At 44.5% G+C, this 105,351-nt stretch overlaps 1 protein-coding gene across 1 annotated transcript; it reads left to right on the top strand.

Annotated features, from left to right (window-relative positions):
• Positions 1 to 40,236: 40,236 nt before the first annotated feature.
• On the top strand, positions 40,237 to 91,408 carry LOC115082467 (EF-hand domain-containing family member B-like; the record flags this gene model as incomplete). The annotated part of the gene is made up of 5 exons (XM_029586695.1): positions 40,237 to 40,298; positions 40,396 to 40,550; positions 57,316 to 57,523; positions 74,668 to 74,871; positions 91,227 to 91,408. Coding segments are annotated over exons 3-5 (462 nt in total), but the record flags the coding sequence as incomplete, so codon positions are not given.
• Between the last annotated feature and the right edge of the window lie 13,943 nt (positions 91,409 to 105,351).

The raw sequence follows: 105,351 nt of genomic DNA, 5'->3' as shown, positions 1-105,351 counted from the left end.
GAAGATAAGCAGGGTCAAAACTACGAACCGGAGTCAAGGCAGGAAACAGGCAAGCGGAGTCAGGCAAACCGTGGTCAAGGCAGGTAGTAGGCAGGCGGAGTCAGGCAATCCATGGTCAAGGCAGGTAAAGGCAAGCGGAGTCAGGTAATCCGTGGTCAAGGCAGGTAGCAGGCAAGCGGAGTCAGGCAGAGCGGAGTCAGGCAGGTAACAGGCAATCCAGGAACGCAACTTAGAACTACCGGAAGTAGTGAACCTCGTTGCAAGGCAAAGAAGAAAAGGGACTGCAGGCTTAAATAGCCCTGCAGCGTCTGACGTCAGAGAAGGGAGGAGCCGGGTTTTCCCGCGCTGGTCCCTTTAAAACCGGAGGTCAGCCGCGGCGCGCGCGCCTGGGGGCGGGGCTGGCCGTGTGAGAGCACGCCAGCGGCAGCGTGGGAGCCAGCGCATGGCGCCCGAAGGCCCTGCAGGCCCGCGGAGGACCGAAACGGCTGGGGGAAGCGGCGGCCGGGTCCTGAGGCCGCGGAACGCAGCAGCTCCCCGGGACCAGGGAAGAAGGTAAGGTCTCGGGCGCCACCGTGGCGACCGAGACCGCAACAGCTAGTCAGTTAAGGAGGATCTCATGGTTTACAGTGTCGAATGCCGCTGATAGATCGAGGAGTATGAGAAGGCACGGTTGTTTTTTCTCTAGGTTGAAAAGAATGTTGTCTGTCAGAGAATTAAAAGGGATTCGGTGCTTCTGGATTTACGGAAGCCAAATTGCGTTGTGGCTAGAATGTTGTTGTCGTCTAAGAATTCGGAGTTGATGATTTACAATTCTTTCAAGAATCTTAGCTATGAAAGGGAGATTTGCTATTGGCGAAAGTTAGCTAGGTTATCCGGAGAGAGATTTGGCTTTTTTAGAAGTGGTTTCAGGATGGCGAGTTTGAGTGAGGTTGGCACTAGGCCCTGGATGAGTGAGCATTGATGATTTGAGCGATTGGCTTAGCAATAACTTTGGCACTTGCTATGAGAAGATTTGGAATTGAATCAAGAGGGTGGGAAGCAGGTTTAAGTTTCTTTAGTATGTTTTCAATCTCTAAGAGGATGCTGGTTCGAAGGCTTCCAGGCTTGAGGCATGTGATGGCTTGTTTTGATAGAAGGTGTTGGGGGGAAGGATTTTTATGATTCCGAAGAGGGATCAGGAGGTTGGCTATTTTTTCTTTGAAGAAGATGGCAAGTTCCTCGGCTTTGTTTGCGGCTTTTTCATCCGGAATGACGGTTGTGGGCGGTTTTGTGAGGGATGAGACCAGGGAGAAAAGGGCTTTTGGGTCGTACATGAAGTGATGGATTTTTCGGGAGTAAAATCTCTTTTTGTCTGGAGAATGGAGATCCTATTGGTGCATGCTGGTTTTGAAGGCTGAGATGTTCGCAGACGTAGGGTTTTTTCGCCAGATGTGTTCTTTGTTTCTGAGTTCCCGCTTTAAGTTTCTGAGGTCTGGGGTAAACCATGGCTTTTCTTTTCTTTATTGGAGTTGATGGTTTTGGATACTAGAGGGCATGTCAGATCTGCAACTTTATTTGTTATAGATGTCCAGGAAGCGATGGCTGAGTCGCGTCCGTTATGTTAATGTGTTTAAGTTCCTCAGATAGATTTGTGATGAGGGTTCCTGGTTGCATAGTTTTCTGAAATGAATCGCTGTTTTCTGTGAGTTGTAGTGCTAGGATAGTGGCAGGCTAAAGAGGTTTTTGATTAACTTGTTGATCAGACCATGGGATTGGCAAGCAGACTATGGAAGAAGAGAGGGTGAGGCCTTGATTGATAAAGATTAGGTCTAATGTGTGGCCTGCTTTGTGGGTAGGTTCGTTTATTAGCTGTTGAAAGCCCCATGAGGTTGAGAGTGTTGATGAGGATATCACAGTGGAGGAACGGGCTGGATTAGCATCCACGTGGAGATTGAAATCTCCGAGCAGTAAGGCCAGCCGAGTCTTGTGTTGATGTGCCTAGCAATACTTTCTATTAGATGAGACAGGGTCTGAGTTGAGATGGCCTGGGGGTGCGTAAATGAGGCCTAATTGCAGGTGAGGGGATTTGAAGACAGCAAACTCGAGAGAGGGGGAAGAGTTGGTTGTGTGGAGGGATAATCCAAGAATTTTTTTAGAGGCTAATAGCAGGCCACCTCCTCTTTTTTTTGGTCTAGGATCGAGAAGATATCAAATGATTGGAGAGGAAGTTGGTTGAGCAGGACTGAATCTTCTGGTTTTAGCCAAGATTCAGTGATGGCACATAAATCTGGCTGCTCATCAACGAGATAGTCATAGAGTAGATGTGATTTTTTTTCGTTAGGGATTGAGCATTCAGTAGAGTTACTGAGAATAAGGTAAGGCCAAGAAGTTGGTTTATTGGAGAGAGCATAATGGGTAAGAGTCTTTTTTGTCGAGTTTGTATATCCAAAGGTGTGACTTGTTTAATTGATGCATATCTCCTGCTTTTGTATATGATTGGAATAGCGTTGTGTCCCATTGTTGTTGAAAGAATAGGTAGACTTGGAAGGGGGGTGGCAAGTAAAAGAGAGAGATAAGAGGATGTCCTGAGTCTAAGAATCAGATAGTTAGAGAGAAGTGGTTCAGCAGAAAGGCTTCTGTGTGGAAAGGATCAAGTGCTTTTGTGGCAGTAAGGAGTGGCGTAACGTGGCAGTCCCCTTTGTTGTGGTAGTGAACCTGCCCTCCACTAAGATCAGACTTACACAGCTAAATTTAAATCCTGCCTCCAGAACATCCCTGCACCGCCTATTTATCTAGGTTGCTTTTAGCCCCGAACTTAGCCAGACAAATCTTTTTCAAATATTGATCTGTAGGTGTCCAGATTAATTGTTTTATGTGGATAATAATGGGCACACTGAAGTGCACTCCAACATAGTGGTTACCTGTCCTGACATCAGGTCTGTAACCTAGTTTGGCAGTGTGCAAAACAAACAGAAGCAAATGATCCACTGTTGAACACTGGTAGGTAATTTGAAACTCTATTAATGTTCTTATAAGGCCTCATTGAGGATCTTACAAGATTTTATATGATTTTGACCTTCTAAAAAACATTTGGTGCTCTTAAATTGCTTTAGAAACTTCAACTGGTCATTGTGCTTATCTCCTCTACAAGTGGAAATTCAAAAACAATCTAAAGTGTGATTGTGGCCACCCAAATCAAATACTGGATTATACTCACAAATAACTATAGTCTGCATCCACTCAGAGACTAGAGTGTATAAACCATGCTAAAACTGAATCTATCCAATGGCTTACTGATTTTACCCTCAGCATTTGATCTATGCATACTTGCTATATACCAGAAGAAGTAGCAACAATAATATAATGTAAATGCAAATGGACTGAAAATCTTAGCAGAAAATAAAAAACTGATAAGAGTGTGGCTTATGTTGAGGTTATAAGTAAAGGAAGTTCTTGCATAGCTGGGACCCCATTTATGGAGTGGACTATTCAGTGGATCAAGGTCTCATGTAAATTTCCAATGAATCAGATTATAAGAGGAGAAACTGATATGGGAGGTAGATTTATTATTCCACAGTGTTAAATTCCATGTTATAGACTATCAGGCCTACATGGCCAAATGCCAATTCAGTTTGTGGAAATGTATAAGAAAAATGACAGAGCTTATTTCTCAAAATAACATTAGAAATTTGTCTCCCAAATCCATGATGAAATGACATGTTAGAAGCATCAGATTCAGGCAGCCTGTTATGGTTAATAACTGGACAAATGCTTGTAGACATACATGACTGCAGGTATCTTGTTGTTTTTTTTAATTTATTTAGTATTTTTATATACCGACATTCATCTCAATTGAGATATCACATCGGTTTACATTCAGGTACTGTAGGTATTTCTCTATCCCCAGAGGGCTTACAATTTGTACCTGAGGCAATGTAGGGTAAAGTGACTTGCCCAAGGGCACAGGAGTGACAGCGGGACTTGAACCGTGGTCTCCTGGTTCATAGTCCACTGCTCTAACCACTGCAGGTATCTGACTAAAGTCCAGGGGTGCCTGCACAAGCTGCACTGGTGAGAGGATAATTAGATGGAGTTTGTATCTCTCACTAAGTCTTGCTGAGTACCTTCACGTGGTGACCCTGTTGAATTTGGTGCAGCTATAGGCCACGGTGAATATGTTCATGGACCCACTGCAGCAGTAGACAGATCACAGAAGCTAATGAAAAAAGTTAAGAGGATTACCTAGGGTTAAGTGGATCCCTGAAGATAAAAAGGAGATCAAGTACTGGTACTTTTATGCCAGAAACCCTGTATTTAAAATTAGAGTGTCTGCAAAGAGAGACCGCCAAAACTGGAAGAAAGAGAAAACATTTCAAAGAAAAGTTGCAAAAGGTAACTGTTGGAAACTTAAGATCATTATTGGGTGACCAAAGAAAATGTGGCAAAAAAAATACAGAAATAGTCCCAATTGTATTGGTTGCCACTGGTCTGATTAAGATGAATTTCCAAGTGCATTTTGATATGTTGCTTATATTACATAGCATGGACTGTCGCCACCATGTGGCCCAGCAATAGCATCTTGTGTGCAGAGGTCTGGTGAGATTGCCCCCGCCAGGGACACCAGATTTAGTGCCTGGTCCTGGGACAAAAACACACTGGCTCGGTAAGAATCAAACCTGGCCCCCAATGAAGTCCAGCTGTAGGGATGGAACCAGTTGGGGCTTTGGATAGTTGATCAGAAACCCCACAGTCTCCAAAATTCAGATGGAGGATTGGAGAGACTGCAAGGCCCCAGGCCTGGTGTCGTTCTTGATGAGCCAGTCATCCAGGTAGGGAAAGACCTGCACCCACTGCATTCTGAAGTAAGTACTTACCACTGCTAGGCACTTTGTGAAAACGTGGAGTGCGGACGCTAGGCCGAAGGACAGTACCCGATACTGGAAGTGTTCATCTCCCACCAAGAATCGGAAATATATCTAGTGGTTGGGAGAGATGGCAATGTGAGCGTAGGCATCCTTTAAGTCAAGGGAGCAAAGCCAGTCTCCCTTCCTTAGGAGAAGGACCAGGACCCCCAGCGAAACCATTTTGAACTGTTCCTTTGCAAGGAATCTGTTCAAAGCCCTCAGGTCCAGGATGGGACGGAGGCCTCCTATTTTCTTGGGAATCAGAAAATAGCTGGAGCAGAACCTGGTGCCTCGTTGACTTAGAGGTACAGGTTTGATAAGGGCGGAGAGCTCTACTCGCAGTATTTGCTGGTTCGCCAAAAATCCCTATGAGGGGCATGGAGAGGGTTTCGGGGGGGATCTTGTGGAAGTTCAGTCTGTGTCCCTGATGAACGATGGATAGGACCCACTGGTTCGAAGTGATTGCCTGCCAGCGGTCTGCAAAGAACTGCAGGCAGCCTCCACTAGGAGGGTCATTCATCGCAGGAGCAGGCTGCTGGCCTAAACTCCCTCCCAACCAGTCAAAACCCTGTGGCAGAGGTATGCTGCAGAGCTGGCTGTGGTCGAGGGATGCGTGGCTGTTGCATGCGTGTCCTAGGCGTAGCATGCTGAGACCTGAGCTCTACCCTCTGGAGCAGTGGTTCTCAACCTTTTTCCCATCGTGACACACCGGACAGGCCACGCTCACATGTGGCCACTGCTCATTACAATTCATGGCGGAAATAAAAAGTAAAGGTCCAGTAATTACTTTTATTGTTTTAAAATGACACAAGGAAAAGATACATATTCTGTGTGAACAGAAATTGCATAAATAGTAAACATCCCACACCAAAACAGCACCAATTTCTAGCACTTAAACAGTAACCACCTTACCTAAGAAAAGGCAACACTGAAATATTACACCAGGCCTTAAGACACCAATACATCTCCTATTATTAAAACGGACCAAGTCAGGCTGCTATAGAGCCCTACACAGAAACTACATGCCAGCAGAAAACCTCACCTGAGTCACATATGCTGACCCTCACCTAACAAAGAATAAAGAGACCAAAACGCATAACTAGAAGCATGCAGAAAAAATTGAATTGGAAACTGCAAAGAGCCAGAGTCTCTGTATGCAGTGTAATACAGGAAAAAAGAAACATCACCCATCCTTATAAAACAATCAAGAAATATAAAATCAGTAGCAGTAAAACCATACTAACAAAAAGAACAGATTATTTCAAAACAACTGATGAGTGGAATATCCAATAATTAAAAACTCATTAAAAAATTTCTAGATACCAATAAAATATTTCAAATTCCCTGTACATACCAGGATCATTCCAGACGGTGGGTTATGTTCCATGTCCAGCAGATGGAGTCAGAACACAAAATTCCCAGGGGAGGACCCATATAACCACACCTCCCCTGTAACAGCTCTCAGTAATGTTCTGACTCCAGCAGATGTGAGCAGGGGACTTGTGGTTCCCAGCTTGTTAGCTTAGGGCTACCTCCTCAGGGGGATCAAGTTTAAAAAAAAAAAAAAAAATAGGAAGTTTTAAATTTACAGTTTTGGTCACTTTGCTAAGGCTCCTCTTACAGCAGGGGGAGAGCTCTCCACTGGTGCTGGCTCATCGCTCTCTAGCCTGGTGACTTGCTGACAGGCTGTTGCCTGTTTTCTTTCTTTCTTTTCTCATTTTCCTCACTGAGGGCTCAGTTGGGGTAATTGTATTTTTGTTTCATCTTCTTTTTCAGCAGAAGACTGCAATTTTTTGGACTCCGTTCGGCTCTCTGAGGTGAAAGTCGGTAGCGCTGGCCTCTCCCTCCTGACCCAGGATTTCCCCCCCTCCCTTTTGGGTAGCGACCGACGTCCCGACCTGTGGCCCCGCGAAGCACCATTCCCCGGGGCCGCCTGCTGTCGGGAGGGTAATTCCCCGTCAGTTCTTCTTTAGGTTGGTGGGGGACCGCGGCAAGCGTCCGTTGCCGGGTCGGCGCTCATTTTAGGCGCGAGCCACCTGTAGAGCCTCCCCCCCCCCCTCTCGCCTTGCGGCGATGCAGTCCGCGGTGCCTTGTGAGGGCTCCGACAGGGCCGGATTATTTTCTGAAGAGGGTCTGTGCTCAGGCTGTTTCCCCGAGGGGGAATGTGCGCCAGCTACTAGCAAGGACATTCGAGCTGCAGACCGCGTGGGAAGGAAGTGCCAGGACCCGCTCCCTCTCAACCCGGGAACGGCGCACATTTTGTTGCAAGATTCTGATGCCGCGCTTTCTGAGGAGAACACGGATAATCCGTTCCCCACTTCTAGGCCCGTTTTAGACCCTTACTCCGAGTCTAATCCTGGTAGGCAGAGGGGGATCCCCGGGGGGTAACCCCTCAGGATGCCAGGCCTTTTCCCCTGAATTCATAGTCCTGATGCACAGGGCTTTTCTTCAGAGCAGAGACAGGGGGAGCGGGGACATCCCGTGGCCCTACCGGGACACCATCGATAGTACAGACTTCGTCAGGGGAAGGACAATCCCAGGACCCTGACGTGGATGACCCCACCTTAGCGGCCCAGGTGGAGGGCGACGACCCTAGGGTCCTCCGCATCTTCTAAGCGGCGGAGTTAGATGACCTCATTCCCTACATCCTCCAGGAAATGGATATTGATCCCCCTCCGGAACCGGTGGGGCCTGACCCGGCTCTCAAGAAGGGGGACCGGCTCCTTTGCCTTCACAATTGGTCGGCTGATGCCTCTTCCAAGACACGTTTGGGGTCCCTTCCTTTTAAGGGTAGGTATTTTTTTGGTGAAGACTTGGATCAGATCATCAAGTCCCTTAATGAGAACGCGGTGCACAAGTTGCCCGAAGATGGACCCCGTTCGTCAAGATCATATAATTACTCCAGAAACTGTTATCGTAACCAGCGGAGAGCGCGTCCTCAAAGGCAACAGCCACCTCGGGCTCCCTCTTCTCGTTCGCACTCCTGGAACCGGCCCTTTCATGGGCGCCACCAGGGTAAGGAAGCGCAGGGTGCTGGTACATCCGCTAAATCTACCCAATGATGCCAGACGGACCCGCAAGGTGGTCCCTCAACTGGGGGGGTCGCCTTGCTCTCTTCTACGAAGAGTGGGTCCAAATCACGTCGGATCAATGGGTTCTGGATATTCTAAGACACGGTTACGCCTTGGATTTTGTTTGCGCTCCTCGGGACCAGTTCCTGTTTTCCCCTTGCGGGTCCTTATTCAAACAAGGAGCCGTGCGGCAGACCCTCGATCATCTCCTTCAATTGGGGGCCATAGTGCCGGTGCCAGCCGCCGAACTGGGCCGGGGGCATTATTCAATCTACTTTGTGGTTCCCAAGAAGGAAGGTACTTTTCGTCCTATCCTGGATCTCAAGCAGGTCAACCGGTCCCTCAGAGTCCCTCGTTTCCGCATAGAGACACTCCGTTCAGTGTTAGCTGCAGTTCATCCGGGAGAATTCTTGGCTTCGTTGGATCTCATGGAGGCGTATCTCCACATTCCAATTTGTCAAGCTCATCAGCGTTACCTACGCTTCAAAATTTTGGGTCAACACTTCCAATTTTGCGCTCTTCCCTTTGGCCTGGCCACAGCTCCACGGGTTTTCACGAAGATCATGGTGGTAGTAGCAGCAACCTTGCGCAAGGAAGGCATCCTTGTGCATCCTTACCTAGACGATTGGCTCATCCATGCAAAGTCACGAGCACAGTGTATCCTTGCAGTCGACAGAGTGGTACAACTTCTCCAATCTCTGGGATGGATTGTCAACTTCACCAGAGCTATGCGAGTCAAGCAGTGGGCCCTAAAATCCCAGTGGGTTCAAGCTTGTCAGCCAATGTCCAGCATTGTTCATGTTACCACACAGCTCCGACTATCGTTGGCCTGGTGGATGCAACACTCCAATCTAACTCAAGGCCTTCCATTTCAGGCTATAGAACCTCAAATTACCTTGACAACAGATGCCTCCAACCTAGAGTGGGGTGCTCTTGTCGGTGACCTGCAGACTCAGGGAACCTGGTCTCCAGAGGAAGCCAAACACCAGATAAATTTCATGGAGCTTCGGGCAATCAGATATGCCCTCAGAGTTCTTCAGGATTGTCTCTCAAACAAGACCATCCTGATTCAAACCGACAATCAGGTGGCCATGTGGTACATCAGAAAGCAAGGGGGAATGGGCTCCTACCTCAGGAAGTTGCACAGATATGGGCGTGGGCCTTTTCCCACTCGATGTACCTCACTGCCACCTACTTGCTGGGTGTGGACAATGTGTTGGCGGACAAGTTGAGCCGCACTTTTTTTCCACACGAGTGGTCTCTCAACCCCCCAGTAGTGGATTCAATATTCCAATGCTGGGGTTACCCTCACATAGACCTCTTTGCATCAGTCCACAACCGCAAAGTGGAAAACTTCTGCTACCTCACTCGCAGTCACCACGCTCAACAGTGAGACACTTTCACCCTCTCGTGTGCCAGCGGTCTCCTCTATGCATACCCTCCACTTCCACTCATATCAAAGACTCTCGTGAAGTTACGGAAAGTCAAGGGCGTAATGATTCTGATAGCCCCTCACTGGCCACGCTAGGTGTGGTTTCTGTTATGGTTAAGCGGTGTTTGGATGGATTCTTGGTACTGAGGCAGATGACCACGGTCACGGGGAGGAGCCCTGTGAGGCACCGCAGTACTGGGTTAAACCCAGACGCACAAACACAGAGTTAGTTCTTTTATTTAAACAGCTTGACGTGTACCACCAGAGGTGGCAATAGTGAGGTAGTCTGGATGTAGCAGTCTCAGGACCCTCGAAAGAGGGGACCCTTCTCACCCCCATTGGTATAGGGGAATTCCGGTGTAGGTTTCCCAGTAAGGCAGCGTGGATGAAATAGACTGAGAGTTAGATTACTCACTAGATGGTTGCTGTTGGTATGCGATTCCACCAGGTTGAAGAAGTTGGTAGCGGCACCGAGCTAGGGAGAGCAGACCCTCGAGGAGCGGGTACCTGATCCCTGTAAGGCACCTGAAATAAAGCAGAGGGCTCCCGAGGAGCGGGTACCCAAGTTAGCAATACCCCGAAGGGCAGAGAGAGAGCTTCCAGTGGCAGTACGGAAGCGGCAGAGTAGCTTAGACCAGCCGAGACCAATCCTTTGCTAACTCAACGAGCTAGCAACTTAGTACAGGCTATATACCTGGATGGCGTGACGTCAGTAGAGGGGAACGCCCCCGAGGTTCGCACCAATGCTGGAATAAAGACATGGGTGGCATGTGCGCGTGAACCCTAGTAGGCCCCTGGGAGGAGCATGGCGGGAGGCAGCACCATAGCCATTCCAGAGATGCCAGAGAGGTTGGCTTGTAAAAGCACACTCTGTTAGGGCCATGGCGACATCAGTAGCACACCTCTGTTTGGTGCCGCTTGCTGATATTTGTGAGGCTGCTACTTGGCGTTCTCTCCATACCTTCGCAGCCCATTATTGCTTAGATAAGGCTGGCACATAGGATTCCATCTTTGGCCAGTCTGTTCTACGCAACTTGTTTTCTGTTTAACTTCCCAACATCCTTCCACCGACCCGTTCAGGATGCCCTCCTACCAAATTTCCACCCCTGTTGTTGTGCCTGTGCACGTCTTGAGTACATTTGGTGCATTGCTCGGGCATCCTCAGCTTGGTATTCACCCATATGTGAGGACTACCATACTGCTTGTCCTGTGAGAAAGAAGAGTTGCTTACCTGTAACAGGACAGCAGGATGGTAGTCCTCAAGAAACCCACCCGCCACCCCGCGGAGTTGGGTTTGTTTACGTTTTCTTATTTTATTTTTCGCATGTACTTTTTACTATAAGACGAGACTGAAGGGAGACCTCTGCGGGATGCAGGGTCAGTGCATTGCTGGGCATGCCCAGTAGGTGCCAGTCAAAGTTCTAGAAACTTTGACAAAAGTGTTCCGTGATTGGGCTCCTTCCTGATGATGTCACCCATATGTGAGGAGTAACATCCTGCTGTCCTGTGAGAACACCTGTTACAGGTAAGCAATTCTGCTTATCCAACACACATTACAATAGGCCTAATACCATATTGGTTCCATGTGTCCTTTTTGCATCACAGTAAATATATTATACATATTGTTGTGTTATTTTTACCTCAGAATGTACTTATTCATGTAAAATCTGTTATCGTAAATGCATAAATTTTAACTGTGTATGGAGAGGTGTGTTTATGTGTGTGTGAGGGGGGCGCAAGGTTCTAAGGTTCACCTAGGGTGCCTAATACCCTTGCACCGGCCTGAGTGAAGCAATCTCTCACCCTGGGCCCTCTAGACCTGCAAATATATAAATGCAGAAATCTTCTAAATTGAACTTTAATTCTCTGGTGGTCTAACAAGCATCCTTCTTGAAAGATCTTCCCTACTCTAGTAATTCCTGCTTCCAACTATGGTTAAACTACAAAACTTCTTTAGAAACTAGGTCTACAATATATAAATAATCCATATAATTTTAAATTATTTTGCCGAGCAATCTCAAACCTCATCACAAAGCTTCTTCATTGACATGACCAACAGAAACGAGGATAGCAGTATAGGATCCATGCTATTGATCAAAGTAGTTTAATTCCTTCTGGCTTTTAGATGACAATTTTCAAAAGCTATTTACTGTGTAAATGGCTATTTACCTGTATGAAAGGACTTTTTAAGAATTGTCTGACGTGTATGTGGGGAAAAGTACACACATTGTGCTGCAGTGCGCAAACTGTTACTTGCATATTCATGGGTTGGAAGTGCATCATTTTAGTTGACATGGTATGCTACATTTCAGAGGGTGATCTAGTTTAAGATTCAGATACATTAGTTTTATTAATTTGATTGTGTTGACATCACATTGATAAGAAACAGCCACGTTTCCTTTTCCAGCTGGAGATGTACGCTGCTTTTCTCCTCTGTAGAGGTTCATATAAGTGAAATTAGGCATGTTATCACAACCTAAATTCAGGTATCAAGGATCTAATGGAAAAGGTATGACTCAAGGATGCTGGGTTTTATTTTTTGCTCCATTACTCTGATGTAGCAAAGGTACCTTTTCATTATAGGTGAAAAAAAAAACAGGAAGTATGACTGGTCGAACTGCAAAACAGATACATTTGGAAAGCCTACACCATGTTTCTATGACGGAAGACTTACATCAAAAACCTTACATTGGCTTCCTGATGAACAATTGTAAGTTTGAATGGCTATCAATTTTATTATGTTTGTAGTGGTTAAATTTGTTTTGCACCTTGGTTCAGTGATACTTTCAACATATTGGGCCTGATTTATGAAAGGCCTTTTCCCATAAACAAAGAAAAGGAAAAAACAATTCAGAAATCAGACCCAGCATTCATTTTCATAGTCATGATTGATGCTGTTGGGATTAGTTTACCTTGTTCTGTGAAGTCCTAGTTGCTTTCATGAGTGGTAATGAATACTAATGCAAATATAGGGCTCTTTTCCTCCCCAACCTCAGGGCCTCTCCTTTGTCCTTCTCTTTTAATCTCAAGTGCTCCTCATCCTCTGTTACTACTAACACTCATAATAATACAACACAAAATGAATTTTAGTAAAGAAATACACAAATCAGAACACATTTCTTCAACAGTATTAATTTATTACACATGAAAAACTTGCCCAAATCACTTAGATGTGCAGTGGCTCATCCTTACTTTTGCAGAGGTAAAGTCTTAAATTATTTTAGAGAAATGTAACTTCCATGAAATTTCTCATTCATTTCAAATTACAGTCAGGCTGTTCAGAGAATCTTGTAACATTGTTGAATGTAAATAACTCTTCAGTAACGTTAAACATAAGCAGGGTAATGACTACAGCTGCACATGCTCAGTAGGGCATGTTTAAAAGTTCTAGAATCCTTGGGATCAAAGTTCCGTGCAGTTAGTGTAGCTGGGTTTAAAAAAAGGATCTTTAACAGCACAACAAACTCCTCAGCATAGGAAATTCATTCCTGGCAAACCACAATAGTTCATCACTAACAAGATCAGTCACTTACTCAGTTCTTGCACATGAAATAAATAATGAGATTTCCAATGGCAGGCATTTCTTTTTGGTAGTTTCCCTTTAATTCTTTTCAGGGGTTTTCTGAAAACAAACTAAGCCTTAAGCCTAGTAGAGTTTTACATTTATTTTCTCCATGGAAAATTGAGTCTCCCCTGGTTTATGCACTATGGAGTCAAAACAGACAAACAGCTACATGCCAAAAGCAAACATTAAAGAAAAGACAAAATGGATACAATACTCCCTACAAGTCTCACCCTTTATACCAATTGATGTCTCTGCTGATAAAGACTTAAAGGCACAAACCCACTATACAAACTTTCAGACCTATCTGTGGTATAGCATTTGTACATGTAAATGGATGCTCAGAGATTAATGCTAGCATTTTATAAACTGCAGTGGGAGCTGCACAATTTATAAAATAACATGTATTTAAGTACATGTGTATGTGCAAGAAAACACATACCTTTTCTACAAATTTTATAAATGTATGCAGAAAATAATTGTGTGTGACTAAATGCCTAGAATTAAATGCAGAGGCAGGTATTTTATAAAGTATGCATGAGTACTTGTAATCACAAGTTCACCGTTACCTTCACCAGTTCACTCAGTCCTCCTCCAGTTCATCTAGATCCTCTAGCACTTCACCTTGAATCCCCACTAGGTTTCCCAGATCTCTCACTTAAATTGCCAGAGGATGTGGTTAAGGCAGTTAGCGTAACTGGGTTTAAAAAAGGTTTGAACAAATTCCTGGAGGAGAAATCCATAAACTGATATTGATCAAGTTGACTTAGGGAATAGCCACTACTTATTACTGACATTAGTAGCATGGGATTTATTTATTGTTTGGGTACTTACCAGGTACTTGTAACCTGGGCTGGCCACTGTTAGAAACAGGATACTGGGCTTTTATGGCAATTTCTTATTTTCTTACAATCAAACAATATGTTGCTCCTTGTTCATTACTATACAAAGAAATCTTGACCATCATAATAAGCACTGCCAGTGAATCACCTTCTTTGCTTTATATTTAATCATAGGTCACAAAATGTCAAATTTCTTCTAGATGGACTCTATAACAGGGTACCATCAAGCTAGGGCGAAATAACATAGTACATAATTTCATCTTTGTGAGACTTTCCTCAATCCAGATGAAGTTAAATCTTCATTGAGGTGTACTGTGCTGTTTGTACGTCTCACTCTGCTTTAAAATCTGGCCCCTAAACCACCACCAACACCTTACCTCGAGCTATTAGCTGCCACTCCTATAGACATATAAATAGTTGCATACTATAAAAGCCTTCCCAAATGCGTTCTCTCTCTCTCTTTCTCCTCCACGCCCTCTTCCCTCTCCCTCTTTCTCCTCCACTCCCTCTTCCCTCTCCCCTCCCAAGCCCAGAAATGGTCGAAATGCAATTCGAAAATATTAGCGCGAATTGCGTTACGGCAATTTCGGTCATGTCGCACAGCTTAATGTCAGGAAAAAGGTGTAGTTATTTCCAGTGTTAAAACTGTGCGATAGCGCCTCTCATTTTCATAAATCCCGCCCAAACTCCTCCTAATGCCACCCTTTCCCAAATTTGCCTTTGCGCCATGTGCTAGTACTCTTATTGCATGCGTTAATGCCATAATGCATTTTAATGAATGACCCTATAAATCAGGATATAATATTCAAAACATATAAATCAATCATAACTGAGTATATAATAAGTATATAATAGCATCATAGATAAACTGCCTGTTTTATACGCTCATTCAGACCAGAAGAGGGTTACAATATTCAAATCATATATCCAATGTTGCTCAGCCCATAGTAAATGTGTAATGACATCCCCACCTTGTCTCATTTGTTGAAGTACAAAGAAACGAAGTTCAATCACTGCATGTTTCTTTTCCTGGCAGTGTTGAATTTTGCTGCAGTGTTGAATTTTGCTGCAGTGTTGAATTTTGCTGCAGTGTTCTATAATGTGAATTTTAATTTTACACAAAGTTTTACCTACATACATTAGATCACAGGGGCATCAATCACATAATCTACAGAGATGGTCTCACAAGAAGTGGATGATCTCAAAATAAATCATCTCTTCGATACAGGATGTTGAAAATCAGAAAGTTGTAAAGATAAAATGCACACGGAACAATGAGAAACGGGTCGATGTCTAGATTGATCAGGAGGAGCCGACAACATCTGTAGATGAAAACACAGAAGATGCCGACCAATCCCAAATATTTTGGGGATATTCATTTAAAAGAAAAAATAAGCAGATGTTCCAAACAGCAAAACTATATAACAAAGGTCAATGTTTTTTTAAACAATTTCCACAACATGTTCACCTTGATTGAAATATGAGAGGACACATATCAAAGGTGACATGTCATCTGAAACCTTAGTGGACAGCACTAATTCACGATCAATGTATAGAGTACTTTTGTAAGCCTAACAAATAACTGCAAAAATGAAATAAAGTAAAAAGTGATTCCCTCAACAAAAACAAGAGTTTTGCCTACCAGCGAATATGTTTTGTTTCCTCTTTGTTTTTTGGTAAAGTCAACCCTTAGGGTCTGATTTTAAAAAGCATTTACACGCTTAAAATTGGGTTTTGCTGGAATTTTAATAGTCCTCGCAAGTGCGTGCATATTATTTAAATTAAGTCTAGCGCGCGTAAGTGTGCTCCTAATTTTAAGCGGTTTTATTTATTTATTTGTTTTGTTTTTTTATATACCGACCTTCCTGTAAAAAATTACAAATCAGACCAGTTTACAATGAACAAAAACTATGCATAAGAGCGTTACATGGAACATTGCGAGAGAACAAAAAATTAAATAGGAAACCGGGGCTACGAACTTGCCCATTTAACGAAACAATACTCTACATAGTAAAAACATGAATAAAATAAATAGTTACATCCGAACAGACATTGATCAGTACTTAATATTCTGAAGTTAACGGAATCAAGGTAAGATAATTACTTAATAAATCTGTTTAAAAGTTTTTAAAAAGATATTTACAAATTTTTAAAATTCGGCTGGTCTAGGATATGGCTGGAGGGTAAGCTGGATGGTGAGCAGAGTTATGATTCTGGGAATGATGGATTTGCAAGGAAATGTTATTAGCGTATCTTTCCATAGGACTTGGCTTTTAAACGTGTGTATAAATGGCTTTTTAAAATTGCTGCGATAGTATGTTACATTTACACATGTAACTTCTTTAAATTATCTCCTTGGGTAGGGAATGCCATATGTGTGACTGGCTGATTTGCTTGTCGTCGGAGAAAGAAAAATTGTTTGCCTATAAACAAGTATTCTTTGAAGAGGGCAGCTCACAAACTCCCATTTTTCCTTGGTGGTAGTTCTCTCATTTTCTCAGCATTACTAACTGAAGCTGAAGCAGCTGCAGGGCCATTGATGTATAGGAAACTCCTGTACATGCTCAGAAAAGTCTTTTACTCTTTTCTGGAAAGCTTTAGGCGTCCATTCATTGGGGCCACATGCAGCTGCATGAGCTATTTGTATAATTGATGATTTTTCCCTCTTCAGATAACACCTGTTACTCCCAATTTAGCATGGAAAGAGATGATTAGACAGCACTCCAATCTTCTTTAAAAATCTGTTATTAAAATTCCATCTTTTAGTTGCTCCCTTTAGAGGGTGTGATCCCATGAAAAGGTTTCGGGTCACTCTCTTCATTTCTTGTGTTGGTGAGTGGGTATCTCTTTCTTTGGGTTGGTCTTTGCACCAGAAGAGTATATCAAATGCAAGGCAGCACATACAGCTCCACATCCAAAAAGGTTACATTTTTTCTACTCTGGAGACATCTGAGGGCATATATGCATGCATGCACTGAAGGAGAACCTGAACTGGAGGTGTCTTGCCCTTTAGAGAGGCAGCTGCAATGTGGGTCTACACTGAAAACAAATATGGAACAAGAGAGAAAAACTAATACTGTTACGATCCCCCCTGTTGCTGCGCTACAAGTGGTCTCTCACCTTCCTCCGGAGGCCGCTCCGAAGCCAGGGCCTCGCCTGTGTTCCACCCGGGACTTGCTCCAGGGCCTGAGAGGCCTAGCTGTGCCTGTGGCTTGCATGCCAGCGTTTGGACTTCCTGTTTGGCGACGCCCTTCTCCTAGGGGCCGGCCCGCAGCTCTCCACCTTATTTATAGGACCAGTGAGGGGCGGTCCTGGCAAGCTCCTCCTAGGGAGTTGCCTACAACCTCCAGTATTTAAGGACTTCCTTGTCATTTGCAACTTGCCTTCGGATTGAGCATTACAGTCGCCTGTAACCTTGCTGATCCAGGTCCTCCATGTATTGATGGTTCCTTGTCCTGTCTCTGTCCGGATGTCCGTGCCTTGATGTGTTACCTGATGTCTGATCCTGTGCCTGATCCAGTTCCTGCTTTTCCTTGATGTCCTCGTCTGGCTCCTGAGCCTTCTGTCCTGTGGGCCCTGGAGTGGCCAACAGGAGGGATTCGTCCCCCGGGCTCTTGAGCTTCCCTGCCTGCCAGCCGAAGGGGCTTCAGATGTCAGTATCCCAGCATCGGAGTTCCTGCTCGTCTGGACCTTTCCTGCACCCTCCTTTCCTCAGCGTGGTCCGCGACCAGCCTTCCTGGGCTGTGTAGGGCGCATCTGGGACGGGGTGGTCCGCGACTCAGTCCCGTGGGTGGGCTGAGTAGGGCGCCCTGTTGGACAGTGCCATGTCTCCTTCCAGCCCTCCTCTTCAACGTCTTGCTTCAGCCTGTCTTGGATGTCTGCCTCAGCCCCGTCTGACGTCTTCTGTGTAAGGACTCTGTCTGCCCTCGCCTCTGTCCGGCCCTGCTGCCCATTGCCGTTCCCAGCGGCAGGTCCGAAAGGGCCGGGAACAGTCGGAGGGACCGTTCATCAGTCAACTTTCCAGTGTTGGCTACCATGGGCGTGCAGGTCCGGCTGAGGGTCAGACTCTGTGCCTGCTTCTGTACCCGCCTGGCTCACCATGCCTGCCCAGCTCACCTCCCACGGTGTTGGCTGGGGCTCCTCCCTAGCTTTCGCCGTGGCCCAAGGGCTCACCCACCAGCTCGAGACGACCGCGCCCGCGCGCGCTCGTAACAAATACAAGATGGAAACAGTTATTCAAATAGCCAAAGATCAAGATTGGAAACCTGAACCTACAGAAGACAAAGAAATAAAATGTATCAAAATACTGCACATAAGCAGGACATGCTTCTTCTTTACATGTAACTTGGGCCATACCCACAACATAGAATGGAGACGATGATAGTGTTCAAAGGACAGAGGTGTGAGCAGTAGAAATGCATTTTTATAAAATTCAAAATATGGTGCATACAAATATGGATAGCATCTATCACATCAGCATTCCAAACAGACATACAACATGAAAGCAACCTTGCAAACAGAGACAAGCCACCATACTGGACAATAAGACATGTGTGAACAAAAGATTCCACAGAAAGCAGTCTGGAAATCTTTGTAAAAGAAATTTGACTAAATTTCATAAATTTCCACACACAGGTAGATATAGGATTTTGGAAAAAGGGTTATAAATGGTGTGATAAATCATCGTCCACTACTCATTCTTGCCTCTGACTCTTTCTTTCCCTTAAATTCTTTTCCTTCCACTTCATCACCACATCTTCTTTCCCCTCCATAAAACACAAGGTTTCCCTCCATTTCCTCTTCCTTTTGCCTAGGTTTCTTTTCTCTTTCCTCTCTTTTCCCTAAGGGACGGGAGTAGGGGGTTCCCCAGTTCCTTCCAGGCCGCTCCAATTAAGGAGCGGACTGGGAGGGAACTTCCCTTTACCCCTATCTAACCTTCCCCTCTCCTCCTGATCTCTAACCCCCTTCTTAGCTACTTACATTTTTTTGTTCGATAACTTATTGCTCCTCGGGAGCAGAATTAATTTCTGCGCGCCAGCCCACCTGCCGGCACATATTTCCCCAGGACAGCTTCAAATGGCGTTGTCCCGGCCCGCCGCCCTGCCCAGACCACGCCCCCGAGCAGGCCTCTTTTCAAAGTCCGGCACTTCGGTGCCTAATGGGGGTTAAGCGCATGGCTGGGCCTTTCTGAAAATGTGCGCGGCGCACACAGGGCCCAGCCATGCACAATAAGCCTCGTAATTCACGCGCATAGGGCTTTTATAATTTACTTGTTACTGTTTGTTCATTGTTGTGAATTACAAAGTATAACTGTTTTCTACTGCATATTGTATAGGCAATATTTGTAGTGCAGTATTGATGAAAGTGACATATTGGCAAATGCTTCTATTTCAGGAAAAAAAGCAGCACAATTGGTGCCTAAAACAATTGACGTTTTCAGGGAAAAGATCTCAGCCTCAGATTGGGAAAAATTCTTGATCCGTAAGTAATGAAGATACAATTTCAATGAATATTTAATACTTTTGTGTCATTACTTATTCAAGTGTCCTAAACTGCCAATTACATATTAACTGCTCCCATCAAGAAGAAAACGGCACCGCTATTTCACTTTTCATGCTTTCTGTACGTCTTAAACTAAGTTTCCAAATGGTTTAATTAAGTTACTTGTTTCGCTGTTTTATCATACGAAGTTCCGAATTGTTAAATAATTTATTATGTTTCAATGTAAAAATAATCAGGACACCGTTGTCATATTATCTAATGAGTTACCATGTAAACCGATGTGATATTCCATATCGAATGTCGGTATAGAAAAACTAAATAAATAAATTACAGTGAGATAATATTCATGCCATATTGATGCTGGTGTGTTTTAATCAAAAAGTAGATTGTGTTAATTGGATGACTCTAATCTTTTTATCATATAAATCAAGATTTGTGTTCTAATTGTTGAGAGGTTTAACTTTACTACCCAGCATTGAAGATTTAAATAATTTATTAAAAATCATATTATCATTGCAGGACTTCAATATTTCTAAATTTATTGCATGAAATTAACATTCTCTTTTGATTCTAAATACTGTATAACAAAATAGAATTTTGGAAGGACTTTTTGTTTCTATTATTATAACATTTATAACCAAGTTTTAGAATTGAGAAAAAAGTAGACAGCTTACGTCAGGTTTATAATGTGTTATCAATTGCAATTTAATTTCCTCTTCCTCTCATGAACTGGAAGAAAGTTCAAATGTTGGTGGCACCATATTTAAAACTGTTATATAAACTGACCATCAAAAGTTCTTTAGAACTCATAGGAAGAAATAATTTCATCAACTTATAGCATTAGGATTTAAGTCTTAATTTTATGTTCAGTACATAAACCCTTAAACATATTGTATGAAAAAATTAACAGAAAAAGAAGCTATGATGTCACTTACATGTAGTTATTTATTCTGACAGTATGAATGCTCAAAACATGTAAGAATTTATATGGTAGGCTTAATCTCAAAAGGATGTTTTCTTCCTATGAGTTGTAAAGAACTTTTGAAGGTCAGTTCATATAACTGTTTTGAATATGGTGCCAACAACATTTGAACTTTCTTCCAGTTCTTGAGAGGAAGAGGAAATTTAGGACTGCCAATTGATAACACATTATAAACCTGACTCTTGAATTTACTGCTTCTGGTGGAAGAAAATATATATACATTGATTTGATCAAGAAGAAGTGCAATTTTGTTATGAATGTACAATTTAGATTCCTGTTGCAGTGGGCGATTGATACAATAAACTAGAGAGTGCTTCGTTTTTAGGAATCGGGTAGGGCTTCGGTCGACTGATTCGTTTAAAAGTTTAGTTTTTCGCGTGTGTGGTTTGGTTTTTTTTTTTACGAACGGAGTTAGTACGCACTAACGGGGTTAGTGCGCCCAAAGTTCCCGTTAGTGCGCACTAACTAATGATAGTGCGCACTACCAAAATTGCAACTTTTAAGTAAAACGTATCAATTTTTAAGGAGTTCGTTAGCTAAATGTACGGTTTCTGGGCTCCACTGGTTCGCACCACCTGGGAAAACAGCCAATGGGAATGTAGAATCAGTATTTTTAACTCATCCGTAGTTAGTGCGCACTACCGCTGGGTAGTGCGCACTAACGCGGATTAGTGCGCACTACCTTGAGCATGCTCTGTGAGGTCCCCAGAGGCCATTTTGCTTAAAATACACGCACTAATAATTATTTTCTTACTACGTGCTGTCTCAGTCTGACTGACACTGAGACAGAGCTGAGCAGTGAGCAGTGCACACACAGCAAATCAACACAACGTTATCGTTATAACCACATTATCATCAACTCTACCACTGTAAGTGTTAATATAATAATATATAAGATTTTGTTTTAGTTTTTATACAGTATTACTTACTAGTAGTTACTTAGTTGGTTAAGTTAAATAGTTAATGCACTTTTTTTTCGGTGAAGTAGGAGCATAAATAATATAAAATAATATTAAATGAAGTTACTTACATTAGGGGAAATTAAAGTTTAACACACCAAAGTACTTCATTTAATTTTATGCTAATTTAGTGAAAAAAAAGTTTAACAGAGATTGTCAGTGTCAGACAGCTCCCTCCCTGCATTACTAGTGAGAGGCTGGCTGGCTTCACAGACAGGGGGGGGGGGGGAGCTCAGCTGCCTGACCCTCACTCCTCCCCTCCCCCCATGTCCCAGCCACTGAACTGAATGGTGTACTGTCACTGTGAGGGTGAGGGCTGAGGGCTGAGACAGCTCCCTCCCTGCATTACTAGTGAGAGGCTGGCTGGCTTCACAGACGGGGGGGGGGGGGGGGAGCTCAGCTGCCTGACCCTCACTCCTCCCCTCCCCCATGTCCCAGCCACTGAACTGAATGGTTGAACTGTCACTGTGAGGGTGAGGGCTGAGACAGCTCCCTCCCTGCATTACTAGTGAGAGGCTGGCTGGCTTCACAGACAGGGGGGGGGGGGAGCTCAGCTGCCTGACCCTCACTCCTCCCCTCCCATGTCCCAGCCACTGAACTGAATGGTGTACTGTCACTGTGAGGGTGAGGGCTGAGGGGCTGGCTTCACAGACAGGGGGGGAGCTGCCTAGCCCCTCCCTGCATTAGTGTGTGAGCTTCTGAACATACAGCTGTCCTATAGCACATACTTTTTTTCATCTTCTTTTTTATTTTCTCATGGTAGGATGGAACGTGAAAGGGAGTCCAGGTGAGGACAGGGGGAGGGAGTCTGACTCCTCCCCACCGTCCTCCTCCAAGGTGGCAGCAAGGTCCAGGAAGCCCCCGCTTTACCCAGGCCGACGTGGACCTCCTGGCCCGGCTCATGCTCCTGGATGAGAGGAACTCTGTACACCCCCCCAGGCAGCAGGCCTAACCTGGAAAGGGAGACTGCTGCCTGGGCCTCTCTCCAGGAGGAGTTTTGCCGGCGGGCCTCCTACCCCTCGTGAGGTGGAAGACCTCAAAAAGAAAGGTGAGAAATAATAATGTTGATCATATTATTCAATTATAAATTATGTATATTATTTTGTCATTGAAAATTAAATAGAGTATGATAGTAATACTAGCTACAGTAGCTACTAATAGCATACAGTGAGTTATATAATTATAATGTAATAATTAACTACTATAAGTAATAAAAGTTATAATGTTAAGTAAATATATTTTAAAAAACAGAAATACTAGTAGCTAGCTACTAGCTAGCTAGCTACTAGTGTACCACCCTTACCCAATACTATACTAGTATTAATACTTAATAACTAGACTACAAAGGAAATAAAATTATCTATGGTATATTATTGATATTTATATTTATCGTTTTGAAATGGTGGTATTTGGGATTTTTTTGAAAGCCACATTGAAATATAAATAAAATAGTATTTATGTATAACTAACTTTTGTATGTTGCATAAAAAATAATCTAGTAGGTCAAGGCAAAACATGGGCATGTTGTAACAATTAATCAATGTTATTCTTTTTCCTGTATATTCCTCTAATTTTCAGGTCGCCATCTGCGATTGCATGAGGGTAGGTGGCTCGAGGAAGTCCGCCGAACCTTGCCCCGTTCCGTGCCTGGTAAGTTGTTTTCAGAATACTACACAAGAACAACACACATTACACAACTATTCAATTAATTGTAATGGAATTTGTGTTTAAAAATGTTTGTTTACTATAACAGTGAATGAATCATTGTGTCTGATCTCATTCTTGTTTATAAAATTCTAACTGTTGTTCTCTGAATTTTGATTTGTCTTGTACAGAACCACACCCAGGCAGGAACTTCCTCCCACTAGGCAGGAACTGCCTCCCACTAGGCCCAGGAAGCCCCAGGCGGGGCTTCCTGGGCCTAGTGGGAGGCAGAGCTGTCACCAGAGGAGGACGGAGGCAGCAATAAGGACTGGTCTAGGTAGGAAATAATATATCTTGGCACGGCCAGTACAGTAGTATATATTATCTGAGGCTGAAAAACAAAATCTTTTTTTTTTATATCAGTCAGTTATAGTGGCTGGGGATTGGGAATGGGGGGATGTGTGTATTTATTTATTTGTATATATTAAATGACACTGAGTGGCAATGATAGTAAACTAAAGAATTGAAGGTGAAAAAAAAGAAGAGGTTTGTAGTGTATCTCCTACCATCATATTCTGTGTAACCTGAGATTGACTATTATTTCTCCTTCCAATCCTTCAAATTATGTATTCTCTCTAATCTATGTTGATAGATTTGATATCCCTCCACTCTCCCCCTCACTCCTTCTCCCCTGCAATGGACTCCTCATTTTTCTATAATCCTCAAGGTCAATAAACTAAATAAGGGGTAGATTATTTTATAAACTTGCTCGCATGCATCCAGTATTTGCTTATTTATTTGTCATATCTGACTATGTAATGTATGTATAATGTATTGTTCTGTGTCTCATGTTGAATTTTTTTTTTTTTTTAATTTCTTTACAGGCCAAGATAAAGCTGTGGCGGTCGCGGACCGGCGGCCCACCACTGCCACCAGTACCACCACCAGCGCCAGCACCAGCACCAGTACCAGCACTGCCGTACTTCCTGCAGGATCTCCTCCAACCTGTAAGTGCTGCTGTGCACAATATTCAAAGTTGGAGGAGATCCTGCAGGAAGTACGGCAGTTCAAGGCGAAATATGATGCCGACTTCATGATGTTGCAGCAGAAGGTCACAGAGGTGCAGACCAGTGTCAGCAATGTGGAGAGGAGGTTGTCAGCCCTGGAGGAGGCCCCTCAGGAGCAGAGGGAAATGGCTTCTCCTCCTCATGAGATGCCTCATGAGGAGGAGGTGCCAGTTCCCTCTGCTTCAGAGCAGGTTTCTCCAGTGGCGGCACCCTCCTCTCCACATGATGACCCTGCTGCAACATCATGAAGTCAAGGCATCATATTTCGCCTTGACCTGGGCTCCTGGCCTGGTTTTTTTTTTTTTTTTAATGTGTCTAATTAATTATATTTAATTACTATACGTTTAAAAAAATAAATGTTGACATGTTTGGAAATGTTTGTTTGTTCTTTTTTATATATTATTTTATTAGTCATTTAACTAATAATAATTGTTCCAAAATAATATAGTATGGTACTACTAAATTACAAAGAGCAGACATGTACGGATGTACGTCTATTATAATCCAACACATTTCATTGTTTTAGTAGTAACTAAGTTAGTCATACACTTCCATACAACATTCAGTCTGGCTGAATTAGCACAAGTTGTATACTTGTGAGCAGTAGCGCCAACGTCAAGGCTTCAACCGTGGCTACTGACCATTCACACATCTTTCAACCTGGCCAATACAATATTGTGCACTGTGTTCAGTGTGTGCAGCACTCAAGCTACTGCAATGACTCACACGTCGATGCCAAAAATTGCTCCATGACCAAGACAGCCATTTGAAGCAAAAAATTTAATGCTTGTGATACTAAAGTAGGAGTAAGGAGAAAGCAGACTCATGAACAAAAAATCCTTCAGAAATGTACAACTTCTGGGTGCTCAGTTTTCTCTTTTTATTACACTCAAGGGTGTTTGTATATATTTGGTTAATCAATATATTGTTACAGTAGTGGATATAACAGTAACAGTTTATATCCAACTAGTAGCTAGCTACTAGCTAGCTACTAGTAGTAGCTAGCTAGTAGCTAGCTACTACTAGTACAGCCACTAGCTACTTAGTTAGAGTATCAACCTCTCTGTGCACTGTAAGTGCAATTTAATATTGTATTGGCCTGAAATTCTTTCATACTTCATTCACACAATCATGCTGTTGGAGATGGACGCTGAGGCAGAAGAACCCAGCGAGGACTTGCCTGCCTCAGAGGTGGACACTGGGGAAAGGAGCCTGGGAGTGAGAAGCCTGTGTTGGAGACGCAGCAGGACAGAGTGTTCATGTCTTGTGACTCCCAGACTGGCTTCTCCTGTGGGCCACAAGAGGCAGCAGCGGCAGTGTTGTGGCCGCTGCTGCCTCTTGTGGCCGGGCGCCCCAGCAAGCGATGCGGGGAGCACAGCTGCATAGAGCCAAGCCTCTCTTCCACCCCTTGACCTTGGATCTCGGCCCTCGACAAGAGGCTCACTCCTCCCAGTCACAGGGAAAGTTCGGATACCCAAGCTGTGGAAAGTTCGTTTTGATAAAAACCAATTGCTCGACTAAGTCTGGAGACAAACGTGCATGGTGTGGACTCACTATGTTCCCTGTCATTGAAAATACTCTTTCACTTTGCACACTTGTTGGCGGGCAGGAAAGAAAGTGCTGTGCTAGTATTGCAAGATCAGGCCACATTGAAGCTTTCTGTGCCCAATATCTCAAGGGATCTGAGTCCATGCTCTGAATTGGCTCAGACAGAAAACTCTTAACATGCAGTTCTGAAACATTCTCCTGCAGGTAGGACTCAGTAGTAGTAACTCTTCTGCCAACAGCTGATGCGATTGCTTGTGACATGGCAGGCAGTTCATTAAATGTGGAATGACTCATATTTTGATGTGTTATGGAAGGGGTAGGGGAGCAGCTGATCATACTAGTACTTGAGCAGGATGGAGTTGGAGACTGAGAGGATGATACTAATTCTTTTTCATCGTTACCAGTGGAACAGACCCTGTTAGACATTATGTTTTCAACCATTTTAATCAACTTTTTTTTTCCAATGTGTAAGAGCATTGTTCTTGAGAGCAATACTGCCTTTCACACGTGGCTAACATATAGCAATCCCTTTGCATGAGAGGTTTCAATCTTTTTTCAACTTGCTCTTTTAAGCATTTAACAAGCATTAACACTTCCTTAGAGAAATCTGGATGATGCAGAAATTCCTCTAATACCTCCTCCAGATAGTTTATTACAGGGATGACACCACCCAAAGTGGCATTAGCTGAACTCAATGCATCAGTATATACTTTGAAAGGCTTGAGGACATGCACCATGTGTGCAATGTTTGTCCAGTCCTGACATCCAAGAGGATTTTCCAATCCAATTTCAGTTGCCATTGCCAAATCATGAAGAGGTGTCTGCTGTTCAGACAACCTCTCCAACATAAGATAGGTGGAATTCCATCTGGTAGGCACATCCTGAAGAAGGTTGTGCAAAGGTGCGCCAACTGCTATTTGCCTCTTTCTGAGTTGCTTCCCACTTTTTTACACTACGATTGAAATGCCCAGCTATTTTGCGACACTTTTCAATCAACCGCTTCAGGAGTTGACTACTACAACTAGTAGTACCACCTTCCTTGCCACTAAGCCCCAAAGCATCCCTCACTATCAGATGCAGGGTATGTGCAAAGCATCGGATGCCGTTGAATCTACCATCAGCCAGAGCCTTAATAATATTGGAACCATTGTCAGTAATGAAAAATCCATTTAAGCATTCCATATCACTGCTTCTAAGGAGCCCATTCCATTTTTCCATCATCCCCTGAATTGCGTGTAAGATATTTTCTGAAGTATGTCTCTTGTCTAGCACTTGAACATGCAGTAAAGCCCAATGGTATCCTGGCGAAACCTTTTTGGAGCTGCTGCCACTGCCACTGCCAATGCTGCTTACAGGTATTAATGCCTCATCCAGCTGCCACCAATGTGCTGTTAGAGACAAATATGCATGCCTTGCATTCATACTAGTCCAAACATCAGTGGTGAGATGGATGCTCCTCCCCTTTGCCCTTGCCATCATAATCTGCATTTCAGCACAACATTTTCTGTATAGGGAAGGAAGCACCTGACGGCTAAATGTACTTCTTGAAGGAAGTTTGTAGTAAGGGGCGAAATAATGGAGCATCCGCTTAAATCCCTCATTTTCTACAATCTGCAGTGGCTGATCATCCAAAGCAATCATTAGAGCAATATGTCGTGTACCCACTTTAGACATTGCCTGCTTCCTGCTCTGTGACATTGCAGAAGAACACCACCCCATCTGCTCCATGGTAGCTTGCCGCTGCTGCTGGGGATGAGAAGAGGAGACTGCTGCTTCTGCAGATGCACACAATCTGTATCTTCTTTAGTACTACTACTTTCCTGCTGTGGCTGCTTCCCTATTGCTTTACTTGAAGCCTGGGCAAGCACGGTGGGACCAGCTTCTTCTGCAAGCAACAGTGCTCTATGTTCTCTTTCAAGGTGATATTTCATGTTGCTGTTAGTAAGATGTCCAATAATTCTTCCACGGCTCACCATCTTTTTACAATGGATACATTGTCCAAATCTCTGGTCAGCCACAACATGATAATGATTCCAAATCTTTGATGTCCTTGTACTGTTCCTTACTCTAGGCTGGATACTTGTCATTTTCATACTAGTAGTAGAAATAGTAGTAGTAGTAGTAGTAGTCACACGTGGATGTTCAAATGGTGTAGGGGACAGGGTACCAGCAATACTGCTGGCACTGGCAGTAGTTGTTTGTTTTGCAATCTGACTAACATTGTCATTGCTTCTGTTCTCCTCCTCCTCCTTCTCCTCAGAATGTTTACTAGCCAAAAACTCCTGATCATCCTCCTCCTCCTCCTCCTCCTCCTCCTCAATATCTGATTCATCATCATCATCCAATACTTTCTGTAGCACCATTCTTTCATCTAATCTTTTTACCTTTCCCTCAAATTTTGCTCGTTCCTTCCCTTGCAACAAGTTTCTTTGCACTTCTACATCCTCTTTCTTCTCAAAAAAATCGCAGTTTTTTCCTAGGGACTGGCAGACAGCTCTTTCCAGTAGCACTATCACTAGCAACACGTTTTTTCCCAGAGGGTACTGGTAGGGGCATTATGATCCTGTGGTCAAAGAAATATATAATAAATATAGTACATTAAACAAGTTAATAAATTAGTTTGGTATTCATTTTTAAAACTTTATTGAGCTAATAGCATTAGCTAGCTAGCTATTGCTAAGGCTACCCCCAGACCACAGGACAAAGAAGGATATAGTGATTATTTATTAGTCAGTGAGTGACACTGACAATTGATAATTTGATATAGTATACTTACTAATATATTATATTGCAATTTATACCATGCATTGGCCAGAGCATCAAACTGCAGCAGACTGAGACTGAAACTAGGCTGCAATGCTTCAGTTCACTCATTACATTAGCCTCCTGGCAGGACTGGCTAGGCTTTTCTGTTAATACTACATGCAAGCCAAGCATTGAGGTTAGAGAAGTCCTATTCCTATTTTTTCATATCCTTTTCAGGCCTATTCTGTTCTTTGGACTAAAATAACTTCTCCCTCCCACTTCAAGTCTTACCCACAAATCTCACACACAGGAGCAGAAGCCTCAAGCCAAGCACAAGATACATAATATAGGATATTGGACAGACTATTGGCCAATTATAGGTTTAGTAGTAGAATTGATTTGATAGTAGTGACTCACTGGCTTTAATAGCTAGCCATAGCCAGTGACACTAGGCTAATAGCCAAGCTAGCTATTAGCCTAGTGTCACTGGCTATGGCTAGCTAGCTATAAACACTATTAGTGATAAATCTAGTAGATTACACACATTAATACATCTATATAATATTGATAAATATAATATTATATAATATTATATATTTATAAATCTATTAAAACTCTACTGCTGCAATGTTCAGAAAGCAGTCAAAGCACCTACCTTGTCCTTTATAAGCAAGCACTGCTGCTAGACTGGAGTGCTGGTGCCTGCCTATGCCTAGGCTAGGAATGCTGCGAACGAAGAGCTCACTCAAGAAACAGAAAAAAAAGAGTAGAGCTCAGCTCAGCTCACTGGTTGTGGCTATTGGCTATTTCGGCTAGTGGTACTTGGCTGCTAGCAGTAGCTATATGCTACTGTGGCTAGTGGCAATGGCTACTGGCTGGCTGGCTAGTATCATAGGCTGATACTAGTATCAGCTAGCTAAGCCAGCTAGCAGCTACCCCTTATTAATAACAATAAAGGCTGTATAATATTAACTATCAATCAACAGCTGCAGCTAGCTATAATGACTGATTGACTGATGTTTTCTCCTCAAACCCACAAAACAAAAGCAACACATAAGCAGAGCACTCATTATTATATAGCTATTATAGCTACCTATTGACTAAAAGTAGGAGGGAAAATAAACCTATTAATTTAAGTGGCCAATTCAAAAATGATGCAAATGAATATTATGCATAATATATCAAACAAATTCTAGTCACATGATTGATGACATAATCACAATATCCACAGACACACTACTACAGTAGGATTAGAACTTCAAGCTAATAGCTCTATCCCCCATTCCCATTCCCCATCCCCCATATAAAACAATCTGTAAAAAACAGCACCTTGGCTGTTGGTAACCTTGGTAATGAATAAAAAACAAGAAGACACCCAATAGGAATACATATTCAACCTTCAATTTAAAAAAAAGTGTCAATTTAGTATCAATTTACGTTAGTGCGCACTAACATATATCACTGCGCACTGTCATGTACCTAGCGCGCACTAATAATCCGTTAGTGCGCAGTATGGCGAGGCGCCATGTACTGCGCACTAAGTCCAGCGACTGCGCGCTAACGGATAGTCCATGCGCACTAACATCCGTTAGTGCGCAGTAATAAAAAACCGACTTTAACCCGAAAATTCGTGGAATTTTGATTCTTTTTCCCAACTTCCCCAACAATGACGATTTAGACAATGTCGTTGGCATTGACTAAATCGTGAAAAACGATTGCACGTCTCTACAATAAACTTCAAAATTAAAATCTATGAACCTCAGCAAAATAACCAAAAGAAAGTGTACTCGGTATAGACGCTCATATTGAATGCCCATTGCAATAAATTTCTTTGAGTATCAGAAACGCACAATTCTCCTTCGACGTGTCCTTTTTTACACTGCCCTGATTTCACACTCATTTAAATACTGCATCAGGTACACAGGGATGTGTGCCTGATGTGTGCGCATTAGGAAAATGGGTGCTCAATATGAGTATTTGTTTTGAATGCGCATCTTATTGCTTTGGCCTGACAGTCTCCTTCCTCAGAGGTTTTCATTGGCAGGAAAGAGCTAGTTTCACTTCTGTTGGTATTGGTGCCAAATTCAAAATGGTACTGCCGATACTGACTCATACATGCTTTGATGTTAAATGCAAGCATTATGGCTAATGCCCATTAATACATACAACTCTGTTACAATGTAATAATAATAAGACACCTTAGTCTTACTATTCTCTGTGTTAACATGTAAACCGATGTGATATACCCCAATGAATGTCAGTATATAAAAGCAAATAAATAAATAAATAAATAAATAATAAACTCTTAAAAGACATATTCAGAACTCTGTGAAATTAATTTGGTCATGTCTCTCTCTGTCTATACATGTGCATGAATGTATATATTTGTGTGTGTTTTCTATTTTTGCTCCTTTCAATATAGCTGTTCTTTTATTTGTAATTATACCACGATTATACCACTAGTTAATATACAAGCCTTTTTAAATGTAAACCCTAAATTCTAGAAGAAAATATTTCTGTCTTAAGATATCTGCATTACATATTAAAACAGCTATTTCTACATACACTGAGATAGATACTCAAAAGCTAGCTTGCTAGGGAAGGTAGCCGGATAAATTTGTCTGGCTAACTGGCCGGATAAACTTGTCTGGCTAACTGGCCTTTGAAATTGCCTTCTCTCTTACCCTCGGCCGCTCCGGCACCGACACGAGGCAGCTCCCCTCCGAATCGGACCTCCTCTTCGTCTTAAACCGCAGCGAATCGACAGAGCTGATGTCTTCAGCCAATCGGGGGACAGCACCGACTGGCATTTAAATCAGTATAGCAGCTTGGCGCTGCCTCTTCATCTCTGCGGCGTCCTCAGAGAAGGAAAGGCCTGCGCGTTTGGCGCCGGAGACCCGCCGGGGTAAGGCCTTTGAAATTTCCTTCTCTCTTACCCTCGGCCGCTCCGGCATCGACCACGAGGAAGCTCCCCTCCGAATCGGACCTCCTCTTTGTCTCGCACCGCAGCCAATCGACAGAGCCGACATCTTCAGCCAATCAGGGGACAGCCCCGACTGGCATTTTAAATCACTATAGCAGCTTGGCGCCGCGCGTCGCGTGCCAAAGGTGCACAACAAAGGGGCAGGCCCCTTTGTGCGCCCCTTCGTACAGCCCCGCAGGGCAACCCGGAGTCCTCTATTTGAATTAGTGAGCTCAAGCTGTTAGGTTACTTCCTCTAACCCGAGCACCCCCCGGCTCCCCTCCTACCGGGGACTGCATTCACTCCCTAACTGCTCCTCAGCAGCCCTACTCCACCTCAGTGCTCCACAGTATCTCCCTGCTCCGCATTATCTACCCACTCCACAGCTGCCACCTGCTCCACAGCTGCTACCTGCCCCACAGCAGCCCTACACGTACTCCACCTCAACGCTCCACAGTATCTCCCTGCTCCACTGTATCTACCTGCTCCACAGCTGCTACCTGCTCCACAGCAGCTACCTACTCCACAGCTTCCCCACTCCACCTCAGTGCTTCATAGCAGCTAAGTTACAAATATGGGAACCTCCACTATCCCCTTGATCAATTATCACCTAAGATGTTGTAAAAACATCTCCAGAATCCCCTCTGCTCACTTCATTCCCCAACAGAGACTGATACCAATAATGATCTCTCCTATCACTCAGTTGCTAGGCCTTTCCCTCTTCACACTCTCTCTTTTAATGCCCAATCACTCACCAAAAAAACAGACATCCTCAATGACTACCTTTCTGAAGTCAGTCCAGATATCTGTGCCATCACAGAAACCTGGCTGAAACCTACTGACACGGTAATCACTAATCAACTTCCCACACATCTTTATGATTTCTTCTCTATACCCAGACTTAAGAAAAGAGGAGGAGGACTTCTTCTAGAAGCAAAAAAAGGTTTAGGCCTCACCCTACAACTTACCAACTCCTCTCACAACATAGAAGTTGCCCTCTTTAAGTCAAACCACCTACAGATCTGCTTAATCTACGCCCCCCCCCCCTGGAACCCTGGAATCCAACCCTTCTCCCATCATTGAACTCATAGCGAAATACATCAGTGCTGGCAAACCAGCTGTAATTTTGGGTGACTTCAACTTGCACGTGGACGCCTCCCCACTGTCTCAAAACTGTGAAACTCTACTCTCCTCATTCAGCTACCTAGGCTTCTCTCAAGTCGTTAACAGCCCTACTCACATAGCAGGTTATACCTTAGACCTCATTTTCATCAATGACGGCATCTCGCTCTCCTCCAAGCCCAATTGCTCACTAGTCCCATGGTCCGACCACAGGATCATCTCCACTGCGCTTGAGATTAAGGATCTTCCTCCCCAATCCTTTCCTAAAACTACAATACAATTTAGAAAACCCTGCTCCTCTGACCACCTCAACAGCTACCTCTCCAAGGAACTCTCACATCTCGACCTCTCAAACGCAGACGCAGCCATCACATCCTGGATCAATGTTACCACAAAAGTTGCTGATCAAACCTGTCCTTCGTCCACCAAAGTCCTAAACCCCTCATCTCTTAACAGAAAACCCTGGTTCACCCCAGATCTTAAGGCCCTCAAACTTGACCTTAGAAAGAAAGAACACAGTTGGCGAAAACATCCGTCCACTGCGTATTTAGCTGCCTACAAATCTCTACTCAACGCTTATAGGATCGCCATCCTCAGAATGAAAAAAGACTTCTTCGCTAAGAAAATCTACCATTTCATCTTCGACTCGAAAGCCCTATTCGCATATGTCTCGGCGCTCACCAAACCATCTCCCCCATCATTCCGGACAATTCAGCGCTCAACAAAGCCACGGAACTGGCATTATACTTTGAGAGAAAAATCTCCAACCTTACTGCCTCACTCTCCACCCCCCCGGCATCGCCCTCTCTCTTCGCTCTCCCCACCTCGCTACAACATAACTCAACGCTCGAAGCTTTCGGACCAACATCCTCGCTGGAGATTGAAAGTATCCTCAAAAAAATGAAACCAGTCTCGCATCCCTCAGACCCAATACCGACCAACATTCTCTTTAACATCCCAAACACCATTTCAAAGCCAATTTCTGACATCATCAACCTCTCCTTAACTCAAGGACTAGTACCAGACCAACTAAAGCTCGCCATTCTTAAACCCATTCTAAAAAAAACCTAACTTGTCTCCAACGGACCCAGCCAACTTCCGCCCGATAGCTAACCTTCCAATGATTGCTAAAATCATGGAAAAAATAGTTAATAAACAGCTATCGGAATACCTTGAAGAAGATAACATTCTCCCCCCCTCTCAATATGGATTTTGTAAGACACTCAGTACAGAAACTCTCCTTATATCCCTTGCGGATACTATCCTTATAAACATGGAAAAAGGACAAACCTACCTACTTGTGCTTCTCGATCTATCTGCTGCCTTTGATACGGTGAACCATTTGATTCTCTTAGAAAGATTAATAGACATAGGCATCAAGGGATCTGCTCTAAGTTGGTTCAGATTATTCTTGTCCCACAGGTGCTTAAAAATCAGGATTAACACTAAAGAATCCCCCCCCCCCCATCCACTCTAAACTGGGCATCCCCCAAGGATCCTCTCTCTCACCCACTTCAACATCTACCTTCTACCACTCTGCCACCTACTTACAAAACTTAAACTAATCCATTTCCTGTATGTGGATAACGTCCAAATACTCATCCCTATCACATAATCTCTACAAAAAACTCTCAACCACTGGAACAACTTCCTTCAAGCAATTAACCACCTTCTTTCCACTTTCAACCTGGTCTTGAACACCAATAAGACTGAGATTCTAATCATCTCGCAAGACGGTCTTGCAACACATCCAATCTTGCCGTCCTCTTCCCAATCAGCTAACGCTACTATTAATTTCTCTCCATTTGTCAGAGACTTAGGCGTAATCCTGGACAAACAGCTTAACCTAAAGAAGTTTGTGAACACCACCAGTAAGGAGTGCTTCTTTAAACTGCAAGTCCTCAGAAACTTAAAACCACTACTTCACTTCCAAGACTTCAGATTGGTGCTGCAATCCATAATCATGTCGAAATTGGACTATTGCAACTCCCTTCTTCTTGGTCTCCCGGCCAACTCCATAAAACCCCTTCAAGTGGTTCAGAACTCCGCAGCCAGGATCCTCACCAATACCAAAAAAAGGGAATATATCACTCCCACCCTTCAGAGCCTCCATTGGCTACCTATCAAATACAGGATCCTCTTCAAAGTCCTCACGATCATACATAAAGCCAAAAACAACCTCACTTCTCTCCACACTTCTACTCAACTAAGATCTCATACCTCCTCTAGACCAATCAGAAGTGCCTACAAAGACACCTTGTATGCCCCTCAAGTGAAAACATCCCTAAGAAAACGTGCCATATCGACAGCAGGACCCCATCATTGGAATAAGTTACCCCTGGACCTCAGACAAGAACCCTGCCCATCTGCTTTCAAAAAAAAAATTAAAACATGGCTATTTAGACAAGCCTTCCCGGACACTTAATCTTCCCTCACTTGCATCCTCACTTTCTACGCGGACACCTTTGTCCAGTTCATTACCTCCGCTGTTTTATCCAGTCTTCATCTCATCTGTTTGGAGATGATTTGTTTTGAGTTATCATGTAAGGATATGTTATGTTAGGTCCCGTTCTACTGTTAATTTACTACCTCTGTTCTATGTATCGCCCTATGCGAATGTTTTAGTTACATTGTAAACCGTTGTGATTTGTATATTTTACAGGAACATCGGTATAGAAAAGCTAAAAATAAATAAATAAATAACTTAGCCAGGATATTCAGATGTACAGCTACATCGCTGAATATACCCGGATAACATTTGAGTTAGCCAGATAAATTTAAGTAGCAATATTGAAACTTATCTGGCTAACAGGGTCATTGTTTAAACTGTGATGTGCTGCATCACGGCGGTACAATTTAAATCAGGGGAACGGGAGGAGTGTGGGAGGGATTTGGGCAGGGTTGTGGCCCGGAAGTATTGCGGGTGATAATGTTTTCCACATTATCGTTGGCAGTACCGTGGAAAATAACACCACCTTTTCCTGTGGTGCTATGGGGGCGAAAGTGTGTGGCCCGGCCGCAACCGCGGCGGGTGAAAACACACAGCTGCAGTGTGGCTGGCTGCATACTTTCCACAACACCGCCCCCTTTTTTTCCTGCGGGCCATCATTCCGCTATATTTATAGCAGAATGATGAATCCCGGGGGCAGTTAGCCAGATAAAGTTCCCTGTACTTACCCAGATCAGTCCAGACTCCTGGGTTTTGCCCCCCCCCCCCCCCCAGCAGTTGGAGACAGAGCAGTTATCAAAACAAACTCAGTCTATAAATAAGCTGGTGCCACCTACAGTCCGGCAGTATTCCTCTGTCTCCAGCAGATGGTGGGGTTGCAAAACCTACAGTCTGGGCTGTGTGCTTGGTTGGTTAGTTAGGATTTGCAGAGTATTTTGGTTTTTTATTTTTATTTCCTTGCTTAATACAGCTTTAAAAAAAAATTTTTTTTGGAAAAGGAATTTCTATCAGCACTGTGGTCTGGAGCCTCCCAGGGGTTGTGAGGTTTTTAAAAGTCCATCCCCCACTGGTCTGAGGCAGCTGCTTCACAGGGTCGAGGGCCCCTACTTTCTCTACTTAGCAGCTTGGGTGCGATACAGGGAGCCCGGTTCACTCCACCCGAAGGGATCAGCACTTGGACAAGTTTTATTATTAAAAAAAAAATGTTTTGCTTTCGTTTTCTCCCGCGCCGGCTCTCTCTCTCACTCCCTGTCTCAGCGCGATATTTGCTTTTCATTTGCTATTGCTTCATGAATTCATTAAATTTTGTTGAATTTATTTTTTTCCTGTCACAACTCGATGCTGCGTTTGTCCGTTTGCCGCGCATGCAGGTCGGCCCGCGCTCGTCTCTCCAGGAGGACCTTTGCTCGGCTTGCTTCCCCGGGGGAGGGGGGGGGGAGGGGGGTGTCATCGGGAGCCGAAAAAAAATGTTTAAAAACGGCAAAACTAGTTAAAACAAAGTCTGCCCTGGGTCCCGGTTGGGACGTCTGCTGCAATTCACTCTGAGGCTGATCAGTTCCCGGTCAGCACAGGAACGGGGGCATTTTTCAATCTTTCAGGATTGTGACTAGTGCAGCGCTGGGGGAGGGGAGTTTACCTCCTCCCTCTTTCTCAGAGTGCAGGTGGCGGAGCTTGGTTGTTTGCATGGCACTATCCAGGGTGTAGTGTTAGGCGGCACAACCGAATATAGTTCGTTTCCTTAAGGGAGCAAAACACTTGCGTCCTCCGATTTAGCATCCTTATCCGTCGTGGAATCTGAATTTAGTCCTCACTGCCCTTTGTTCGGCGCCCTTTTCAGCCTTTGAAGAGATCGACTCTAAAATATCTTACCTTGAAGGTGATTTTTCTGGTGGCCATTACATCGGCTCATAGGGTGTCAGAACTCCAGGCATTTTCCTGTAGGGAACCCTTTTTGCGGATTCAGGCGTTTCTTTAAGGATGGTTCCGTCTTTCTTGCCGAAAGTGGTTTCCTCTTTTTCATGTCAACCAATTGGTGGAGCTGCCGGCCTTCACGGAGTTAAACTGTTCGGATCCTTTGGGCGGGCAACTTGCGGAAGCTTGATGTTCACAGAGCCTTGCTGCGTACCTAGAGGTTACCAATGAGTTTCTGTGTGACTGACCATCTTTTTGTGCTGTGGAACGGTCCTAAACGAGGACAGCAGGCGTCCAAAGCTACTATAGCTCGTTGGCTAAAGGAGGCTATTAGTTCGGCCTATCTCCTTCGTGGTAGATCCCTTTCTTCGGGTCTGCATGCCCACTCTACTCGTTCGCAAGCAGCGTCTTGGGCAGAGTGTCAGATGGTATCACTACAGGAGATTTGCAGGGCGGCTATGTGGAAATTCCTGCATACGTTTGCGAGACATTACAGACTGGATGTCCAGGCTCCAGTTTCAGGAGGATTTGGAGAGGGAGTGCTTCGAACGGGCCACTCCAGATCCCATCCCAGATAAGAAAGCTCTGGTACATCCCAGGAGTTTGGACTGATCCGGGTACGTTCAGGGAAAGGAAAATTAGTTTCTTATCTGATAATTTTCGTTCCTGTAGTACCACGGATCAGTCCAGAATTCCGCCCATCAGAGACATGGAAGAAAGGGAGAGTCCGCTCGGTTCTTATGTATTTCGTTTTTTCAGATTGGCAGAGATTTGAATTTTTTGTCCTCAAGTGGTTTTCAAGGTTCAGGTCCCAGGAGGATTCAGTGGACCAGTTTATTTCTTTTATTATATATAGTTATGATGGTTTTGAGAGTTCCATTCTGCTTTGACATTGAATAATACTGCTGGACTGTAGGTGGCACCAGCCTATTTTTACGCGAAGTTTGTTTTGATAACTGCTCTGTCTCCATCTGCTGGGGGGGGCACAAAACCCAGGAGTCTGGACTGATCCGTGGTACTACAGGAACGAAAATTATCAGGTAAGAAACTAATTTTCTTTTAGACCTGCTATTGAGAAATCAGGCTTAGCCAGCTAACCTAGGCCTGATTTATTAAAACATAATAAGGCAATATCGTGAGTTAAACAGCATGTATCACACATTAACTCCTATTTATCATGCGATATCACAAAAGATTTCCTCCCATATGGAAATAAGCTGCTTTGCATGCATAAAATTGCCAAATGCATGCAAAGCAGGTTATGCATAAGTAAACCTATATAAATAAAGTAACTTGGCTGACTTAGAAAAAAGTCCACTCGTTATTTTATCATGTTTGAGGGAGCTGTAGATATTTTCCTTAAGTAGCATCAGGATCCCCAATATTCCCTTTGAAAAATTAAAGGACTAGCAGCCTGAAAAATTGCCCTCCCCCAAATAAGGAAAATCACCCCAGGGGTCGATGGTGACCCCTGCCCGCCCCCTTCTCTCACCACCTATTGAGGCAGCACTGGCCCCCTCACAAAAAAAAAGTCTAAACGCACAGTGACTACCTGCTCCCTTCCCCAACTCCTCCCTTTAAACCTCCCAAAATGGCTCCTTTTGCATAGGAACCCCACGGCACACCTCAACCCCGCTTCCAAATATAATGAAATCCCTGGTGTTTATGGTTTCCATCCCTCCTCCAAAAATGGACCCTGGTGGTCTAGGGGAGCAGGTGGATCCACACCCTACTCCTCTAACTCCCGTAGCCCTCCAGTACCTCAAAATGTTATCTTTGATAGCTGAAGGCCCTGGACACCCCCTAGCCTCAGGCCAAATCACCATTTTTCAAAATGGCTTTGACCAGGCCATGCCCCTATCACATGATAGGAGCAAGGTCTGGAGCCACGTGGCCTTGATCTGATCCCTGGCCTTTGCCCCATCACATGACAGGAGCAAGGCCTGACAGGCACCATTTTGAAAAATGACATCGATGTGGCTCATGGATAGGGGGCGTTCCAGGCCCTCAGCTAACTATTGAAGATAACATTTCAAGGTATAGGGGGGTAAGGAGGTAGGGACAGGGCTCCACCTGCCCCCTCCCAGTCCACTAGGGTGCATTTTTATTTTGGGCTGGGGGGAGAACCCTATATTTGGAAGGGGGGTTTCCTATTCCAAATGGGCCCTTTTTTGGGTTTAAGGGGAGGGGTTGGGTCATCGCTATGCATTTGGACTCTGTTTTTTTTCTTGCGGGGACCAGTGCAGCTTCGGTAGATGGCATGGGGGCTATGGGTAGGGGTCACCTTTGACCCCTGGATGATTTTTCTTATTTTGGGGAGAGCCATTTTTTGGGCCACTGGCCTTTTAGGCGATGGCAGCCCTGGCCAAGTTGGGCCACTATCGCGCAGGAAAGAGAAGTCCTGCAGCACAATTTTTTGTCACGCGTTTGTGCCACAATAAAAAAATTGTGCCATGGTACAGTGGCGGTAGTTTATCAAAGAGGGGCCAAATATCACAGTGATGCTGTACAGCAATATTTGGCCCCTCGTGGCTTAATAAATCTCCCTCTTAGCCAGATAAGTCTCAATAATGCTACTTATCTGGCTAAGTTAACCAAATAATTAGCTTCTTCTAGTTATGTCCCTAAAGTTAAACTGCCACTCCTAGACCTGGGAGACAGAGTTTCAAACTTGAGCTGAAAATCTGGCTCTTCAAAATTGTATATGATCTAAAACAAAATATCTATATGCAAAAAACTTACAAGATTAATAATATTGTAAATGCTAGATTGACAAGTATCGAGTGATGTAAAGTGTTCTAAGACAATTTTGACAAACATATGAAGACTATTGATATGGAAACTATATATAACAAATTACTATCCAAGTCCTCTAGTTAACATGTCTAGATGTTGTGTAGCCCAATAATATGAATGTTGTTTTTGTAAACCACTGTGATCATCTTTTGGAATGACAGTATATAAAATGCTTAAATAAATAAATATCCCACCCACCACTTAGCCAGCTAACTACTTAGCCAGATAAGTAGTTATCCAGCTAAGTGGCAGCTGCTGAATGCAGCCAGCTATTCAATTACTGCCACTTAGCCAGATAAGTCAGAACTTATCCGGCTAAGTGGCTTTGAATATCGACCTCTGTGGCATTAATTTAAATCTTTTGCATGGCTGTAAAGCAGGGGGCTTTCTCAGACAACTAGTTGAAAACTCACTACTTGTACTTGGTACTTACAGAGACATCGTAACATTTACAGAACTTAAAAATGCATTCGAAATTGTAGTTTTTTTTCAACATTTTTATCATTGAAAACTAATCATAATTTATGATTTTACTGAATATTTGAGACATTAAAATGACTACTGGGTGATGGGACCAAATTTCACAGAGGACAAGAAATGCTAGTGATTGATGTTTTTAGCTTTTCTTGCCTATACCGGTAGTTATATGGTTACAAAGTCTCTCTCAAAGGTGCCAGATATTACAGTTGTCAGGCATGATATACTCTGGTAAGTTAGTAAATACACTTTACTAATATATTTCTTTCTGTACAGAATTGCAGATACACTGAATGTTCTACCAAATCACACATTTGGTGTTCCAATAATTCCAGATGGATATGGTAAGGTGTACTAGCTGGATTTCAAGTTATCGGCAAAAAGGAAATTAAGGTGACCATAATTTGTGTGAGTTAAACAAGACTTCCTTTCTCCTGACAGGAGTTGCAGAGATTTTCCGCTACAAAGCTCCTACTTGTTTCCTGTATGGCAAAGACAGATATAGAGCTGTCCTAAGTACTGTCCGACAGCACTTGAAGAACATCAACTTTCATGACTTTGATGCATTACTGGAAGCATTCAAATATTACGACAAGGTTGGTAGCATGAGAGAATACCAATAGACTTGTACTTTGTTTTTTGCTTCATATTTCTGAAAAACAGAAAGGTGTACTCCATGGAATACACAAAATTTCTGAATGGTTTCTTTATCTCCAGCATTATTTACTCACCAGGACAAAATGCACTCCCCATCCTGTTCTCCCTCCCCCTCCCAGGAATCTTTTTGAGGGTGGTGTGGCAGCATTACTTGGTGAATGCATTTATTCTCCTGGCAAGGACAGATGCAGCACTTTCCTCTCTCTCTGCTTCTCCAATTCCCATCCAATTTGGATGCAGTCTTTTCTCCCTTTCTTCCCGCACACTCCTTTCTTCCCCATCCATCCTTCCCCCTCTTTTCTTTCTCCATTTTCTCACTTGCTTCTCTACTCTCCTCTTCTTGTCTCGCCCCCCCCCCCCCCCAATACTCTTGCTTTCTATCTCTTCTCGCAGTCCACACGGTCTTCTCCTTTATACCTGGCCTGGGAAGGGATTCCTCATGCTACCATTGACTGCCCATTCCTCATGGCCACATTGTGAGGCAGGAATGTACATGCATTGGCTTTCTTTGGTCTCCTACAGCCACATGTGGAGGCAGGGAAGCATTTATTTTCGGCTGGTAGGATTTGGGGAGACCTTCTTTTATCCCAGGACAAGCAGGATGCTAGTCCTCACATATGGGTGACGTCACCGACGGAGGCCTATCCCGGAAAACTTTCTGTCAAAGTTTCTAGATATTTTGACTGGCATCCTGAGCCTACTGAGCATGCCCAGCATTCCATGATCCCTCGAGCCACAGGGGTCTCCCTTCAGTCTTCTTTTTTCCGTGAAGCCGTTAGCCTCGCGTTCTAGGAGTCCTGTGTGGTGAATTTTCACCTTACAAAAAAGTTTATAAAAACTCGGGAAAAAAACGTTGACACCGTAGGGGTCTCCCTTTTTTTCATCGCGGTAAGTCTTTTCAATTTTTTCCGTCGGTTCCAATACCGTCAAACCGTTCCTGAAAGTCGTCGACGGCTGTCCGACTTTCATTATGGCTTCAGGTTTCAAAAAGTGCCCGAATTGTTGCCGCACCGTGTCCATTACGGACCCATACTTAGAGTGTGTACTCTGCCTCGGCGAGGGACACGACGTCTCAACGTGCCCAAGATGCGCCGAGATGACGCCGAAAGGCAGAAGACTGCGGATGGAGAAAATGGAACATTTGTTCCATCTCCAATTAATGCCATTGACGTCCACACAGTCATCTCCGGCTGGAGCGATCAGAAAGGTTGTCCTTAAAAAAACGGAGACCGGATGAAGCAGGGGATCAGCGGTCACCAACCCTTTCAAAATCTTCGATATAATCTACGTCTGTCATCGAGAAGGGCGTTGAGCACAGGCAGAAGCATCGTCATCAGCATCGGAGGCCTCACAATCCTGAAATCGATCCGATATCTGGAACTCCATTGACGGATCCCGAATCAGCGTCGAAGAAATCTCGGAGAGAGGACTCTCTACTGAGGCCTACCACTCCGAGGCGATCCCCACCGATATCGGTACCGGGAACTGTACTTCCACAGGGCCCTGTGGAGGTATTGCCTTCGCTGCCTCCCCCCATAGCTACTCTGGTTTCACCAGCTATGCAGGCAGAACTGGACGGTTACATCTGCCAGGCAGATAGAGACACGCTCCTCGATATGCCTCCGATGCCAGCACGGAGCCCGCCATCGAGGCCAGCACCATCACCGGTACCGGTTCCACTTCCATCACTGGTGCCCATAACGATGCCATTACCGACTCCATCGCCGGTTCCACCGATGCCAATGCCAGACATATCCTTTTTTGCGCCAATTTTAGCAAAATTGGACACTCATCGGTGCCATCCCGGTAAAATCACCAGAGATACTAATGCCAGCTCCGAGAGAAGAGGAAATAGTAAAAGAAATACCGATGCCTGAACCACTCCCAGGTCCATCGGAAATCACACGACCACGTCCATCATTTTCTCCGCTGTTCCTGTTGAAGCCACTGGAGAACCATCGATGCCGTCGATGAAAACTGAACCCATTCCATCGACCCCCTCCTCGACCACATTCACTGGACACCTGGGACGATCCCAATACTGATACTTCTTCAGAGGAAGTCCTCTCAGAGCCTTCTCCTCCAGAGGAAAGAAGGAAATCCCCTCCAGACGACCTTTCTTTCTCAAATTTCATCAAGGATATGGCTGACTCCATCCCCTTCCAGCTTTGTATCTGAGGAGGACACCAGACAAAAAAACTCTGGAAGTGTTACAGTTTGTGGACCCACCTAAAGAGGTGCTGGCAATTCCAGTTCATGAAGTCCTCATTGACTTACAACACAGGCTATGGGAGCATCCCTGTACCATACCACTGGTAAATAAAAGGACTGATGCTACATATCTAGTCCAGCGCATCCCAGGCTTCCAAAAGACTCAATTACCTCATCAATCATTAGTAGTTGAGTCAGCTCAAAAGAAATCCAAACGAATAAAGCCTCATTCATCTAATCCTCCTGGAAAGGACAATAGATTCTTAGATACCATAGGCAGGAAAATGTTTCAGGGTTCCATGCTTGTCTCCAGAATTGCGTCCTACCAGTTATATATGACGCAATATCAGCGTAATTTATGGAAACAAATTCAAGAACTCTCTGAAACTCTCCCCCAGCAAATCCAAGATTCTTTCACTTCCATCATTCATAAAGGCCTGGAAGCTGGGAAACACGAAGTTCGTGCAGCTTACGATAGTTTTGAGACTGCACATCAAGAATGTCGGCACGGGTATAAGTGCACGCAGATGGCCTGGCTCAAGGCCTCCAACCTGAGAGCAGAAGTACAAGAGAAACTTGCTGATCTCCCTTGCGTAGAGGACAGTCTCTTGGAGATAAAGTAAAGGAGGCAGTTTCTCAGTTAAAGGAACATTCATAAACCTTGAGACAGCTTTCCTCTGCACCTCAGGAGTCTCAACCATCATCACGAAGACTCCCAAGAAAAGATTCCAAACACCCATACTACAGGCCATGGCGTTATTATCCACCTCCTACCCGTGGAAGGTCATCTAGGCCAGCTCAAAGAACGCAGACCCGACAACAAAGAGCACTTAGAGCTCAACACCCCCCGCAAACAGGGTCAACTTCGGGATTTTTAAATCTCACCAGGGAACAAAAGCCTGTCTACCAATCCGACCCCAAATCTGCCGGTAGGAGGTTGGATCACTTTCTTCCAGCACAATTGGTCACACATCACCACAGACCAATGGGTACTCTCAATAACATCTCAAGGGTACCACCTGGACTTTCTCACTGTACCAAACGATACTCCACCCACTTCATCTTGGGCAGTAAACAATGAAGTCACACTCTTACAAAAAGAATTATCCACCCTTCTGAGAGCCAGAGCCATGGAACCAGTTCCCCAGCCTCAGCAGGGCAGAGGATTCTACTCCCGTTATTTCCTCATTCCAAAGAAAACAGGAGGCCTACGTCCCATATTGGACCTCCGGAAACTCAACAAATACCTGAAAAAAGAAAAATTCAGGATGCTGTAATTGGGCACCATACTACCTCTACTTCAAAAAGGAGATTGGCTCTGTTCCCTGGATCTTCAAGACGCTTACGCTCACATTCCAATATTCCCTCCTCATCGCAAGTATCTGCGATTCCTAGTAGGAAGCCAACATTTCTAGTACAAGGTGCTACCATTCTGTCTTGCCTCAGCACCTCGAGTGTTCACAAAGTGCCTGGCAGTGGCAGCTGCCCACTTGCACAAGGAAGGAGTGCACATGTTTCCTTACCTGGACGATTGGCTCATCAGAAGCCAAACAAGACAAGGAGCTCTCAACTCTCTCAAGCTCACAATAACTCTACTCCATTCGTTGGGATTCCTTATCATCTACCAGAAATCCCACTTCACACCATCTCACCTGTTGCAATTCATCGGAGCAGAATTAAACACCATAACAGCAAAAGCTTTCCTTCCAAAAGACCGTGCACAGACACTCGCATCATTAGCAGACTCTCTATGTGCATGGACACAGATGACAGCTCATCAATGCCTCACTTTTCTGGGTCACATAGCCTCCACAGTTCACGTTACTCCTATGGCCAGATTAGCCATGAGAGTCACTCAATGGACACTCGGAAACCAATTGATACAAGCCATTCAACCCCTGTCTTATCCAGTTCAAGTAACTCAGCAACTACGGTCCTCGCTCCTATGGTGGACAAATATGGACAACTTGCTCACAGGCCTACCTTTCCAACAACCAATTCCGCAAGTAACATTAACTACAGATGCATCCACCTTCGGGTGGGGAGCACACATTGGTCATCTGCAGACTCAAGGTACTTGGACAAAACTTGAAGCTACATTTCAGATAAATTTTCTAGAGCTTCGAGCTATACATTATACGCTGGATGCATTCAAGGACTGCCTTTCCCACAAGACTGTTCTGATACAAACAGACAACACAGTAGCCATGTGGTACATCAACAAACAGGGAGGTATGCTTCCTTTGTCAAGAAGCAGCACAAATTTGGGATTGGGCCCTAACACGCTCCATGTTTCTCCGGGCCACTTATCTAACAGGCATTCACAACGTAGTGGCGGATCACCTCAGTCGTCAGTTCCAACCTCATGAGTAGTCCCTGGATCCTTTAGTAGCGACCAGGATATTTCAATGTTGGGGTCAACCAACAGTGGACCTCTTTGCATCCGAGCTGAATCACAAAGTGGACAATTTTTGCTCCCTGCACAAACAGAGAAACCGCTTACCCAGGATGCCTTTGCTCGCCACTGGAACTCAGGTCTTCTATATGTGTATCCTCCGATACCGCTAATAACCAAAACCCTAGTGAAGCTACAACAGGACAAAGGGTCCATGATACTCATAGCCCCATATTGGCCTCGACAAGTATGGTTTCCAATACTCCTCAACCTCTCGATCAGGGACCCAATTCGCCTGGGCACCGCACCCATTCTCATAACTCAGGATCAGGGCAGGTTGCGTCATCTCAACTTTCAATTCCTATCCCTGACAGCCTGAATGTTGAAAGCTTGATTCTACAACCTCTCAATTTTTCAACTAATGTCTCTCAAGTGCTTGTAGCTTCACGTAAACCCTCCACATGAAAGAACTATCATACTAAATGGAAACAATTTACCATTTGGTGTACACAAAATGGTATTGACCCTTTTTCCTGCACAACATCCTCTTTATTAGACTATCTGTGGCACCTCTCAGACTCTGGTCTCCAGACCTCATCTGTAAGGGTACATTTAAGTACAATCTCAGCTTATCACGATACCGTTGGGGATGCACCAGTATCAGTGCAACCCCTTGTTAGTAGGTTTATGCGAGGCTTATTTCAACTTAAACCTCCACACCGACCACCGGTCACGGAATGGGACCTAAATGTAGTCTTAACGAGGCTCATGTGTTCTCCTTTCGAACCCATGGATTCCTGTGATGTTAAATTTCTCACTTGGAAGACTATCTTCTTAATAGCCATCACATCTGCGAGAAGGGTTAGCGAGTTACAAGCACTTGTCACATACTCACCCTACACAAAATTCCTACATGATCGAGTGGTACTCCGTACGCACCCAAAATTTCTCCCCAAGTTAATTACGGAATTCCACTTAAATCAATCCATCATCTTGCCTACTTTCATCCCAAAACCACACTCTCATCAAGGAGAGAGGGCTTTATACACCTTGGACTGTAAACATGCACTTGCGTACTATTTAGATCGCACTACGGCCCATAGGAAATCCACCCAGCTCTTTGTTTCTTTTATCCAAACAAGCCTGGAAAAGCGGTGGGCAAGCAAACTATCTAATTGGCTTGCAGATTGCATACAATTTTGTTATGAAAAGCAGGCCTCCCTCTCCAGGGGCGAGTAAAGGCTCGCTAAGTAAGAGCAATGTCAACCTCAGTAGCACACTATCGTTCAGTGCCAATAGTTGACATATGTAAAGCGGCAACATGGAGTTCTCTTCACACCTTTGCGACTCACTACTTTCTTGACAAAGAAGGACGACAAGATTCAGCCTATGGACAATCTGTCTTAAAGAACTTGTTTCCAGTATAATCCCAACTCCTTCCACATCCAACCTTTCGTGATTTCAGGCTGCCTCATTTTTCCCCAACAGTACACCAGTTGTTGTGCCTGTTGCACAAGTTCTATGCTGTTGGTCCAATACAAAGATGACTCAGCCTGTAGCTTGCTAATCACCCATATGTGAGGACTATCATCCTGCTTGTCCTGGGATAAAGCAAAATTGCTTACCTTATAATAGGTGTTATCCCAGGACAGCAGGATGTAGTCCTCACGAAACCCACCAGCCACCCCGCGGAGTTGGGTCCGATACGTTTTATTATTTTATTTTTGGCTAACGCTTATTGCTACAAATGAGACTGAAGGGAGACCCCTGTGGCTCGAAGGATCATGGCATGCTGGGCATGCTCAGTAGGCTCAGGATGCCAGTCAAAAGTTTCTAGAAACTTTGACAGAAAGTTTTCCGGGATAGGGCTCTGTCGGTGACGTCACCCATATGTGAGGACTAGCATCCTGCTGTCCTGGGATAACACCTATTACAAGGTAAGCAATTTTGCTTTATGCTGCTCCTGATGCTGACTTCTTTTTCTCTTCTATTGATGGGTCCTGCGGTGCCCTTTCAACTATGCTGCTCCTGATGCCTAAACCTCCTTTTTATTCTTCATCTTATATGGTCTGGAGAACTTCTCTGTCTATGCTGTTCCTGTGTCTGGCTCTTCCTGATGTTGTCCATTTGTGCTTTTTGTTTTTTTAAACTAATCCACAGAACTTTCCATTATCAGGAAAGTTATGCATGTCAGTTTTTGTGCTCAATGTTGAAAGAGTACACAAATAGACAAATTGTCAGGCGCAAAAGTGGTTACTAACGTACTTACTATAAAGAATGCTTAATAAGATGCTTATTATTATGCTTATACAGATTAATAATCTGTGGTAACCCAAACTAATTACTAATTTAGGGCTTGATTTTCAAAAGGATTTATGTACATAAAACATGGTTTTCTGCACATGAAAGGGCTTTTGAAAATTGGCCAGGAAATTATGCACATAAAAGAATGTGCAGAAGCGATGCCACGCATACTTTTCCAACATCTAGAAAGAAGCATTCCAGGGGGACAGAGTCGGTGCATGGAAACAATTTTGCATGCATTGGGCTGAATTTTTGAAACCATTTATGTGCATAAACCCGTGTTGAATGCATGTAAATGCTGTTACAAAATATCCTAGGGTTCTGTGCATGTAAAAATTACATGCATAATTTGGTTACATGCATACTTTTACCTGAACTGCAGAGAGGTGTTCTGGGGTGAAGTTGGGGCAGAATTGGAACTTACCCGTGTAATTTTTGATGTGCATAAATTAACCTGCACAAGTTATGCCATCCGAAGTGAAGGTATAACTTTGTGCGAGTTAATCTGTGTGCATAATGGACCAATTACCCAAGCATTTTCAAAGTGAACTTTATGGGGTAGATTTTCAGACCGCGCGAATAGGCGTACTTTTGCTGGCGCATCAGGCGCCAGCAAAAGTACGCGGGATTTTAGCGGATACGCGCGTATCCGCTAAAATCCTGGATCAGCGCGCGCAAAGCTATCGATTCTGTATAGCTGGCGCGCACCGAGCCGCGCGGCCTCGGAGGGAATCCTCTAACGCCCTCCCCTCACCTTCCCCTCCCTTCCTCTACCTAACCCACCCGCCCGGCCCTGTCTAAACCCCCTCCTTACCTTTGTCGGGGGATTTACGCCTCCCTCTGGGAGGCGTAAATCCCCGCGCGCCAGCGGGCCGCTAGCGCGCCGGGACGTGACCTGGGGGCGGGTCCGGAGGGCGCGGCCACGCCCCCGGACCGCTCCGGGCCGTAACCACGCCCCCGGGCCCGCCCCCAGAACGCTCCCGACACGCCCCGAAAACGCCACGCGGTTCGGGCCCGACCCCCGACACGCCCCCGACACGCCCCCCCTCAGAAAACCCCGGGACTTACGCGAGTCCCGGGGCTCTGCGCGTGCCGGTAGGCCTATGTAAAATAGGCTCACCGGCGCGCAGGGCCCTGCTCGCCTAAATCCGCCCGGATTTGGGCGGATTTAGGTGAGCAGGGCTCTTAAAATCCGCCCCTATGTGCATAAGTTTGCTTTGAAAATGTTAGCTAAAGTCTGCATGTACAAGTTACGTGCAGACTTTAGCCCTACCCTTCATATGTACTTATATAAGTAATACCTGCTTTAACAGCTTTTAATATTTATTGAAATAAATATAGCTTTTGGTATCATCCATCTGGGTACATGATATTGCATATTTGTCACAAAATCACTGTTTACAGTAGTTTTATTCAAAGGTAGCACAACACAGAGATTCTGGAATTTTTACACATGGGATGGATATTTTCTACATTACTACCTTAGTACATTCATTTCAAGAAATACGTTTGTTTAAATGTAATGTCATACTGCGCCATATAATCACTAAAAAAAATAAATTAATTAAAATATTTGTCTCTTAAAAAAAAAAAAGTCAAAAGCTAAAATGTTGAGATTTATAAATTGTGAAGATGATGATTTCTAGGACAGTAATCCTAGATTACAGTAGTGCTAGAATATACCATATGTAGCATTCTTATTTCAAAAATGAAGCTGGCAAGTGACCCAGGTTTTGGAGAGAGCGATTAAGAGGTCAGTGTACTAACCTGCATTAAAACTGATGGATACACATTATCTGCTGATTGGAATGCTGGAGTTAAAGGGGGACTTAAGTCCCAATATATAAAAGAAATGGGTTCCACAATGCGACAATCCAAGGGTTAACATGAAAAGCCTGAATAGTATGGGTAAAATGTCCCCCCCCCCGTCCCCGTCCCCCCCCGATTCTATATTAGTCAAAGACCTCTGGGCCCAAATCCCCACCTCCAGACCAGACTCACTGGGGCCGATGCAATAAATGTGCACAGAAAACGAGTTCTCGGTGATGAGCGCCTGTTTTCCTACCGCACGCCCAGCCACCTCTCCTGGGTTCGTGATCCAATATTAAAATGAGGGGTCATCCTAAAAAGGAGGCATTAGGGACAAATGTACCTCCCTATCGCTTCCTCAGCATCGGGTGCAGAGGAGAGATGGCTGTCAAGTGGGCTGTCAAGCCAGTTGGGAAAACGGATACTCAATCTACGAGCGTCCGTTTTCTCCTGCTATCAGTAATGTATATGCACAAGATACATGACCTGGATCGTGTATCTTATATGTTTATTGGATATCAAAAATTTTTTTTTAATTAATATTGCTTTATTTGGTTTCTCCTAAATAGTATCACTATGATACTATTAGGAGGAATCACAGAAAGCAGGATTTTTCTTTCTTTTCAATGTGTCCTTGAGCATGGCATACCTTTATACCAGCCCCAGGCTGGTGCAAACTTTGCACGTTGCAAGGGTGCATTGGCTGCATGGAAAATGTATGGATTGCGGGGTTAGCTAATAGCCTCATCTACATGAATTTCCATTAGCTATGCAGTGATTTGAACATGCGTTTTGGACGCGCTAATCCCCGTATTGGATCTGGGGTTATAGACGCGCGTCCAGTCGCGTGTTAAGCCATGCTTAGTGGCTAGCATGCGTTATTGCATCAGCCCCACCATGAGATAGAGTTCATTAACACAGTAGTTTTTATTTTCAAAGTGACTTGTATGCATAAAACTCTGCTTATGCATGTAAGTGGTGCTTTGAAAATCAATTATATACATTTACCCACACCAGGGAGAGGTGTTGCTGGGGGCAAAGTCGGGGCTAGGAATGCATTTGTGCACATATTTTTGATTTTCTAAACAAGTGCATAAATGTATACGCAGAAGGTTACACCTATTTGGGAGCAGGTGTAGCTTTCTGCATATATGTGTACGTGCTCTCCAGGATAGCCCTGCAAATTTTCAAAGCGGACTTATCTGCATAACTCTGTTTTGAAAATTTGGGATAAATGCTATGGGTACAACATATCTACAGACCTCAGCCTTACATGAGCTATTTGAAAATTATCCTCTCTATGTCCAATAGTATATCAAGTGTTAATGCCTAATGATGCTATTTACATTTTTTAAAAATAAGGATGTGCACTAGCAGTACTGAGGTTGATGTTCAATGCCATGTAGCAGGAGAAGGATTTAGTGGCTGCCACTTAGCCGGATAAGTGGGTGGGAAATGTGTTTTGGGGAGAAGTTACTTATCCAGCTAACTTAGCCAGATAAGTACCAGTATTCGGGTAAGAGTTATCTGGCTAGTAAATCAACATTCAATTGCCTCATTGGGCTGTCTAGATGGTCACATCCATATACCAATTTTATTAAATTTGGGAACAGTTTCAAAGAAGGCCTAATCCTCATCAGAAAAAGTGATTTCTTTCATAATTCCTTTACAGATTTCCATTACATAATGTCTAATTTAGGGCTGTTGAATATCCCTTGTAAATTAGTCAGATAAGTCTTATCTGGCTAACTTCCTTTAACATTGATTTTTGAATATTTGCCTCACTATCAGGAACTCTGGTGGAAATGCATGCAATGTATTTATTTATTTAGACATTTTTTATACCGTCGTTCCATGTAAAGATCACAACAGTTTACAAAAGTAACATTCATAGCTGGAATCAATATATAAGGACAGGGTATAGAGGTAGTATTCATCAACAGGCATCAAATTAATATTCCAATACGTATTAACTAAAGATCTAAGGCATAGGGTATGGAGAACAGAACATTTAATAATATAACAGATTTCACATTTTAGACAGTACGTTGTGTTGAGATTCTTAATTTCCCTCATTAAATGTATTCCTTATGCTTTAATTGAATTTATTTTGTCTTTCTTATTATTGTAGTTCTCTGCATTCTGATTATTTTAAGTTAGGTTATATGTTGTAGCACTGTTTGTATATGGGTATTAGTGAACACCTGATTTAATGCATGTTAAAAGCAGACTTTAAGACTAATGACCATTTATATGTAGACCCCCTTGACCATTTCTGGTTTAAAAATTTACATCTCATTGCATTGTGGCATTTGTAGTCCTGCTTTTTTCACTTCAAATTACCAGTTTTTATAACAAAAAGTTTAGGATGGCGGTCTAAAAGTCAGCGCTGACCTAATTTTTCCCTATAATAACTGGGACACTTAGCAGCTCTGGAAAGAAGTCTCCAGCCAAAATCAAAGAAGGGTTAGATGGTATGGTTTAAAGGAAAATTGGTTCTTACCTGCAAATTTTCGTTCCTGTAGTACCTCAGATCAGTCCAGACTCCTGGAGTTTGCCTCCCTTCCAGCAGATGGAGACAGAGAAAGTTTCACTGATGCTTGCTTATAACCTGGTGTGCCACCTGCAGTCACTCAGTATTTACGTGTACCCAAGCCAAGATATCACTGAACATAAACTAACACATCCCCCTATAACACGTCCCCCTGAATGAGCAGTAGGATGTGAAACCACAAAATGGGAATAATCCCCTTCAACCATAAAAACAGGAGAAAAAAAACCAAAACCTGTGCCATTCTTCAGACTATTTACATCAACAGATTGAGCGGACTCTCCATTCCTTTTCACCCTAACTGGGCAGGTCTGTGGACTGATCTGTGGTACTACAGGAATGAAAATTAGCAGGTAAGAACCAATTTTCCTTTCTTTGTATGTACCCAGATCAGTCCAGACTCCTGGGATGTACCCAAGCTTTCTTAAACAGGATAGGACTGCTCAAAGCACACTTTCACCAAAGCCCATGGCATCTGGAGCCTGGTCTGCCAAACAATAATGCCTGGCGAAAGTATGTAAAGACTTCCAAGTAGCTGCCCTACAAATCTCTTGCGGCGACTCTTGCTGACATTTGGCCCAGTATGCTGCCTGCGACTGAGTAGAGTGAGCTATTAAACCCTCAGGGACTGTGCGACTTTGACATAAGTACGCCGAATTTATAGCTTCCTTCAGCCACCTCATTATGGTGGACTTTGAAGCCTTATGTCCCTTCTTTGTACCACTCCATAAAACAAAGAGATGATCTGACAGACGAAAACTATTAGTGACCTTAAGATACCTCAGCAAGGTCAATTTATATCCAACAGTCGCAACTCTCTCGCAAGAGGTGCCTTTGCAAAGCCGGGAGCTCCACCGACTGATTCACATGAAAAGACAATACCACGTTCAGAAGAAAAGGGACCGTACGTAAGAGACTCCAACATCTTTAATCCTGAGAAAAGGATCTCTGCAAGATAGAGCCTGCAGTTCCAAAATTCTCTGAGCAGAACAAATTGCCACCAAGAAAATGACCTTCAAGGTAAGATCCTTTACTGTTGCCCTTTGGATTGGTTCAAATGGAGCCGAGCACAAACCTCTGAGAACCAAGTTAAGACTCCAGGGAGGGCACAATTTTTGCATCAGAGGTCGCAAATGCTTTGCCCCCCTGGAGAAACACACAACATCAGGATGAGCAGCTTCCTGAACCTTGCCCCTAAGGCATCCCAATGCAACCACTTGAACTCTGAGGGAATTAAAGGCTAATCCCTTTATCAACCCCTGTTGCAAGAAGGACAAAATGTGTATGATCAACACTCGAGTAGGGCCAACTCCCTGTTGAATGCACCATGCCTCAAAAACTTTCCACATCTGCACATAGGCTAGAGATGTTGAGGACTTTCTAGTTTGTAACAGAGTGGAGATAACATCCTTGACGTAACCTTTGGCCCTTAGATGCTGCCTCTCAAAAGCCAAGCTGCGAGACAGAAGCGAGCCACCTGATCTGAAAATATGGACCCTTGGTGCACTAAGTTGGGCAGATGGGCGAGCCGCAGCGGCCCGTCCACCGCAAGACTGATCAAATCTGCAAACCGAAGATGTCGAGGGGCCACAAGAATCACCTCTGATTCTGGGGCCACAAGAATCACCTCCTCCGGATGAACCTCTATTCACCAGAGAATCTTGCCCACTAGTCTGCTTGAACAGTGTTGATCCCAGATTCAGTTCCGCCCAGTGAATTAGTTCCTGGGCCTCCTGAGCCATCGCCCGACTCTTGGTTCCTCCATGTTGGTTGATGTAAGCCACCGTGGTCGCATTGTCTGACAAAATACTCACTGGCCAGCTGCGCAAAAGAGGAAGAAATGCTATGAATGTCAGGCGTACCACCCTCATGTCCAAGCGATTGATAGACCATGATGCCTCCTCTAGCGTCCACTGTCCCTGTGCTGACTGAGTCTGGCACACTGCCCTCCAACCCAAGAGACGGGCATCGGTTGTGACCACCTTCCAGTTCGGAACTTCTAAGGGAACACCCCGACACAAATGGTCCTGACCAAGCCACCATGAAAGTCTGGCCCCTGTCTACTTCCTTAAGCAGTGGCAGATAAAACTGCAGAAAACATATCCCACCGGGAAAGTAGCGCACTCTGTAGCAGTCTCATATGAGCAAACACCCATGGAACCAATTCCAATGTGGAGGCCATGGAGCCGAGAACCTGCATGTAGTCCCAAATCCTGGGAATCGCATCCTCCAAAAAGCTGCGAACTGCTTCTGCAGCTTGGCAATCAGCTCCATGATAAGAAAAACAATCCCGATCCTGGTGTCGAAACATGCTCCCAAGAACTCCAATACCTGAGAAGGGGCTAGCTGACACTTTTCCAGATTCACAATCCAGCCCAGGGATCGTAAGCGCTGCAGCATCACTGTCACCGCCTGATTGCACATCTCCTTGGACTTTGCTCGTATAAGCCAGTCATCCAGATACGGGTGAACTAAAACACCGTTCTTCCTGAGAGCATCTGCCACCACAAACATCACCTTGGTAAAGGTTTGTGGAGCCGTCGCCAACCCAAAGGGTAGGGTGTAAAACTGAAAATGGGTCTCGAGAATGATGAACCTGAAAACCTTCTGATGGTCTGGTAGGATTGCTATGTGTAAGTAAGCTTAGGTCAAGTCCACAGAAGCCAAAAATTCCCCTTTGCGCACTGCCACAATCACCAAATGTAGGGGTTCTATCCGGAAATGAGGAACTTTGAGAGGCATGTTCCCCTTCTTTAGATCCAGGATCGGGTGGAAGGTCCCTCTTTTCTTTGGGATCCCAAAATAAATGGAGTACCTTCCCATTTCCCGCTCCCCCACAGGGACGGGAATGATGGCTCCCAGCATCCGTAGGCGGCCAGTGGTCTCCTGAACCACCCACCTTTTGCTTGTGTATGCGCAAGGAGAAACCATGAACAAATCTTTTAGCGGATGACCAAATCTAATGTGTAGCCTTGTTCATCACACTTAGGACCCACTGATCCATCATGATCTTGGCCCACTCCTCGAAGAAAAGAGTCGACCGACCCCCTATAACCAGCACTGAGGAGTGGGCCAGTCTCGCTTTGTTGAGTAGACTTGGATCCGGATGGTCCAGGACCAGAGCCATCCCTGGCTAGCTTTCGACCGTGAAAGGACTGGTACCAGGACTGCTGCATCCCAGTGCCTTGCCTCTGACTCCCTCCTGAAGTCTGGTTCTGTCGAAAACACTGATTCTCCCTAAAGCGAGGCTGCGTGAAAAGGGATCCTCTACCACGCTTCAGCTTGTCCTCCGGCAGCTTGTGTCCTTTGCTCTCGTCCAAGAGCTTCACAATCCCTTCCAGGTCCTTGCCAAAAAGCATTTTCCCTTTAAAAGGTAATGCACCTATTTGTGATTTGAACCAAATGTCAGCCGACCAGTTCCTCAACCAAAGAAGTTGCCAGGTCAAGACGGCAGACATCATAGTTCTGGAGTAGGTTCTGATGAGAGCATATAAAAAATCTACTCCATAGGCCACCATTGCTTCCAGCTATTCAGCCTGCTTGGTTTCTGATGCTGACAGCGTCTTATCAAACTGTAACTGCTGAAACCCAGTGTAGACCAGCCCGAAGCATAAAACTGCTGCACACTGCAGCCCGAATGCCCAGGGTGAACACCTCAAATATCTTCTTGAGATGAAACTCTGGCTTCCTGTCCTGCATATATTTCAGTGCTGCTGAACCAGCCACAGGAATAGTCGTCATCTTTGTAACAGTCGATACTGAGACATCCACCTTTGGCAGTTGCAACAACTCCAGCATGTCCTCTGATAATGGATACAGCTTATCCATAGCTCTACTGACCTTTAGCTCGGTATCCAGAGGCTCCCACTCCTGGAACACCAGCTTCTTCACTGAACTATGAAAAGGGAAAGCCTTCACCACACCCCGAAAGCCCTCCGTGATCGGATCAACTTCTCCATGATCTGAGTCTTATTGCGGCTCTTTGATCCCCAGCGCCTTCAGTACATACAGGATTAAGGTCCACAACTCCTTCCTGTGGAAAAGACAAACCACCTTGGGGGTCATCCCCGTCCACAATTGGAGCTCGCTCTCAGCTCCCATCAGAGCCTTGACGGTCTGGTGACAAATCCAGCCCAGAAGGGTCCTCCTCCAAAGGCTCCCCAATCTCTGACTCTCCTGAAAGCTCGCCCGCATCCTCCAAAGATTTGGACTGGCTCAGGATCCTCTGAACCCTGGTGGCCCCATGAGCCTGCATTGACCTGGGGAGTTTGAGGGAATGCAGATGCTGTGGCTCCTCACACACAGAGCGATGGTTACCCACTGCCTTCCTGGAAAGATAGGCTTCATGTACCAGGAGCACAAAATCAGGAGAAAATCTGGCTGGATCTTCAGGATCCTCCTCCAGGAGTTCCTCATCCTCCCTAGACAGAGATTCCCGAGCCCAATGGGCCGCCGCTGGTCTCCTAGCAGCCAGGGAAAGCGGTGGGGGAAAGGCTTCCTCACCTATCGCAGCCTCAGACACTCCTGCAAAGGAGGACAAAATGGCTGCCATTCCTGGGTGCAATGGGAAGAAGGTTGGCTGCTGCATCAACTTCACCTGCAGACCCATGGTGGCTCGATGTTTCTCTGATGCTCTGTCTGGCAATCCCAAGCTGCCCTCCCGCTGAAGATGCAGCAGGAACAAAGGCCAGTTGCAGAGATCCACCTGCACTGCTCCCTGCACATTGAACAGTGGCTGCAATGTAGTATGGCTCCCGCCACGTGCCTGCACTGCCTCTGAGGATGCCCCAGCAAGCTCACCCTGCCACGCAAACCACAAACCACAATCTTAAAGAAAACAAATTCAAAGACCTTTCTTTTTTTTCAAATTTCAAACTTTCTTTCAAAATAAAAACACTTTCCTGAAATCAGGCTGAAGTCCAGCAGCAGGCTCCAGATGTCCTCCTTGGGGGGGGGGGGGGGGGAGGAACTTGCCCCACCAGCTGTCCATCCCCTAATGGCGAAAGGGACTGAGCCAGAAAAAAGGGTTCCCAACCTCTGCTTGTCCACCTAATGACCAGAAAGGATGATCCCACCAGGACCTGCCAACCTTCTGGGAGGTACTCCTCCAAATTTGACTAAAAGACTTTCTTTTTTTTTTTTAAGTCTCAGCCTGCAGGTTTTGCACTGCCACCATCTGCTGGAGACAGAGAAATTCTGAGTGACTGCTGGTGGCACACCAGGTTATATGCCAGTGTCAGTGAAACTTTCTCTGTTTCGATCTGCTGGAAGGGAAGCAAAACCCAGGAGTCTGGACTGATCTGGGTATGTGCAGGGAATGAATTTTCATATTTTCATGTTGATGACTATTGCACTACATCAGGTCTCTGAACCTTAGAGTTTGCTCACCCTTATTTCAACATGTTTACTATAATTCCTCCCTCTTTTTGCATAGAATGGAGATGGAAAAATAAGTAGAAATGAGTTGAAAAAAGCATGTGAGCATTTTACCTTGGAACTTTACCCTGAACTCTTGGATGCTATACTTGACTATAATGGCATAGGTGAAGACGGATTGATAGACTTCATGGAATTCATAAATTTTATTAACTGGAAGAAGAACGTATCAGCTGAAGAATTGGCAGAAACAGTATTTACAAGAGGTATTGTATAATCAGTGATTCTGAACCTTCCATGATTACTGTACCCCTATTAAGAGTTTGAGATGTGTTGTATATCCCCAAGGTCACAAAAATAAAAATTCACAACAAACACTATATATAGGGGTGAATTTTCAAAAAGTTAACTCGAAAAAATTAACATGCACGTGTATATGTGAAACATTCACAATAATCCATATTTTCAAAATGGATCACATACACGCATATATCCTCCTTCGCGAGTAAAAGTATGTGCGAAAACAGGTGAGCGTGTTAGGGCCATGTCTGGGTGTGGTTTGCACGTATGTGCATAAGTCACTATTCACAATGAAAGTTGTAAGTATTTTTTTTTTCCTTTCTTGCTGATTTGGACTGGTTTTTATGTGCTCTGGGAACTACATCAGTAACCTGGAGTGAGTTATAGCCTATGGCAGCATCTGAGATTGAGCAAACTATCAGTTCAGTGATTGCCTCTGCATGTTCACTCATCCCTTGTCAGACCTCTGTACTGAAAAGTGTGGAAAGACATAACTGTACTGACCATCATGAGGATTGTGACTCTCTCCCTCTCTGAAGGGAGTCTGCTTTCTTCCCTAAAGTATGCTTCAATTTGGCCATGGTTAAAGAAAGCTGATTGAGACCTTCATTTATTTTTTATTTATTTATTTATTTATTATTTTTATATACCGACATTCGATCTCAATGGAGGGTAACATGACTTGCCCAGGGTCACAAGGAGCGACAGCAGGACTTGAACCCTGTCTCGTGGTTCATAGCCCATTCTCTAACCACTAGGCTATCAAATTTTAGATCCTTTTCAATTTGGATTTAGATCCCTTAATACCAAGTTGTTATTGCTATCATACATAGACACTTTCAGATGAGGTTTTGACAGTGGACAAAGTTTTGCTTTAGTTTCCTAGATATTTCTATAGTCTTAGATACTGTCATTCACACCATTCTACTATATCGTTTGAGGGGATGAGGGATTGATATTAAAATTCTCAAATGGTTTATATCTTACTTGACAGGAAGAACCCACATGGTTTCCTGGTACTCTTGGCAACCATTAAATATTGGTGTGCCACAAGTTTTGGTCTTGTCTGCTACCTTTTTTAACATCTACATGGTGCCATTATGCAGACTATTGGCTGGGCATTGTTTAGAATACCGGCTTTATGCCGATGACATTCACTTTTCCTCCTTGTATTTTCCTCCTTGGGCTGATTCTTTTGAAACTGTCTCTATTTGACTGTTGTTACGACTGTCGCTGCCCGACGTCTCCACTCCGCCCTCCTTACCTCTCTAGCGACTCCTCCCGCGGTTGACGGACAACTGGCTGCCGCGGCGTTTGCCTGCCATCCTCTCCGGCATCCCTGGTCCGCTTGGGCGCTGCCTCCCGCCATGCTGTCCAGCTGCCTTAGGGCACGTGCTCTGCGCGGCCCTGCTTCAAATACTTTCTTTGGTGCGAACCTCAGGGGCGTCCCCCTGTGATGACATCACGCATCCCTGATATAAAAAGCCTACGCTACTGCTAGCTAATCGAGTTAGCAAGGTAAAGGGATTCATTACAGATGGGATTCGCTCTCCGTACCTAGCTACTCTGACTCTCCATTATTGGACTTACTCTATTTGGAGCACCTGCTCCTCGGGGATCTCTCTCTTCTCTTTCAGGTCGCTGTCTGGAACCGGTACTTGCTCCTTGAGGGCCCATGTTCCCGGACTCGCTGCCTGGATTTCACTTCTGCCTGGAAGTTACCGCTACCTACACCATCAGTGAGTTACCATCTACTTCTCTCAGAGCTGTTCCCTGGAACCAGGTACTCGCTCCTCGAGGGCCTACCTCTATTCCAGCTCCTGTGTTTCCTACCGAGAGAAACCGCTGTGTGAGTACTCAACCAACGAGGCTCTATTCCAGAACCCTGCATATTCTTCTTGTACTCACTATCTCAGTTTCTCTTCATTACAGCACAGCCATTGAGGGATCGCTGTTCCAGTGCCCTGAGGGACTACTAGCCCAGCCGGGCTTCATCTCTGCTCACTACTGCCACCTCTGGTGGCTCCTCAATACTGTTAATAAAAGATCTATCTGTGTTGTGTGTCCTAAAGCTGAGCCTGACCTGTGGTCCCTCTCGGGACTTCCCCCCGTGGGCGTGGTCAGCAGCCACAGTATCAAGGGTCCACCCAAAACCTTACAAACAATAACAGATTGCTAACTCCATGGATCCGGCACAGCTCAATGCCCTGCAGGCCATTCCTGGCTTGGCCCTGCGCATTTCGGAACAGCAAGATGCATTGGAGAAACTCACTTCAGCGTTTCATCAGATGCACACACAGAAGACCCAAGGTGCTAATTCCAGCAATGAAGGTCAGTTACATGAAGTAACTTTAAAGACTACTGTACCGCTGGCTGCTCCACTTCGTTTCTCGGAAGAGATTCAGAAGACATGGGGCTTTTTAAACCAGTGCTGCATGCATTTTGTATTACAGCCTTCTCACTTCCCCACAGCTTTTTCCAAGACTACTTACATTCTATCTTATCTTGATGGAAGGGCCTTGTCTTGGGCCTCTACATTGTGGGAACGCAAGGATCCTATTTTGCAGGACAGAGATGGATTTTTGAACTTATTTAAATCCATTTTCGATGATCCTGTTCGAGTAACCGTTGCCGGTTCTGCTCATGGACCTGAAGCAAGGCAATCGACCACTGACTGATTTTGCGATAGAGTTTAAGACTCTTGCTACAGAACTCTGCTGGAACCCCAAATGCCTGAAGACCCTCTTCTTCAGAGGCCTGGATACTCGTTTGAAAGACGAGCTGGCCACTCGTGAAACACCTGACTTGTTGGATGAACTGGTGGCTTTGGCAACTAGGATCGATCACCGGCTTCATGATAAGGTGAAAGAGCTCCGGCCTAATAGAGGACCTGGTCAGAAGGAGGCTAGTGCTAAACCTGCACCTTGGATGGTTCCAGTAATTCTTGCTGCCAGTGGAGATAAACCGATGCAACTTGGTCGCGGACATTTGACTTCCAAAAGAGAGAAGACTTCAGAAGAAGCATGGTCTATGCATGTACTGTGGACAGGCTGGTCACAATGTGATAGAGGGGATATGATAGAGATGTTTAAAATTATGAGAGATCTAGAACGGGTAGACGTGAATCAGTTATTTGCTCTTTCGGATAATAGAAAGACTAGGGGGCACTCCATGAAGTTAGCATTGGGCACATTTAAAACTAATCGGAGAAAGTTCTTTTTTACTCAACGCACAATTAAACTCTGGAATTTGTTGCCAGAGGATGTGGTTAGTTCAATTACTATAGCGGTGTTTAAAAAAGGATTGGATAAGTTCTTGGAGGAGAAGTCCATTACCTGCTATTAAGTTCACTTAGAGAATAGCCACTGCCATTAGCAATGGTAACATGGAATAGACTTAGTTTTTGGGTACTTGCCAGGTTCTTATGGCCTGGATTGGCCACTGTTGGAAACAGGATGCTGGGCTTGATGGACCCTTGGTCTGACCCAGTATGGCATTTTCTTATGTTCTTATGATGTTCCAATATGCTCCATTCATCCGGGAAACAGATGGGCCTAAGTCCTGCAGGAGTACTGTTCTTAGGCCTTACTACGCCCTCTCCTCTGCTCTCTTTCCCAGTCTCCTTGATCTGCGGACCGTCTGAGTTTCAAACTCTTGCCCTGGTGGATTCAGGGGCAGGAGGCAACTTTATTCTTCGACGCCTAGTGGAACAGCTGAGGATTCCCATCGTCACCTGGAAGGTTCTACTACTCCTATCCTCCATCTATGGAGAGCCCTTACCAGGTGACGTGACTTGCCAAACTGTACCGGTAATGCTTCGCACCGGAGCTCTCTATATTGAGTCAATTCCCTTCTTTGTGTTAGAGAAGGCCATGTACCCTATCGTCCTGGGGTTACCATGGTTGCAGTCGCACCAACCCCAATTTGATTGGGCATCCTTGAACTCTCCCGTTGGGGCCCAGGTTGTCATGGGAAGTGCTTTAAGGAGATTGCTCCCATCATCTGCATGCCTACTACTCCAGTGATGCTGGGACTGCCGCCCCAATACACATCCTTTATTGATGTGTTTTCCAAAGAAGCTGCTGACATCCTTCCTCCGCATAGGTCCTATGACTGTGCCACAAGACTGAAACCCAATATGAATCTCCTAAAGGACGTGTCTATCCACTCTCAGCGATTGAGAACAAGGCAATATCCGACTACATCGAGGAGAATTTACAGAAGGGGTTTATTAGACCATTAAAGTCTCCAGCCGACGCAGGCTTCTTCTTTGTGGGGAAGAAGGACGGTACCCTACGTCCTTGTATCGATTACCGAGGTCTGAACGAGATCACGATTAAAGACCGCTACCTCCTGCCTTTAATCTCAGAGCTGTTTGACCGGCTTCAGGGGGCCAAAATATTCTCAAAACTTGACCTGAAGGGGGCTTACAACTTAGTTCGCATTCGTAGTGGTGACGAATGGAAAACAGCCTTCAACACTTGAGACGGCCATTTTGAGTACTTAGTTATGCCCTTCGGCCTGTGCAACACACCCGCTATATTTCAGAACATGATGAACGACATCCTGCGGGACCTGATGTACAGGAGTGTTGTGGTATACCTGGATGATATCCTGATATTTTCCCAGGATTTGCCTACTCATCTGGAGGATGTCAAGCAAGTACTATGCCGACTCTGTGAACACCGCCTCTATGCCAAACTCTCCAAGTCCCAATTTCATAAAGACTCAGTGCCTTTTCTTGGCTCTGTCGTATCTAAAGATGGCTTCCAGATGGAGCCTCAAAAACGCGAGAGTATAAAAAATTGGTCCCAACCTACCAGCCTGAAGGCCCTGTGACGATTCCTGGGTTTTACCAACTATTATAGAAGCTTTATAAAGAATTACTCTTCTTTAACAGTACCCTTGACCGCAATGACCCACAAGGGTGCCAACACTTCAAAATGGTCTGCGGAGGCCATTTCCACATTTGAGAAACTAAAGACTGCCTTTTCCATGGAACCATGCTTGCGGCATCCTGACCCCAACAAGCCCTTTATATTAGAAATTGACGCTTCAGATGTCGACGTGGGGGCTGTATTGAGCCAGACTGGAGACTCTAAAGCCTTACGTCCCTGTTCTTTCTTCTCATGACGTTTCTCCCCGGCAGAGAAGAACTATGGGATCAGCGATAAAGTGCTCTTGGCAATAAAGCTTGCATTCGAGGAATGGCGGCCTTAGCTCAGAGGCGCTCAACATCAAATAACTGTATTCACGGACCACAAAAATCTAGAGTATCTCCGCCATGCGCAACGTCTTAACCACAGACAAGCTAGATGGTCCTTATTCTTCAATTGTTTTGACTTTGTGCTTAAATATCACCCCGGAGACACAAATACCAGAGCTGATGCCTTGTCACGCTCCTTTCTCTTGGAGGATGTGCCTGAAGAACCTCAGCACATAATTGACCCGAAGAAAGTCATCTTGGCGACTACACAATCTGTGCCCGCTGGTAAGACCATCATGCCTAAACACCTCAGGAAGAAAGTGCTCTTCTGGGCGCACGATTCCAAGCTGGCTGGCCATCCTGGTCAATGCCGTACCCTGCTCAAGATCCAGAAGTTTTACTGGTGGCCTACTATCAAGAAGGATACCCTATCTTACGTGGCAACTTGTACCAACTGTGCCAAACATAAACCTGCTTCTGGCCAACCATGGGGATTGCTGCAACCACTGCCAGTTCCGGAACAGCCCTGGTCACACATCGCTACTGATTTTGTAGTCGATTTACCCCCTTCTGGAGGAATGAATACCATCTGGGTAACAGTTGATCGCTTCAGCAAGATGGCCCATTTCGTGGTGCTGCCTGGCTTACCTTCAGCCTTGGAGCTTGCGAAGCTCTTCATATCGCACATTTTTCGCCTTCACGGCCTACCAAGACACATTGTCTCAGACTGAGGATCTCAATTCACGGCAAGATTCTGGAGGGCCTTGTGCAAGTTATTCGACATCTCTCTAGACTACACTTCAGCCTATCATCTGCAATAAAATGGCCAAACAGAACGGATGAATAGAACCTTAAAACAGTTCATTCGAGCCTATGTGAGTTGCCATCAGAATAATTGGGCCGAACTGTTACCTTGGGCTGAATGCGCTATCAACTCTCATCCAGCAACATCAACTGGATCAACACCTTTTGAAGTGGTAAATGGAGCTCTCCAACATCGCCACTTCCACTGAAGCTCTCAGTGACATCCCCAGCAGCTCAATCTACTGCTGTTGAAATCCATAACCTGTGGACTCAGACGAAAGACATGCTAGTTAAAGCGAGTGACTGCGCTAAGAAGTTCTATGACGCTCACCATTCTCAAGCGCCTGTCTTCAAACCCGGTGACAAAGTCTGGTTATCTACCAAACATCTCAGACTGAAATTACCCTCCATTCGGTTCGCTTCTCGCTACGTTGGACCATTTCCAGTCCTTCGACATCTTGGCAACATCACCTACAGTCTGAAGTTACCACCTGGACTAAACATCCACAACGCTTTTCACGTTTCACTCTTGAAATCTCTCATACTCAGTGAATTCTCTTCCAAGACTCAGGAACCATCTGCCGTCAATGCAGAAGATGACCTAGAATTCAAGGTCGAAGAGATTCTTGATGTCCAAAGATGAGGCAAAACATTTGAATACCTTCTTTCTTGGGAAGGTTTCAGCCCCGAAGAAAACTTTTGGGAGCCTCAGGCTAACATCCTTGATAAAGAGATGCTCCATCAATTTCATCTCGCGCATCTTTCAAAACCTAAACCTGGTACCTGCAGAGGAGACCACCCTTTGAAGGGGGATACTGTTATGACTGTCGCTGCCCAACGTCTCCACTCTGCACTCACCTCTCTGGCGACTCTTCCTGCGGTTGACGGACATCTGGTTGCCGCGGCGTCTGCCTGCCGTCCTCTCTGGCATCCCCGGTCCGGCTTGGGTGCTGCCTCCCGCCATGTTGTCCAGCTGCCTTAGGGCGCGTGTTCCGCGCGGCACTGCTTCAAATACTTTCTTTGGCGCGAGCCTCAGGGGCATCCCCCTGTGATGACGTCACGCATCCCGGATATAAAAAGCCTACGCTACTGCTAGCTAATCGAGTTAGCAAGGTAAAGGGATTCATTACGGATGGGATTCACTCTCCGTACCTAGCTACTCTGCCTCTCCATTATTGGACTTACTCTATTTGGGATACCTGCTCCTCGGGGGCCTCTCTCTTCTCTTTCAGGTCGCTGTCTGGAACCGGTATTCGCTCCTCGAGGGCCCATGTTCCCGGACTCGGTGCCTGGACTTCACTTCTGCCTGGAAGTTACCGCTACCTTACACCATCAGTGAGTTACCATCTACTTCTCTCAGAGCTGTTCCCTGGAACCAGGTACTCGCTCCTCGAGGACCTACCTCTATTCCAGCTCCTGTGTTTCCTACCGAGAGAAACTGCTATGTGAGTACTCAACCAACGAGGCTCTATTCCAGAACCCTGCATATACTTCTTGTACTCACTATCTCAGTTTCTCTTCACTACAGCACAGCCATTGAGGGATCGCTGTTCCAGTGTCCTGAGGGACTACTAGCCCAGCCGGGCTTCATCTCTGCTCAGTATTGAGGAGCCATCATCTGGTGGCTCCTCAATACTGTTAATAAAAGATCTATCTGTGTTGTGTGTCCTAAAGATGAGCCTTACCTGTGGCCCCTCACGGGACTTCCCCCTGTGGGTGTGGTCAGCAGCCACAGTGTTCAAGAGTCCTCCCAAAACCTTACAAACAATAACACCTATATGCTGTTAAGTGTGGTTGTTGCATAAGTGTGTTGAACCTAAATAAACGGAGTCTTCAGAGATCCAACAAGCTAAAGACCCGATTTTATAAGGGCCATGCACATACATAACGGGAGTTTCACGCGTGGCCGGGCCTTGTGTGTGCTGCACGCATTTTTTGGAAGGGCCCGGCCACGCCCATAACCCCTGTTACATGCCAAAGTGCCAGGTCTGGGCAGGGAAATGTTATTTGATAGTGATCATTCAGAGGAATTGAAACATATCACTATAAAAATGAAAGATATAATAGAGTAAATTGACAAACTAAAGAGTAATAAATCACCAGGACCAGATAATATTCATGCCGGAGTTCTGAAAGAACTCAAATATGAAATTGCTAATATTCTGTAACCTATAATTAAAAACAGTCACAGTACCTGAATCTGGCGGGTGGACATTTAATGCTAATTTTTAAAGAGGAATCTGGGGTGATCTGGGAAACTATAAACCAATGATATTGACATTGGTATCGGGCACAATGGTAGAAGCTGTTCCTATAAACAAAATTATTGACCAATATATTGAAGGCCTGTTGAAATTTGGTGATGAACAAAATTGGCCTAGTTCAGACTGACAGCCAAGTATTCATAGACTATCTGAAAAGCAGGAAAGAATGGGATCTCACCTCCTTTACCCGGAAGGGTGTGAGACTGGGCTATCTCCCACAGCATATCCCTATGAGCCACTTACCTGGCAAGAAAGGAGAACAACCTACCGGAAAAATTAAGCTTTCTCGTAGAACTAGACATAAGAACATAAGAACACAAGGACATGCCATACTGGGTCAGACCAAGGGTCCATCAAGCCCAGCATCCTGTTTCCAACAGTGGCCAATCCAGGCCATAAGATCCTGGCAAATACCCAAAAACTAAGTATATTCCATGTTACAGTTGCTAGTAATAGCGATGGTTATTATCTAATTCAACTTAATAACAGGTAATGGACTTCTCCTCCAAGAACTTATCCAATCCTTTTTTAAACACAGCAATACTAACTGCACTAACCACATCTTCTGGTAACAAATTCCAGCGTTTAATTGTGCGTTGAGTGAAAAAGAACTTTCTCCGATTAGTTTTAAATGTGCCAACTTCATGGAGTGCCCCCTAGTCTTTCTATTATCTGAAAGAGCAAATAACTGATTCACATCTACCCGTTCTAGACCTCTCATGATTTTAAACACCTCTATCATATCCCCCCTCAGCCGTCTCTTCTCCAAGCTGAAAAGTCCTAACCTCTTTAGTCTTTCCTCATAGGGGAGCTGTTCCATTCCCCTTATCATTTTGGTAGACCCTCCTGCAACTCCTGCGAGTGGTCCTATGATGAGGATGTGGCAGACCCGAGATGGATCAGTTAGCAGCAGTCCTGAACAAGAAGGTAGCAGTCATTTGTTCCTGTAGGATATCAGACTAGCAAGAACACAGCTTCTCAATTCATTGGGGGACAAATCCTCTATATGCTTCTCCAATAATTTTGGTAGCCAAAAGCTTGATAAAACTTAGAAGGAACAGAGGATCCAGTAATCTGGCACTATTCAGCAGTAAAGCAAACTGAGGGAAGGGATCAGGAAGGGGAAGGTTGTAGATATGTGATCAATGTGGTTATGGAGGGGGGTAGGTAGGGAAGAAAGGTTTGCAAGATATTTTTTACCTGAACAAGTTCAGTTCTATGCTGAATTTTAAAAAAATTACACAGGTAGGTTTTTATTTTCCAATCAGTATAATTTGTGAGGTGTAAAAGTACCCACCCAGTTTACCTGTTAAGTGAATTTTTAAAACTTTTGGGGTGTTTTGTACTACTAAATTTGTTACTGCATCAGTACTTCTCTGTATAGAAGCTAGATAAATACAGTCTCACTATTTAATGTTTTCTTAAACCCACAAATTATTATTCTTAAGAGGCTATGTTAACTGTAATTATGTCTTTGTTAAATTATCTATTTTCCTTCTTACTCCTAGTTATTGATTCCCTGTTACATGTAACTGCTTTTCTGCACCATTGTTCAAATTGTAAAGTTTATTGCACCCCTGTTTCTTGTGAACCAGCATGATGGGACTACTGTCTTGAATGTTGGTATATAAAAAAACTTAAATAAATAAATAAATAAATAAATGGGTGGATCCTTTATAGTATTGTTCCCTTCAAAAAATATACAGCCTTATTAATCTAATACTATTGCGCTGCAGATGGGAGAGAGCATCAGGGGGCGCTCTCCAGCATGGGATGAGATGTGTGCCCTTGCGGTGAAACATCCTTACCCTGAGCCTCGACCAGGGCTGCATGCTTCCTTGAGACCACCAGCGCAATGGTGGTCTCTGAATGATCCTCCGACCGTTCCAAGCCCTTTCAGACTGCTGCTAGGAAGCAGCGGGAAGCAGCAGGCCGGACAGAGGACAAGGCAGACAAAGACATCAGGTGTAGCAAGGAAGACGAAGACATCGGACGTGGCAAGGCAGACTAAGACTCAGGTATGGCAGGGCAAATAAAGAATCTAGGGCCAATGCCGAAGGGCATCCTCCACAGCCAACTAAGGCCAGCCACGGACCACACTTTGGACAGGCAAAACAGAGTTTATTCAAAGATAAAGGCTAACTCGGCTTGGAGATAGCCGAAGGCTCAGACGTTGAGGATGCCGAAGGCTCAGACGTTGAGGACGCCGAAGGCTCAGACGTTGAGGACGCCGAAAGCTCAGACATTGAGGGCGCCGAAGCTCAACCGTTGAGGACGACGAAGCTCACACGTGGAGTATGATGAAGCTCAGACGTGAAGAACGACAAAGCTCAAACATTGAGGATGCTGATCCGAGATGGAACTCGGATAGGACGAGAAGACTTCTCAGCGGCGTTGATGGAAAAGCCCACCAGCGCCCTACACACCCCAGCTGGGGTGGTTGCGGACCACTGGACCAGTGAATGTTCTTCAATATATCATTTCGAAGATGATACAACTCCTAACGAACTATCTTCTATATCTCAAGACTCACTTATCTTGATTCAGAAGATGAAGTAGTACTCGAGATCACAGAGATTCTGGATGTTCGTAAGAGAGGCAAGACTTTTGAATACCTTCTAAAATGGGAAGGTTTTGGTCCCGAAGTGATCTCTTGGGAGCCTCAGACCAATATCCTGGACAAAGAGATGCTTCATCAGTTCCACATCGTGCATCCTTCAAAACCTAAGCCTGGTACCTGAAGAGGAAGTCACCCTTTGAAGGGGGGTACTGTTGTGTCCGTCTGTTCCCGACACCCCTCTCTCCGCCCTCCTTACCTCTTTGGCGCCTCCCTCTTCGTCTGCGGGAAGATTGACTGCCGCGGCGTCCTCTTGCTGAGGTCCTCCGGGTTCCCTGGACCGGCTCCAAGCTGCTAACCGCCATGTTTCCTGGAGGCCTAGGGGTATGTACGCGGCGCGGCCCCGACTGAAGTACCGGCACTGGCGCGAATCTCGGGGGCATCCCCTGAAGATGACGTCACCTGCGACGGATATTTAAGGTCTCAGAATTTGCTAACAGATGAGTTAGCAAGGATAAGGATTCGTTCTATCTGAGCTACTCTGCCTCCTCGGATTTACCAGGGGTACCCACTCCTCGGGCCCTCGCTCTCTTCTTTGTTTTTCAGGTTACAGTCTGGAACTGGTACTCGCTCCTCGAGGGCCTATGTTCCCGGACTTGTTGCTGAATTCTCTTCTGCCTGGAAGTCTTCAGTGCCAAACTACTTCAGTGAGTTACCATCGCTCTCTCAGAGCTTTCCCTGGAACAGGTACTTGCTCCTCGAGGGCCTATACGTTCCAGCTCCTGGGCTTCTATGAGACATTGTGTGAGTGTTACCATCGAGTTCAGTACATGAACTCTGCATACCCTCCCTACTCACTATATTTCAGTTTATCTCCATCTCAGCTTCCAGGGATCACTGTTCCAGTATCTGAGGGACTGCAGCCCAGCCGGGCATTCCAACTCATTACTGCCACCTCTGGTGGTTCAGTATACTGTTTAATAAAAGAACTAGTGTGTGTCTGTCTCCATACTCTAAGCCTGACCAGTGGTCCCTCTCGGGATCTTCCCCCGGGGGCGTGGTCATCTGCCACTGGTCCAAGGATCCACCCACAAATACCTACAGATTGCTGACTCCCAAGCAGTCTGTCCACTCCGAAGATAACAGTAGGTTGGGGTTAGGGGGTGATGTTACAGACACATTCAGAGGTATCCATTGTAAATGTTGATATTACGTGTGTTTTAGTGGATCCTTGGGTGCTGTGGAGATGACCACACCTACGGCGAGGAGCCCCGTGAGGAGCCACAGCACTGGGCTAGACTCTATACACAAAACACCAGAATTGAACTCTTTTATTATACAGCTTAAAGATAGCCACCAGGTGGCAGTGGTGAGTTGTAGTCTCAGGAACCTCGGTAGAGGGAGCCCTTCTCTCCTAAGTGACGTCAGGAGGTTCCGCAGCAAGGAGTTACTGTGGATGAGACAGATGAGATAGCGTACTCACTCACGGGCGGATTTTAAAAGCCCTGCTCGCGTAAATCCGGGCGGATTTACGCGAGCAGGGCCTTGCGCGCCGGCGCGCCTATTTTCCATAGGCCTCCAGTGCGCGCAGAACCCCGGGACTCGCGTAAGTCCCGGGGTTTCTGAAAAGGGGTGTGTCGGGGGCGTCGCTGAGCGACGCCGCGTTTGGGGGGCGTGGCACGGCATTTGGGGGGCGGGCCCGGGGCGTGGTGCCGGCCCGGGGGCATTCCGGGGACGTGGCCGCGCCCTCCGGAACCGCCCCCGGGTCGGGTCTCGGCGCGCCAGCAGCCCACTGGCGCACGTGGATTTACGTCTCCCTCCGGGAGGCGTAAATCCATGGATAAAGGTAGGGGGGGGGGTTTAGATAGGGCCGGGGGGGTGGGTTAGGTAGAGGAAGGGAGGGGAAGGTGAGGGGAGGGCGAAAGAGAGTTCCCTCCGAGGCCGCTCCGATTTCGGAGCGGCCTTGGAGGGAACGGAGGCAGGCTGCGCGGCTCGGCGCGCGCCGGCTGCCCAAAATCGGCAGCCTTGCGTGCGCCAATCCAGGATTTTAGAAGATACGCGCGGCTATGCGCGTATCTTATAAAATCCAGCGTACTTTTGTTTGCGCCTGCTGCGCAAACAAAAGTACGCGATCGCGCAGTTTTTAAAAATCTACCCCTGAGTGTTAGCTGTTATGGATGAGATTCCACCAGATAGTTGTCGTAGGTACAGGCATTGAGGCAGGGAGAGCAGGCCCTCCAGGAGGGAGTACCTGTTCCCTGAGTGGCACCTGAAAGTAGAACAGAGGGCCCCGAGGGGCGGGTACCCAAGTTAGTAGTAAAACCCCGAAGGGCAGAAGGAAAGCTTCCTGCAGGCAGCAGGGAAGCGGCAGAATAGCGCAGACAGGAACAGTTCAAGTCTATTCGAGCCTTTCCCAACTCAATGAGCTAGCAATCTTGAGAAGTAGATATACCCGGATTGGCGTGACGTCAGATGAGGAAACGCCCTCGAGGTTCGCGACACTGAGTGTACTTAGACGAGGGTTGCGCGCACACGCGCACCCTAGCAGGTACCTAGGAGGAGCAATGGCGTATGGCTGCACTATAGCCGTTCCGGGGATGCCAGAGAAGTTGGTTTGACGACGCTGCGGTTGCCATCTTGCCCAGGTAAGTGGGAGGAGCCGAGATAGGGGGCGAAGCTGTCGAAGACCGACGGACGCAACAGTAAAATTGATAGCAGCAAAGAATTTTTAACCTTATAATTGATGACAATTCTAACAAGAGGAGTTGGTTTGTACTCTGCAGTCTCTGCTAGCTGCATTGTACAAATCAACTCCTTTTCATCACTTATAAGGTCTAAAATTCCTTAATGATGTCAATTTTACAATAGATACCTCTGAATATGTCTGTAACACCATCCCCCCTAACTCCAATCCACCTCCAGAAAACTCACTCCTAATCAAAGTGCCCCTTACAGTGGTCCATATATAAAGTATCAGACTGATCCTTATAGTCAGTCTCTCTCTCTCTCTCTCTACACATAAGATATGTGCAAAGAGCTGCAGACATACATGTATAGTTTATAAGATGGCATGTATCTTTGCATGCAGCAAGATACATGCATTTATGGGCATACACACAGCCCTTTTCAAATCTACTCATTAATTAGACAGTGAAGTAGATTAAAATGATTAACATTTGTGCAAGTAATAAGGAACAACTGAATGGGCCAGATTTTAAATGTTATGCACGCAGGGTACATTTGTGCGCGCTACCCGGTGCGCACAAATGTACACCCGATTTTATAACATGTGTGCGCTGCTGCGCGCATGTTATAAAATCCAGGGTCAGCGCGAGTAACGGGGTGCACACTTGTGAACCTTATGCGCGCTGAGCCCAACGGGAGCCCCGATGGCTTTTCCTGTTCCCTCCAAGGCCGTTCCGAAATTGGAGCGGCCTTGGAGGGAACATTTTTTTAGCCCCCCCCCCCAACACTTTCCCTCCCTTCCCCTATCTAACCCACCCTCCAGTCCTACCTAAATCTCCACTCCACCTTGTTTTGCCAAGTTACAACTGCCTCTGGCAGGCGTAACTTGTGTGCGCCGGCCGGCTGCTGTGCCAGAGGACTCAGGACCGCCCCCGGACCGACGCCTCACCCCCGGCCCACCCATATTTGAAAGCCCCAGGACATACGAGCGTCCCAGGGCTTGCATGCGCGGCCCAGCCTATGCAAAATAGGCTTGGCGCGAGCAGGGGTAGGTTTTCGGGGGTTACGCGCATATATTACGTGCGTAATCCTTTGAAAATCTATCCCAATGTTTGGTAATATCATTTTTTCTACTCATTTGTCCTGCTGCCTAACAGCAGCGAGGAGTATGGTAAAATATGTTTATTATATTACCAGGAGTAACTTATTGCAGATATGAAGTAGAATGCATTTTAAAATAGCAAAGATAAATACAAAGCTTAAAACTTTCTTAACTATTTTTGGAAGGAAAAATAATCAAACTTTAGTTTATTTTCTATTCATAGATTTATAAATATGTATGAAATATTAAATATTATTGCAGTTACTGAAAATAATTTTGGCCTCCAGAAGACAAATAGCAGATATTTAATGTATTTTTTGCAGAGTATCAACTATCGTAAAAATATTCAGGTTGCAAAATAAAATATTTAGGAAACACTTGTAAATATATTTGGAATACATAGGTGTAATGAGCCATGGAGACACCCTAGGAGTGGCCTAATGTTTAGAGAAATGGGCTATGAAACAGGAAAACCAGCATTCAGATCTCATTGACACCTCTTGTAACCTACTCTATACCTTCAGCATTATATGGAAAGGTGAACCAAAAATTATTATTAATACTTTTAGTTATATCCACAAAACTACCTTCTAGGAACACATTCTCCAAAATATATTGTATTTTTATACACATGCATTAATGTACCAAGACTAATATATTTACTTCTGTCTGAGGCTCCATTTATCCAGTAAAGTAACTTGTAATGGCCATCAACTGTTTTGTACCATAAGGTATTCTTTCATTATAATAGAGATTTTGTATCAAGAAGTGAAATTTCAGTCTAATGGAGGTCTACTGTAGCTGAAGTTCTATGCAAAAGTTTAGGCACCCCTGGTCAAATTATGTGTTTCAATGAGTATCTAAGTGAACAGAAGCCGACATAATCTCTACATGGTACAAAGTTCAAAGCAGAGACCAGATTTAAGTCTCGAAATGCTGATCAGCATCGGGAAGACTTACCACAATCATAAGATACAGATGTTTTTATTGTGTATATTTTTTATTTTATTTTATTTAATGAGTTTTATATACTGTCATCAGAAACGTCAAAATAACGCCATCATAACGGTTTACAAAAATTTTATTTGCAACTTAAAATATAAAATTTTGCAAATTTATAGACCGATGATTAAAAAAGGATGCCATTGAAGTACAGTTGCTTCAGTGAAAATAGAATGGTGAGCAAGTTATGAAGGTCTCTTTGTTCAGAAATAATTACTACGTGATCCATATATGGTAGATTGTTGAGACTGGGACAAAGTTAAACGTAACATCTTTCTGCAATTTTTTATTCAAAATTACAATTTGCTGATTTTAACAAATTTAAAATAATAAAGCAGTAAATATGATGTACAAAAGTTTGGACACCTTCTAATTGAATCATTATTACATTTTTTTTTAAGTTGTTAGTAAGGCCCAAAAAGTTGATTCGCCCATTAGGCCTTCAGTTGGTCAAGTGAAGACAATTTCATGATTGAACAAAAACTCTAATCCTTCTAAATGCTTCCAGCTAGCAATTTCAACTGCCAGAAACAGTATTAAGAAGTAGATGTTATAGTATCTTGTGTAGTTGTAGCCAAACATTTCAATTTTTATTTCATCAGTTCAAAGCACTTTGTTCCAAAAGGTTTCAGGCTTATCAAAGTTTTATTTGCATATTTTAGATAATGACTTTTGTGATAAGGTTATAAAAAGGTTTCTTTCTGACAGCTCTCCTACACAAAACATTGTTCTGCAAGCAACTTTGTGTTTTGTGGACAACTACTCTAGTGTCAGCCAAACTTTTCAGTAGGTCGTTTGCAGTGATATGTGGGTTCTGTTTTGCAAATCTGACTAATTTTCGGGCAATTATGTCAGACATTTTTCTTGGTCTTCCATATCTTGCCTTAACTTCAACATTTCCGTGTATCTTCCATGTTTCTGACTGTTGGAATTGCTAGCTGAAAGCATTTGGAGATTTCGTATAGCCTTCCCCTGCTTTGTAAGAATGAATTATCTTTATTTTCAAATGCTCAGTCAGCTGTTTAAAGGAGCCTCTGGTTATTGAAAATAGACAAAAAACAGTCATAACCTGGAATGGTCAGAGTATTTGTTCAACCATGGAATTGTCTTCATCTGACTAATTGAAGGCCTAATGGGCCAATCAAGTTTTTGGGTCTTAACTTTTTAAAATAAGTAGTAATAACTCAAATAGTGTCCAAACTTTTCATATTTCATATTCACTGTTTTATATTTTCAATTTGTTAAATCAGCAAATAAGTAATAATTTTGCATTAAAAACTGTAGAACGATGTTGTGTTTAGCTTTGTAATATGTAGAGGTTGTTCCAGCTTCTGTTCATTTGAAATTTTCATTGATACATACAATTTGACCAGGGGTGCCTAAACTTTTGAATAAAACTGCATTTATAAATTCATATTTTAGCATAGCTACTTGGGCATCCCTAACTGTTCTATCAGCTAATTATTTTCCATCTATTGCATCCTTTATAGGGAGAAAAACCGAGAGGGAAACAGGTGATGAAGTTAAATTGTCAGACACCGCACTGGTAAACACTGAAGATCTTACAGAAGAAGCAAGGGATGACTCAGAAGAAACAGTAAAAACCTTAACAAAACCAACAGATCAAGCACGGAACCACTATCGCACAACATCTGCTCAGATCAATGGAGTTGTAGGAGGTTTTCCCACAAATCGTAAGTACAATAAAAATATATGAACAAACTGGATATATATATAGTGTTTTTCTGCCTTCATATTTCTATGTATAACTATATATACTGCACTGTTTCTTACACTGTTTGACTTACTCCAGGATCTTCTTTCTGCTGTCTCCAAAATTATTTTATTTCTTGTTCTTACACATTTTTTTAGAATAAAAGTCTGTAACTTTTATTATGAACTGCTTTTCAAAATCTCTAATGTCACTCTTGAGTTTATGCAATGTTATACCTTAGGAGGACAATAGCATTTTATCCACATAAATCAGCCATTAGAAAATTGTCTTCCATGATTGCAGTTAAAAGTATATGTGGTGTTCTGAAATGTATGTACTTTTAGCAACATTAAGAAGAGGCATTCCTAAGGACATGTGGTCAGAAGAGAAAAAAAATGTGCATAGATTGCATTTTTAAATCTATGCATACTATTTTCTATTCAAGAAGTACATGCATAAGAGCAGGTGAAATCATCCACAGGTCTTTGTAACCACAGCAATTTTCAACATGAAAGTATATCCATAGTTCACTTTGGAAACTGGGAACAAAGCACCACGGGTAAAAAGCACTTACATATTTTGTCCAAAGTGGAAAATTTTGAAAATTATTCTCACAGGACAAGCAGGATGGTAGTCCTCACATATGGGTGACATCATCAGGATGGAGCCCAATCACAGAACACTTTTGTCAACGTTTCTAGAACTTTGACTGCACCTACTGGGCATGCCCAGCATGGCACTAAACCTGCAGCCAGCAGGGGTCCCACTTCAGTCTTCTTTTTTCCACGCAGCAGTATCCACGAGGGTTAAGGAGCTCCACAGAGATTCCTGATAGGAATTTTCCTCACAGGTTTACTAAAAACTTTCATACCCCACAGGGGTCCCTCCTTCGAATTTTTTGACTCCGCGGTACTCCGGTAAGTTTTTACCCATTTTCGGTCGATTCCCGTCGAGTTTGGCTTCGGGGCCTACTGGCCCTCGACCTACCGCTGCTAAATTTTTCAAAAGGCCATGGCGTCGGGGTTCCGTCAGTGCCGGACTGTACTCGCACCATGTCCATAACAGACCCGCATAAAGTCTGTGTATGTGTCTCGGGTGCGATCATGATGTCCTGACTTGCACCAAATGTGCCTTAATGACACCAAAAGGTCGCAAGGCCAGAATGGAGAAAATGGAACTTCTCTTCGTTTCAACTCCGACACCGTCTATTGCATCGACGTCGTCCGAACTGGCACCGTCCACTTCGCGCCAGTATCAGCCACTGGCCGGTGACCGACCGGCGTCGACGACTTCTCGGCCTTCGACTACTTCTACTCCCCCTCAGGGACCAAGGGGATCGTAGAAAAAAACATCGGCATCGCACACCGCAAGTCTCGGACCATCGAGGAAGGAAAATCTTCAACCCTCGCCATCGTCCGAGCCGCCATCGAAGAAAACCCCATCCAGAAAAGGCACCGACCCTTTCTGCGACTGGGTCACCAAGGCAAACCCTTACCTGGATGGGTATTGGGAGCCGCGACTCCGCCTTTAATGGTAGTCCCTCCGGCTATGCCTCTGCCTCCTTCTTCCCTTCCGGAGCTGGGGCTACTTGCTCCAGATCTCCGTGATGAACTGGACTGGATGGTTCAGGAGGCCATCGATAAGGCGATGGGCAGACTTCAAGGTCCCCCGGCGCCAAAATCTGTGCCGGTCGCGGAACCGACCATCAATCCCATTCCAGCAGCATTAGCACCGCTGCTCTCAAAGATGGAAGCGCTCATAGCCACTTTTCCACCAATGGATCCTGGGTCACCGATGGCTCCGGTTCCTTCCCCGCTTACTCTGTCATCGGGAGGGGAAATACCGTTCCACATTCCTCCATCGGGAATCCTTCTGATGCCTCAACCATCGATGCCGATGCGCTCATCGGCAACCACCGATCCATCCATCGATGCCCTCGATGCCTGCACCGGTGCCCTCGATGCCTTCATCGGTGCTCCAGTACTTCCCTCGATGCCTTTCAGTTCCTAGACCAGGACCTTCAGGAATACCATTGTCCCATCCTTCTCAGGTTCCTACAGGGACAGGTGCTGATCCCTGTCACCTGGACTGACGATTCATCTCAAGACACCAATGATTTACCATCGCCACTTTCTCCTACTGAAAGTAGGAAGCGTTTTCCTCCAGAGGACTTGTCCTTCATACATTTTGTGAAGGAAATGTCTGAATTGATTCCCTTCCAATTACAGACTGAGCAAGATGATAGGCATCAAATGATGGAGCTGTTACAATTCCTGGATGCTCCCAAGGAAAAAATAACCTCCATCCTATTCACCAGGTTCTTTGGATCTCCTCAAAAAGAAACTGGGAAGAGAGCTTTCAAGATGGCGCCCTGACTAGACGTGACTGAAAAAAGCTCCTGAATTTTTCCTCAATACCGTTGCCATTATGCCACATACCAAGCGGAAGGCAAGGGTTCGTGGTGGAGAAAATACCTCCACACCAAACCGAAGCCTCCCAGACGCGGATAGGTAGCTTCTTCGCCATGCTTCCCCCACCAACGCCAGGAGACCAGGGTCGCTATAGGGACAGTCGAGGAGCGAGGACTTTCCCTTTTGACCGAGCTATCTTTGAGTCCCGGCTCACCAAAGAGACCACCGCCGCCGGGACGCGGAGAAGATCAGAGGCAGCCGTATGCTACCTCCCCCTCTGAGGAGAGTAGCGGAGGGGTAGAGTTGTTAGCATACAAAGAAATAACATTGGGACTTGCCAGTATGGAGCAGGGTGGCTCGGATCCACGAGTAGAGGGAGGAGGATGAGCGGACCCTGAGCTTGCTGCGGGACCCGCCCCGTTGAGAGTGAACAATGGCGCCGACGAAGCAGTAAGTGGGGGAAGGGAAGCTGAGGCTCGAGAAGTTAAAAGGACTGTGTTAACGATTCCCCCAGGGGAAAAACTCTTTCTATGATCTGGGGCCCTCAAATCTTTGGAGACTGCTATAGTAGGTCTGACAAGTGAGGTGCAAGGCATTAAAGATCAAACTAAACAAAATGCTGCTGAATTGGCTAGTCAAAAAGAGAAATGGGAAAAATAGAAGAACAGTTGGAAACTGCTGAGAAAATACAGATAAACTTAGTACAGACTGAAACAGAAGTTAATAAGAGACTGGAAAGAATAGATAATAATTTAAGAGCTCATAATTTGAGGTTCATTAACTTTCCTGTCTTTAGAAATATTTCACCATTAGATCTGTTTAAATTGTATGTTTCTCAGGTATTGAAAATTCCTGAAAAAATTAAGCCTGTAATCACAAAAGCTTATTATCTATTTCCTGCTAATTCTAACCAAGGTAATTTGGAAGAAATATCTTTGCCAGATTTAACAGCTCTTTTGGATTCATCGCAAGAGATAGTGGTCTCTCAAAGGAGACCACTATTAGTTTCCTTTGCGTTTTTAATGGATAAGAATAATGTCTTTAAATAGTTCTTTCGTAACAACCAAGCGTTATTTTTTGGGCAAAAGATTTGGTGCTACCCGGATTTAGTTAAGCAAACAAACACGGAGAAAATGATTTCTTAATATGAAAATGGAAGTCCTCCAGATGGGGGGAACTTTCAAGTTACAATTTCCTTGTAAGTGTCACGTAAAGAGTGGGGAACAGAGATATATTTTTTTAGAACCATCTCAGTTAAGATCTTTTCTCGATACTCGAACCAACCCCAATTAAGCTTACAGCTTAGGTGTATGTGAATGTATTAGGTGGAGGTATTCAGGGCGACCAATTTATTTTTCATTATTTCATTGTATAATGCTCCTTGTTTCCTGCTCCCATATTTCTTTTATTAATTGAGTACAGTGTTAACTATTGGTAAATGGACAATGGAAATTTTCATTTTGTATTACCTTAATTGTACTCGAGTTATTTCTTTAACAAGTGGATACTTGTATATATTTAAAATGCAATAAATAAGAAATTAAAAAAAAAAAACTGGGAACACCCTAGTTCTGTTGCTCCAGTCAACAGAAAAGCTGATACCACTTATTTGGTCCAGTCAGCCCCAGGATTCCAGAAACCTCAGCTGGATCACCAATCTGTGGTTGTAGAATCTGCCCAAAAGAGGGCAAAAATATCAAAACCCCACTCTTCCTTTCCCCCAGGTAAGGAACAGAAATTCCTGGATGCCATTGGCTGGCGTGTCTTCCAGAGATCAATGCTTATCTCTCAGATCGCCTCCTACCAGTTGTATATGACCCAGTACAACAGGGTCTTATTCAAGCAGATACAGGACTTTGCAGAGTCCCTGCCTCAGCAATTCCAGGAACAGCTTCAAACCCTGGTACACAAGGGTTTCGAGGCAGGGAAGCATGAAATAAGATCCTCTTATGATATCTTCAACACCACTTCCATGGTATCTGCAACTGCTATTTCGGCAAGAAGATGGGCCTGGCTCAAGTCTTCGGACTTGCGCCCTGAAGTACAAGACAGATTATCTGATCTGCCCTGCATAGGAGACAATCTGTTTGGCAAACAGATTCAGCGGATGGTGGCGCAACTCAAGGACCATCATGAGACCCTTAGCCAGCTCTCTCTGATGCCCTCTGAGTATTCCTCCAAACAGTCTTTCAGGAAGGATACTAAAAAGTTATTCTTCCTTCCAAAGAAGTCCTATCCATCACCGTCTAGAACTCGTTCCACGAGACTTTTCCAAAAGGCCCATTCTCGTCAACCTCATAAACAAAAGCCACAAGCAGCTCCTCAGCTTGGCCCTGTTTCCGGTTTATGACTCCTGCATAGAGAGCAGCAGCCAGTTTCCACTGCCTCAGATACCAGTGGGAGGTCGATTGTGCCATTTCAACAACAGGTGGCATACAATCACCTCATATCAATGGGTCCTTGCCATAATTTCTCAGGGTTATCACCTGAACATTCTCTCCATACCACCAGACTCCCCACCTGGAGAACATCCGATCACTCACTACTCCTGGAGCAGGAGGTCTCCCTCCTCCTCCAGTCCAGAGCAATAGAGCCAGTGCCCTACTTCCAACAAGGCCTAGGATTCTATTCCTGGTACTTTCTAATCCCCAAAAAATCAGGCGGCGTTCGTCCAATTCTGGACCTACGTGCCCTCAACAAGTACCTCCACCGAGAAAAGTTCAAAATGGTAACCTTGGGTTCCCTCCTTCCTCTTCTGCAAAAAGGAGACTGGCTCTGCTCTCTCGATCTCCAAGACGCGTACACACACATTGTGCTAACTCCATCTCATCGCAGGTTCCTGAGATTTTTGGTAGGCCCCAAGCACTATCAGTACCGAGTGCTACCATTCGGCCTGGCATTTGCACCACGAGTCTTCACCAAGTGCCTCTTAGTAGTAGCAGCCTTCCTCAGGAATCAAGGTGTTCACGTCTACCCCAGTCTAGATGATTGGTTGATCAGGGCTCCCACTCAGCAAGCTGCTCTGTTGTCCCTATATCTTACTTTACACACTCTGATTTCACTAGGATTTCTCATCAACTACGTGAAATCCTGCTTAGTCCCATCTCAAACTTTATCATTCATAGGGGCAGACTTGGACACCTTGCAGGCAAAGGCATTTCTGCCTCGACAGTGAGCTCTCACTCAGCTAAACTACTTTTACATGCTTTTAATTAATTTTAGCTGTCATCTTTTATTGAACTGATTTATTGTATTTCTAATATGTATATTGTAAACCGCTGTGAAGGCTAACGCCAATACAGCAGTATAAAAAACCCAATAAACTATAAACTATAAACTATCTCTCTCGCACACCAGCTACAGTCTCAGCATCGCACGACTGCACGCCACTTCCTCATCCTGCTGGGACACATGGCGGTACATGGTCCGCTTGGCCATGAGAGTCATGCAGGACTCTGAGGTCACAATGGACTCAGTCCGTCCAACCTCTATCGACCACTGTCCACATCACCGACTCACTTCGTCAGTCTCTAGCCTGGTGGCAAAATCAGATCAATCTCCTCCAAGGCCTACCCTTCCAGGCTCCAGACCCTCAAATAATTCTCACCACTGATGCTTCCAACCTCGGCTGGGGAGCCCATGTCACCGATTTGCAGACACAAGGAACTTGGTCTCCAGAGGAAGCCAAATACCAAATCAATTTCCTGGAGCTGCGAGCAATCAGATATGCTCGCAGGGTCTTTCAGGATCGCCTTTCCAATCAGGTCATTCTGATTCAGACAGGCAACCAGGTGACCATGTGGTACATCAACAAACAGGGAGGGATGGACACCTACCTACTGTGTCAGGAAGCTGCACAGATATGGGCGGAGTCCCTCTCCCATTCGATATACCTCAAGGCCACCTATTTGCCGGGAGTGGACAATGTGTTGGTGGACAAGCTAAGTCGCCCTTTCCATCCGCACGAGTGGTCCCTCAACCCCACAGTAGCGAACTCAATATTCCAACGTTGGGGTTATCCTCGCATAGATCTCTTTTACGTCATCTCAAAACCGCAAAGTAGAGAACTTTTGCTCTCTCACTTGCAGCCAACACTCTCAGCCAAGAGATGCGTTCTCCCTCTCATGGGCAACAGGTCTTCTATATGCATTCCCTCCACTTCCACTTCTATCAAAGACTCTCGTGAAGTTACGTCAGGACAAAGGATGCATGATCCTGATAGCACCTCACTGGCCTCGCCAAGTGTGGTTTCCAATACTTCAGGATCTCTCAATTCGCAGGCACATTCCTTTGGGAACGGACCCGCTTCTGATCACTCAGAACAACGGGTGCCGACGCCTCCCCAGTCTTCAAGCTTTGTCCCTGATGGCCTGGATGTTGAAAGGTTAATTCTTCAACCACTTAACCTTTCGGAGCCAGTTTCCCGTGTCCTGACTGCTTCACGGAAGCCTTCCACGAGAAAGTCTTTCCTCTACAAATGGAACAGGTTTAAGTCATGGTGTTCTTTTCAATCCCTTGATCCCTTTACCTGTTCCACCATGAAGTTTCTAGACTATCTCTGGCACTTGTCAGAATCAGGTCTAAAAACTTCCTCCATCAGAATGCATGTCAGTGCGGTGGCTGCCTTCCATAAAGGAGTCGGGGACGTTCCTATTTCGGTACAACCTCTCGTAACACGTTTTCTGAAAGGCTGCTTCACCTCAAGCCTCCACTGCATCCTCCGGCCCCTTCTTGGGACCTCAGTCTGGTTTTGGGTCGGCTCATGAAACCACCATTCGAGCCTCTCCAATCCTGTGATCTTCGCTATCTCACATGGAAAGTGATTTTTCTTTTGGCAATCACATCTGCTCGCAGAGTTAGTGAGTTGTAGGCCCTAGTTACCTATCCGCCTTACACTAAACTTCTGCAGGACCGGGCAGTACTCCGCACTCACCCTAAATTCTTACCTAAGGTAGTATCGGAGTTTCACATTAATCAATTCATTATACTACCTACCTTCTTTCCCAGGCAGCACTCCAATCCAAGAGAACAGGCTCTGCATACCCGTGATTGTAAACGGGCTCTAGCATTCTATCTAGACCATACAGCTGCCCACAGGAAAAACACTCAATTGTTTGTCTCTTTCCATTCCATCAAATTGGGGTAGCCTGTGGGTAAGCAGACTCTCTCCTCCTGGTTAGCGGACTGCATATCCTTTTGTTATCAACAAGCAGGCATTCTACTTCAAGACCGTGTTAAAGCACACTCTGTGACGGCCATGGCAACTTCAGTAGCACATCTACGCTCTGTGCCGCTTCCTGACATTTGCAGGGCTGCTACCTGGAGTTCCCTCCATACCTTTACAGCCCATTATTGCTTAGACAAGATTCCATCTTCAGCCAGTCTGTCTTGCGCAACCTTTTTACAACTTGATGTACCAACACTCTTCCGCCTGCCCGTTAGGGTTCAGGATGCCCTATACCAAATTCCACCCCAGTCCTTGTGCCTATTGCACATCTTGGGTACATTTGGTGCATTTCTCGGACATCCTCAGCTTGGTACTCACCCATATGTGAGGACTACCATCCTGCTTGTCCTGTGAGAAAGCAAAGTGTTGCTTACCTGTAACAGGTGTTCTCACAGGACAGCAGGATGTTAGTCCTCACGAAACCCGCCCGCCACCCCACGGTGTTGGTTCGTTTTCTTATTTTATTTTTTGACACTTCCTGTAGCTTTAAACAAGACTGAAGGGGGACCCCTGCTGGCTGCAGGTTTAGTGCCATGCTGGGCATGCCCCAGTAGGTGCCAGTCAAAGTTCTAGAAACTTTGACAAAAGTGTTCCGTGATTGGGCTCTTTCCTGTGATGTCACCCATATGTGAGGACTAACATCCTGCTGTCCTGTGAGAACATCTGTTACAGGTAAGCAACATTTGCTATCCTAGATATAAGTGATATTAGCGCAGTTTTCTGAAGATGCTTATCAGAGTGCTTCCTGATTTATTTAGATCTAAGTAGGCTAATCAGAACTAAATAAAAAGAAAAACCCAAATGATTTTTTATTACTGTTAGTTAACTAAAGTGTTTACTTCCCAAATTCACCAATGACTTTTGTGAGAAAGTAAGTTTGCTTATTGTAAATGGTGTTCTCCATAGACAGCAGGATGAATTAGCCATGACAAGGGGGTAATGTCATCTGAAAGTGCCAAACACACCCTTCTCTAGTAGCTCATAGAGCTTTTGCTGTCTTGAGCATGCTCAGGAGTTCCCACCTTTGTGCTGCCTGGCGAGCCCATCAGTTGATTGAAGAGCTTGACTTTAGCTATGTAGTGGACTCTTCAGGAAGCGGGCAGGTATTAAGCATGGCTAATTCATCCTGCTTTCTATGGAGAACATTGTTTATGGTAAGCAAACTTGCTTTCTCCATCAACAAGCAGGGCTGAATTACCTATGGCACATGGGGAGACCCAAGCTGTGGGTTGCATTGCAGAGCACTTTTTGAAAAAGCAACCCAAAACACTCCCGCCCCTCCATGGAGAATGGACTACTGGGTGAACAGGCTGCACAAAGTTGCTTGTCCAGGGTTAATGTTATGGCCTGATAAATTTTCAAGACAGTAATGTGACATCCAAGTTGCAGCTTTGCATATATCTTTAATGGGCATGGCTTGTAGATGAACCACTGAAGTAGCGATGACTCTTACTTGATGAGCCTTAACAGAGTCTGGTATCTGGAGGTCAGCTAGAGTATAGCAATGTGTGATACCATCTGCCAGCCAGTTGGACAACATGCACTTGGCAACAGCTATTCCTAGTTTGTTAGGATCATAACAGATGAAAAGATGAGAAGCTTGATAATGTGGTTGAGTTCTCTTCAGATAATATGCCAAAGCCATTTTGCAGTCTAGTGAATGGAGGGCCTTCCCCTTTCATGTGCATGAGATATTGGAAAGAGCATGGGCAAAGCAATGGCTTGATTCAGATGAAAAACCAAAATTACTTTTGATAGAAACTTAAATTGAGTGTGGAGTAGCAGTCTATTGTGGAAAAAACTGCACGTATGGAGAGTAATGAACCAATGCCTGAAGCTCACCAACTCTTCAAGCCAACATAATGGCAACTAGGAACACTACTTTCTAGGTGAGGAACTTTAAGGCACCCAGTTCTAAAGGTTTGTAAGGCAGTTTCATTAGTTGTGCCAATATGACATTGAGATCTCATGGCACCAGTGGCTTGGCAACTGGAGCCAAAAAATCCCATAACATCAGGGACTCAGCAACCAGAGCCATGTATGCAAAAGCCTTTCAAGAACTTTGAAACTAAAGGATGTTTGGAAATCGGTTTGCCATTCACTTGAATGAGATAAGCCACAATGGCAGTAACTCCATTGGAGCTTGCTTGACATGAAGATAAGAATATTTTCCATTTAAACCATAAGCTCTTCTAGTTGAAGGCTTCCTGGCTGAAATCACAATATCTTTAACTTCTTTGGACAGTGTCAACGATGAGACTAGTAAGCGCTCAAAATCCATGCTGTTAAGTTGAGAGGAGAAAAGGTTCAGATGACATTGATGGTCCTCCTCTTGAATAGTAAAGTCAGATCAGATCCCAGAGGGAGTGAATAGCTGATTGACAACCTGAGGTAAGAGAACCACACTTGACTGGGCCACACTGGAGCAATGACGTTCAGGCATGCCCAGTCCTTGAGTGCTTTCTGCACTCTTCTCGCCACCAATGGAAGTGGTGTAAAAGCATACAATAGACATGCAGCCTAATTGAGCAGAAAAGTGCCTGAAGTGGATCTGTACTTGCTTTGAAGAAGAGAGAAAAATGTGTCCACTTTTCTGTTATTCTCTGATGTGAACAAATCAATCAATGGATAACCCCAGAAATCAAGCAACCTATTTGCCACTGATTGGTCCAGAGACTACGCGTGGGGACAAAACATTTTGCTGAGGTAATCCACCAGCATGTTGGAGATCCTGGGAAGATAGGTTGCTTATAAGAAGGCTCTGTGGCTTCAAGCCCACTCCCAAATTCATAGAGATTCCTGGCAGAGAGTCCAAGACCCTGTGCCCCCTTGCTTGTTAACGTAGAACATTGCTACTTGATTTTTAGTTTGGATCAGAATTCTCTTTTCCCAAAGGAGATGTGAAAAAAACATTCAATGCATATCTGATTGCTCGTTGCTCCAGGAGATTGATCTAAAACAATTGTTCTGTTGATGACTAGATTCTTTCTGTTTGAAAAGAACCCATGAGCTTGCCCTATCCCCTAGTGGATGCATCTGTTACTAGCATTACTTGATGAGATAGAAGTTGAAAAGGAGCTTGCATTTCCAGGATGTTTGGGCATAGCCACCACCACTAGAGAGACCCCTTCTTGTCTGCAGTTCCCTGAAGCAACTGATCTCACTAAGTGTGGAGTACCCACTGAAGAATTTGCACGTTGAGGTGGGTCATGGGAACCATATGCATCACTGCCACCATGTTCTCCAGGATAACCAGGTTCTGGATCAAGCTTTGAAGGCAGAATGCTTGCTCTGATGGGAGGAATGCTGTCCCCTTAAAGGAGTTTGTCTAAGCAGTGATAAACTTGATTCTTTGGGTATGAACAAGGTTTGATTTGACGAAGTTGATAATGAACTCTTGTGACTAAAGGAGTTATATCATCTTCTTCAGGGAGTCCAAAACCTCAGCTTGGGAAGGCCTCATCACTAGCCAGTCATATAGATAAGGGGAGACACAAATTCTTTGATGATGAAAGTGTGCTGCCAATACCACTAGGCATTTCCTGAAGACCTTTGGGGCTGGTGAAAGCAGGAAAAGAAAAGCCTTCTATTGATAGTGAGAGGAATTCACTACAAAATAGAGGTATTTCCAATGGGAATGATGGATGGATACATGAGCATATGCATCTTTCAGATCAAGGGTGCACTTCCAATCCCCCCCCCCCTTTGCATGAAAGGCAGGATAATATGGAGGGAGTTTATTTTGAACGTCTACCATGACAGGCTGTTATTCAGTCTTTGTAAATGCAGGATGGGTCTCAAGCTTCTTGGCGATAAGGAAGTAGTGGAAGTAGAATCCTTTGCCAAGTTCTTTGGGTGAGACAGGCTCTATCACCTCTGACTGAAAATCAACTTCACTTTGAGATCTGGAGACATATCTGAATTGAAGGCCAAACAATGGTACAGCACTGGAGGATGGGAGAAGTGCAAATGGTAACCAGACTCCACAATTTTGATGCCCCAAGAATTCTTGATGATTTTCTGCCCCTACCAGAAGAGTTGCAGCCTGAAGGTCAAGTCCCATCAAAAACTAGACCTATGCTTAGGCTGGATCTGTTGCAGTATTTTCGGCTGATGTCTCTCACGCTGACGTCTGCATGCTGGAAGTTGATGTTGTGGGAGCACAGGTGATGCATGATATTGCTGTAATTGGTGAAAGGGGCATCTCCGGAAGAAAGATCATTTAAAAACAAAAGACACCTAGAAAAGTGGTTCATATCCTGTTAAAAGAGACTGGTCGCAGCATGCTGCTCCATAATTTGGGCACTTGTTTTCCTGACCTTGTCTCTGAAGTGATTGCCCCCAAACAGGGCACATCAGGTCACTTGTCATGAACATCTTCACGCAAGCTGCTGGTTCTCAATCAAGCCATCTAGTATGCTCTGATGGCCACTGTAGAAGATGTCGCTGCAGTATCATATGATTCATATATCAAGCAGAGGAGATGACGTTCACAGTCCTCAGCATCCAGAAAAGCTTTCTGATAGTAGTTTTCCTGTTGTCTGTTAAGGACTTTTATCAGGGGTTTCAGCTTGTTTATACAACTGTTTAAGTATTGCACTATGTAGAATTGGTGTAGGGATTGAATACTGTGAGCAGATAACATCCACACATATATTTAGCTGAAACTGTTTGTATTCCAATGAATGACAGTTATGTGAGTCATAGCTTAGACTTGTTAGGAAACTATTACCAATCAGTCTGGATTTGAGAAATGCCTATGTCACCAGTGTCAGAATGAAGAGCAACCCACACGTTTAACACTTGTATTGCAAAGCTAACTGACCAGCATAAAAGTAATAATTGGCCCAAGTCTTATATATGCATCCAAAAAGGAGCATGCAGCATATGGCAATCTCCCAGCAGCAGTCTGGCTGTCCAGTCCAAGAGCCTCTCGCTGGAGCTATCAGCACATGCAAGGAGTTAACAACCCTCACAACTTAACTGGAAACAGTTCCATAATGTCCATAAAGATGGGAAACATTTCTTATCAGTCCTGGGAAGGCCTAGAGCTTTCTGCAAGATCAATCGAGTTGTGGCATGTTTGTAATGTACTTATAACAGAGTTCTGTTTTTGTTGTTCATTAGAAATACTAGATTATGTATGTTTTAAATTGTATACCATTTTGATTAAATTTTATTTGTAAAAGCGGCATACAAACACTTCTAAATAAATAAATAAAAATAAATAAATAAATAAATAAATAATGTCATGTTTATGAAACAATAGCAGTTTATTGTCCATTACACTGCTGTAATTTCTCCTTTGGTTTGGGACCATTTTATTGGTTCAGTGATTCACTGCTCCTTTAAGGGTGACCCTAGGCTAGGCTTCATAGCATTGAGATCTGGAAGCCTTTTTTCCCAAAATTATCAAACAATCTAGGATCCTTAGCCAGTAGAGTGCTGGAGAAGATTCTGGTCTTCTTAGCCCATTCTAATGCTGATTCCATTACCACTGACTGATGTGGTAGCTGAACTATTCCAAACCTTGGGGTCTGTTGCACTCTGTATTTCAGATCTAGTTTCCTGGCTACTGGGGGGGCAGGACGTCAAATTTTCCCACATTCTTGTTTGTAAATCCTATATGATTGAGTAAACCATGATTGCTGCAGACTGGAATGGAGTTTCGAAAATCCAGAGAAGTCCAAAGACTTTGGTGCGGGGATCTTTATTCTTATGGACTCCCATTGCCTTGCCCAGCTTGTCCAAGAATTTATGGTATGAGAGGACTTCTGGTGGTGAAGAATGCCCAGGCATATCAGGTAGGAGATCCTAAGGAAATCCTCATAGACTCTGCCTCAGAATCAAGATGTGGACACTAACACATGACTTAGTGATGATGAAGGCAATCGGGGCAAGGTCATTGGTCATCTTGGAGGGGAATATTCCCAGGGCATGCTACAGACAATGGTGTTCCATGGTCTTTCCTCAGACTGACTATAGATTCCTCTGCAGAGAGGAATGTTGGGGGTTAAATCCTGCTACTGGGATTTCTGATGGGAACTTCTGAGGTGTGGAGTTAAGAGAGACTCCCCCCTTGAGGGAAAAATCCACCACTCTGGATAGGAAAGGTTGAAGAGTGCACTCATCACTTTCTCCCAGTGAAGCAAAGAATCTCTTCACCAATTCTGCCACTTCAACTATGAGCTGCTGTGTCCTCTGACCAAGAGCTAGGGAAAACATTCATCATCCTCTTGACATTCCTAATCAACTCTAGGAGGGATCCCCCCTCCTGGGTCAACTGAGCTGGTGGATGCAAGGAGACCAAAGAAACCACAAAACATATTTGATCTGCCGTCTGCAAACAAAGTCCTCGATTGAGGAGACAGGATGGAGATAATGATGTCAAGATGGAGGGAGGTAAGTGCAATAAATCACCCTCAGTGTCTTTTGTTGCCTTTAATGTGTCGAGTACACTTTCTGGGCCAGGCACCAGTGCTCCGATTATGCTGGGCATAGAGCATCGATGATTCAGAGGCTGGATGTTTGGATGGAGTAAAATATCTGCATTCTGTGAATCGAGTTTCGATGTATCTCGCAGGGATGCAGGGCCCAAGGGCCAGTTCATCAGTTGCACTAAGGGTTGGTGCATAGACAGTGCATAGACAGTGCAAACTTCAGCAGTTCTGAATGCGCCATTGGCTCTGACACTTGACGCGTCTTCTTATGCATCCACAAGCCTTGCAGGGCAAGCAAAGAGCTTTCAGACTCTTGTTTGTGATGCTGTCATGCATTGCTTGACTGTAGAGGAATGGCAGATTCAGGAACTAGCACCACAGAAGGAAGAGCTTTGCACGGAGAGCTCCTGTTCAAATCAGCAGAGAGGGAACCTGTAGAGGCCCTACTCTGAGAGGAGGTAATGCAAAATTGTTCCATGTTCCAGGCCATGTTCCTCTTGGACCTCTGTGACATCCAGCCACAGTCATTACAGTTATCTGTGTCATGGTCTGGCCCTAAACATTTGTAAAAAATATTGTGACCATCAGTAATGTTCATCTTTCAGCAACATATGCAATCCTTGAAGCTACTGGAAGTGGCCTTCTTGGAGCTGGATATCCCTTACATTTTTTGAAATTTTTTTTTTTTTTTTGTAACACTGAAAATGTTGTTGAGGGGGCTGCTGAGCAGTGAAGCAACTTGAAGCAAGTTTAAAGAAGAAAGGAAAGTATAAAGTACCAAACAGATTAGAGAAAGAGGGTACATGTCTATGCAGAAGCTTGAACAAAAAAAGATTGAGGGACTCATGAGGCAGTGCATGCTCAGTGAAGCAAAAGCTTTATGAGCTAGGAGAGAGTTTGTTTGGCGCCGTTGGATGACATCACATGTGTCGTAGCTAATTCAGCCCTGCATGTTGAGTTCTAAATTGAAAGTAAGCAATGGCCTCTCTTCAACCAAAATAAAGGTTCAAGCACACCATTGTAATATGACATATAGATGCACTACAGAAATGGGGAGACTTTCTAGGGAGCTTTAGTCACATTGATAACCAGATGCCTTTTTGTAGAGTTGTCATTTGAAAGTTTTTCTGTTTTTGTCTCTATTGACTTTAGACACATTTAAGCTGAACTATCCTGATATATTCTTTTTTTTTTTTTTTTTTACTAAATATACTGGTGTAAGAGGGTCCCAAAACATCCTCATACTAGAGTAGTCTCAGTGTCTCCACAGACACTGCATAAAGTATGTGATGTCAGCGTAAAATAGGAGTAGTATTAGAAGATTTGACACTCCTCAGTTGATGAGTAGAGTTTGATAAAACTCCTGTGCCCTCATGGTTCAGTGTTCTTCAAGCCTCTTTTTTCAAGAGAGTGATTCTTCAGGGCTTTCCCTTCAAGGGGAGAGGACTAAAAGTTCTGTTTCCTATCCTGAGAAGGTAGCTGGGACCCAAAGTTGGGGTACCCAGGCCTTTAGGATGGAGGAAGTCTTGTCTTGAGACCTAAAATTAATTTCTAAAATATTCTAAAGAATAAATGAAGATGTATTTGAGAAGAGGGGAGTTAAACTCCATATTTCTTTATTCTAAAAGGGATTTTTTTCAGAGGTTGGAGAGAGAGGATTTTGTCTTTGTGGGAGTCAGAGGCAGGTCCCAAGTGTTGCTATCTGCAAAAAGGAATATTCCAGAGGATCATAAGCTTTTGCATGTTGAGCCTTCTATATATCAGAAGAGAAAGTGATAGAGAGCATGAGAGCTACATTTAGGTACCAGGAAGACTGCCAAGGAAAGTGTGCCTGACCCAGAGTGCTTACCTGCCAGGTTGTGCAGTCTTACTGTTGCTTGAGATTGTGATTTCTTTCTGGACTTTATTTTTCTATATTGATTATACACAAAGTCTTAGTGTAACTGCTATGGAATTTTTGTTTCCTGACACCAGGTTTTACAGGAAAGAACTTTATTTTGAACAAAAGCTATAGCGTGCTGTGTTTTTCCTTTACTAGACTATACTGTAGCATATCTCCCAAAATAACACCCTTAATGGCCTTGAAAAACTGTTTCCTTCCCCCACCCCGTGTGCAGGAAGAACCCAGGAGATTGGGTGCAACATTTTCCCATGTTCTCCCATATGGGCCTCTGCATACCAGGAGATGTTGGCTTAGAAGCTACAATGGAATGTCAGATTGTTTTCTTTTTTGTACTGAAACATTACTTTATTACAGATTACAAAACGGGTGGTATCCCATCTGTTCGTACTGACTTTCCTGTGCCTCGCGTTCGCCGTTTAACTGACAGAATTAGTTATGGCGATGAAGCAAATGCATTTGGATTGCTTAGCCCATCTGTCTTCAGCCAGAAGGGAGTGCATGAAAGCGAATTCTTTGAGTCACGTCCCAAAGAAGAGGTACTGTGTTATAAAAATCTCTCAACATCTTATATTTGTAATTTTATTTAAGGTCAGTTTCCTGAATCTATCCATAAGGAGTGCCTAGAAATGTGTTTTTTGCTGTAATTGAAATGTGGATATGGGCTGGGAAAATTTCAGTCAGTTAGGGCCAGATTTTAAAAGGGTTACGCGCATAAGGTATGCGCGTAACCCTTCTAAAATGGCCCTGCGTGCGCCGAGCCTATATTGCATAGGTTTCTGGCGCGCGCAAGTCCCGGGGCTTTCTTGGGGTAGGCATGTCGGGGGGGGGGGGCATGACACGATCGGCGCATCATCCGGGGGCGGGGCCGTGGGCGTGGTTTCGGCCCGGGGGCGTGGCCGCGGCCTCCGGACTAGCCCCCGGACCAGAACATGGTGCCGGGCAGCCACCCGGTGCGCGCAAAGTTACGCCTGCTTCGAGCAGGCGTAACTTTTGCGACAAAGGTATGGGGGGGGTTAGATAGGGCCGGGGGGGTGGGTTAGGTAGGGGAAGGGAGGGGAAGGTTGGGGGAGGTGGAAGGAAAGTTCCCTCGAGACCGCTCCGATTTCGGAGTGGCCTCGGAGGGAACAGGCAGCGTGCGCAGGGCTCGGCGCGCGCAAGTTGCACAAATGTGCATCCCCTTGCACACGCCAACCCCGGATTTTATAAGATATGCGCGTATCTTAGAAAATCCGGCGTACTTTTGTTCGCGTGCGCTATGTTTTAAAATGTACCCCTAAGTGTTTGCAAACCTATCCATTATAAGTATATTTATTTATTTAGATTCTTTTTTATACCGAAGTATAGCGAGAAGCCTTCACTTATATTCATCCTGGAGTGAGATTTATTGGATTACAGTTTTTGAATTCAATAATTCAAAACCAAGAAATCAGGGTAAATATGAAGAAGAACCAGTTGTATGCTCTGGGTATTAAGAGTCATCACTTTTACTTTGACTCCTAAGTTGTACACACTAGGGCATTAAATGCTTGCAAATGCCTAATTTTCAGGTTATTATTGCTTAAGAATAAAGGCCCTGATATTCAGCTGCTATCTGGCTGTTTAAGTTAGCTGGATAAACTTATTCAGCTAATCTGGCTGAGATATTTGAGTGGTACAGCCACATTACCTAATGTACTCAGCTATCTTAAAGTTAGCTGGTTAAGTTTATCTAGCTAACTTCAGGGCAGCTGAATAGCTGTCCTAGACTTTTCTAGCTAACTAAGCCATATAATTCAGAATATAGGCATTTATTCAGCTAAGATAACTGGACGGGTTCCCCACCTCGGAACACTCCACTTCATCCCTCACTTAGGGCCTCATTTTCCAATATCGCATTGGTATCGCATGCAATACCAAAAAGGGGTGTACCTTATGCAAATTGCAATATCAGCTATGTGAAAGGCTATTATCGCAAGTTGTGCTATTAGCCCAATTTGGGCTACATTGCCAGTATATATCACAGTTCATTATGTTTCTGGACAGGCAGAGGCAGAGGCAGAGAGAGAGAGAGAGAGAGAGAGAGAGAGAGAGAGAGAGCAAGCCTTGCTATGTGCCTCCTCCCTAGATAGGTATTTGTATCCCTATGGGAGGCCCACCTAGTAACTCGAGGTGAGGGTTAAGTATTAGTGTAGGGGGGTAGGGGCCACTTTGACATTCAACGTGAGATGTACGAACAGAACAGTGGTCTCTTGTGAAGATTTGCTGGCCTTCGGAGTGAGGAAACTCACCCAAAGATGAGATTGGTGCAGTGTTCTCTCAGCCTAGCTTGATGTTACCCAGGTAGAGAGTCCCTCAAGCTAGGTTGAGAGAACCTTGCCCAAATCTCATCTTGGAGTGAGTTTCCTCACTCCGAAGGCCAGCAAATCTTCACAAGAGACCACTGTTCTGTTCGCACATCTCACGTTGAATGTCAAAGTGGCCCCTACCCCCTACACTAATACTTAACCCTCACCTCGAGTTACTAGGTGGGCCTCCCATAGGGATACAAATACCTTTTTAGGGAGGCAGCACTATAGCAGGTCTCTCTCTCTCTCTCTCTCTCTCTCTCTCTCTCTCTCTCTCTCTCTCTCTCTCTCTCTCTCTCTCTCTCTCTCTCTCTCAGTCTCACTCTCAGTCTCATGATATGGCACTGAATATTGAGCTCAAACTGTCTCCTTATAAGTCTGTAATTCCCATCAGTGTAGAACATTCCACTCAGATCAAATATCTTATGATATGTTATGTCATGACAAGTAATATGGGTAACATGAGATATTAAGTTTCCAGAAGACTGGAGGGTTTCCAATGTAACGCCAGTTTTTAAAAGGAATCCAGGAATGGACCTGATGTCTGTTCCAGGTAAAATGGTAAAAACTGTCATAATGAACAAAAGTATGGTATATGGGGCAGTGTTCTATTGTGGATTGGGAACTGATTAAAAAACAGAAAATAGGGCTGAATGTTCAGTTTTCTCAATGGAGAAAGGTGAATAGTGGAGTGCCACAAGGATATGTTCTGAGATCTCTGCTTTTTTGAAATGTTTATAAATGAACTGGAAATGGGAACAATGAGTGTAGTAATCATATTTGCTGATGACACAATTTCTCACAAACGTCTTGTGATTTAAAAACTTTAAATAAAGAGGTTTGTGAGAAATTGCAAGAGGACCTTGCAAAATTGGGAGACTGGGCCTGCAAATAGCAAATTAAATGTAATGTGGGCAAAAGCAAGGTGATACACTTCGGAAAGAGTATTCCAAATTATAACTACATAATGCAAGGTTCCACATTAGAAGCCAGTAAGCCATCATTCAGAAAAAGGATCTAGCCATCATAGTTGATAATACATTGAAATCTTTTGCTCAGTGTACAGCAGCAGCCAAAAAAGCAAATAGAATGCTAGGGATTATTAGGAAAGGAATGGAGAATAAAACAAAGAATATCATAATGCCTCTGTGTCGCTCCAAGGTGTGACCTCATCTTGAGCATTTTGTGCAGGTCTGGTCACCATATCTCAAAAAGATAGCAGAATTAGAAAAAGTATAGAGATAGGTGACCAAAATGATAAACAGAATAGAACAGTTCCCCTATGAGGAAAGGCAAAAGAGGTTAGGACTCTACAGGTTGGAGAAGAGACAGCTAAGGGGAGATATGATAGAAGTCTATAAAATAATGAGTGGAGTGGAACTAGTAAACATGAATTGGTTACTCTTTCAAAAAATTCAAAGACTATGGGACACATAATGAATTTACTAAGTTGTACATTTACATGTAATAAGAGAAAATATATATTTTTTTATTCAGTATGTAATTAGGCTCTGGAATTTGTTGCCAGAGGATGTGGTGAAAGCTGTTAGTGTAGCTGCATTTAAAAAATATTTGGACAAGTTCCTGGAGGAAAAGTCCATAGGCCATTATTAAGGTGGAATTCCAGAAATACACTGGTTATCCTTGAGATAAGCATCATGGAATCTATTTACCCTATCCATCTACCCTTTGGGATCCTGCTAAGTATTTGTGACCTGAATTGGCCACTGTTGGGAACAGAATACTGGGGTTGATGGATCTTTGGTCTGACCCAGTATAACAATGTTATGTTCTTATGTTCTTAATAGGTTCATACATGTAGGCCATGTGATCTAGTCACATGCTATATCAAAGGATTTCAAACTGACTACTGAAACTTTTGAAATTGTTACTAGGCAATAAGAATGTGCAGGTCCAAGATGTTTTTGTTGCAGCAGGGAGGCGGGGATGTTTTTTTCAGCTTGTTTAATAATTTTTTTATTTGTTTTTTTTTGTCTGGTTCATTTGTCAAACAGGATAAAACATTAAAAATCAAACAAACAAAAAATTGAAACAAGCCTTCTGACCTCCTCCTTCCCACCTCAACAGAAGCCTTGAGCCTGGGCCAGGCCCAGTTGGGTCCTCGTTGGGCCTCTTCGACCCTCCTTTCTTCTAAAACTCACCGGAGCTGGAAGTCAGGGACTTTCATGGACAGGCACCTATTTACCCTGTCCATGAAAATCTAGTGTCCTAAAGGGCAGGAGCAATGCCCATTCACCCTAGGCCTGTCCTGGTCTCTATAGAAATGGTGCCACTGTCCCTTCTGAGTGGCACTGAAGTGACATTACCTTGGTTCCTGGCTTAGGTGCAGCCGGTGCCATGTTGTATGGCCATATAATGTGGTGCTGGCTGCACCTGAGACAGGCGCCGAAGCCCTGGCTGGGAATGACCTGGGCCCCAAGTCATGGAGGCCTTTTTAAAACTTCTTCCCTCACACACGAAATAAAAATACACAAAAATGTTCAGGTAATTTTATCAAAGGCCATTTTTGGTTTGTTCCAGATGAAACAAACCGAAAATGACCTTATTTGTTCCATTTGGAAGAAATTGAAAATGATCTTATTTGTCCTATTTTTAGCATTCATTTGAAATAAATGCACGCACATCCCTACTAGGCAACTAGCTGCAAGCAGTACACTTCTACAGCCCCCCCCCCCCCATTTTTCTTTTGAGCTGTTAACAGTTTCATTCCTCAGTTCTGTAAAATCCTCAGATTTTACTCTTTCTAACATTTCTCTCTCCTTTCAACAATAATTTATTTAGTATTAGTAAGAAATGACAGTCCTCCTCCAGGGTTGTTTTCCTCTACCCTGGACATGCCTAGCACACTGCAACTGGCTTATATTTCCGAGAGTCTCAGATGACACAAAATTATTTCAAGTCATTAAAACAGTATGTATTTATTTAGAAACTTTTTTATACCGGTGTTAGTGTGTACATCACATCGGTTTACATCATAACAAATGTTAGAAAATACAATTAACAGGAGAATAAACAATCTGGGATCGGGGAGCACGCATAGAAAGGAAGAAATACAGGTCAGCCGGTGAGAGGTTCTTAAAATAAGTAATAAATGGTTGTTGACTTATGTTTTTTAGATTAGCATAGGTAACTATTGGTACATATGCTAAATAATATTGACAGTAGAGGATTGTGTAGTAGAGGATGCTAATTAATATTGACAGTAGAGGATTGTGAGGAACTACAAAAGGATCTTGTGAGACTAGGAGAATGGGCATCTAAATGACAGATGCAATTTAATGTGGACAAATGTAAAGTAATGCAAGTAGGGAAAAATAATCCCAATTATACTCTGGGAGTCATGTTAGGAGTCACCACCCAGAAAAAGAACCTTGGAAAACTTGTGGCCAGTCCAGTACTTTGAAATCTTTGACTCAGTGTGCAGCAGCGATCAAAAAAGGCAAGTAGAATGTTATGAATTATTTGGAAAGGAATAGAAAACAAAGCTGAGAATATCATAATGCCTTTGTATAGATCCATGGTGTAACCGCACCTTGAATATTGTGTGTAGTTTGTTTCCCCATCTCAAAAAAGACATAATAGACATAGAAACGGTACAGAGTAGGATGACAAAAATGATAGAGGGGTTGGAAATAATCTTATGGAGAAAGGTTAAATAGATTAGAGTTCTTTTGCATGAAGAAGAGATAACTGAGAGGGGATATGATTGAGATTTATAAAATTATGAGTTGTGTGGAACAGGTAAATAGAGGACAGTTATTTACCCTTTCCAATATCATTTAAACTATGGGACAGTTCATGAAACTAGTACTGGCAGATTTAAAACAAATCATTGGAAGTTTTATTTTTACTCATCGCACTATAAATCTATGGAAGCAGATGCCAGAGGATGTGTGTCAAGGCAACTAAAATGGGAGGGGATTGGGGGTTCCAAAACAGGGTTGGACATGTTTCTGAAGGAAAAGTTCGCAAACATTTATTAGCCAGGTAGACTTGGGATAGCCAGTGCTTATCCCTGGGAGTGAGATACAAGAAATACATCAATATTGGGGACCTGCGGTTACTTGTGACCTGGACTGGCCAATCTCGGAAACAGGATGTTGGACTTGATGGAGTCCAGCATAACACTTCTTATTTCATGACCATGCTGTTTGTGCCACAAATTTGTCACCATGTTTTGTTGCTGAACAGACATATTGGTCATGTCTCCATGCTTTTTTTAAGGAATAAGTATCATAAATGATTTCAAAGCTGTCAAACCAGTTGCTTCTGTATTTCAGAGTAGCATCATAAAGATATATATCCCCTGTGTCACATTATGTTGATTTGATTCCTTTAGAAGGTACATCATAGGGACAGCAATGTTAATAATCTTTTTCAGACTTAGCAGTATAAGCTGTGCCCATTGTATACTCTTCTTAAAGCTTATACTCTCTTGGGTGGGTGACCATGGTACCCATGTCTTAGAGACATATCAGGGAATCTACACTCCTTCAATATGAAGGCAATGATAGAGGGAGGCTGTATGACTCTTGTAGGCTGGAATCCTGAACACAAATGCCCAGCACTTTTGTGTTATGTTCCTCAGACACGTCACTTTTATATGTGCCTCAGAAGACAATTCTTCTTGAGAATCAGACCTGGAGTTACCATTTTCAGGTGCTTGGGAGACTAAAACTTCACTGTTTCCATGTGCCTCAGAGATTGTACCTTTGGCAAACCACAATACCACATCTCATTCAGTCAGCTAGAAATGAGGTATCAAATCTGCATTAGTAGGCTTTTCCTGTGGTGGAAACCCTAATTTTAGAGTGGTCCCTTGGAAATTATGGACTATTTCCATACATAAATCTTGTTTCTTTGCACTAAGTCCAAATTTTGAAAGCATTACTCATGTTAAAAAGTCCATATAGGCGAGTTTATGGCGTGGGCCACACACGATCAACACGTATTTTAAAAGCTGGAAGTTACATGCGTAAATCATGTGCGTGAGTAACAAAAAAAGGGTTGGGATTGGAGGGCGGGGCATGGGTATTCCAGGGCAGGGCCAATTGTTACACATGTAACTCCAGTATTTTAAAACCGGAGCCACAATGCATCGCAGCTTGTTAGCCGCGTAACTTTACTGCTTCTCTTGATGAAGAACAAGTCTGCAGACCTTACAATTTTGGCCTTACATGAAAGGGTGAGGGGTCTGGGTCAACTGGGGTGTGTGCAGGATGAAGACCCAGTAGGGTCTGGATGACCTCAAGATTGACAGGGCAAACTGGTGGACTAATTGTTAAAATTGGGAATGTCCCTCGTGTGAGCATGTTTTAAATCCACTTACATACATTCATTAAAGCTGGCAAAATCCTATGGGAGATACGTGAAGTAAGTTTGCTTGAGTAACTTCTTCAAATTAGGAGCATTATTATGCACGGTAGGTGTATTATCCCAGGACAAGCAGGATGCTAGTCCTCACATATGGGTGACATCGGTAATGGAGCCCTATGTACGGAAAAACTTCTTTAAAAGTTTCCATGAAATTTTGACTGGCACCAGTCCCTACTGAGCATGCCCAGCATGCCATGATATTCCCTGCCACAGGGGTCTCCCTTCAGTCTTCTTTTTTGCGAAGCACTTAGCATGCGGTATAATTGGAGTCCTGTGGTGAATTCACCACCTTAAAAAAGTTTAACTTTTTCGGAAAAAAATTAATCCCACCGCAAGGGTTTCCCTTCGTAACACGCGGTAACTTTTTTTCCCTTCGGTTTCCGGCCGGTACCGATATTTTTTGGTCATCGCCGTCGACGGCTGTCCGGCAAATGGCCTCCGGGTTCAAAAAATGCCCGAACTGTGCGCGGAATATGTCTATAACAGACCCGCACTTGGAATGTGTTCTTTGCCTAGGCAAAGATCACAATGTAAAATCGTGTACTTATGTGCGGAGATGACCTCAAAAGGCCGTCGTCTCCGCGTTGAAAAAATGGAGCAATTGTTTAACATACAATTGCTCCCGAAGGCATCGACTTCGGTTCAGTCATCGCCATCGGGATCCGTCCGGCAGGTACTACTGAAGAAACGTGTCCGGAAGGGGAGACGCTTCTACGCCATCACCGTCAGTATCGTCGAAGGCGTCCACTTCTGGAAGTGAGAAACAGAAGGAAAAACATCGTCACCGGCATCACGACGCCTAGCACCGATGACCGAAGATCCATCGACAGGTACGGCCTCACCCGCAAAGATACCTCGGACGAGTGCGGAGGCTTCGAGGCCTACTGATCCAGGGCGATCCCCACCGATATCGGTGCCGGCTCCGTACCTCCTCAGGGCTCTGAGGAGGTATCGGCATCGCCAACACCGCCTCCCCCATAGCTGCTCTGGTATCACCAGCTATGAGAGCGGAACTTGACACATATAATGTCAAGCGGTGCACCAGGCTCTGCGCGATGCATTCCGCCTCAGCCATCGACACCTCCATCGATGCCGATTCCGATGCCGAGAGATCCATCGCCATTGATGCCGCCGGCACCGACGATGCCATGGGAACCGCTTCCGATGCCTACCCCGGTACCCTCACCGTGCCACCGGGACTATACCGGTGCCAACAGAGGATGTCTCGATGCTACATCCATTCATGACAAAATTAGACTCTCTCCTGGATATTTTATCCAACAAAACACCAGAAGAGCCTATTCCAGGACCCTCTGGAATACCAAAACCTCCAAGGCCTCATTCTCCTCTTCTACCATCAAGGCCTAGGGAGCCTTTACTAGTGCCAGTCACTCACCACACTCCACGGGATATGGCTACTGACACAAGTTCAGAATATTCTTCAGATGGGATATTTTTTCTGAACCCTCTCCACCTGACGACCACAGGAAGTCACCTCCTGAGGACCTTTCCTTTACAAACTTTGTAAAGGATATGGCTGATACCATCCCCTTTCAACTACAAACGGAGGTGGATGCAAGGCAGAAAACACTGGAGGTTCTGCAATTTGTAGATCCTCCTAAAGAAATGTTAGCAGTACCGGTCCATGAAGTTTTTCAAGACCTTCAGTACAGGATATGGGAACACCCAGGATCAGTCTCAGCAGTCAATAAAAGATCAGAGGCAACTTATTTGGTACAACCTATACCAGGTTTTCAAAAATCACAGTTGCCACACCAGTCAGTCGTGGTAGAGTCCGCCCAGAAGAAGGCGAAACGACTGAAATCTCATTCATCTACACCGCCTGGAAGGAGAGTAGATTTCTGGATAATTTAGGCCGCAAGGTTTTTCAGGGTTCCATGCTGGTATCCAAGATATATATGAACCAATATCAAAGGAACCTTTGGAAGCAGGTTCAAGACCTAGCCCTGTCTCTCCCTGAGCAGTATCAAGAACCATTCCAGAATATCGTCCATAAGGGCCTCGAATCAGGAAAACACGAGGTCAGAGCTACTTATGACTGCTTTGAGACTGCAGCACGACTTTCTGCTTCAGGCATAGCTGCACGCAGATGGGCATGGCTAAAGGCCTCTGATCTCCGTCCAGAGGTCCAAGAACGTTTGGCTGATCTTCCTTGCTTGGGGGACAACCTTTTTGGAGAAAAGGTCAAAGAAGCTGTGGCGACTATAAAAGACCACACAGAAACACTGAAGCAATTATCCTTAATACCTCAGGATACTCAACCTTCTACAAGGAGAATTCCAAAGCGTGATACCAGACGTCCATACTACCGTCCACGCAGGTATTATCCCCCAGCAAATGACCCAGAACAGCCCGCCCACCTCAACGCCAACAACCTAGGCAGAGGCCTGCAAGGGCACAACCACCACCAAACTGCCACTACATCTGGTTTTTGAAACAACTCAGAGAGCAGCAGCCTCATCAACCCATTCCCAAACATACCAGTAGGGGGTCGTATAACATACTTCCAAAGCATTTGGGCCTCCATAACCACCGACCAGTGGGTGTTATCGATCACAACTCACGGTTACAGACTAGATTTTCTTACTGTTCCAAAAGAAAACCCACCACTTCCATCTTGGACAGTAAATCAACATTCCATAATTCTTCAAACAGAATTATCCACCCTTCTGAGCCAGGGCCATAGAACCAGTTCCTGGACCTCAAAAGGGCAGAGGATTCTACTCCCGCTATTTCCTAATTCCAAAGAAAACAGGAGGCCTTCGACCCATTCTAGACCTCAGAAATCTCAACAAATTTCTCAAAAAAGAAAAATTCAGGATGGTGTCCTTAGGCACCATTCTACCTCTTCTTCAAAGGGGAGATTGGCTCTGCTCTCTGGATCTTCAAGATGCTTATGCTCATGTAGCAACGGTAATGAAGACACCTCACACGGGATTCAGGGTGAAGCGTGCTCCCAGCATTTTGGGCAGCCCCCTTTTATTGTAAAATCTTGTACATAGCATTGCATCGGATACATACGTCACATATTTACTGCTACAATATTTCCACATAAATGTTTATGCTGACCTTTTACTACGTGGGTGCAAGTGGGCAGTAGGTGCAAGCGGTCAGTCTTCAGGCAGGGAGGGGGGAGGTCATTAGCTGGTCATGAGGCAATGGTACTGAGCTACCTAGGTGTGAAAAGCAAGTAGGTCATGAGCTATTCTGGGGCTGCAGAAAAGCTTGCACTAGATATTTCCTGCTGACTTCCTGTTAGCTGGGGGCAGGAAGTATGTTTACTTGCTAAAACTTGCTGCGGTCGGCACAAAACGTTTCTTTATACTAAGAATAGGTGTTAAGGAAAAACCAGTTAGAGATGGCAATGGAGTTTCCCCTTTCCATGACGTGGTTTTCCAGCGAGCCTGGAAAGCAGAACTCCTATCCCACATGCTCACATTCCCATCTTTCCTCCTCATCGACAGTACCTGAGATTTCTGGTAAGGATCAACACTTTCAATACAGAGTGCTGCCATTCGGTCTTGCATCAGCCCCACGAGTATTCACAAAGTGCATGGCTGTAGCAGTGGCACACCTCCACAAACAGAGAGTGCACGTGTTCCCTTATCTGGACGATTGGCTCATCAAGAGTCAAACAAAAGAAGGAGCTCTCACTTCTCTCAAGCTCACTATCCATGTGCTTCACTCCTTGGGATTTCTCATCAACTACCAGAAATCCCATCTGTCACCAACTCATCTTATACAGTTCATAGGTGCAGAGCTAAATACTGCAATAGCAAAAGCTTTTCTTCCAAGAGACCATGCTCAAACACTTGTCCTCTTGACTCACACTCTTCGAAATCAATTCCAGGTAACAGCTCACCAGTGCCTCATTCTGCTAGGGCATATGGCTTCCACAGTTCACGTAACTCCCATGGCCAGATTGACCATGCGACTACTGCAATGGACACTCAAAGCACAGTGGATACAAGCCACTCAACCAATGTCCACTCCCATTCATATCACACCAGAGCTCAGATCTGCACTCATCTGGTGGACATCAATGAACAACCTGCTCAAAGGCCTACCTTTCCAGCAACCAGTTCCACAAGTAACTTTGACTACAGATGCATCCACCTTAGGGTGGGGAGCACACATTGGTCATCTAAAGACACAGGGCAAGTGGACAAAGCTCGAAGCCTCTTTTCAAATAAACTTCCTGGAGCTTCGAGCTATACGCTATGCGCTGCATGCGTTCAAGGACTGCCTATCACACAAGACTGTTCTGATCCAAACAGACAACACAGTAGCCATGTGGTACATCAACAAACAAGGAGGGACAGGTTCTTACCTCCTTTGTCAAGAAGCAGCACAAATTTGGGACTGGGCCCTGACACACTCAATTCTTCTACGGGCCACTTACCTAGCAGGCATCCACAACATAGTAGCCGATTGCCTCAGTCGTCAGTTCCAATCGCACGAATGGTCCTTGGATCCAGCGATAGCATCCAAGATCTTCCAACGCTGGGGTCAACCGACGATAGATCTCTTTGCATCCCATCTCAACTACAAAGTGAACAATTACTGCTCTCTACTCCGACAGCAGAACAGCCTACCAAAGGACGCATTTGCTCGCCATTGGAATTCAGGCCTATTATACGCGTATCCACCGATACCACTCATAACCAAAACACTAGTGAAGCTACAACAGGACAAGGGGACTATGATACTCATAGCCCCATATTGGCCTCGACAAGTATGGTTCCCCACACTGCTAGATCTCTCAGTCAGGGATCCAATTCGCCTGGGAGTAGCTCCCAATCTCATAACTCAGGAACAGGGTCAGTTGCGCCATCCCAACCTTCATCCCTGTCCCTGACAGCATGGATGTTGAAAGCTTGATCTTACAGCCTCTCAACCTTCCATCCTCTATATCTCAAGTACTTATAGCTGCACGTAAACCTTCCACTAGAAAGAATTATTCCTACAAATGGAAACGGTTTACACTGTGGTGCACTCAGAAAGATTTAGATCCTTTCACTTGCCCCACTACCTCGCTACTAGATTACCTTTACCATCTCTCAGACGCTGGTCTTAAGACGTCATCTGTAAGGGTACACTTAAGTGCAATCTCAGCTTACCATAACAAGCTGGGAGAACGCACCTATCTCCACACAGCCTCTTGCCAGTAAATTCATGAGAGGCCTAACTCACATTAAACATCCAGTTCATTCCCCAAGCATACAATGGGACCTGAACGTAGTATTAACCAGGCTTATGTGTTCTCCATTTGAACCCATAAATACCTGTGACCTTAAATACCTTACTTGGAAAACGGTATTTCTCATAGCCATTACATCAGCTAGAAGGGTCAGCGAACTACAAGCGCTAGTCACATACAAACCTTTTACAAAGTTCCTACATGACAGAGTAGTCCTCCGTACACATCCAAAATTCCTTCCTAAGGTTGTTACGGAATTTCACTTGAACCAATCAATAGTTTTACCAACATTCTTTCCTAGGCCTCATTCCCATCAGGGTGAAAGAGCCTTACACACTTTGGACTGCAAGCGTGCGTTATCCTTCTATTTAAACCGCACAACAGCCCAAAGGAAATCCAGTCAGCGGTTTGTATCCTATGATCCAAACAAACCAGGAAAAGCAGTGGGTAAGCATACTCTGTCAAACTGGTTAGCAGATTGCATACAGTTTTGCTATGAAAAAGCAGGCCTTCCTCTCCAAGGGCGAGTAAAAGCACACTCAGTCAGAGCGATGTCAACCTCAGTAGCGCACCTTCGCTCTGTACCTATTCTGGACATTTGTAAAGCAGCAACATGGAGTTCTCTTCACACTTTTGCAGCTCACTACTGTTTAGACAAAGAAGGAAGACAGATTCGGCCTATGGACAATCCGTCTTAAAGAACTTGTTTCCAGTATAATCCCAACTCCTTCTACATCCAACCTGCTGTGATCTTCGGCTGATTCATTTCATCAACAATACTTCACTGTTGCTTCACTACAAAATGACTCAGCCTCTAGCTTGCTAATCACCCATATGCGAGGACTAGCATCCTGCCTGTCCTGGGATGGATAAAGCAAATTGCTTACCTTGTAATAGGTGTTATCCCAGGACAGCAGGATGTAGTCCTCACGAAACCCACCCGCCACCCCGCGGAGTTGGGTCCGATACGTTTATTATTTTATTTTTGGCTAACGCTAATTGCTACAAAACAAGACTGAAGGGAGACCCCTGTGGCAGGGAATATCATGGCATGCTGCATGCTCAGTAGGCACTCTGGTGCCAGTCAAAAGTTTCATGGAAACTTTTAAAGAAGTTTTCCGTACATAGGGCTCCATTACCGATGTCACCCATATGTGAGGACTACATCCTGCTGTCCTGGGATAACACCTATTACAAGGTAAGCAATTTTGCTTTTAAATCATGCATGCGCAAGTACATGCATAATTTAAATTCAGGCGTATTTCTGCTTGTGTTCCGAGGCACTTATATATGGGTGCACGCACGTTTGTTTTAAAATGAGCCTGTGCCTCCTTATTTGGACATGCACAAAAAGAATATTCACACAGAGATATTTGGATACTAGAGTGTTAGTTTCAAAGACTTACATGGGTTTGTGCTTGTAAAATTGACATACACACTCTTAAGTATGTGTGTATTCATAAAGTAAAGTCGTGTACTGTCTGGCATGTGGAAAAGTATATGTGTAGTGTACAAAGAAGACTTTTCAAGGGTATTC

This window comes from Rhinatrema bivittatum, unplaced genomic scaffold (genome assembly GCF_901001135.1).
Source record: "Rhinatrema bivittatum unplaced genomic scaffold, aRhiBiv1.1, whole genome shotgun sequence".
NCBI classification, from domain to species: Eukaryota; Metazoa; Chordata; class Amphibia; order Gymnophiona; family Rhinatrematidae; genus Rhinatrema; species Rhinatrema bivittatum.
This window is presented reverse-complemented; position numbering and strand designations above follow the sequence as displayed.